At 44.3% G+C, this 125,394-nt stretch overlaps 7 protein-coding genes across 9 annotated transcripts in view; 3 read left to right on the top strand and 4 right to left on the bottom strand.

Annotated features, from left to right (window-relative positions):
- Positions 1–21,956, bottom strand: part of LOC118782228 (A-kinase anchor protein 13-like) — a 90,323-nt gene extending 68,367 nt beyond the window's left edge. The window contains exon 1 of the mRNA XM_036535534.1: positions 21,891–21,956. The gene's annotated coding sequence lies outside the window, so the exon portion shown is untranslated. The remainder of the gene's footprint in view (positions 1–21,890) is intronic.
- A 4,942-nt stretch (positions 21,957–26,898) lies between these two features.
- LOC118781783 (synaptic vesicle glycoprotein 2B-like) lies at positions 26,899–71,376 on the top strand. Of its 3 annotated transcripts, none has more exons than XM_036534851.1 (13): positions 26,899–26,991; positions 57,147–57,886; positions 62,490–62,670; positions 63,287–63,438; positions 63,610–63,743; positions 64,044–64,133; positions 64,893–65,003; positions 65,677–65,765; positions 66,151–66,315; positions 66,578–66,711; positions 67,288–67,488; positions 68,032–68,191; positions 68,977–71,376. In XM_036534851.1, the coding sequence occupies exons 2-13, from the start codon at positions 57,406–57,408 to the stop codon at positions 69,158–69,160; spliced, it is 2,082 nt and encodes a 693-aa protein (XP_036390744.1). In that variant the 5' UTR covers positions 26,899–26,991; positions 57,147–57,405; the 3' UTR covers positions 69,161–71,376. The 3 variants fall into 3 exon arrangements, with proteins under 3 accessions (XP_036390744.1, XP_036390745.1, XP_036390747.1); XM_036534852.1 differs by lacking the exon at positions 26,899–26,991 and adding an exon at positions 35,752–35,947; XM_036534854.1 differs by lacking the exons at positions 26,899–26,991; positions 57,147–57,886; positions 62,490–62,670; ... (1 more) ...; positions 63,610–63,743; positions 64,044–64,133 and adding an exon at positions 64,517–64,520 and having other exon boundaries at positions 68,977–71,375.
- A 3,196-nt stretch (positions 71,377–74,572) lies between these two features.
- LOC118782226 (mesogenin-1-like) lies at positions 74,573–79,986 on the top strand. Its single transcript, XM_036535531.1, has 2 exons — positions 74,573–75,252; positions 79,848–79,986. Exons 1-2 carry the CDS (start codon positions 74,573–74,575, stop codon positions 79,984–79,986), a joined length of 819 nt encoding a protein of 272 aa, XP_036391424.1.
- On the top strand, positions 79,983–82,366 carry LOC118782224 (mesoderm posterior protein 2-like). Its single transcript, XM_036535528.1, has 2 exons — positions 79,983–80,603; positions 82,361–82,366. The coding sequence occupies exons 1-2, from the start codon at positions 79,983–79,985 to the stop codon at positions 82,364–82,366; spliced, it is 627 nt and encodes a 208-aa protein (XP_036391421.1).
- Positions 82,367–83,573: 1,207 nt separating this feature from the next.
- On the bottom strand, positions 83,574–93,391 carry LOC118781868 (aminopeptidase N-like). Its single transcript, XM_036534992.1, has 20 exons — positions 92,796–93,391; positions 91,876–92,018; positions 91,526–91,662; positions 88,858–88,984; positions 88,594–88,748; positions 88,397–88,510; positions 87,976–88,119; positions 87,816–87,881; positions 87,493–87,558; positions 87,045–87,217; positions 86,683–86,759; positions 85,878–86,011; positions 85,679–85,734; positions 85,384–85,531; positions 85,163–85,254; positions 84,960–85,070; positions 84,531–84,698; positions 84,188–84,328; positions 83,974–84,055; positions 83,574–83,726 (listed from the first exon to the last, which is right to left on the bottom strand). Exons 1-20 carry the CDS (start codon positions 93,389–93,391, stop codon positions 83,574–83,576), a joined length of 2,883 nt encoding a protein of 960 aa, XP_036390885.1.
- A 1,260-nt stretch (positions 93,392–94,651) lies between these two features.
- anpepb (alanyl (membrane) aminopeptidase b) lies at positions 94,652–104,492 on the bottom strand. Its single transcript, XM_036534942.1, has 20 exons — positions 103,803–104,492; positions 103,214–103,356; positions 102,541–102,677; positions 102,027–102,153; positions 101,527–101,681; positions 100,297–100,410; positions 99,676–99,819; positions 99,516–99,581; positions 99,236–99,301; positions 98,806–98,978; positions 98,444–98,520; positions 97,713–97,846; positions 97,514–97,569; positions 97,219–97,366; positions 97,015–97,106; positions 96,812–96,922; positions 96,386–96,553; positions 96,043–96,183; positions 95,820–95,901; positions 94,652–94,804 (listed from the first exon to the last, which is right to left on the bottom strand). The coding sequence occupies exons 1-20, from the start codon at positions 104,396–104,398 to the stop codon at positions 94,652–94,654; spliced, it is 2,883 nt and encodes a 960-aa protein (XP_036390835.1). The 5' UTR covers positions 104,399–104,492.
- Positions 104,493–111,606: 7,114 nt separating this feature from the next.
- Positions 111,607–121,519, bottom strand: LOC118782223 (AP-3 complex subunit sigma-2-like). Its single transcript, XM_036535527.1, has 4 exons — positions 121,479–121,519; positions 116,045–116,117; positions 113,086–113,193; positions 111,607–111,898 (listed from the first exon to the last, which is right to left on the bottom strand). The coding sequence occupies exons 1-4, from the start codon at positions 121,517–121,519 to the stop codon at positions 111,773–111,775; spliced, it is 348 nt and encodes a 115-aa protein (XP_036391420.1). The 3' UTR covers positions 111,607–111,772.
- Between the last annotated feature and the right edge of the window lie 3,875 nt (positions 121,520–125,394).

The raw sequence follows: 125,394 nt of genomic DNA, 5'->3' as shown, positions 1-125,394 counted from the left end.
ATATAAGTATGACAGTGTATACAGCCACATATTTTTACAATTCATGTAATATGTAATATGCTCAGAAGGAACTCTAATGATGGATACTAATATATCTTACATTTATCAGACTATTTACCTAAACAGCTTTATATGTACTGGGACAATGTGGCGAGAGCACCTCACTGAAGCTTGCAGCATTGCCCTAACTGATGGTTGCAGTTCCCAAACCAGCACCCCACGCTGCTCTCCTCAGAAATCAAGGTTTCTGTGCTGAAGGGCTTTGAGGTTATAATTACACAACAAAAAGCTACCTGCGTACCATGATGGAGTAGCTGCAGAAATGAAGTAAAGAAACAAGATCTTTTTTTTTTAAACCGCAGCTCCTTTGCTGGTCTGGGTAAAGCAGCGGTAGCTTTGAGACAGGTTATCATGACACAACGGGCACACGCCGCCATGGGCGCTAATCTCACAGGAAACGAGAGATCAAAGGACATGTACAGCTTTCACCATAACCCTTCAGAATAACACCAGAGGCAGTTTATCTCTTGGGAGACTGCACCCTGTGTGGTCCTTTCTGATACAGAGAAGAACTTCCTGTGGCTATTTAAACTGTTCAATCTAAGGAGCTCTAGGGTTCAACAATTCAGTGACAGCTATTCCACGTACACACATGCACACACACATTTACACACGCGCACACACACACACACACACACACACATTTACACATGCACACACACACACACACACACACACACACACACACACACACACACACACACACACAATGACAGCAAGCTTTATAGGAAGAGGCCTAACAGCCCAGGAAGTCACTTCATTCTCATGACATCACCGGACGTAAATGAGACGGGAGTTTAATTTGGAAACAGTGCCGCTGAAATGACAACATCCTTCTCAACACATGTGGCTTCCTCCTCACTATGCGCCACGCAGGGAGTTCTCTGATTGGTTGGGACAACAGAGGCTGTTAAATCCAGACTTCCTCCCACCTGCTGCGGATACGTGTGTGGACAGCCTCGAGCTGCGGCCTCAGCACCAGCCCATTCAGTTTAAACAAAGGGTTTCCTTCATGCAGGCAGCATATCTGCATACTGCTCTTCAAAACCTCACTGCTCTACTCTGAAGCCTGACCAACCCCTTTTCAACCGTCTCAGTGTGTTATGAAGCCACAAGAAGGGCTGAGAAGGGGTGGGGCAGGCCCCATGTAACTGCCACAAGGTGACAGCATGAGTCACCCTAAAAACACATCATGTGCTTCCACGGTCACCTGTCTCTCACTAAAGAACTGTTACCACATTTCTAATAATGACGGCAACACCTCAACTGTGAGGCTCTGGAGCAATTAACTGACATGCAGCATTTTAGCAAATCTGTCTTTCCTGATGTGTATTCTGTATATCTGCTTGTCCTCTCCAATAAAACAAGTTCCTGGATGACACAAAGAGTTGTACTGCATTCTCTGTACTAAATGGTCATCCCAAAAGGAATAAAAATTGTGATGGAAAAAAATTGGTACCTCAACATTTTAAAGCCAAAATACTACTATGGATCAAAATAACACCACAAAACGCATCACACTGGTACTCTTTCAATCAATTTTGATTTTATTTCCATAAACAAAGAGCATGTCTTTAAGAGAAGAAACTGAATGAAATCATAATGTCAATAAACACATTGTTGCTTGTTGCCCACACCAAACACCATGTCAGGGCACAGGCAGGGACTCAAACGCAGACCAAGCGTACTCAGGTTCCAAGTGGTTTATTGAAATCGCAGGGCAAGTTCGCGGTGGCAGTATAGGCAGGGTCAAAAAACCAGGAAGGCAGTCTGAGGCAGAACAAACAAGGAGCAGGGATGAAAAACAGGAGCAGGCTGGGTCAAACCAGGCAGGCAGGCAGATCAGGCAACCAAGGCAGGGCAGCAGGCAGGGACGAGGTAAGAAGTCAGGCAGGAACCAGCTCAGGAAACAACACGAGAAACAAGGCGGGACGTTAACAGAGCAAGCACTGACACAAACTGGCAACAAGGCAGGACGGCAGGCAGGGACGAGGTAGGAAGTCAGGTAGAAGTTGATACGGGATCAGCAACATGAGTAACAAGGCGGGACCGTAACAGAGAACACACTGAGACAAACTGGCAACAAGACAGAGACAAGCAGGGAATATAAAGGGCTGGACTGATGAAGAGATGGGATGCAGGCGGGCAGGCAGGCAGGTGGAGGCGATCAGGAAATCAGGTGGGTGGGGACAAGGCGGAGAGTGGGGCAGAGCGGGAACACATGGGAACTGTAAACAAAAAGCACATGGACGACACTGCCAGAGAGGGAGAAACACCAGAACAACAGCTAGGGGACCGAAGTACTGGCACACCATTAAAATTAAAAAACTTAAATGCATTGTTCAAAACATCTAAACAAATCCTACTTAATGAATAAGAAGAGTACATTAAAATATGTAACACAGATACTTACTTTAAGATTTTAACTTAAGATATCTTAACAAGTTAGAGCAAGAGAAAGGACGGGGATTACCAGACAAATTACCACACATTATTTTGCTTGAATCACTAAATGAATTTTACAACTAAGCCACCTGATCCCGTGACCATGGCCTGCTTCTCTGACCACCCGATCTTGCCCATAGCAGAGCCCATTCACCCCTGACCACAAATCTTCCACTGGGACCCGCACATCTCAGCGGGACCTGAATGCTGTTTCAGGGCTGTACCTGTAACCCGTCTTCCTGTCACTCTTCAGCTGCGGGCGGCTCAGGCTTGTCAGGTGGTTTACCGCTTCCTTCATGTCACCCCATACTCACCCAGTTCCACTTCAGAGGTGCTGCAGTGCTGGTTTTAGTTTAGCGCTAGTTTTAGTGTAGCTCTTCAGAGGTGCTGCATCGCTGGCTTTAGTTTAGCGCTAGTTTTAGTGTAGCTCTTCAGAGGTGCTGCATCGCTGGCTTTAGTTTAGCGCTGGTTTTAGTTTAGTTCTTCAGAGGTGCTGCAGAGCTGGTTTTAGTGTAGCTCTTCAGAGGTGCTGCAGCACTGGTTTTAGTTTAGCGCTGGTTTTAGTGTAGCTCTTCAGAGGTGCTGCATCGCTGGCTTTAGTTTAGCGCTGGCTTTAGTTTAGCTCTTCAGAGGTGCTGCAGAGCTGGCTTTAGTTTAGCGCTGGTTTTAGTTTAGCGCTGGTTTTAGTGTAGCTCTTCAGAGGTGTTGCAGTGCTGGTTTTAGTTTAGCGCTGGTTTTAGTGTAGCTCTTCAGAGGTGCTGCAGTGCTGGTTTTAGTTTAGCTCTGGGTTTTAGTGTAGCTCTTCAGAGGTGCTGCAGCACTGGCTTTAGTTTAGCGCTGGGTTTAGTGTAGCTCTTCAGAGTTGCTGCAGCGCTGGTTTTAGTTTAGCGCTGGTTTTTAGTGTAGCTCTTCAGAGGTGCTGCAGAGCTGGCTTTAGTTTAGCGCTGGTTTTAGTTTAGCTCTTCAGAGGTGCTGCAGCACTGGTTTTAGTTTAGCGCTGGGTTTTAGTTTAGCGCTGGTTTTAGTGTAGCTCTTCAGAGGTGCTGCATCGCTGGCTTTAGTTTAGCGTTGGCTTTAGTTTAGCTCTTCAGAGGTGCTGCAGAGCTGGTTTTAGTTTAGCTCTTCAGAGGTGCTGCAGCACTGGTTTTAGTTTAGCGCTGGGTTTTAGTGTAGCTCTTCAGAGGTGCTGCAGCACTGGTTTTAGTTTAGCGCTGGGTTTTAGTGTAGCTCTTCAGAGGTGCTGCAGTGCTGGTTTTAGTTTAGCGCTGGGTTTAGTGTAGCTCTTCAGTGGTGCTGCAGCGCTGGTTTTAGTTTAGAGCTGGGTTTTAGTGTAGCTCTTCAGAGGTGCTGCAGCACTGGTTTTAGTTTAGCGCTGGGTTTTAGTGTAGCTCTTCAGTGGTGCTGCAGCACTGGTTTTAGTTTAGCGCTGGGTTTTAGTGTAGCTCTTCAGAGGTGCTGCAGTGCTGGTTTTAGTTTAGCGCTGGGTTTAGTGTAGCTCTTCAGAGGTGCTGCAGTGCTGGTTTTAGTTTAGCGCTGGGTTTTAGTGTAGCTCTTCAGAGGTGCTGCAGTGCTGGTTTTAGTTTAGCGCTGGGTTTTAGTTTAGCTCTTCAGAGGTGCTGCAGTGCTAGTTTTAGTTAGAGCTGGGTTTTAGTTTAGCTCTTCAGAGGTGCTGCAGTGCTGGTTTTAGTTTAGCGCTGGCTTTAGTGTAGCTCTTCAGAGGTGCTGCAGTGCTGGTTTTAGTTTAGCGCTGGGTTTTAGTGTAGCTCTTCAGTGGTGCTGCAGCGCTGGTTTTAGTTTAGCGCTGGGTTTTAGTGTAGCTCTTCAGAGGTGCTGCAGCGCTGGTTTTAGTTTAGCGCTGGGTTTTAGTGTAGCTCTTCAGAGGTGCTGCAGTGCTGGTTTTAGTTTAGCGCTGGGTTTTAGTTTAGCTCTTCAGAGGTGCTGCAGTGCTAGTTTTAGTTAGAGCTGGGTTTTAGTTTAGCTCTTCAGAGGTGCTGCAGTGCTGGTTTTAGTTTAGCGCTGGCTTTAGTGTAGCTCTTCAGAGGTGCTGCAGTGCTGGCTTTAGTTTAGAGCTGGTTTTTAGTGTAGCTCTTCAGAGGTGCTGCAGCGCTGGTTTTAGTTTAGCGCTGGGTTTTAGTGTAGCTCTTCAGAGGTGCTGCAGCGCTGGTTTTAGTTTAGCGCTGGGTTTAGTTTAGCGCTGGGTTTTAGTGTAGCTCTTCAGAGGTGCTGCAGAGCTGGCTTTAGTTTAGAGCTGGGTTTTAGTGTAGCTCTTCAGAGGTGCTGCACCGCTGGTTTATACTCTGGCAGCAGCTACAGCTGTTGAAGCTCTGAACGATGTGGCACCCTGTTTGTGCTGTCAGCATGTCTGCAGTCATTTCACCCCTGCAGTGCACCGGCGTGAGTTTGGATGTGGTCTGGTGTGAGCTGTATGCGCTGTTGTTCATGTGGTCTTATTGTATACACTCAGGTACTCTTTTGTTGTAAGTCACTCTGAATAATAGCGTCTGTCTAATGAATCTGTGTAATATAAATGGGTTGAAGGTTCACGCAGTCCCAGTGGGAGACCATGCTTTATGTGCTTCTGTAATAAGAGCACACACCTCAAATGAGCAAAACCTCATTATGCTGGCAGCCTGCCTCTCATTCACAAGCTGTTAATTGGTAGAGCAGACAGAGAATAACAACATCAATTTTAACTGCCGCACACCAGTTAGGAGTTTAACCATTTGTGTTTCTAGATTTGCAGTAACAGATAACCCTGGGAGGTAGTGTGAATGTTCTGGTAAACACTCACTCTGACAGACTTTGGCTGGATCCTTACTCACTCACACGAAACCGCCTGCAGTGTCCCAAGTATTAGTAAGGATATTTATTCTTTTATTTGGCAGAGAGGTTTGTACTGGGCAGCTCAAATAGCATCATTTCCATAGCAGGATATTTTCCTAGAGATTCAGGATAAGAACTTTAGTACCATACTGTGCTAAATGCTGCCAGAGAGAGTCCTCCCAGCCTGCCTCTTTCTAATGACGACAGCTGGACCACTACAGCACCACAATGTCACTCTGTACCTGACCACAGCCATCTGTAAAGAGCTCATTCATTTCATGCATTCACATATTATAAAGGTCAATGGTTCTGCACAGTTCCTGGGACAGGTGGGGCAGAGTCCTCCCCACCACAATTCCTGAAGACCAACCAATCAACTGCCAGGAATCTGTCAGGGGTCGGGGTCAAACTGCACCAGACCTGAATCGAATTGACCCAAACAAAAGAACAAACCCTTACAAGTTCAATCCTAGCTGTGTTGTGTGTGTCATGACCAGGGATTTCTGACTGCATGGAAGGTCTTTCCAAAATGGGGGGGGGGGCGTTGTTGACAGGCTGTAGTGCAGTCTGTGATGATCAGCGAATGAAAACAGGCCAGGAAATCCCCAGCACCCCTTAACGAGTCTGCTGGGACACCGGGGGCACTTAGGCAGAGTGGGAGCATATGTGGCAGCAGAGGACCCATGACAGTCAGAGCGGAGACACACAGGTACAGCGTACAGGTGTGCACGATACCCAGTGCATCGTCTGCACAGCGCACTGGGAAACACAGAGGCTACATATTCCTCACAGTACACAAGACACTGGGAATTTTTCCTCAAATAAACCATGAGCTACAACATCTCACAGAATACATGAAATTCAAATGGTTAGCATGTGTTTAAATATAACCTGAAGGAAAAAGATTAGACACAAAGTGAATTACATGGGCCTGTGACGCTGGTGCAAGACGAAGTGCACCTGAAACTTCATGGTGCACACTTCCAGAGTGACCAGATCTTCACAACGTGATTCCAGACCACAAACGCAAAATGTCTCATCCTCGTGAACACTGACACAGACACACACAGAAAAGACCCAGTTAAAAGCCAGTGCATGTTGTCACAGACAGCTATCATTTGCAGCAGGATATCAACCTCCGAGATGGCGTAAACCGTGGTGCGACCGCATGAACATGCCTGGGAGGCTGAAAATTCCGGCTGACACTCACCACATCAGGGAAAAGAGATAAAGCAGCGGCAGTACACCACAGCAGAGGTTTGGTACATGAGGAGAGGGGTCTTTAACTAGAATATTGGTGGGACACTGTCAGATTGCACATCGGAATGTTCCATTTAGTGGAAACACTTAGTCATCCTCACAGCGATTGGCTGAATCTTCAATCACACACTCATGATTCCAATGCAGTTTCCCAGCTATTAACAATATTATTTATTCACTATAGCGGGTGCCCTTATCTTAATCTCACATTTCACATGTTACCCTTTAGGTTGATATTTCCTGAGGCGAGTCAAGCTAAGCACCTTCCCCCGGAGGACAGCTGAAGAGCAGCTCCTGGCTGCTTAGCCGGCACGGCTCGCTGCCACCAGGGCCTTACCACTAACACAAGGACAGGGACAACCCCCTGGACATGGCCCGTTGGGAAGCTTTCCAGAGAATGTTCTGGAGATGGCAGGGCTCTCAGGGTGGGGAGCCAGGACATGGATTTGCTCTTCTTAAATGGCAGGCGGGGGACTGTTTTAGCCTGCACACATGACCGCAGGCGAGTTACAAAATAAGCTAGAGAAAGAACAAAACTGCATCCTTCCATCAAATTTTCCCCCCTGAGAAGACATTGGGACCCTCCCATTGGTTCAAAATGGTCACAGCATTCTGTACTGGGTAGCCATTGCTCTCCCTTGGCACAGAGGCACTTCACCCACTAACTCTGTCCTGTGAAAGCTGGGAGTCATTAGAAACCACACTGGTGTGGGATCCTGGTTTTCACATTTGAACAAAAGCTACATTTACAGCGGGCACAGTCTTCCTCTGTGCAGTTTTTGGACACTGTAACAAAGTGTCCCAAGTTTCTGAGAGTTGGGTAATTTCCTTCTGACTGCTGTTTGACACTGACCAATACACTGCAGTACCTGGCGTCCAAAGCACTGCAGCAGAGCGCATAACCAAGACCACATTTACTAGCTGGTCAGGGATTCTGCTCAACTTTCTAATCTGATAAGCAGCAGAACATCAAATCCAACGGTCCTGCGTGGCGAGAGAAACACCTTCCAGCACGTCACACCACTGGACCGGCAAAGAGAGTTCCACTGCAGAAAATTAGGTAGCGCTCACAGCTAGTGCCTCTGATCAGCTAGCTATTCTGCTTTACCCACAGGTGTGTATGCACTGGGTAAGGAAGTCACTTTAATACACCAAGGGGCGATAATCAGCCCATGACCCAGGCCAGCCGGGATGATGGGCGGGGACACTAAAGGGGGGGGGGGGGGTCTCAGCAGCCTGTTGAATGCAGATTTCATTAAGTAGGGCTGTGTTAGGCTGAGAGGCCCGTCATAAAGGTGCAGCCAAATCCCAACAGCATTCACATCCACAGAGCGTGAACATTGTTACACAGTACTGACATTAATATTAATAATGTCTGTGTGACTTCGTGAAGTGGTTAGGGAACTTTACTTGTGACCGGATGCAGACATTGCCTTTAACCAAGCTGAGACATTCTGTTTAAGATATGATATGTATACATTCTCTGACACAAGGAATTCTCTCAATGGTACTGAACAGTTTTATCAGCAGAAATATTCCTGAGGTCAGTTATGTAGTTCTGTAGTTGTAATGGTTAACAAACTGCCAGTATCTAAGAGTTTCATATCTTCTATCTGCTGATATCTCTGAAGTAGTATTCTGATATCTTCTGTCCAGTAATTGCTTGAAATTTCTTTGACATGCTAGTAGCAGTATTCTGTGAGATTGGGCAGTGGTTTCTTGATGTAGTTTCTTCCATGGAGACACTGTGTAGGACATCCCAGGTAGAACAGCTGTTAGGCTGAAGAACAAGTAGACACCCCAGTGTTTATCTGCAGTGATTACGGCTTGGACCTCACCCCCCACAGGTGCTTCACTATGGTTGTGTAACGGCACAGGTCACTCTGTAACCCCCAACCCCAAATTAATCCTGGAGGTGTGCTGGCAGAGAGGGATGCTCTTGGCCTTGAAACGGAAGAGCTGTCAGACATTGAGGTCTGATTGTGTTTTCAGAACAGGGTTAGAGAGAGGCCTTCTGTTCCTGTTGCATAAAGTATCCTGCTATAAGCACTGGGCTCTATAAGTGGTTTGAGTTAGCTCTGAAAGTGGCTCCCTACCAAAGAGCTACAGTTTGCCATTTTGGGTGTTGTGCTGTGGTAGAAGGCGCGTTTGGTGACCGCAGAGTCTGGCTATATGGGTGGCTGTGTGCAGTTCGCAGCTTGGCTTGAGACTGCAGTGGTTAGTAACAATAGTGGTGCTTTAGAGGCATTTCTGCTGGCCTCTGCGGCTGCATCAGTGGTGCTTTAGAGGCATTTCCGCTGGCGTCTGCATCAGTGGTGCTTTAGAGGCATTTCCGCTGGCCTCTGCGGCTGCATCAGTGGTGCTTTAGAGGCATTTCTGCTGGCCTCTGCGGCTGCATCAGTGGTGCTTTAGAGGCATTTCCGCTGGCCTCTGCGGCTGCATCAGTGCTTTAGAGGCATTTCCGCTGGCCTCTGCGGCTGCATCAGTGCTTTAGAGGCATTTCCGCTGGCCTCTGCGGCTGCATCAGTGCTTTAGAGGCATTTCCACTGGCCTCTGCGGCTGCATCAGTGCTTTAGAGGCATTTCCACTGGCCTCTGCGGCTGCATGAGGCCTGCTCTCAGAATGGGAGGGTGTGACGCCTGACATACTCAGGTTTGCTAAAACCTTTACTACTCATTTCCTGTACAGTCACTTTGACAAAGAGTGAACTAGCTCCCATTTAATAAATGCTCCATTTATGGAGCCTGATATTTACTGAGGCAGTCGAGGGAAGGCACATTGCTCAAAAGTGCCACAGCAGTAACCCACCTGGGAATACTGCTTCTAGGATATAGAAGATAACAGAACATTTCTCCAGAGATGCCAAAGATATGAGAGGATGACATCTTACAAAGTACTGCTTGGACAGCATGGTGTCCTATTTCCAGGTTATTGGACAGGAAGCGGAGTAATCCCCACATCTGGGTGTGAAACGGTTGCTCATTTGGACAGGAAGCGGAGTAATCCCCACATTTGGATGTGAAACAGTTGCTCATTGTAGAAGGACACTGACACCAGCTATCCTTCCAAAGGCCGTGCGGGGTACTGCTAGAAGTCACCCACAGGGGAAACTTCTTTCTGCACATTTCCTGTGTTTCTAGACACTGTAACTTGAGAAGTTAGACTGCATTTTGCTCACACTAAAATTGCCTAAATCTGATTTGGTGACATTATCTGAATCCTGGGGTTGTCGGCCCTGAAGTGAAGCAACTAAATTACAACAGAAATAAAGCAGGACCACGAGTTAGAGGGATTCAGACTGTGGGAACAGAACAGACAGGGAAAGAATGGCTTTACAAGGCTTTAAAACCCCTGCAAACACTAACACCTTCCCCGCCTCAGTCCTCTCATTTTCACCAATTCTGGAGTACTTCTAAAAGGACATAAAGGCCCACCAGAATACAAAAAGGTACATTTATAAACAATATTGATTTCCTTTGTCAGAGACATTCATATTCTCTCTATGACTCACTCGCATGTGAGTCTGAGAACCAAGAGACAAACAGCTCCCAGAACAGTTCTGGCTCCAAGGCCAAATTAAATGATCCCAGCTCTGTGTTAAAGACTGTCTAAATAAAGTCTTTCCCTCTTCCACTGTTTTTCAGCCTGCCATTTGTTGAATGTGTTACACAACCTTATATTTTGACACAATTGTTATAAATCCAACATAGGACAGCTCATGGCGAACAAGTTAGGAAGTCACCTGGTTACCAATAATCTGCTTCAGTTATGCCACTGTTCCTTTTCAGTTCTGCCTCTTCCTGTGTCAGTATAGGAGTCTATCTCCATGTGATAACTGCTGCCATTCTGGCTGTAAAGCCTGTCTCAAGTCTTTGTCCTTGTGAACACAACAACAACGCAGCAGGAGCTCCTTGTGTAACTCATGGTGCATGCAGTGAGATCCTCTGACAAATTAACAGAGACAGCAAAAGCGACACTAAAGAAAGATAAGCAGTCTTCAAGACGGGCTGCTTTTCCGTAAAGCTTTAACCACTCACTGCCCAGCGGATTCTCAGAAAGAAGGAGGTGTGGCCAACTGTGGACATGCAGTAGTCTTCTTCATAGGTATAATCAACACAGTGCCCAGCTCCTGCTGGAACACAGCATCCAAACCCTCTGCCTCTGCGTACGGCTTTTACACAGTACGTTTTGTACGCTATGAGTTCAGAACTGTCACTGTTCCATTCAGGCTTTGTTACTGAGATTAATAATTCCATGTTCAGGAAGGACATGATGGAAATTACTAAATCATGTAACGATCAAAGCCTGTGATGAGATAAAAATTCATTGAAATCAACTTTCAGCACAAAGTCAGACTAATATAACCATCTTTTAGTATTTTCACCTCTGCAGCTAAAGAAATAATATAAAGAATCAAGCAACATTTAACATCCTCACAAGCTATTCCACAAGCCTAACAGTCACATAAGTAACAGAACTTTGCACTGGGAGAGGGCTTTTGTCTCTGCAAATGAAGACAATGTTATTTATTTATTTATTTTTTGCTGTTGATGAAAAATAACTTTTACTTGTTTTACACTAAGCTCACGTTTCTTTGACCTTTCAGCATGACATCATACCTTTTGCAACTTGCACCCATGTTTTGAGAAATTTTTGCAAAAGCAGCCCATTTTTGGCTAATGGCTCATCTGAACAAACAGAGCAATAGGCCACTGTAAATCAACATGGTGAGGCAGCTGTTTCAAACCCCAAATGAACGACTGGAACCTGGGACAGCAATAACTGCGAACAGCTGTTGACTGGACAGAATGGGGCTTTATGAACCCATTATTGGTGGAGGCTTCCATGGCCTATCAGTGCTGACCTGCTGACTCGCCTGAACCAATCAAAAGCCTTTGCACCTCACAGCAAGACAGACTGATTGGGTCAAATCAAAGGAAGGGCTGGCTAACTCAGGTGTGCTATCGTTGGGGTAAGCAGAGGATCAGGGACGTTTCTGGGAACTGAAATCATATGGAAGGAGTTGTGGTGTCCTACCATCTGGAATAAATCCAACTGTATTTAAGAAAACATTTTTATTTTCGGTTTTCAGACAAGGCAAGAAACAGCACTGTCACTGTATCTGTGTGCTCCTGTGGAGCTGTGAAGGCAATACTTCATCCCACACAAGTTCTGGCATCAGGGTGTGGCAGTGTACTGAATTCCATCTCTAAAATGGGAGTAACACTTTCACTATTGATATTACCTAGGTAGCCCTTTTCGTGCTAGCCTTCCAAATTAACTCCTACATATCACCGCAGCATACACGTCCCCTTCCCTCGTAAGTAAGTAAGTCAGTAACTCTGCTGTCTGTGGGGACGGCAGAGCCACTGCTGAATCAGCTGCTTCTCTTCAGCATCTGCCGGCACATGCTGTTAGCTTAGCGCCCCCAGCTAACTGCCATTGTGTCTTTCTTATTCCACAGCTGCTGGATCATCATGCCACTGAATGGCCTTTCCTCCGCTCAGCACAGAACCTGACACAGAATCTGACTGTGTGGAAAATGCTCTGACCTCCACTGTGTGTTCAGGGTGGCAGGAGCAGGAGCAGGAGCAGAGACAGAGACAGGGGCAGGAGCAGGAGCAGGAGCAGGAGCAGAGATAGGGGCAGGGGCAGGAGCAGGAGCAGAGATAGGGGCAGAGATAGGGGCAGGAGCAGGGGCAGGAGCAGGGGCAGGAGCAGGAGCAGGAGCAGGGGCAGGGGCAGGAGCAGGGGCAGGAGCAGGGGCAGGAGCAGAGATAGGGGCAGGAGCAGAGACAGGGGCAGGAGCAGGAGCAGGAGCAGGAGCAGGGACAGGGTCAGGAGCAGGAGCAGGAGCAGAGACAAGGGCAGGAGCAGGAGCAGGAGCAGAGACAGGGGCAGGAGCAGGAGCAGGAGCAGGGGCAGGGGCAGGGGCAGGGGCAGGAGCAGAGAAAGGGGCAGGGGAAGAGGCAGGAGCAGAGATAGGGGCAGGAGCAGGGGCAGGGGCAGGAGCAGAGATAAGGGCAGGAGCAGGAGCAGGAGCAGGGGCAGGGGCAGGGGCAGGAGCAGAGACAGGGGCAGGAGCAGGAGCAGAGACAGGGGAAGGAGCAGGAGCAGAGACAGGGTCAGGAGCAGGGGCAGGAGCAGAGACAGGAGCAGGAGCAGAGACAGGGGCAGGAGCAGGAGCAGGGGCAGGGGCAGAGGCAGGAGCAGAGGCAGGGGCAGGGGCAGGAGCAGAGATAGGGGCAGGAGCAGGAGCAGAGATAGGGGCAGGAGCAGGAGCAGGGGTAGGAGCAGGAGCAGAGATAGGGGCAGGAGCAGGAGCAGAGACAGGGGAAGGAGCAGGAGCAGAGACAGGGTCAGGAGCAGGGGCAGGAGCAGAGACAGGAGCAGGAGCAGAGACAGGGGCAGGAGCAGGGGCAGGGGCAGGGGCAGAGGCAGGAGCAGAGGCAGGGGCAGGGGCAGGAGCAGAGATAGGGGCAGGAGCAGGAGCAGGAGCAGGAGCAGGGACAGGGTCAGGAGCAGAGACAGGAGCAGGGGTAGGAGCAGGAGCAGAGATAGGGGCAGGAGCAGGAGCAGAGACAGGGGAAGGAGCAGGAGCAGAGACAGGGTCAGGAGCAGGGGCAGGAGCAGAGACAGGAGCAGGAGCAGAGACAGAGGCAGGAGCAGGAGCAGGAGCAGGAGCAGGAGCAGGGACAGGGTCAGGAGCAGGAGCAGAGACAGGGGCAGGAGCAGGAGCAGGAGCAGGAGCAGGGGCAGGAGCAGGGGCAGGAGCAGGAGCAGGAGCAGGAGCAGAGACAGGGGCAGGGGCAGAGACAGGGGCAGGGGCAGGGGCAGGAGCAGGAGCAGGAGCAGAGACAGGGGCAGGGGCAGGCGCAGAGACAGGGGCAGGGGCAGGGGCAGGGGCAGGGGCAGGAGCAGAGACAGGAGCAGAGACAGGGTCAGGAGCAGGAGCAGAGACAGGGGCAGGAGCAGGAGCAGAGACAGGGGCAGGGGCAGACACAGGAGCAGAGACAGGAGCAGAGACAGGGGAAGGAGCAGGAGCAGGGACAGGGGCCGGGGCAGGAGCAGGAGCAGGGACAGGGGCCGGGGCAGGAGCAGAGACAGGGGCAGGAGCAGGAGCAGGGACAGGAGCCGGGGCAGGAGCAGGAGCAGGGACAGGAGCAGAGACAGGAGCAGAGACAGGGGCAGGAGCAGGAGCAGGAGCAGGAGCAGGGGCAGAGACAGGGGCAGGGGCAGAGACAGGGGCAGGGGCAGGAGCAGGAGCAGGAGCAGGAGCAGAGACAGGGGCAGGGGCAGGGGCAGAGACAGGGGCAGGGGCAGGTGCAGAGACAGGGTCAGGAGCAGGAGCAGAGACAGGAGCAGAGACAGGGGCAGGAGCAGGAGCAGGAGCAGAGACAGGGGTAGGAGCAGAGACAGGGGCAGGAGCAGGAGCAGGAGCAGGAGCAGGGACAGGGTCAGGAGCAGGAGCAGAGACAGGGGCAGGAGCAGGAGCAGGAGCAGAGACAGGAGCAGAGACAGGGTCAGGAGCAGGAGCAGAGACAGGGGCAGGAGCAGGAGCAGGAGCAGAGACAGGGGCAGGAGCAGGAGCAGGAGCAGGAGCAGGAGCAGAGACAGGGGCAGGGGCAGGGGCAGAGACAGGGGCAGGAGCAGGAGCAGGAGCAGGAGCAGAGACAGGGGCAGGGGCAGGGGCAGAGACAGGGGCAGGGGCAGGGGCAGGGGCAGGGGCAGGGACAGGAGCAGAGACAGGAGCAGAGACAGGGTCAGGAGCAGGAGCAGAGACAGGAGCAGAGACAGGGGCAGGAGCAGGAGCAGAGACAGGGGCAGGGGCAGACACAGGAGCAGAGACAGGAGCAGAGACAGGGGAAGGAGCAGGAGCAGGGACAGGGGCCGGGGCAGGAGCAGGAGCAGGGACAGGGGCCGGGGCAGGAGCAGAGACAGGGGCAGGAGCAGGAGCAGGGACAGGAGCCGGGGCAGGAGCAGGAGCAGGGACAGGAGCAGAGACAGGAGCAGAGACAGGGGCAGGAGCAGGAGCAGAGACAGGAGCAGAGACAGGGGCAGGAGCAGGAGCAGGGACAGGGGCCGGGGCAGGAGCAGGAGCAGGGAAAGGAGCAGGGGCAGGAGCAGAGACAGGGGCAGGAGCAGGAGCAGAGACAGGGTCAGGAGCAGAGATAGGGGCAGGAGCAGGAGCAGGAGCAGAGACAGGGGCAGGAGCAGGAGCAGGGGCAGGAGCAGGAGCAGGAGCAGAGACAGGGACAGGAGCAGGAGCAGAGATAGGGGCAGGAGCAGGAGCAGAGACAGGGGAAGGAGCAGGAGCAGAGACAGGGTCAGGAGCAGGGGCAGGAGCAGAGACGGGGGCAGGAGCAGGGGCAGGAGCAGAGATAGGGGCAGGAGCAGAGACAGAGGCAGGAGCAGGAGCAGGAGCAGGAGCAGGAGCAGGGACAGGGTCAGGAGCAGGAGCAGAGACAGGGGCAGGAGCAGGAGCAGGAGCAGGAGCAGGGGCAGGAGCAGGAGCAGGAGCAGGAGCAGGAGCAGAGACAGGGGCAGGGGCAGAGACAGGGGCAGGGGCAGGGGCAGGAGCAGGAGCAGGAGCAGGAGCAGAGACAGGGGCAGGGGCAGGCGCAGAGACAGGGGCAGGGGCAGGGGCAGGGGCAGGGACAGGAGCAGAGACAGGAGCAGAGACAGGGTCAGGAGCAGGAGCAGAGACAGGGGCAGGAGCAGGAGCAGAGACAGGGGCAGGGGCAGACACAGGAGCACAGACAGGAGCAGAGACAGGGGAAGGAGCAGGAGCAGGGACAGGGGCAGGGGCAGGAGCAGGAGCAGGGACAGGGGCCGGGGCAGGAGCAGAGACAGGGGCAGGAGCAGGAGCAGGGACAGGAGCCGGGGCAGGAGCAGGAGCAGGGACAGGAGCAGAGACAGGAGCAGAGACAGGGGCAGGAGCAGGAGCAGGAGCAGGAGCAGGGGCAGAGACAGGGGCAGGGGCAGGGGCAGAGACAGGGGCAGGGGCAGGAGCAGGAGCAGGAGCAGGAGCAGAGACAGGGGCAGGGGCAGGGGCAGAGACAGGGGCAGGGGCAGGTGCAGAGACAGGGTCAGGAGCAGGAGCAGAGACAGGAGCAGAGACAGGGGCAGGAGCAGGAGCAGGAGCAGAGACAGGGGTAGGAGCAGAGACAGGGGCAGGAGCAGGAGCAGGAGCAGGGACAGGGTCAGGAGCAGGAGCAGAGACAGGGGCAGGAGCAGGAGCAGGAGCAGAGACAGGAGCAGAGACAGGGTCAGGAGCAGGAGCAGAGACAGGGGCAGGAGCAGGAGCAGGAGCAGAGACAGGGGCAGGAGCAGGAGCAGGAGCAGGAGCAGGAGCAGAGACAGGGGCAGGGGCAGAGACAGGGGCAGGGGCAGGAGCAGGAGCAGGAGCAGGAGCAGAGACAGGGGCAGGGGCAGGGGCAGGGGCAGGGGCAGGGGCAGGGACAGGAGCAGAGACAGGAGCAGAGACAGGGTCAGGAGCAGGAGCAGAGACAGGAGCAGAGACAGGGGCAGGAGCAGGAGCAGAGACAGGGGCAGGGGCAGACACAGGAGCAGAGACAGGAGCAGAGACAGGGGAAGGAGCAGGAGCAGGGACAGGGGCCGGGGCAGGAGCAGGAGCAGGGATAGGGGCCGGGGCAGGAGCAGAGACAGGGGCAGGAGCAGGAGCAGGGACAGGAGCCGGGGCAGGAGCAGGAGCAGGGACAGGAGCAGAGACAGGAGCAGAGACAGGGGCAGGAGCAGGAGCAGAGACAGGAGCAGAGACAGGGGCAGGAGCAGGAGCAGGGACAGGGGCCGGGGCAGGAGCAGGAGCAGGGAAAGGAGCAGGGGCAGGAGCAGAGACAGGGGCAGGAGCAGGAGCAGAGACAGGGTCAGGAGCAGAGATAGGGGCAGGAGCAGGAGCAGGAGCAGAGACAGGGGCAGGAGCAGGAGCAGGGGCAGGAGCAGGAGCAGGAGCAGAGACAGGGACAGGGACAGGGACAGGAGCAGGAGCAGAGATAGGGGCAGGAGCAGGAGCAGAGACAGGGGAAGGAGCAGGAGCAGAGACAGGGTCAGGAGCAGGGGCAGGAGCAGAGACGGGGGCAGGAGCAGGGGCAGGAGCAGAGATAGGGGCAGGAGCAGGAGCAGGAGCAGAGACAGGGACAGGAGCAGGAGCAGAGACAGGGGCAGGAGCAGGGGCAGGAGCAGAGACGGGGGCAGGAGCAGGAGCAGGAGCAGAGACAGGAGGACAACCTTGGGACTGCAGGCAATCAAACATTTCGAATCATGTGCTGAAAAAGCATGTAAGCATAATTGCCAAAGCTAGCTATCACACTCAGTAACAGAATAAAACCAGATGCTGCAATGTCAAATCATACTTCTTTTATTTCTGTTACTACACACAGAACAGGCGGTAGATGTATCTTCATGAAAACTGTCTCCAATTTTTTCATAACATCCATCTCCTCTACCCTTTTGTCCTGTTCTGCTGCCAAAGGAAACCGCGGACCTCGTAGGAAGATGTGACCACTCCTGGCCTGAATGACTTCATCGGTCAAAAATTCAAGACGAGTGAAATCTGCCACTGAGCAAAAACAACTTGCCACTTCCAAGCAGGACAGCAGCTCCAGCCCGGAAGAGCTGGAATGTGAGGAATTGCCACAGCAGCCGTAAAGAAGCGACAGCACTGGAACGAAACATCTTCCCGGGAGCCGAAAACAAACAGCAGAGAAGAGCAGAGACGGCCTGTGCGCTCCTGCATACTTCCTGCGCACGTCCTAATGGCAAACACGGCCTCCCGCTACATAATAACCCGCCCCCACTGAAGGAAGAAAGTGCGTCAGAAGCGCAATAAAACTAAAACAAAAGTAACAATCCCTGGAAGTGCCACCGAGGGGGATCACTCCATATTCGCAGGGCCGCGTTCGCCTCTGCGGTCAGACGCGCTCCGATTGCAACCCACGGAGAGGAACTCTGCCGGCTCCTGCTGTCATCTGCCCCGCAACCGCCAATCAGAATTCAGCCCCTTGCATGTTTTATTTTGACCTGCAACAACGAAAATAAATAAATCACATGCATTCCAAAGGCATGAATTTAATTTCGTGTATAGCACAGCTGATTCTCGGAATTCTTCTGCATCAAACAAGTAGGAGGCCATCTCCTTTCTGGAAGAGGCAGCAGGCTGTCAGCTGTGTGTTTGTGTGGAGGGGAGGGAGGTTTCCATATTAGCCTGCACATGCTCTCACACGCAGAATCCTCTGGTGCAGAGCAAGGAGGTGAAAAGCTTCTGATGGTCAGGGGAGGTGAGAATCCAAAACAAACCCATCCACTGCAGCTCATTGGCTTCATTTCACTGGTACCAGGGGTGGCCAAGTCGGCAGGGGGTTTCTCGCCTCAGTAATCTCAGGCACACTGCAAGTCTTCAACTGCCCAGATGACATAAGCGGAGTATCCCCTATCCTCCAACGAGCCCCTACTCCCCTGTAGCGTGCTGTGTGGCCAGCATCCCAAAAAACCAGCCTCTGGCTGCTTGTGACTGGATCAGAGAATTACATTCAGCTTGTTATGAAAACACACCAGTAACACCATCAACCTCCACCTCTCCACACCACTGAGATCAGACATCACCTGACCTGTTTTAATTACCTTCGGTGTAACAGGGAATGACAGGGTTGCAAGTTCAAATCCCTGCTGGGGCATTTCTGTAGCCTTTAAGAACTTAACCTCAATGTCATCAAAAAAAAAAATCAAACTATTTGCAGTAAAATTACATAAAATGATTGGCATTTAGCAGATGCTCTTATCCAGAGCCACTTACATAGGTTACAGTTTTTTTACAACATTATCCATTGATACAGCTGGATATTTACTGAGGTCATTCTGGGTTAAGTAGATCGCCCAAAGGTACAGCAGCAGTGCCCCAGTGGGGAATCGAACCAACAACCTTTGAGGTAGAAGTCCTGCTCCTTACTGCTGAATTTATTTTATTGCAACATTTAATGGGGGAAGTTTCATGAGAAGCAATATGCCAATAACTGTTGTTGCCTGAGTTTTATATGCAGAGAGAGTGAAAAGTTAAAATGAGCTGCTCTGTCTCTCCAGTGGCCGCCCTCACTGGCTGCAGATGGAGCCTGAGGAGGAGAACACACCCTGCTTTTAGCGGGGTGCTCCGGGTGTCCCCCTCAGACCTTCTCTCTCCCCCCTCTCTCTCTCCAACACCCATCAACCACACAGATCAGCACTGTTCCCCCACAGAGTCATTTCACCAGAGTCATTTCACGCTCACAGCTGAAGGAAAACGCTGGCGGAGTCACCGCGCCGACCGGCACATGTGGGATTAGAGCGTCAGACTCCGGACATAAAGGGCTCTGCAAGTGACGGGCTTCATCTGGGACACTCATGAGAGGTCTTTGATAAGTGATTTAAGTGGTGGGTGGAAGAGCAGCATAGTGGTGAGGAACAGAGCTTCGTGCTGGTTAAATTCCCCGCTGGGGCTCTGTGGAATCACCTGTGTAAATCTGTCTGGATAAGACCATCTGCTAAATGACAATATGTCAAATGTAATTTAATTAAATGTAATTTAATAAAGTGTTCTCATGTCAGAATTAGAATACAAATTAGGTCATATTTATGCAGATTGTACATTAGGTCATGTTTGACATCAAGTCAGTACAGTATAAATGAGAGGTAAGTAGGCTTAAATAACTGTGTTCATGTTGTACATAAGCGTATTCAGTTCATGTATCTTGTGCAAACATCCCTACATGCCCATGTTAATGCTGAAAATGGCCAGGGTGCACTTAGATGTTGGTGGGTTGGAAATATTTGCAGGGTTAATGACATCAACTGTGTAATAACCTAATCCCCCAGCTCCAGGTTTATATTAGTAACTGAGGAGTTACATGGTGGATAATATGTAAATGCGTATGTTCATTGCCCATTTCTAGAAAAAAATAAATAATTTTATTTGGTCACATAATAGACATATAGGAAAACAGCAACTCTGTGGATTCACTGAAATCAACATCTTTACCACACAAGTAAGGGCTGTATGTAGCCGTGATACATCCCTCTAAAACAGTGACATCCAACAAACAACGAACCATTATTCTACCATACAGTCACAGGAACCATTATTCTACCATACAGTCACAGGAACCATTATTCTACCATACAGTCACAGGAACAGCGAAATACGTGTCCGTGTTACTTTCCGACAGCATTCGGCAGCCACTGATTCCATCAGTAAAGAAGTTAGCTGAACTGCAGGAGTGAGTTCAGTCTGCGAAAGGCTTGGGTGTGGGTGCATCTCCTTCCCTCTGTAACCCACATGTCAGATTAGACTCATTTCCTGTCTTAGAGACAAGTTCCCTTTAAAAAAAAACTCTCCTTCCAAGAGGTCACATTCAGGTTTCACACTCAGCCCTCTACAGTGTGTTTCTGCCACGTTAGTCAGCCTGTGTCACTCCGCAGTGAGAGCAGTGCCACTCGCATGGTTATGCCATTGTACACAAAACCTCATCTTAGGCAAGCATGACTAAGGCCAATACCTTCCTCCCGCTTTCACCGGAAAACACATCATTTTATTACTGCAATACTGTAAACCCTGAAATGTGCAGTGAGATACAAGAATATCTGCTGCGATTATTCTGTAAATGAGGCCAGTAATACACCCGTGAAAGAAACACCCAGCTGCGCCGCCGTTGGACGATTTAATCAGCGCAAGAAACCGGAACGTCAGCTTCCACTAATTCACTGGAGATGCGGAGCTGAGCGAGGATCGGATCAGGGGCCACATAGCGTTTTGCTCCGAATTCCCTTAAGTTGATTTTGATCTTAATATTCTTTGGGAATAAATGTGTTTAGGTTTTAAAGTGTTTCTTTCCTAGTGAAAGTAGACAAACCATGCTAAAAAAAAACACTGCATTTAAAGCCGACCCGTTGTATGAATCCCCAGACTTCAGTTTAAACAAATTCCCATAAATTGGATGCAATCAGGAATCTGTACTGACGAATTTATGGAAACTTTGCTGCGCCTAATAATCTCCAGAATCTCATAATACTTCATACTCAGATAAAGCCCATCGCGACGTGTTAAATTGTTTTGTGGGCAAAGACAAAGTAGCGTGAGCAGACTGCAGTCTGTACATCATGTCAACCCCATCAACAGTGCTCGCGGCTCGGGCCTGCCTTGCCCTACGCGCCGGCGGACACACGCCTGCTTCGCGAAACTGCGGCGATGCGACAGCGTGTCCGCTGCATGATCGCATGTCTTGTGGTTCTTGAGTGGCTGCCTATTAACGTAAAGTAGGCTACGTCGTTGGACTGGCAGGTTTCCAGAATCTTATTTGTTGTAATCCAGCTACTGGCAGCTTTAGATGACTATATATGTGTTTAGTGTAAGAACATGCTCGAAAGCTCTTGCAGATATGAATGCTTATACACTTTTATATTTGACAGCTTTGCCATTTTGTGAATGATGCTGTTACAAACTTGTACGTGGTTTTGACAGAAAAAGCGAACATGGAGAGTTGTCTTTCTCAGATAAAGGGGAGAGACAGTTGATTCTTGCGAGACGTCTCGGGGACAGACTGGATAACTACTGGCAATCTTTTAATCCCAGAAACCTGAACCCTCGAATTCTTTCATGTTGTATAGGTACATACAAATGTCAAACAGTGGAACAGCCTACAAAATATACCGTCACATAGCCTACAATTTAACCTAGTTAGCTCGGACGGTTTACAGTTTCTAGTGGTCCTAACCACCAGGTTGGGGTCATGTTCTCTGGAGGTCTATGAACATGGGCTTCCCTGTCCTAGATTCCTCAGCCCAGGACAGAAACGCCGCGCCGGGTGGTGAGACATCCAAGTGCAGCATCATGCTTTAGATGCCATTTGATGCCGTAAGTCACCGTAAATCGCTCAGCACAGTCTTCGCGTTCACCCTTTGTTACTGTATACATTAAGATGCTAAAACTGAATTCGGTAGACATATGATTAGGCCATACAGCAGAATGTAGGATAGTTTATATGGCAGCAAGAGAGAATTAAATCAACATAAAACGTTTTTTCAAATAATACCCATCAAAGCACTGTGCGGTTTATGGAGTCAACCGCGTTGCTCCTGAACTTGGGGAAGCAACACTCTGAATAAATCACTGGGCTAATCAGAATTCGCCGCTACCTCCTCATCTCAAACGTTTGTTATCAAGTTATTTAATGCAGTTCGAACATGCATAACCAAGGTACATCAAACATTACGTCTGTTCATGTTTTAGTCTTGGCTATAAAAAAAATCTCCCTTACCTCGAACTCGGTATGATTAATTCGTGCGCTGCAGGAACATCGCTTTCAAAGTTATAGCTGTTACACGCCTGGAATAACAAAGTTTTGAAACGTCAGTTCCCGTCTCTAGTGTTCAGCGGCTCGTGAAGTACATTATTTCCATGAGTTCTTCTGTCGGCAGTGAAATGACTGTCGGGTGCCAGCAATCACTCCGACTCCAGACGGCTGGTCTTCCAGCAAAAGCGTCCACTTGTTGCACTCGGCAACAAACTTCTATTCCTATGAAGCAGCGAACGGAGCATGCCTCAGTGGGCGGGGCTCGCTGCCTGCCGGGATCAGTGATTGGAGCTGAGAAAAGGGGTGCGTCCGAATGTGCTGCTGACTCGTTCAGTACCCTGTCTCTGTATACCTCGCGCAATCATTTGGTAACACAATGGCCTGATGACGTCCGAGAGCACCTTTACATATTAGAAACGTGCCATGTCATTATTCAGCCGCCATAAATGACAATATTGTCTCTCTGACAATATTGCATCATATTGTATTTCATCCTGTTCATAATGCTGCATTTTAAATTAAATTTCTTTGGAACAAAAATATTGTGGAGAGCTTAACCATGCACCACAGCAGAACCCAACCTGCCCACTCCCACTCCAAACTCACAGGGTCACATCCCCCTCTCACACCAGTGTGAACCAAGCAGCAAGTGTCCAGGTCTGGGGAGGCAAAACTCACCCATCACAGCTGAGAGGCAGATCATGCTTTTCTGCTCCACAGCAAAGCCGCATTACAACCATGCTAAAAGCCAGGCTTTTTATCAAGGCACAAATGTCCTGCAACAAGCTCCCTCAAGTGACATCACCCTGTCTGACAGGCAGAGTCATTCAAACATTCAGAAGTAACTGGCTGTCCTTTCATAACATTAAGAATAATGATAAGCACTAATTCATCTTGATTCATAAGCAGCCACATTGAAATTTTAAAGGCATTAAGCTGTGATAAAAGCAATTTGTACTCACAACTGAGGGATAAGGTGAATAAACTCACCTGGGCTCGGCAAAATCAATGAATAACCCTGTATAAAAATTGCCAGATCACTTCCCACTATGTAGCTATAAGACTTCCTACTGAGCAGTTTTGAATTGTTATATTGAGAGTGCTTTGAGGTGTGAACTCAAGCATATTTTATTTAAGGGACCTTACTGGTGTGCTTTTAATTTGCCAAGAATTGAACTTGCACTGGTATTTCCACATTAGTGTTGCTTGCACTGGCTGTAGGTGATGTTGACAATCTGTGGGGCGACACAAGACCCAACCCATTGAGTTCCATGACAATATGTCTTTTATACTCATCAGTGATTCATTTCAGCAGCAGTGGACATATGCGTGCATTAAATGCACTTCTATATGCTTTTCCCTCTTTTTCCTTATTATTTATTATTTATTATTTATTATGTGTCCTGCTTGTGGCATTATGTTCCACTTGAGGAAGAAAACACTCCCGTTACTCTGCACCATGTTGTAAACTCTTGTGGATTCTGTAGCCCTCTAGTGGCAGTGTGAGGTGTTGCGTATACTATTCTTAGTGGATGCCCTTATAACTTGCTCACCTATGGGCTGATCCATATAAAGTGTAATATTAAATTTCAGCTGGGAGAGTATACAATTGTATATACGACTGTACAGACAGGTATGGTGTTTACTGATTTCTAAAGTATATGGATGGTGAGCCATTCAGGGAGAGAAAGATCAGTGACTTACAACATCTCCTTTATGCAGTTTAACCTCGCGAACACCTTCTGGGTTGCCGGCTGAGAGTTACTTAATGTCACCCACTCCCAAAAAAAAGTGTTTTTGGAAAAGATCCCTTTCCTCCGACTGTGTCTCTGAGCGTCCCTGTGCTGCCTGGTGTCTGGGGCAGCTATGAGCTCTGTTGGGCTGATGAAAGTAAGTAAAGAGGTAACTGTAGCCAAGCTGAAACAACACTCTCCAACTATGCTGTCTGTCATACCCACACACTCTCCAACTGTGCTGTCTGTCATACCCACGCACTCTCTAACTGTGCTGTCTGTCATACCCACACACTCTCCAGCTGTGCTGTCTGTTATACCCACACACTCTCTAACTGTGCTGTCTGTCATACCCACACACTCTCCAACTGTGCTGTCTGTCATACCCACACACTCACACTCTCCAGCTGTGCTGTCTGTCATACCCACACACTCACACTCTCCAGCTGTGCTGTCTGTCATACCCACACACTCTCTAACTGTGCTGTCTGTCATACCCACACACTCACACTCTCCAGCTGTGCTGTCTGTCATACCCACACACTCTCTAACTGTGCTGTCTGTCATACCCACACACTCTCCAGCTGTGCTGTCTGTCATACCCACACACTCTCTAACTGTGCTGTCTGTCATACCCACACACTCACACTCTCCAGCTGTGCTGTCTGTCATACCCACACACTCTCCATTCAATCCAGCAGCCCAGAGCACACAGCAGTGCTTAGTGGACATGCTGATAATGAACTGCAGTTTTTTGTGAGGCATGGGTGGCCAATAGGGATGCAGGACTCAGCAGGATGCTTAAAGGGAACACTCACTCTTTTGTTGGTCACCTGACAAGTGACAAGTTTTCTTTTATGGTTCATCTTCTGCAGAGTCCTCACTAAATATGGCCATCAGGTGTGGCATCTGTTCACACAGAGCTAATGTAATTATATAGGCTATGAATGTTTTAATACCATCATGGAAGATGATTTGTTTTCTGTTCTGTTTTTGTGTGTTTGCTTTTATTTCTCCATCCATTTTAGGTTATAGCAGTTACACTTTGCTTTGATTCTCTGTAAGTCCACATACAAAGTGCTCTGTGATGACTTCTTTCTTGAGGGTGACACATTTGATTGGTTGTTTGCCTGATTGATTACAGTCACACTGGCTTGCTGTGGTCTGACCCTACATAGCAAACCTGCTCGAAGAGTGAAGAGTCAAGCGTGAGTGCAGGACTGGAAACTAAACACCCTGAAAGGATGGACATGGCCAGGTGAGGGCTACAGGTGAGTCATGAATCGTCATCCCTCATGACATAGCACTTTCAAATCCTTGCAAGGGAGGAGGGGGGTAGTTAAATGTAATCTAGTAATTGTAATAATAGTAACTGTTGCAGAAATATTAGAGGCAGCAACAGTAACAATATTAAGAGCTGTTGTAGAAATAATAACAACAGTACTCTTAACTAATAATAATGTTAGTATGGTCAGTAGTAGGAATAGTCATAATAATAATAGCAGTAGCAGTGGTTGTGTTAGTATTAGCTGCAGTAGCATTGCTACAGACAGGCAGAGATCCATCAGAACTCCTGTGTGACCCCAGCACATCATGGCGGGAACAAAGGTGCATTAACAACGCTCTGTGGGACATGCCAAGCGCAACATGCAGCAACGGCAAAAATACCACAGCTCTATATTTAAACAGAAGAGTTATCAGCCTAATCCCCGGTGGGGTTTGAAACGGCTCTCAGAATATGCTGACTGCAGCCGTGCAGTACGGAGAGAACAGAGCGAGGAGTGACGGGACACCCCCCTTGTTGTGTTCTTCATGAGAGATGTGATTACGGTCACAGCTCAGTGCCAGGGGGCGCTGCGGGCCCTTCCAGTGGACCTGCAATGAATGTATTCCTACATGCTGTTTATTTGTCACTGTCAAATATTAGATAGTAACATATATTAAAACAAGAAGCATCTATGAATGTTCTTGGTTTAATGTTATAAGTAAAAGTAAACGAGTAGAACTAAGAAGTTGCTTTATCTCTAATATTATTGATAATATATTTGAAAGCATTCATTCATAGTTAAGACAACTGGTATCGCTGGCATTAATATTTTTGTAGCTTACAACTCAATATTTACAGTGTGTTTCAACCTAATACATAACCTAAAATAAAAACAGCGTAAAATATATTGATTTTCCTTCAGCTCAATGACTGTGCTAAAGTCGTAAGTCAGTGATGGAGTGTCTGACATTCTTGCATGCCTTGTAGATTTTAGTACACCGACTGAACACTAGATGGCGCTTACTCTCTGCGTGGGGACCTCGTTGCTGTCAGTGGCGCGCTGAGTTGTTGCCTTCCTTATTCAACGCTCACAGTCTCACCATCCATTCGTCTCCTTACACACGCGGCACGCAAATCTGGGCTGTACACACCGAAAGCTGTCTTTAGCGCATGAAATTCACGATAAAAGTGCAAGCACCGGGAAGCACTGGTAGCAATGGCATGTTGATAATTTTTCCGAAATCATATATGGATTTGTTAATAGTATGCTCTGCTGAGTTTCACACGGCAGGTTTTATACGCCTGCTTGCGGCGTGCGGCTGCTGCACGGCTCGCGCTGGTTTCTGCCCTGCAGAGGCTGCTGGCTGTAACGTCCCGTCAATGGTGATAAATAATGCAGCGCGAGACTGCGGAGCTTCAGTCACGTGCGCGTCCCGCGGCTGCCAGCACAGGCGCGACCGGGGAAATAAGAACCGTTTTCAAAAACGGATGTTCACTGCCTTTTTACCTCGCTGCGCTTCAATCAACAAGTCTATCTATCTATCTATCTATCTAATTTGTATACAAAGTTCTAGCTTGTTATTTGATCCTATCAGTAAGCATAGATCTACTTTCAGCTCATGTCAGTTTTTCTGCCCTTGTTTGACAGTGTGCACTGTGAGTCTGTGGGTAGGGCTGGGGGTGTCTTATAGCTGCCCCGCCCAGCTGGTCCACCTCTCTCGGGGGGGGACACGGCCAGTGGGGCGACAGCAGCAGTGCATGTGTGAGACCGCTGAGTTGGCTGGATCTGGAGGGTGTGAGTGGGTGGAGCGCCGCTGACAAGACATATGTGGTCCCCCCGTAGAACGCGGGGAAGCCCTCCCACTGGCTCATTAACATTCAGGCCCTGTGCAGACTGCATCAAGAAACTCCACTCCCCTTCTCTACCCCCCCCCCCACTCTTTCTCCCCATCTATCTCTCTGTCTTTCTCTCCCTCCCTCCCACACTCTCTCTCTCCTCTCATCTCTGCATCACTCTGACCAAGAACCTCCAACAGTCCAGGAATTCAGCGCTCAGGCAATAAAGGTAAACCAAATGTTTATTTACTTTTTTAAAAACGCCATTTCAGTTGCTACAAGTTTGCAGAGTCCAAGTTAGCTTATGAGTGTGGTGAACTAAAATCTAGATGGTGTCTCCCAAGATCCAAGGTGTCAGTATTATTTCGGGGTCCCCCTGTGTTTACCTCTACCTTACAACTGTCCCAAGGAATTATTCAGGAAATGTTTGGCAACAGAAAAATACAACTAGGTTTAACAGGATATCTTTGTGATCTTTTACACAGTATCTTTTTTTGCATGCTTCAGATGCACTAGATTTCCTCGTAAATTATCGATTTTCTTGGAGCTGTTAAATGTGTGTCTATGAGTACCACACCCATTGTTCTGTGTAATTCACTCTTTAACTGTCAGAATAAATAGAGTTGTATCAGGGGAGTAGCAGTATTCTGGGAGCCACAGTCGGAGAGATAACGATCTGCAGCTCTCACCTGTAACACGAACCTGAAACACGCAGCTTGCACACATCTGATCAGCAATCATTTAATGCTAGAGATCTGAAACTGTTTTTACTGTTTTCTGGATAACTCTGTTCTGCTCCTTTTGAAATCTTGTTCCCATCAATGTTTTGTCACTCTAAAAGTCAGATTTAAGTGAGTTGTGTATGTTGAGAGCAGAAATAATCAAAGCAACATATAAAAATGAGTCAAGGCTGTACATGAAATCAGGATGATATGAAGGAAGTACTGTTGTATAATATCTGCCAAAAATTAACCAGGTTCAAAGTATATGCAAGAATGGATAACAGTAAGAAAAAAATCTGAATACAATAACATACTTGGGGATGAATAACTTTTAATATCTGGCATATACATGCTAATGTCCCTAATATTTTGACTTGGGTTGCTATCATATGCCATGGAAGTGTATTTCTTCATTCAGCTGGAGTATATTAAATTATATTTATTTAATTGTGTTCACAAACCAACACTGACACCTAATTGCCAGATGGTAGATATGATTTGCACGGAATATGCAAGATCCAAAGTTTGAGACATTTGAGAAGACAAAATTTTCATGCTCATGAATTCCCTTTCACTGAGCTCTTGATGAGTCCTTTGTTGTGGCAGTTTACAAGCTTTTAAAGTTTGTCTGAGTGTTGTAAAACCCAGCAGTCTTCAGCTGTATGAAATAGACAGTGATATAATTGAGACAGAAGAGAAATGTGCTTATGGTGTTTCCTTTTACAAACATTAAAGGAATTCTATAAATAGGCAGTCAATATTTGCTGAACCGGCTAAATACTGAATTTTAATGTGCCTGGATCTGTTTCTCACCATATACACACAACACACAGAGATTTGACAGGTTATGTCTGTCTCCATGGTGACCCACTCATGCAGTCATGGGTTTCCTCAAAGTCAAGACAGTCAAGGTGATGACCTGTACCAATTCGGTCAGAGTATTCGCATTACCACTAGGGGGGCAGTGTTCTGTGGGGGGAAGTTCTGGGGCTGAGACAGAGGTATAGGCTACAGGATCATGGATTCTTTGCTTAGGAGAGCGCTGTCATGCACCACTCCTGTAATTAAGGGTCAAGAACATTCTTTTAAACACATCAGGTGGCCTGTTCTCTGAAAATCATGCTGTCAGTGGGAATATTATTAAGACTCAGATAATGGACAGAGAGCAAGAGGTGAGACGCTCTCATTGTTTAAAAAAGAGAATGTCAAATAAGTCAGAAAGGAAAGAAAAGTTTGGGATTTGGAGCAGCTGTGCAAGACTATTGCAATTTTGATAGAGTGAGATGAACATGAAAAGTAAGTCTGACCGTCTCTGCTTTCACATGCTCTATTCATACAGCTGTCTGTCCAACAGGCATTTTCATAGCACCTTCCTGCCATGAATTCATCTCAGAAAAGTGTAATTTACTGTAATTTTATTTCTGCTTTTGTGATGGAGACCTCACAGAAAATCACAATGGTATGAAACCCTTTTGATAAAAAGGTACTGGGGTGTATGATGTGCAAATAAACCCAGGAAATGAGTTTGGTTGGCCACACCACAAGGATTAGTAGTACTGCATCTTATAGACTTTTACATGTTTGTATGACGGATATGTTCAACTAAACATTTTCAGCATTACAGTTCATTAGTAATTGTTCTGTGACTGTTTAATCTTAAATTTGAATTAGACATAAATGTGGAGTGATAACAGTATGCTAAACCACTGGCAATTTTTCTGCCTGCGTTTGTGTATATAGCCTGTGTTACAGGAATATAACCTGTGCTGGAGGTACAGGATGCTGTGTTTGTGTATATAGCCTGTGTTACAGGAATATAACCTGTGCTGGAGGTACAGGATGCTGTGTTTGTGTATATAGCCTGTGTTACAGGAATATAACCTGTGCTGGAGCACAGAGGCCGTTTTGCCTCCCAGGGGCTAGTTTATGGGTTAGGGAGGGGGCTGTGGCACACTGGTGGGACTTTAATGGTGATTTGCGTCAGGGTGGAGGAGTGGTGTGTCAGGAGAGTGCTCAGTGATTAATGAGGAGGACTGAGCCTCCAATCTGGCAGATTTACAAGATCCCTCCTCCCTGCAACCTCTCTCTCTCTCTCTCGCTCTCTCTCTCAGACACACACACACACACACACACACACACACACATATACACACACTCAAACACACACATATACACACACATACACACACACGCACACACACACACACACACACACATCCTGTCTGTCAAATACACACATACACACACACACACATTTTCTCAACCACACTCTCTCTCTCTCAAACACACACACACGGACACACACAAACACACACACGCACACTCACTGCCTTTTCACTCTCATAGATGGAAACACATTAGCAATGGAAGCACTAGCATGGGCTAAGTTTCAATCAGTTTTTTGTTAAATATTAAATATTACTGCCCAGCTCATCTTCAAATAATGATAATTGATTTGTCATTTATTGAAACCCCCTTAGGTTGCTTGTCATGCTGGTTTTAGTACTGGAACACAGATTAGCGCTGAATATGAATGCTGAACTTTGAGTAATGAGTGTGGTTGATGGATGAACATAGGAGCAATAATATTCCAGAGGGAGTTTCATCGGATTACTCTGTCTGTGCAGTGGACAAGACAGGCTGGGGTTATTATGTTTTTACACAATTACAGCAACAACATCTTTCCTGCACTGTGAGAGATTCTTAACGACAGCTCACTTTTCATATGAAAGATAATCTGTAAAATATTAAAAACCCTTGATAATAGAAACAGCTGTGCATGCGGCACAAAGAACACATGGTTTTCATTTGATTAATATGCATCATAAGCCATTAGATAGCATGATGAAATTAAAGCTGTCGCTGACACGCCTAAGTGGACCTGCCTTTAGACTAGAACATCACAATGCCATCTGTGGCTGGCCAGTACAGTATTTTTGGTGAGACCAAATGAGCCGATAAAGGATTATGCAGTTGATATGAAGCAGGAAAACAGACACAAAACTCCTCTTTGGTCTATTGCAGAAAGGGGAGGAGATTTCAGACAAGACCACAGAATGTATACAATGCAAACACATTGCTATGGCATTCAATATCCAAGCACACAGACAAGCACAGAAGCACAGCTAAAACAAACACACAAGCTGGTATGTCCTTTATAAAACCCCTGATGACCAATTTTTTTTTTTTACATTTTTCATTAGAGCTAATTCTGAGTGCAAAAACAGCAGTGCTCTGGAAAAGCATTGACCAATCTTACTGAACAGATAAGAAATGGATCATTTGAGGAATAAATACCAGCTGAAAAAGTCAGCACAAAACACACTGGTGACTGTATTGAGTTTTATACTGCTGGACCCACACATTTACTGATTTACACAATACAGAAAAAAATGAGAAATAATTGTCAGTTATCATGGACTCAGTGAGGACCACGTACAATGACAGTTATCGGTTGGTTTTACCAGTGGAAGGGCGCACCCAGCACTGATGCTGATGCGTCAGTCAGCAGCAAATCAGCTGTGGGGGAGGGAGTGGCTACAGCCAGCTCCTCCCTATGCAGACAGGCCTATCAGCTCTGAGAGTGCTGGATGGAGCTGCAGGGAAGGGGACCAGGTCCTGAGGGCAGACAACAGGGCAGGTAATTCTGGGATGGCACACTCGCACCCCTCACCTTTCACGGCAGAGTGGTACTGGCCAGCCGAGGCAGCAGTGGAGGAAGACAAGGAGATGAAGGAACAGAAAGTTCATTCTGGCTCAGGGCACTGCCACCCCAGGGAATTCTGGGAAAAAAGACTGAACAGGGACGCACTCAGGAAAAACAGTTTTAACAGAGCCCAAGGAGATTTTATCTTTCTCCAGCAGAGGTGGTGTCAGACCCACCACGGCTGCAGTGCTCCCTGGGGGCAGCAGGCTCCAAAGCCAGGACTTACAACTAGGCCTTTGATTTTCAGCAGGGACTCTCAGAGGCAGATACGACAGCCGGAGCAGCCCATGCCGAGAGTGCTGTATCGGCTGGGCTCGCTGCTATGGCAAGATGTGGAGCTGAGCATCAAATATTCATTACAGACCTCAGGGGGTGTGACTGGGGTGTGACTGATGGGCAGGGGCTGGGGCTAAGAGCTGGGGTATGAGGGCAGGGTAAAGGGGGGAGTGGGGGGTTTGGGCAGAGCATGGGGAAGACAGAGTATGTGATCTATATTTAGATCTATGGTTCTGCAGGGGCGGAGCTAATCCTCTTTGCGGCAGAATTATGCAGCTGTGGGATTATTAAGGTTTACGCCCATGCAAAACATCCAGATACATCCTGCTGTCAATCATACTATCCCTCTGGGATGGAGATCACACATGCCTTCAACAGCAGGGGGAATGGACTTCCACTTTAGGCAAAGGGCAATTTCTGTGCAGCACAAAAACATTAGAAAGCTGCTCTGCAGTGAGACTGATTCACAGGTTAGAGCTGGCTGAGCCGTGCTGGGGTTTGGCAGAAACCCTACGACTAGCACGTGGGCTGGGGGCTGAAACCTGCCTCACGCTCAGCCCGTGGACACACTGACTCAGCACTGACTCAGCACCGACTCAGTCCCTCTGTCCGTGCTGTTTGTCTCCGGATGATTCCCACAGATTGACCATCTGTCAGTGGATTTCCCCACATCACTAAGGAATAACCAACACCCCAACGTCCCCCCAACACTGTAACCCCCAACAGCCCCAACATCCCCAACACCCCCAACACCCCCAACATTCCCAACACCCCCAACATCCCCCCACCCTCAACTCCGAGCACTGAGTCAGTCACTCAGGCCATCTCTGATGGTTAGGGTCAGAGCAGTCAACCACAGAGGGAAGGGCCATTCACTGAAGCCAAAAGCACAGGTGTCACACAGTTAACGGGCACTATGACAAAATAGCAAAGTGTTGGGCTGGACAGACTAAATATTTCTAAACCAGACATGTGACAGCCATTTACTCGGTATGTGCTTTGTTTAGCAGCATCGGAAATAGTCTCTAATACCTGAACATAGCTGTATGTGCGTTCATCTTAACTGTTCATCATCTTATTCTTTTGACTCTCCGTCCGATTAGGAATCCTACCATATTTTAAAAACCCAATAGCTTCTGTTTACAGATGTGAGATGTGAGTACATTTCTGATGTGTGTTTCATACCACGCCTAGAACCTGCTTCTGCTCTGGGATTTGTTTTCAAATGCTTACTGATTTGCTCCAGATAATGGCAAACAAAGTTCAAGATCAAATGACCTACTGCATATCTGTCATAGCTTAATGTCATGAAAGAGGTTAATGGTTCACCTTGGAAGAAATAAGGTATTTCACTTTATGCCTTCAATCACCGCATAAATTAACTTTGACCTTCTTGTGGCATGAAATGCATCACAGCTGTGTTACATCAATGCATTTCGGCAGCTGGCAGGACAGGCTCATCTCTCTTCTCTGAGGTTTGAAATCATCACAGTCAAGTGTTGCATGTTTTATAGCATCAGAAAAACTGTGTTTTATCTTTGATATTATAGCAGCGCAGCCTGAAAATTAAGCACAAGAACAATGAGAGCATCTGCCTCAGACAGCCAGGCCGGGTGTCCTGAGGTCCAGAGAGAGGAAGCTGACAGGGGGGCGGAGTCTCCTCACCCAACCCCCCACCCCCGGGGCATCCTGTGGGACAGCTCACTCCGTTCACACTGCTTAATTGCCCCCCCCCACCCCTTGTGTCAGAGAAGCACGTTAATCCCATTTTAATGGGCACATTCAGTCAGACCAAGCGCTATGAAAAAAGTATAGACCTGAAAGACCTATAAAAAATGGAATATATCATTCTGTGGGTGAAAACACAGGCAGAAGGGCTTAGGAATTACTACAGAACTACAGAATCACCGATTGATGGCTGGATATGAATAAGTTATGACTTATGGTTCTGCTTTTAGCGCATAAAACACACCCTGTTGTGCAATCATTTACAGTGCAGTCATTTACAGTTTTTACCAGCGTTTTCACACTTCAATACCATGTCCACTTTTTCAAAACTCTTAACACAGTGTGCTTAACACCCATGCATATGAGCACAATAGTTAATCTTTTGTGCAAAATGCACTACAACCACCAAAACACTTCATAATTCACCCAAAAATGACTCCAAATACAATGGACTAAAAAACTGAAACAGCTTGAAGCATTGCAAAATTTACACATTTACTGCAACATTCTCCCTTGCCTTGAACCTTTAGAAAAAAATACTTTAGCATATCTTATCCACCCCTACAATCCCCCACGCCCAGGGGCGGAGCCGATGGCTCATTGCAGAGAGGGCGAGGACCTGTAGTGGGCCCTTATACAGCCTATTATAGGCTGTATGGAGATGCAAGACAGATCCAACGGGAAACTTACAGAGAGAAATGCGGATTACAATGAGGTGTGCTATTTCAGCACAAACCTCATTGCATGAGACCATTTGTAAATACTGCAGCTCCGTTAGCAGTGACCGCGATAGGGAATAAAACAAGACAGCCGGTGATCGCCTCGTTCCTATACTTTGGGACTCAAACAGAGGACGTAATTTTTCTGTTTGTACACTTACACAAGGATACTGGACAGCGAATAAAGTTTTCGGTAATTCTATTGTGTCTCTGCTCATTCAAAATAAATATCGTAGAGAGAAACTTAGCTAGGGGTCGGTTGAAACCATTACACCCTCAGTCTGACTTATTATATTTTTGCCACAATCAAGACACACAAACAAACTCTATTAAAAATATTCAACTAAACAGCAAGAATGCATGTTCAGTCAGTAACTGGAAGAACTGTAGGCCCGGGGTAGCCCCCCACTCGGAGTAGCCCCCCCACTCGGGGTAGCCCCCCCACTCGTTCCGCTACAGCCCACGCCCCATAAATATTTGAAGCCAAGCAGCTATCATGACAGCAAGATCAAACTTTTTGATCTGTTGTTTTGCCTGTCACAATACCGTAGATACCACTAGTGAGTGTGGTAAATTTACTGTAGTTGCATTCTTGTGTCACTTTCTCTCACTGATAGCCCATGACTTACATATACAGCAGTAATCCTGGAAAAATCTCTTCAGCGACAACTACATCTATATTTTGCCTATATACATGCAAATTTCAATGCAAATATGACCAGTGGTAACAAGGCTGCAAACAAAAAACTGAATAAACTTTCTGCTAAAATCAGAATTATCTGTCTCATTTCAAGTGTACAGTTTCATTTGTCTGTCAAAATGCAGCATATTTCCATCTATAGTGATATAAATTTTGTTAGGGGTTGAACTGAAAGTTAAATGTTTTGAACACAGTATCTAAATGTCGGCAAAATTTGCAGACATAGTATTAGTTGTACAGAATTTTGCTGGTGGTGAACATTGACTGACAGAGTTATTCATGAATTTCGGAAGAAGTGGTGATTGAATGCATTTTGTATCAAAGCAATGCAAAAGTGTACACAGTTTAGTTCACATAGTCTACTGATATGGTGAATATGTTAAGTGTATTGAAAAAGTGGACATGGTATTGAGACACGTGTGAAAATGATTGTGAAAAACTGTAATGTGCACCTGTGTGAGCATCACTGTGGACTGAGCTACACAATGGAGAAGCTGTTACACCAGCGGTGCCTCCTCTCTGTCACTCTACACCTCCATCTGCTCCTGTAATGTGAAGTCAGGAGGTAGTGAGCACGCCCAGTGCACTCTCCATCTGCTCCTGTAATGTGAAGTCAGGAGGTAGTGAGCACGCCCAGTGCACTCTCTCTGTTCTTCTGTATTGCTCAGCTTCAGCACTGTCTGTATTGTATGACCTGTACACATCTTGCCCTTGTGCCTGTTCTTTGCACTTTTATATGCACTTTTGTACGTTGCTTTGGATAAAAGCATCTGCTAAATGAATAAATGTAAATGTAAATGTTAGCTGAAGTAGTGGGCATGGCCAGTGCACTCTCTCCGTTCTGTAGGGTGAGCAGAGGTAGTGAGCACGCTAAACTCCCTGTTCTTCTGTCTGATGAGGTGCCCCTCCACCCCCCTGCTGTTTCCTCTATGAGGTAAAAGTCAACAAATCGGTCTCATAAGGCAACCCCCCTGCCCCACCCCACTCCCATCTGCCAGGGTTCCTTTCTCTCCCTCTCTCTCTCTCTCTCTCTCGCTCTCTCTCTCTCTTGCTCTCTCTCTCTCTCTCTCTCTCTCTCTCTCCCTCTCTCTCTCTCTCTCTCTCTCTCTCTCTCTCCCTCTCTCGCGGCCCCCCTGCCGGTGGGCGTTGGCTGCTGGCTGGGTGGGAGGGGCCTGTGTGCTCAGGGCCCTCCCCTCAGGCAGAGCAGGCAGGATGGCCAGGTCGCATCCTAATCCCCACTCTGCGGCTCTGCTGCTGCCTCTCCCTCACTCCCCGGGATCCCTGCTCTCTCCACACACCGGAGTCATTTCTCTGCCAAGGGAAAAACCGCCATGGTAAGGAAGCCTCTTTCTGTTAACACAAGTACATTCTTTACTTGCTATATTTTTCTAACTATAGTACAATGTACTATTTCATATATTTGAGGAGAGAGATGCAGCAGTCAGAAGGTTGCTTGTTGTGTTTGAACTTTGAACGGTATATTTTTGCGATGTGCTGCATAATCCACAAACTGATGTTGGACGCAGGGGGTGGGTGGCAGGGGGGGCTTCCTGAGACAGAGGCAGCAAAGAGGGAAAAGTTGTGGAGTGTTAGACTGTGGCGTGGAGACGACAAGCTGCCCTGCGGTGGCCGGTATGGTTCTGTGGTAGCGGGTGCGTGGTTCGGCGTGTCGTGCGGTGCGTGCGGCCGCGGCAGCAGGGTGGGCGGCTCTCGCGCTGCACACCGCATGGCGGGCGGGATCCTCCGCGGCTCTCCCCATGGTGAGGAACAGCCTGCACGTTATTTATGCTCCGTACAAACCTCGAACACGCAGAGCCAGCGCGGCTCACGCTGTGACTGCCTGCCGCTGTTCGTGCCGGACCGGGATACTCGGCTTTAAACGGTGTGCTGTTGACTGTCTCTCATCTGTTCCTACCTGCTGGAGGTCAGGGAGGTCAGGTAGCACTCAGGTCTCAAGCACTCTTCAGGCCACTGAGGGCAGTGATTTTTGACCTCCAGGAGTCACTGCAAATACACTGCCCCATATCTAGTGTCTAGCATCTAGCACATTTTGTATGAGCTGATCGCACCATCCAAGATTTAGTGAGACAATCAGCATTTGTCCTTCAACTGTATGCAAGTGTAACGTTATTTTATTGACAAACACAATTTGGCAAATCCAGCAAACATCAAAATTACAGGAAAGAAATTATTCTTATATTCAAATAAATTAACATAATTTGGGAGTTTTTACTTTACCCTGAAAGATGTTTTAAACTTTTCTCTGTCCGTTACATTATTTTGATTTACAGACACTGTTATCCAGAACAACTCACACCATTTTTACATGAAAAATTTATCCAGCTTGAAAAGGCCTGTCCTTCATATCTCTCTCCATCTATTGGTCCTTTGTAATGACATCACGCTTGGAGCTGCGCACCACAGCCGTGCTATGTCCTGATTCCTCCCAACACACTCCAGCAGGAATCAACGCTGTCTTAAGAGACATCTCTAACAGGGTGCAGTAGCTTACCATGCAGCTGCAGGGTAGCAATATGGCTGGCAGTAGCAGACTTTATGTGAGCAGTTTTGGGAAAATGTCAGTTTTGTGTTGATACAACACACACTTTCTGGTACTGTGGATGTTGAATTTTATTTGTGCATTTGTACATTTGCATTTACTTTTATTAATCTGGCAGATGCTTTTATCCAAAGAAAATTACAGGTGAGGCAGAGTACAGCACAACACACATTCATGTTGGTTAGACAGTATGACACAAGGGGAAGAGAGAACAGAGCCCCCAGTCTCAGTATGGACTGGAGAAGTCTCTTGTTGATATGTGTAGGTTCCTTATTGGTAATTGGAATTGTGGTAATTGTTATTGGTAATGAGTTGTGTTCAGTTGAAGTAAAGAGTCTCATTAGCCCACAGCTTCACTGTGTGTCTGCTGTATTCAGGTTTAATCACAAGATTTACTCTATCATGTCTCCATGTCTCACACATTTACCATTTAATGGTACATACACCTGATTTGCATTTAAGTCTTGTTGTTCGTGTAGAAAAAGGCCAAAGGGTCAAGAGGAACCTTTGGTCATGTTTCAACGATTGGTGCATCCAACCAATCACATTCAAGCAGTGCTTCTCATGGCACCGCCCACAGTGCCAGTGAGAACACTGAGAAGCAATCACAGAAGCCCTGACAGAGCTGTAAACACAGGTACTGTTTACGAGAGAAAACTTAACGGATTCTGGAAGCTCAAAAATAGAGTAAAGAAGCAAAAATTATCCAATCTAAATAATTTATGGGTAATTCAATGGCAACCACAAACAGCCCTGCCAGCTTAATGCAGGAAGGTTGCTATGTGACTACTGTGTGCAGTCATTGAATGGGGTCTTTACTGTGGGTTATTCATTCTTTTACTGGATGCTCTTTGTATACAGTACTCAGAGATGCCTACTTCTCTACACATGGTTATGTAGTGAGTTCCCTTTAAGGTGGGCTCATTGCTATATTTTCTAGGGGATGTAAGTTCTGTATTACAGTGTGTCATCCTATGCCAATAGTGTAAAGGTGTAAAGGTCATCTAAAGGTATAAAGGTCATCTAAAGGTGTAAAGTTGTAAACGTCTCAGGAAACAGAACGATGTGTGTAGAGGACAGCAGCATCTATAGGAGTAAATATCTACATTTACATTTATTCATTTATTACAAATATAGTCTACATTTACATTTATTCATTTATTACAGATATCTACATTTACGTTTTTTCATTTATTACAAATATCTACATTGTCCTCCATATATAATCATACCCATGACTAGACAAAACATGTATAACATGTTTAAATGTATAACATAGGCTTCTTCCCTCCCTGAGCTATGAGAGAAGGTAACACGCTGAAGAGACCTATCAGCTGTTGCGTTACCGTGGGTAGGGTCTCAGAGTGCTCTCTGAAGACCAGAAATGGCCATCATCCACAAGCTGGGAGTGGTAGTAAAACATTTCACAAAAAGCTGAAACCTCCACTTTCCACTGTAGTTCCCATTATTAAGAAATCTAAGGCCACCAGTACAGTGGTAACCCTGCCTTGTGTCCACTGTGGTTAAAATGTTAAAATCTGGGATTGTATGTACTCGTCCAAAAACCAAAATAAATATTCTCAACTGATCATCTCAACCTCCAGATGCCCCCCCCCCCCCCCCCCCCCAGTGTCAACCCAATCACACATGTGTACATCAGTCTGAAGAAAGCAGTTCACAAATGATAAGCAAAAGCCCTGCACATTAAACGATCCTGCCCAGGGGGGAAATGTTCAGACATTCCAACTCAGAAGTGCCAGGATTTTATAAAACATTACAGGGAGCATCTTGTCAGTGTAATCCACGCCAGAAGAGGATTTACAAAATATTAATTGACCAGATGTGAGTAAATATGGCCCTTTTGGTTTTTGTTTTGGATTATAATTCATTATTTGCGAGGAATCTGAATTTGCTCTGTGCAATGGTATTATGAATAAACATGAAAAATGAGCAGAATAATTATCCAATATACTTTTATATTATATTATATTATATTATGTTATATTTTATAGCATTTTTGTTCATCTTTAGTCATGAGTATGAGTAAATATGTATATGGAAATCCATATTCTGATATATACACATGAGCTGGGAGTCCTTGTCTGGCTTAGGCTTTGCTGGGCTCCATAGGCAGCCCCTCACCGGCAGTGTGCTGGGCTCCATAGGCAGCCCCGTGCTGGCAGTGTGCTGGAACCGCTGCTCCAGGGAGCTGCATGCTGTCTGTAAGCAGGACAGCGGGGGGGGGGGGGGGAGGACAGTTGAGAGGTGTGCAGGGGTGTGTGTGTGTGTGTCAGGAGGGGTTCAGTCTGCTAAACCCTCTCAGGACATCTCACCATCCACAGCACACAAAGGCCATGTTAGCAGGCATGCAGGGATCCAGCTACTGTATGTGTTATATATTACTATAGTTCATAGAACAGTGCTATATTGTACTTTAGTTACTATAAGTCACTATGTTACTATGTACTATATATCATTTTACTTTATTCCTAATGCATTTGTGTTGTTTTAGCTCTGCTGGGGTCTGCTGGGAATGCCACCATTTTAAAATCTCAGTGAGAGTAAGAGCAACCCTCTGCAGAATGCTAGGGTTCCCTACATCACATAAATCTGCTGACAGGAAACAGTCATATACATCCCCAACCACTTCTTTTCGCTGTTTTTTTTTTAATTAATAATTATCAGGTGCAGATGTTCAAATGGTAGGCCTTTACCTGCATGCTGACTGGTTCTGGATGCTCTGGCCGCATTGTATTTTGGTGCTGGGGGCCTCCCTCATTTGCCAACATCCGCTTAGATGGAAGAGAGAACACGACACGTCCCTGAACATTAAACTTTAATGTGCTGCACTTACATCGGCCGCCTCTCTCTCTCCTCCTTTTCTCTCCTTTCCTCTCCCCCTCCTCTGAAACGCTACTTGCTTTTCACTTCTTTCAGCCATCTTTGAGTAACTGTCAGCCTGAGGCATGTGAAGATCTCTTTGTTTTGTTTCCACTAAAGAATGTGGCAGGTGATGTAAAATGCATTGTTTCTGAATTAGGCTAATGTGCCTGAACATACAGTAAATTCATGATTTCGAAGAGGGACATCTTCGAAAACAATTTTATATATATATATATATATATATATATATATATATATATATAGATAGATAGATAGATTTAATGGATTTCCCTTTTGGCCACAAGAAGCTCCATTGAGAATCAATCAGTCATGAGTCAGAGTAAACATTGTTGGATTCAAGACATAAAGACAAAGCAAATAAAGCACACAGCTGCCAGCAAGCTTTTAATATTTAACCATGAATTACAGCATGAGATATTCAGCTCCCATCCTGGTTACAGCACTGCACTGTGTATCAGAGCTAACCTGACCATCACACCCACCATAAAAGCCCTGGAGCTGCAGGGTTCTGCCCCCCCACCCCAACCCCACGAGCCCACAGCAGCAGGCAGCTGCAACTCAAAACCAAATTGCAATTATGTTATACATGACAAGCTTTAGAGCACACTTACAGACAGTCTCAACCGCTTCTTCATTAAAAAGCAAGATCTGTGATAATTCATTTAAGCATAGCCACCCAGCAGCTCTGCAGATCTGAACCGAAGGAGGCTGACTTGTACTCTGTTATTGTATTTATTGCAGTCATACTTCATGTTATGACTCTAAGCATGGCATAGCCATTACCATGGCATTTCGTAAATCATTTTGTTTGGACGGCAGGCATGCCACCATGTATCGGTTGATGGAGTACATTTTACCCTGATGATGACAGAATACGTTAAGAACACCTATGAGTGTCTATGGAGGCTTTATATAATGCTTATGAGGGCTTTATGAAGCTCCTATATAACACCTATCATCGAAAATGTAACCATTAATACAGATTTGCCATGCATTCTGTGTGTCACATTTGAAAAAGGCAGGTATTAGTTCTTATTATATTACTATATCTTGTTCCATACACCCTGATAACCTCCTCCCGTGGCAGGAAGAGCAGTGTAATTATGTTCACAGGAGCAGAGGATCCAGCAAGCTCGCGTGAGCTTCAGCTGATAATGAAGCTGGTCTCCTGCTCAGAGCCACTCCAGATAACTCATCAGAACCCAAATGCAGACACGCGGATCAATATCAATTACGCTCTTGTGGAAGCCTGCGTCCAGAGGAAATGAACCCTGAGACAATTATCTGTAGTCTTTCATTTTTTTCCTTTGTTTGAAATCCGTTTTTCGCCCCACAATCCTTGGAGCCCCAGAGTCCAGCACATTGCAGTGTATTAATTTCGTACCGGTGTCCGCTATTTGCTCTGAAATTTATGTCTCTGCTATGGCACCGCTGCGTCGGGGGCAAGTCAATAACAGTGAGTTAAAAATGCGACTTGCGACCTGTGTCCCGGGGTGTTTCAGCGGGTGGCGGTGATTTGCCGTCTGTACAATGATGGGTCAGTAAATCAGCTTTATGGCACGCCCTCACCCTGCTGAACAACCGCCCGACCACCTGAGCGCCCGACGGCAATGGAGACCTTATTACAGCGTGAATAGCGGGACATGCGGATTGAGTCCCAGAGTACCTCATCATTATTAATGTGTGACTCCATGGCTTCTGAGGCTGTGTAAAGGCCAGGATCATTGGACAGTTCAAAAAATTTGAATATGATACGTTGAATAAATAGTGCTAATTACAAATTTGTAATTGTAATAAATTTTCAAAATTGCAAAGTCAGAATTTGAGAAATTTCAAGAAAGAAATACTCAAGTTACTTTTCATAGTTTACATCACACTTGGTTATCAGATGCTCTTATACAGACCAACAGCAATAGCTCATATTTCTTCCATTCAAACAGCTGGATATTTATACAGCTGTGGTAATTTTGGTGAAATTCCTTGTTTACCATGTAACATGTGATGTTGTACTGTAGCATGAGCATTCCTGCAACCTTACAGAGATGATGAGGGAGTGTTGTGCCGTATCTGTGCTTACAGGCAGTTCAATACTCTCCCTCTAAGCTTGCATTTGAGTTTTGAGCCGGAAAACAGATGCTAGTGGTGTGTGCGATATTTATTTAAACATACACGATGTTAGTATGCAAACATGGCATAACTACTGCAGTGGTGCACGACATGGTTACATACACAGCTGAAATTAAAGTAAGCTTCTTACATGACAGAACCAAATTGCTACAAGCAGTTTTTAAAATCCAACACCCTGCAGAAAACAGCTTTTGTTAGTGAGTTCACCGAAGCGTTACGTCTCAGTCTACACCAGATGTCAGAAATGTACCTATTCTGTTCTCTCAGCGCTAATTAGGAGATAAAGATAGGCTGGCATAGTGTTGACAGATCTCACTTTTTTTCTGCACTTTCAAAGCACAGAGACAGACACCAGTCAGCCAAACGAAGGTGGCTCTCTAAAATAAAAATAGAGTGACCCAGGGGGTGGAGGGAGCCATATTTACCATAAATCTGAGAAGCTTCAGCTGTAAGAAAAGGAATGGAATTTAGAGGCTCAGACAAAAAGCAGGTACATAAATAACACCGCGCATGTCTTTCTACCCTCCAGTATATGACACAAAACACTGCACTGAAGCAACAGTGAAGAAATAGATAAATAAATAAATGAAAAAATCAGTTAATAAACGAGGAAGGGGGTAAAGGCAGCATCTGCATACATCCAAACTGGGCCCAGTGTTTGAGTTTCTGTTTCTCATTAGGAGTTTTTTTTTGGAATTTTATTGTCTTGCTTCTCACATAATGATGTACTTTCCGAGTGCATTTTATTTTCACTTCATTTTCAAAGACAGAGTTAAAAGATCAAATATAAAAAGTAACAACACTAGTAATAATATTTTAAGTCCCAAACAGATTCATGAGGAGAATTCTAGACAGTCCCTATGCAAATCTATCCCATCCTCAAGTATAGAAACCCCACTCATTACTTCCTTTTCATGTCAGCTGTTCACAGCATCCCCCCTCCTCCCCATCTCCTCCTAGTTTCTATTCCCACGTATGATCTCCAATGGGGGGGGGGGGGGGGGGGGGGGTCAACAACCTCAGCCCACTGCATGGTGTGACCCCTTCCTCTGATTCCAGGCCAAAGAGCTGTGTCCCTATACCCTCATTGTCAGCAACGCTTCTTATTGTGCTAAAATTCATACCTACTGAACAATAATAATAAGACTGAGACATTGATAATGTTTGATTCCAAATTTTAAAAAGAGGCATAAGAAAAGTAAAAAATAAATAATAAGAAAAAATAATGGTAATAATTAAGTAAAAATAATGGTAATAATTAAGTAAAAAATAATAGTAATAATTAAAAAGGGAACATCGTCTCTCTTTAGTCCTGGGAGAGAGCAAGCTCCTTCACTCACTCAGAACAAAGGACAGGAGAAACCTGTGGACGTGCAGAGAAGGAACATCAGTCCTCTATTCACCTTCCTGCACGCCGAGCCTTGTGTCGCACCCCTGTCCTTATGTCCCTTTCTTTTTTTGGCACAGAATGACGCTGAGGTGTTCAATCTTCAATCTGACCCTAACATGGGCCAAAAAACAGCTGTAATGTCTATGACACATATTTGTCTGGTCATGTCATTACAGACCCATAATTTATACATCATAAATATCCCAGCAGAGTACAGTTTCCACAGTTTCCATATCCACACGTGCATTCCATTTAGCTGTGCACGTACATGTTCACGGCACTTTGTTAATTGTGCAGAAGTGTTCAGTAATAAAAACATAAGAAAAGTCATCATAGCAGAGTGGTTAAGGAGCAGGTCTTATAACCAAACGGTTGCTGGTTTGATTCCCCCACCGGGGCGCTGATGCTGTACCCTTGGGCAAGGTGCTTAACCCAGACTTGCCTCAGTGAAATACCTATCTGTATAAATGGATAACATTGTAAAACAAACTGTAGCAGATGTAAGTTGCTCTGGATAAGAGCATCTGCTAGATGCCAGTAATGTAAGGTACTGTAATTATTTTCTCGTTAATTGGGTTTGTTTTATACTTTCTTTTCACATTCAGTTGTAGCCGACAGTAACCTGGCTTTGCAACCCAAGGCCGTAGCCATACTTCACTGTACATGGATCTCATCAGCAACAGATCACAGTCCTTCCTCACCTTCAGAAAACAAATGTATACAGAAGTGGAATGAAATCAGATGTTGTAAGAGGGAAACATGACTTTCTGGCTCTCCCTCTCTGTGGCTGCTGAAAGGGTAATCCAAAGCTTTGGGTAGAGAGCAGAGAGAAATTTATGCAGTCTTAATCAGGATTAAATCACAGCTCTCATCTGTCATCTCAATCTCTCTCTCACTCTCTATTTCTCTTATTCCCTGTCTCCCTCTCTCTCTCTCTCTCTCCCTCTCTCCCTCTCTCTCTCCCTCTCTCTCTCCTGCTCTCTCTCGCTCTCTCTCTCTCTCTGCCGCTCTCTCTCTCTCTCTTCCTCTGTCTCCCCCCTGCCCCCTCCCTCCCTCTCTCTCTCCTGCTCTCTCTCTCCCTCTCTCCCTCTCTCCCTCTCTCTCTCTCTCCTGCCCTCTCTCTCATTCCCTCTCTCTCTCTCTCTTCCTCTGTCTCCCCCCTGCCCCCTCCCTCCCTCTCTCCCTCTCTCTCTCCCTCTCTCCCTCTCTCTCTCCCTCTCTCTCTCCTGCTCTCTCTCGCTCTCTCTCTCTCTCTCTGCCGCTCTCTCTCTCTCTCTCTCCTGCTCTCTCTCTCTCTCTCTCTCTCTCTTCCTCTGTCTCCCCCCTGCCCCCTCCCTCCCTCTCTCCCTCTCTCTCTCCCTCTCTCCCTCTCTCTCTCCCTCTCTCTCTCCTGCTCTCTCTCGCTCTCTCTCTCTCTCTCTGCCGCGCTCTCTCTCTCTCTCTCCTGCCCTCTCTCTCATTCCCTCTCTCTCTCTCTCTGCCGCTCTCTCCCTCTCTCTCTCTCCTGCCCTCTCTCTCATTCCCTCTCTCTCTCTCTCTTCCTCTGTCTCCCCCCTGCCCCCTCCCTCCCTCTCTCCCTCCATCAGCTCCCAGCTCTCAGAGCAGTGCTGTACGAGCAGGAAAGATGCCTAGATATGGGCATGAGGAAGTGATTCATGCTTCCATCTGGCAGGGCAGTGTGGAGCCCGGCAGTTTCATAGTGATCGCTCATGGCTGGAAGCTGCACTGGCTTTTGGGGGAAGCCTGGCTGGGGCGTAATATCTGGGCGTCAGGATTACACAGCACGTTTACATACCACGCGTCCTCTACGCGCTGAACACAGGAGGCCATAGCCAGTCCTCCAAAAAGCTTCCTGTTTATGTAACTGTGCAATGGGAAGGTGCGTGGCATCAGCTCATGTCAAACCTTGCCTCTGTTCTGACACACTTACCCAGAACAGCATCAGTGGGTCTGTACCACAGGGCTGAGTGCATGTCTGAGCCCATGTTCTCAGTGAGATAACAAGCAGCAGTGATATTTGAGTTAATGCTGAGGGTGACGAGACGTCCCTGGACTGTTCCAGAGGGATGGTGATCACTGTGAGGGACACCCTACCGCTGGCTCTCAGACCAGCAGCAAAGCCATGCTGCAGCCTACGAACACCAGGGGGCGACACTGTGCGCCATGGTGCTAAATCACCCCCCCACCCCACATTAACGACAGCGTACACTGATGGAGTGCCGTCTCACTAACAGGAACCCTGGATCAGACAGGCCCGCGCGTCACTGTGATTCACTGTGGACTCACCGGCTGCAGGCTCAGAAAGGCAGCCAATACATGTGAGGATATGAGAGACAGATATACATCTAACCCATAACATGTTTTTTTTCTCCTTAATAAAGGCTGGATGGGAATATCCATCTGTCACTGTCAGAGACAGAAACACGCAGGCACACGCATCATCCAGCAGGAGCGCTTTGCTGCCTCCTTTTGCATCACATCTATAATGAAACCCGTTCCACACCTGCTCAAGAAGACCTGGATTGCGGGGCGACAGTGTAGTATAGTGGTAAGGATCAGGGCTTGTAGCTGAAAGGTTGCTGGTTCAATTCCCTGATAATGTACTGCTGTGGTACCCTTGGATAAGGTACTAACCATAATTGCCTTGGTAAATATCCAGCTGTATAAACAGACATGTCGAAATTGTAACCTTTGCAAGGGGCACTGGATAGGATTGTCTGCTAAATGCCAATAATGTAATGTAATGACAACTGCAATTAAATATGGTGAACACAGATGTTAACATAAATCATTTACAAGTCATGAATGTCCACAAAATAACACTGATAAGTGTCAGACTTAATCAAAAAAGTGTGCCTGGTTTGCAGTGTAGACAGGTGGTTACTGCTTAATTAAGACTTCATTTGATGTACTAGTATCTGTAACAGCTCAGGCAAGGACTCAGTCGCAGACCAAGAGAGCTTCAGGTTCCAGGCGGGTTTATTAATAACGTCAAGATGCAAAACAAAAGCAGGCAGGGTCGAAAACCGGAAGGCAGTCCGCGGACAAAAACAGGGTTGGGAACAGGAGCAGGCAGAGTCAGGAACTGGGCAGGCAAATGATCAGGCAACGGGACAAAACGGCAGGCAGAAAACGAAGACGAAGGGCAGGCAGAGTCAAACACGGTGAAATCAGAAATCGAGAAAAACAGCGGGAACGAAACAGGTACAAAAACGCTGAGACGAACTGGCAAACAAGACAGGAACAAGCAGGGTAGAAATAGGGCTGGGCTGATGAGGAGATGGGATGCAGGTGGGCAGGCAGGCAGGTGAAGGTAATGGGGCAATCAGGTGGGCGGGGACCAGGCGGGGAGCGGGGCGGGGCTGGAACACAAGGAAAACAAAAAGCACATGGACAGGGAAAAAACAAAAACACCACAGCTAGGGGGGGCGGAGCCCTGACAGTATCACTATTGACATTGTAATGTGTGGCATAGCGGTAAGGAGCAGGGCTTTAATGTGTGGCACAGTGGTTAAGGAGCAGGGCTTTAATGTGTGACATAGCGGTAAGGAGCAGGGCTTTAATGTGTGGCATAGCGATAAGGAGCAGGGCTTTAATGTGTGGCATAGCGGTAAGGAGCAGGGCTTTAATGTGTGGCATAGCGGTAAGGAGCAGGGCTTTAATGTGTGGCATAGCGGTAAGGAGCAGGGCTTTAATGTGTGGCATAGCGGTAAGGAGCAGGGCTTTAATGTGTGACATAGCGGTAAGGAGCAGGGCTTTAATGTGTGGCATAGCGGTAAGGAGCAGGGCTTTAATGTGTGACATAGCGGTAAGGAGCAGGGCTTTAATGTGTGGCATAGCGGTAAGGAGCAGGGCTTTAATGTGTGCCATAGCGGTAAGGAGCAGGGCTTTAATGTGTGGCATAGCGGTAAGGAGCAGGGCTTTAATGTGTGGCATAGCGGTAAGGAGCAGGGCTTTAATGTGTGGCATAGCGGTAAGGAGCAGGGCTTTAATGTGTGACATAGCGGTAAGGAGCAGGGCTTTAATGTGTGGCATAGCGGTAAGGAGCAGGGCTTTAATGTGTGGCATAGCGGTATGCTGCCCTGTTAGGTCTGATACTGGGCTTGCAGTGTGTTTGATGCAGAGGAACAGAGAGGAGTGTTGACCCAGTTTCTCATCTCCAGGACAGGTACCACAGGGAGGGGCCACAGCCTAGATACATCTGTAATGTACCAAAGGGGCCCCACCCATCTCAGTGGCCAATCACAGCCTTCTCTAGCAGAACATGAATCAAGTCTCATCTCAGGTAAAGCCAGGAGAAACACAGTTTAAAGCAAGAAATGAAAGACTCAGAGTTATTCTGAGAAAACTGCAGCACTATCTGCAGGTACGATACACTGAAGGCGTATGATACAGCCTCTGTTCACATATAAGTGCTGTGTTGATCAGACAACAGATCAGTCACTTCAGAATATGATCATTCATGTAGTCAAAGTGGTAGCACTACCAGGAAACACCTGCAGAGATGATCCCTTCTCTCTGCAACAGTAACGAGTGGCCAAACAAGAATATGCTTTGCTCCACCATGCCATTTACATTAATTCTGCAACTTTCTTATACAATACACCTCTGGTGTCTTACTGTTTTAGATTTTTGCATGTGTCACATGGATATGTTTTGATTTTGAACTCAAGCCTCTTGCATACAAGACAATTCCTGCCTGAAAAGGCAATTGTCAGTACGGCGGCTTCTTAGCCGACTTTGTTGTTTTCGCTGTCCATGTGCTCATGTTTACTGTTTTCCCCTGTGTTCCAGCCCTGCCCTGTTCTCCGCCCTGTCTCCGCCCACCTGTGCCTGATCACCTGCCTGCCTACCTCCTGCATCTCATCCCCTCATCTGACTCGCCCTATATATTCCCTGTTTGTTGCATGTTCTTTGCTAGTTCGTCTCAGTCCTCCTGTTTTGCTACCAGCCGTTCTTTATTCTGTTTTGCCTGCCTGTTTTTGCGACCCTGCTTGTTCCTCTCGACCTCGATTCTTTGTATCTGTTGCATTCAACAGGTTTAGGCACGCGGTGATATTGTTACTGAATCATTAGTGCCATGCATTGCAATACAGTGCAATTGAGGGCATCATTGCTCAATGTATGCTGTCATAAGGCACACAAACATATGCCACATTCAGCTGCCATGCCAGCTTGCTCCACTACCAGCTTCAATTGCCAAAAAGTTTGACCCTTTTTCCCCAAAGACTTTTTACCCCAAAGGCATATACCAGCTGCCAGCTGGCTTTCCCCCTAATGCTTTCTTGTTTATACTCATAATCATGTTTTTTACAGTATGGGGGGATCAAAGTTAGGAGAGTCAAGATGTACTGTAAATGTTTGGGCTTTCAATCTGCACTGGAAAACTGGCAGTGATCCCCTTATCCTAACTGCTGTGGGAGTTACTCTGGTTAACTGAGCTACTTTCACCACTTGAGGGCCAGAGTATAAAGGCAGTGTAATCAGGAGGAGTAACCCCTTCAGGAGGGGAGGACTAGGCGAATGATAGTTTTGCCTTACAGTGGCATGGCACATTTTGAATCTGTTTTCACCGCAACTGTCCCCCTCTCTAGTCAGGGAACTAAAGTGTAGCCTTGAACCCTGACCCAGCAGGTCACTGCAGACAGTGAGCCAGGATTCACATTACATCCCACAATTTATGTGGCTCAGCAGTGGGCTTCAGCCAAGGAGATGTACACAGCTAACATGGTGATATATACCCTGTTACACAGCTAACATGGTGATACATACCCTGTTACACAGCCAACATGGTGATATATACCCTGTTACACAGCTAACATGCTGATATATACCCTGTTAGACAGCTAACATGGTGATACATACCCTGTTACACAGCTAACATGCTGATATATACCCTGTTAGACAGCCAACATGGTGATATATACCCTGTTACACAGCTAACATGGTGATATATACCCTGTTAGACAGCTAACATGGTGATACATACCCTGTTACACAGCTAACATGCTGATATATACCCTGTTAGACAGCCAACATGGTGATATATACCCTGTTACACAGCTAACATGGTGATATATACCCTGTTACACAGCTAACATGGTGATACATACCCTGTTACACAGCTAACATGCTGATATATACCCTGTTACACAGCCAACATGCTGATATACACCCTGTTACACAGCTAACATGGTGATACATACCCTGTTACACAGCCAACATGCTGATATATACCCTGTTAGACAGCTAACATGGTGATACATACCCTGTTACACAGCCAACATGGTGATATATACCCTGTTAGACAGCTAACATGATGACATATCTCCTGTTACACAGCTAACATGCTGATATATACCCTGTTATACAGCTAACATGCTGATATATCCCCTGTTACACAGCTAACATGGTGATACCCTGTTACACAGCTAACATGCTGATACATACCCTGTTACACAGCTAGCATGGTGATACCCTGTTACACAGCTAACATGGTGATATATACCCTGTTACACAGCTAACATGGTGATACCCTGTTACACAGCTAACATGCTGATACATACCCTGTTACACAGCTAGCATGGTGATACCCTGTTACACAGCTAACATGGTGATATATACCCTGTTACACAGCCAACATGGTGATATATACCCTGTTACACAGCTAACATGGTGATACCCTGTTACACAGCTAACATGGTGATATATACCCTGTTACACAGCCAGCATGCTGATATATACCCTGTTAGACAGCCAACATGGTGATATATACCCTGTTACACAGCTAACATGGTGATATATACCCTGTTACACAGCTAACATGGTGATACATACCCTGTTACACAGCTAACATGCTGATATATACCCTGTTACACAGCCAACATGCTGATATACACCCTGTTACACAGCTAACATGGTGATACATACCCTGTTACACAGCCAACATGCTGATATATACCCTGTTAGACAGCTAACATGGTGATACATACCCTGTTACACAGCCAACATGGTGATATATACCCTGTTAGACAGCTAACATGATGACATATCTCCTGTTACACAGCTAACATGCTGATATATACCCTGTTATACAGCTAACATGCTGATATATCCCCTGTTACACAGCTAACATGGTGATACCCTGTTACACAGCTAACATGCTGATACATACCCTGTTACACAGCTAGCATGGTGATACCCTGTTACACAGCTAACATGGTGATATATACCCTGTTACACAGCTAACATGGTGATACCCTGTTACACAGCTAACATGCTGATACATACCCTGTTACACAGCTAGCATGGTGATACCCTGTTACACAGCTAACATGGTGATATATACCCTGTTACACAGCCAACATGGTGATATATACCCTGTTACACAGCTAACATGGTGATACCCTGTTACACAGCTAACATGGTGATATATACCCTGTTACACAGCCAGCATGCTGATATATACCCTGTTACACAGCTAACATGCTGATATATACCCTGTTACACAGCCAACATGCTGATACATACCCTGTTACACAGCTAACGTGGTGATACTTACCCTGTTACACAGCTAACATGCTGATATATACCCTGTTACACAGCCAGCATGCTGATACATAGCCTGTTACACAGCTAATGTGGTGATATATACCCTGTTACACAGCCAACATGCTGATATATCCCCTGTTACACCTAACATGGTGATACCCTGTTAAACAGCTAACATGCTGATACATACCCTGTTACACAGCTAATATGGTGATATATACCCTGTTACACAGCTAACATGGTGATACCCTGTTACATAGCTAGCATGATGATACATACCCTGTTACACAGCTAACATGGTGATATATAACCTGTCATACAGCTGGATATTGTTACAGTTTAAGAGACACAGGAGTGCCCCACCCAGGGTCCTGCAGCCCCGCAGACAAACTCCATCACTACACAAAAACTACAGCAAACTCCATCAGTAACCCTAACCCTATCGCTCCCTCCACAGGGAGCTCTCAGTGAACAGAGATGTTTAAATCCTGAGGCAGGCAAAGCCGTGACGTAACCTGTAAGGTAATTCACCTGTAGGGCACTTCATTCAAGGCAACCTGGACCAAACAGAGGAACAGCAGATGCTGACTCTATGGACATGATGTCATTATCTGACTGCCTGGACATCATCTTCTTCCAGCCCTAAAAACCATCAAGATTGTAAAAAAGAAGTTAGCATGTGCAAATGTTTTACAAAACTACTGCCAAATATTTGTTTCATCTTTTTATAAAATTAAAAGGATAAAAAATTAAACTTACAGGAGCATTTTTATGAAACTTTTTTTTACCTAACTCTTCTTCAGCATGGCCCATGGCATCAGGGGAAGAACAGTGAATGTCTTCACTCACTTCTAAATAAGTGCGTTTTGGTAGTTCCTGTGGATAGTATACTGTTCGTCACTCCCTCAGACAAGCTTAGTAAAGGCCATGGAGTGGACACAGAAGGCGCAGTGAGGAGCAGATCAAGGTCGTCTGGAATTGCCTCTTGTCTTGGAGTTCCTGCAAACAGACCACCAGCCCATATTGCATTCCAATAGGCCAATTTCCCATTTTGGAAATGGAGGCAGTATGCGTGAAATGTGCCTCTTTCAGGTGTTCTTTTTACAGTCACGGGCCATTTGAAATAATGAGATGAGGATGTTTCCAAACAAGCGTGAGTGCATGTCTGGGAGAGTATGCGCATGTGTTTGTGTCTGCGTGTGTGTGTGTGTGTGTGTGTGTGTGTGTGTGTGTGTATGCGTGTGCGTGTGCGTGTGTGTGTATGCGTGTTTGTGCGTGAGTGTGTGTGTGTGTGTGTGTGTGTGTGTGTGTGTGTGCGAGCGTGTGTGTATGCGTGTTTGTGCGTGAGTGTGTGTGTGTGTGTGTGTGTGTGTGTGTGTGTGTGTGTGTGTGTGTGTGTGTGCGAGCGTGTGTGTGTGTCGGGGAACTCCTGTCCTGCACAGAGCAGAGCTCTGAACTGGGTAGATGAGGTGAGACAGATGAGAAGAGCTGAGAGACACATGATCTATCGATCCGAACCTTCCTCTCTGCCACACCAGGGAGGTGGAAGACAAAGATAGAAAGCAGCGTTCTTACAGGGCAGCAGCTTCCCTCTTAGACAGCTTTAAATCCGCGAGTTTCCAGCCTCCCCTGATTCTCCACAGTATGTTCTGTCGATTTCAGCAACCAAACTCATAATAATAATTTAAATTTTTACCAAAAAGACAGAGTGCACAGTGGGTAGGCTGAACAGAGACCTAGGAAAACAAACAAACAAAAAACCCATGATTCCCAGCTTATGCTGGAGATGACTATGCTGAGACCATGGAGAAAGCATCGCAGTGCAAATTCTTCCAGATTGTCTGCAGTACGCTGCAGATTCTCTCTCTTGCTCTCTCTTTTATGAGCAGGACAGTTAATGACCAAGCACTGAACTGGCACCGCCAACCTGCCCTGGCATGTTCTGAACCTCCCGTAGTCGTTGGCATGATGCCCAAGCTGTTGGCACCCCCTCCCCCTCCCCACCCCCCACTTCGTTGATGCCTATCCAAAAAGGCCGTCCCATCTCTTTCAATCAGACAGCGGCATCCATCACCACCCTAATATTAGAGCTGCATGGTTATTAGCTTTTAATGTGGTCCCGCGGCTACGCAGAGCCTGCAGCCTGAAACAGGACACTGGCTCCACACAGAGTCCCACCTCCTCATGGCTGCGCACAACCTTCCAAAACACCAGCGCCAGAGGCAGAATGTCCCTTGTCTTAATTACAAACCACAAACCGCCTGCGAACGTCGGGGAAATGATCTCTCTGGGCCCCTCTGGGCCTCATGACTCCCAGAGGGGAACGAAGATGTGTCAGACGACATAGTGCCTAAAGAGGGATTTGAGTAAAGCCATTTTCATCTCAGTTCTGACTCCTGTTGTCACATGCAAAGCCACTTCTAATGTTAATCATTTCTTTATCGTTCATTCGGTGCCCTGGGGCATCCTTGCCTCTTATTAAACGATGCAGTCAGATCCTTGGCTAAATATCACATTAAGACACAAAAGTTAACAACCATGACTTGCTCCAAGCTCCTGGAAGGGGTGTTTGTGGCTGTACTGTGTACAGCCCACAAATCCCTCGCGTGAATTTGAACAATTCTGAAAGCATCTCTGGGAAACAAGCTTAACCGAGAATTTTAAAAAAAGTACTACGGCACATTTGAGAGACCACTGCCAACTGTCTGGCCCTAATACCAGGCTGGCTATTTGCCACAGATGAAATTCACTGAATAAAAGACACATCGGGCAGGCATGGCTCTCAAAGCAACAGAATTAAGCCATGGCACTCCGGTAGGCAGCTGCAGAAGGCTCAGTTCTGTGAGCAGCAAATTGATTTTACACAGGCTGTGACTAAGGGAGGGGCCTCGGGGGAGGGACAGCCGTGCTTTTCCAATGACTCTGAGGCATCACCCCTTTCAACACCGTCTCTCCCAGTCGTGCAAAATGCAAGCGGCACAAGTCACGACTGCTGGCAGCGCAGGGTAGCCGCGGGCGCTGTGCTTCCTGTATGCAGAAAAACAGTCTGCTCGGGTTGCCGTGGTCCGCTGGGCTTGTCAGCAAGCGGCGGGCATCGATAATGAGGTTGGGGGGGGCATGCCGGTGATGGGAGGGTGTTAATGAGACCAGGGCTGATAATGAGATTGTCATGGATGAAGGAAGTCACACACTGGGAGAGTCACACACTGGGAGAGTCACACACTGGGAGAGTCACTGGGAGAGTCACACACTGGGAGAGTCACACACTGGGAGAGTCACACACTGGGAGAGTCACTGGGAGAGTCACACACTGGGAGAGTCACTGGGAGAGTCACACACTGGGAGAGTCACTGGGAGAGTCACAGCCTCCCACCTGTGCGCTCATCCTCTCCTCTGTCACTGCCTCTGTCTTTTTCTGTTTCTCTCTCTCCCTCCATCTCAGACCCTCTCTCTCTCTCTCATTCACAGTTCTGCACTATAATTAACCCAGGACTGTCACTGGTTCACAGCTCCCTGTTCTGTAAAACCGTTGGGGCGTAGATATTCATTAGTGGTAGTCTCTGGTGTATGTTGGTGATTTCACAGCTTTCCTAATGAGAGGGTCAACCACACGCAGTTGGAAAGTACTCCTGCTGTAATCTCATTTGTGCCAGAGGCAGGTCGTGCTGTATAAAATGCACTGAGAGTGAATAAAAATCTCAGCACTCAGTATTCCACAAGAAGATTATTAGAGTATTAAGGTTGCTTGACATTCTGATTTAAAAGCTGTGCTCTCTCGATACTGGAACCACTGACTGCTGGCTGCTGGAGTTATTACTGCCATGATAGAACAGCTCTACATGGTGTATGTTATTTACAAAGCCTTGTTTCTGATAAATATGAATAAATTAATCACAATTATATGATTAATACTGATTAATGATTCAGCAAATTGAAAATTAAAAAGGCAGACAGCTAAATAGACAGACAGATAGATAGATAGATAGATAGATAGATAGATATATAGATAGATAGATGGATAGATAGATAGATAGATGTATCCCTCTCGGCCTCTCTGCGTTCTGCTGGTCCATAGACTCCTGCACAGTTTTGGGTTCCTTCTGGAGACAGTGCTGCTACGTGGCAGATTAACAGGAGAATTCTCTTCTGCTTTCCTTAATCCCATTAAACGGTCAAAACTTTGACAGCGTAATCTGGGTCGGAGAGGGAAATCATTATTAAATATATTGTAATAGGTTCTGCAGAGCATGAGGAATTGATTCCCATTGTGCAAAGGTTTATGGACTCAAGGATCAGCCAGCTCACTACATGTCGAGATTCTTTCACAAAGAAATTCCCCACAGCCCCCATGAAAGAAATGTGACGCCAGTATTTTTGCAGGAAAAAACATCTACCCTGTCACACATCAAAAAAATCACAAGACTATTTATATTCTGTTCACTTATTAACAGTTTTTTTCCTCTTCTGAGGCAAGTAATTAAGCCATCATCTTGACAGTAAGGTTTCCTACTGTTCCTTACCAATGAGACAGTGATCATATCATCATTAATTCTGCATGGCCAAAAAATCTATTCTATTCTAGGTCTTGTTCATTCTTGCCTTGCTGTTATATTAGAATATGAAAAAATTGCACATAGGGTGTGTTTATATTTGTATACTGAATTCAAAATCAACAGCAGTTACGCTCCCAGCACCAGACACTGCTGTTCGTTCACACATCCAGCACATGGATCGAAGAACCGCACGGCTGTTTACACTGGAATGGCAGCTTCTAGCTTTCTATGTGGCTGCTATGCAGGAAGTGTACCAGGTACAGTAGAGTAGAGTAGATAGATAGACAAATAGATAGAGATATGCAGCATAGAAGTAAGAGATATGCAGATTGAATGACTGACAGATACATAGATAGATAGACAGACAGATAGATAGATACATAGATAGATAGAGATAGATAGACAGATAGATAGATAGATAGATAGATAGATAGATAGATACATAGATAGATAAATAGATAGATAGATAGACAGACAGATAAATAGATAGACAGACAGATAGATAGATAGATAGATAGATAGATAGATAAATAGATAGATAGATAGATACATATATAGATAGATAGATAGATAGATAGACAGATAGACAGATAGATAGATAGATAGACAGACAGACAGATAGATAGACAGATAGACAGATAGATAGATAGACAGATAGATAGATAGACAGATGGTGTTTACACACAGACTAGCAGAGACGCACACAGAGCAGCAGAGAACTGTGAGTGTTATGCTGCTCTGAGTCTAACCCCATACTACATGTTCGCATTCTGCATTGCAGTAGAAAGCTGATCACCAGAGTTGTATATTATTAAAGTATACGGTAGTCAAAATGTGATTTATTTGCACGGAGAGGATATTTCCTAAATGAATACCTGTACACTTGTATATACTTAAATAAAACGTTCATGTGTTACATTACATTATAGTATTGGCTTTTAGCAGACACTCTGATCCAGAGTGAGTTACATCAATTACAGGTTTTTACAGTGTTATCCATTTGTACAGCTGGCTATTTACTCAGGCAAGTTAAGTACCTTGCCCAAGTGTACAACAGCAGTGCCCCAGCGGGGAATCAAACCTTTCGAGTCCTGCTCCGTAACCATTATGCTACACTGCCGCCCACGTTAACATATATAAAGACCCACCTCTTTAAACTGTACCTCGTTTCCCCGGTGTGGTCTTGCTCCCTTTTTATGTCATTTTTATATGTTGTATTTTTGCTGTCTGCAATGTTTTTGTAGCTTTGTAGTTTTTCATTCTCATTTCAATGTAGATACTGCACTTAATTTAACATGTTGAATCATGTACATGTCCTTGTTTTTGTAGAGTTTTTCATGCTTGCACTGAAATGTGCTTAAATGTAGCTGCAGATTGGAAGTTGCACTGGATAAGATTGTCTGTAAATGACCGAATGCAAATGTAAGTGTGCACCCCTGCTCTTTCAGATTAAGAATGTGGCCTTGTGTGGAGGAGAGAGGACAATAGAGCCCTGTATCTGCAGCAGCTGTTAGAGCCTCATCTGAGAGTCAAGCACACTGAGGAAGACAGCAGGCCACTTCAGCATATTCACCTCTTTGACCTGGTGTGTGGAACAATCGCCCTTTGCCAGAGACTGACGGCTGAGGAAATTATGCTCATATAGCCTACAGCGGCTCTGCGGTGTAACTTCAACAGCACAGCGTCCCTCTGACTCCGCCCGCGAGGATGAACGACCCGTACCAAAACAACGTGTACCAGCACGGCCAGGGGGACAGCACCTATGCCACCTTCAGGGAGGGGGGAGGGGGCCAGGATGGATACGGCTACCGTGAAGACTACCCCCCCCAAGATGATGACGCGGCCAGCGACGCCACCGAGGGCCATGATGAGGAGGACGAGATGTACGAGGGGGAGTACCAGGGCATCCCGCACCCGGACGAGGTGAAGGCGGCCCAGAGGGCGGCGCGGGTGGCGGCACGGGAGAAGGCCAGGGCGGCAGCCGCCGGCGCCAGGGACGAGGAGGAGCTGGCCGACCAGTATGAGTCCATCATGGAGGACTGCGGCCACGGCAGGTTCCAGTGGACGCTGTTCGCGGTGACTGGCCTCGCCCTCATGGCTGACGGCGTCGAATGCTTTGTGGTGGGGTTCGCCCTCCCCAGCGCCGAGAAGGACATGTGCTTGTCCAACGCCAACAAGGGCATGCTGGGTAAGTCTCAGGGCAAGACGCTGCGCAAAGAGAGAAATTGCAATCGGGTAGTTGGAAGGACAAATAAGATGATATTTTACCTGAGCATTTATATAATATCAGGCAATGGAAAGTAATTGTTTGGAAAAGGATGAAAACAATCACAATTTAAATGGACTCCCTGTGTTATCTCAAGTTTTATATGAAAATTTTGACAGTTGACAGTTTAATAGTGTGGTGAACAGACATGCTGTAGATGTGTATAGGCATGCTGGTGCAATATTGCTGAGACTGAAAGAGACTGGGAAAGAAGCATGGGCAGAAAGACAACATCGCAGGAACAGGAGGAAAAAAACTACTAATTAAAAATGTGAGACATTAAACCAGGAAAGAAGCTAAAGCTGTAATCAATGCCGAGATTAGTCTGGCTACTTTCCCTTCACATTGATGTGTTTCTGCTTAAGGAAGAGGGAGAGCAACCGCTGAGATGTCTCTCAGAAGACGAAAACACTCTGAGTTTGCCAACGTGACAAATCTGCTGTCACTTATTTAGGACAAATTGTCCATGTTTTATTCGGCCTCTGCAGCACTAAAGCGCAGGGGACTGTCTGAATCTCACCCTGAGCGGACGGGTGGGCAGTGAGGGAGGATGCTAGGTGTTAGCACAGCAAACACAACGGCTAACACGGCTGTGAACAAACTTCACTTCACACATCGATTCCCCTCTCTTCTACGCGGCACAATTTTATACACAAACAAAACTGCAGCTCAATAGAGCTACTCAAAATACCTCTGGCACTATAAAATTTAGCATTGAGGGTTTCTTTTTCTGAAGTTGTTGAATCTGAACAGGGGATTTTGGGATTTATTTACATAGAGGAAAGGGTCGGTTTTTCCTTTTTTTCCTGATTAAAAACATGCCGCTGTTTTCAGGGATAAAAAACACAAGCCTCAAATTCTCCTCCACAAAATTCATGGGGGAGAAATAATCACGTATCGAGTGTCTCAAGGCTTTTTCTGCGCAGCTAACAGAACAGGACCGTCTGGGAGAAACACAGCAGTGCTTTCTGCTTTCGTACCCTGTTCAGAGGCCTGAGTCAGCAGGTGTCTCTGAAATCGATCACGTCTTCTCTGACCTTGAGTCTAGAATGCAAAAAACTGCCGCTCCCCTCCAGCATGCTGGCCTTCCTTCCCAACACTGATCACCATCTGCACACACAGAAAACACACTACCCTACCACTGGCGGCAGTGTAGCATGGTGGTTAAGGAACAGGACTCGTAACCGAAAGGTTGCCGGTTCAATCCCCGCTGGGACACTGCTACTGTACCCTTGGGCAAGGTACTTAACCCACAATTGCCTCAGTAAATATCCAGCTGTATAAATGGATAACATTGTAAAGAACTATAACCTATGTAAGTCGCTTTGGATAAAAGCGTCTGCCAAATGAATAAATGTAAATGTAACCCCACACCGAGGGAAAGGGGCGTCTCCGTCCCGCTCTCTGTCTAACTATAACGTTATATCTATACTCTCTCAACAGCCATCTGAATATTTAGTTGTACTAAATTTTACAAAAAACAGCAACCTCTCAGACTACTGCTTATAGGCAAATTTAATATATTGCCTATAGCATAAACTGATATGCTGATCTCTTGAATATTTTCCTGATCAGTGCATACAGTCCTTCAGCCATGTTAGTTATTATTCTAGTTTAACACAAAAACACCACAGTGGTGAGTTTAAGCCTCTGAGCTGAAAGCATTTCAGCATAATCAGATATAAATAAATAAATAATCAGATATAAATAAGGTCCTGGTCACAAGTCCCTCGCTCATGCCAGCAACCCTCCTGTTTTGAGACAGACAGGAAGAGCCCAACAGTGAGGAGGGAAATATACCTGCACCACCCCCTCGCCATGTCCGCCCCCCGCCCACCTTGGCGGTCGTGACTCCTTGTACTGAGAGAGTCCAATCAAAGCAGCATGTGGCAGCACGGAGCTGACAGCCCTGCGGTGCCGGGAGGGGGCTCAGAGCTCACGCCCATATGGCGCTCCTCTTGCAAACGGGCCGCCCCCCCGGAGCCAGAGCCATCTGCGGTGATGTCGTGCACATCACGCCCCCTGCCCCGCCCAGGCTGTCCGGCCTGCCAGTCTACCTTTAACCGGTGTATCTGCTGTTCCGATGCAAGCGAAGCTTCCGCAAACAAAGGGTGCCCTCTGAGACCGTTTCCAAAAAGAAAGAACCACCATGAAAAACGAAAAAAGTATGAAGGTTGCAGCTATTCCACGTCATGATTTGGACTGTGAGTGTCAGATCTCAGATTAAAGTGGGAAAAAATGCAGTGGAGACATTTACAAATGGTGCAGCACACAGGTATCGCTTCCCCTCCTGCACCCTGAGGATGGGCCCATGCTAAATGAAGCTGTGTTCACTATGTCAGAAAGCAGCACTGAACACCGGCCATGGGGTGTGAAAGTGCAATGACAGCCAAATAGCATACCTGTTAACACAGACCTCTTAACAGCCATTCTAGGGCCATTAATACATCAACTGTCTGCCACCAAATGCAATCTCTGTGGCGTTCTGAGCAACAGCGGGAGCAGGTGTAGGAAGTGCTGCTTTTTCTCATGGATATATGGCTTTATTCAGTTTTTTCTGTGACCTGATGTTACTTAAGGTCTGCTGTGTTTTCTGAAAGCTCATGAACAGGTCTTAAGCAGCCACTAATTGAGAGTGTCTTTTGTTTAAAAATAAGTAATCAAATTTAATTATTTTTTAAAATATGTATATTTAAAGAAGGGTGTACCATGACAATACCATACCCCAATGGTGGTAACAAGACTGAAAGAACTGTATCCGTTCTACGTTTACATACGTTTATGTATACGTTTTGTTTTCTGAGGTATGCATACAGATCTACTTTTATTATGTATTTGACATTTTTAAAATTGCAGTTTGGAAACTGCATCACATTCTGACAAACTGTCAGAGACAGTCATCTATACATATATACATTTATATATAAGACACACCTTTCTGCTTCATAAGCCAATCATTTTGCAGATTTGATGAAGGATTTAGATGTGTATTGGATGAAGGTGGGTGAAGATGGGTTACATGCATTCTTCCAGAACCCATTTTGAGTCCATCACTGCAACAAGACTTATAGCCCACTCTAAGAATTAGAGGTGAGGGAGCCCCCTGGTGGATTCTAGGGAGAAATTAATCAGTTGTGTTAACACCTGGTCAAAAAGCGTTATTGACATTCTTGCAGTAGCAGAGAATTCAATGGTATTGAATTATTGACTGAAGCGTGAGTGTTTCTCATTAATGGAAGGCATTTGTTCCTCTGATTTATCAATTCAAATCAACCACATTTTACATCAAAGAAAATTCCCTGTAGTTACATTAGAGGAAAGGCTGACAGCATCTCCACATCACGTATACAGTCCTCTGAAAAATATCTTTAAGGTTATAAATGATCAATTATAATTGTACAGATTTCATTCCTTTAACCTGTAGTGCTGAACTTTAAAGGGAATCATGGTCATTTCCTGACTAACTGTAATCAGCACACCTGTTTGCAGAGTTTTTTCTGTGTTCAATACATATGGCAAAACATTTCTGCATCATTTTAAAGTTGTTCACTTAACTTTTTTTCAGGCAAAAAATAACTTCAATTTCTTATCAAACACACATGAAAAAACATTAGTAGTAATGTGCTGAAAGAGTGAAGCATTCATAAAATATAGTTAATATAATTTTTTAAACTCTGTTTCTACGCTTATTTCAGTTCTGTCTGCTAACCTGGCTCACTTTCTGTCTCTCTCTCTACTGCAGAATTGACAGTATACCCCCTGCACTAAAAAGCTGATAATGTACCACTGTCTCTATTGAAAGATTGATAATGTACCTCTCTCTGTCTACTACCAGGGCTGATAGTATACTATGGTATACCCCCTGTCTCTCTCTCTCTCACTCTCTCTCTCTCTCTCTCTCTCTATCCTGCATGGCTGATAGTATACCTCTCTCTCTCTCTCTGTCCTGCAGGGCTGATGGTATACCCCCTCTCTCTCTCTCTCTCTCTCTCTCTCTCTCTCTCTCTCTCTCTCTCTCTCTATCCTGCAGGGCTGATAGTGTACCCTCTCTCTCTCTCTCTCTCTCTCTCTCTCTGTCTCTCTGTCCCGCAGGGCTGATAGTATACCCCCCCCGTCCTGCAGGGCTGATAGTATACCCCTCTCTCTCTATCCTGCAGGGCTGATAGTATACCCCTCTCTCTCTCTCTATCCTGCAGGGCTGATAGTATATCCCTCTCTCCCTCTCTCTCTCTCTCTCTCTCTCTCTGTCTATCCTGCAGGGCTGATAGTATACCCTCCCCCACTCTCTCTCTCTCTCTCTCTCTCTCCCTCTGTCTCTCTCTCTTTCTCTATCCTGCAGGGCTGATAGTATACCCTCCCCCTCTCTCCCTCTCTCTCTCTCTCTCTCTCTCTCTCTCTCTCTCTCTATCCCACAGGGCTGATAGTATACGCCTCTCTCCCTCTCTCTCTCTTTCTCTGTCCTGCAGGGCTGATAATATACCTCTCTCTCCCTCTCTTTCTCTCTCCCTCTTTCTCTGTCCTGCAGGGCTGATAGTATACCTGGGCATGATGGTGGGGGCCTTCATATGGGGGGGCCTGGCAGACAAACTGGGCCGCAGGAAGTGTCTCATCGTCGCTCTGGCCGTCAACTGCATCTTCGCCTTCCTCTCCTCCTTCGCCCAGGGCTACGGGTTCTTTCTCTTCTTCCGACTCTTCTCTGGAATCGGGTGAGAGGGACGGGGTGCGATAAGAGGAGCCAATCATTTTAGAAAGCGGAGCACAGACCTGGATTATACCTACTGCAGCCACAAATTGCCTGTTATTTGTTTCAGATTAAATTACACGTGGTCTCTCAAGTATAACACAGAACATAATACAATCCCAGAGCACTGTACCAATTTAATAAAAAGGTGTCATAGCTAATATTAGCTTAGTTCTGTGGTAACAGCTGTAGGGCTGTACATTCCTGTGCAGAGTGAGGAAGATCATGATACTGTTCTAGTCACGCAGTGCCTCAGATAGCACATCTTCTTCCACATTATGCAGTCCTGTCTCACTCATCACAGAGATTATTCCTCATCTGTCAAAAAATAAAAAACTACAGGGAAACAAAGCTGAATAAAAACATTTGAGCCTTCAGTAGAATCCCTCTTTTACTGAAAATGTTAAAACAGGATATTTAAAATCAAAAGGATCCATTCTGAACATGTTACATCCTGAGAAAGATTAAAAAATAAATAGGTTTCATAAATTATCATCCTTCCTCTAATCCTTCACCATTATCCTATGGACTCTGCAGATATAAGATAACACAAGCTACTGAATCCTATTTTTTTTTCTCAGCATCGGTGGCTCTGTACCCATTGTCTACTCCTACTTCTCCGAGTTCCTCTCCATGGAGAAGAGGGGTGAGCACCTGTGCTGGCTGTGCATGTTCTGGATGATGGGGGGGCTGTATGCCTCCTTCACCGCCTGGGGGATCATCCCCCACTACGGTAAGCAGGAAAGGACACCATGTGCTAAATGCCAATAAGGTAGTGTAATGTAATGTGCCTTTGCGATTGGTCCAACACTCAGGCTGGTTGGGGCCTGTGTCACACCCAGGCCTGAGTCTGCCCTGCCCTCTCGGAGAGCATTATGGGATCAGGCCATGTGCTGTGTTTCAGGGTGGGGCTTCAGCATGGGCACAGAGTTCCAGTTCCACAGCTGGCGGGTGTTTGTGCTGGTGTGCGCTCTGCCGGCCATCGCCGCCCTCATCGGCCTGATGTTCATGCCTGAAAGCCCACGCTTTCTACTGGAGGTGAGAGTCTGCCGTCCACAGCCCGTGACACCTTATTTACCTATTCATTACATCACTACTTTTATGATTAATTATTTATGAATTCAAAATACAGGGATGTTAATCAAAAAGCTTGAGGGGAAAGTATTCCTCTGCAGGAATCAATAATTACAACTTAATTCACATGGTAGGGTGTGGTGAAAACTTGATGGCTATATGTAGCTTATTCCCTTTACATAATCAGGTAACCCTGTTACTTAAGGCTTCAAACAAATGGCAACTAGCTTAATCTATCTGTGCCCATTTCCTAAAAAATTTCAGAATGGCAAACATGATGAAGCCTGGATGATTCTGAAGCAGGTTCATGACACCAACTGGCGGGCGAAAGGAGAACCAGAGAGAGTTTTCACAGTGAGTACACCCCTCTCAGACTCATCTCAGTGGCTACAGAGAGAGCTTTCACAGTGAGTACACCCCTTTCAGACTCATCTCAGTGGCTACAGAGAGAGTTTTCACAGTGAGTACACCCCTCTCAGACTCATCTCAGTGGCTACAGAGAGAGCTTTCACAGTGAGTACACCCCTTTCAGACTCATCTCAGTGGCTACAGAGAGAGTTTTCACAGTGAGTACACCCCTCTCAGACTCATCTCAGTGGCTACAGAGAGAGCTTTCACAGTGAGTACACCCCTTTCAGACTCATCTCAGTGGCTACAGAGAGACAGAGAGAGTTTTCACAGTGAGTACACCCCTTTCAGACTCATCTCAGTGGCTACAGAGAGACAGAGAGAGTTTTCACAGTGAGTACACCCCTTTCAGACTCATCTCAGTGGCTACAGAGAGAGTTTTCACAGTGAGTACACCCCTTTCAGACTCACCTCAGTGGCTACAGAGAGACAGAGAGTTTTCACAGTGAGTACACCCCTTTCAGACTCACCTCAGTAGCTACAGCTTCAGGAGCTGATGTTGTATGCTAGCACTGGGTTCTCTCTCCCAAATACCATTATGAGGTAAATTCATTAAAAAGCTAAAAAAAGTCCTTTGATAGCTGTATTAGACCATAAACCCAGGGGAAGTTTGGTTTGTAAATCAGCCAAAGGCTGTCAGTGTGTTCTCAGCTCATTTCCATGTTCATTTTCAAATTGATCTTTTAACACATTCTCTCCACTCAGGTCTCTCAAATCAAGACGCCAAAGCAGCAGGATGAATTCATTGAGATCCAGAGCTCTACAGGTACAGCCTTCCAGCGATGGATGGTCAGGTCTTTGACTTTATCCAAACAGGTAGGCTGAGAAATGATGGCTAAGGTTGTGCTCCAAATCTTCCCTACACCATTGTTTGCTAAATCTCCTTGCTTTGTCACTCCATCAACTGCCCCCTGCTAAACTTCCAGCTTCACAGTGAGGGGTTTAACTTGCTGACAACAGCTTCAGCTAGCTAAATAGCTAGCTAAAACACACTGCTAGCAAGCTAGCTGGCTATTTATCTGTCTGTCTGGTGATGTAATAATGCACTAGCTGTAATAACTAGTTAGTAAACCATCCAGCTCATTACACTAGCAGATAACAGCAATCCAAACTTTGCTTGCTCTAAAATGATAGTAGCCAGGTGTTGGCTTGCAGGGAAGTGAATACACATCATTTATTGCTTAGCTGAAGAATCTTCTTTTAAAATGCTTGCAGGAAGTGACAACCAAACATCTAAACTTTTTTGAGTAGCAGTTTTTCTCCCAAACTATCACTGTCACAGATTGATACTCTTGCAAGATGCAGAATAAGGAAGGGGGTCTCCCCAAATCTGCTGTTTTTACCCCTCCCTTTACTATTCGCAGACTCACTGGTCCATTAGGTTATGTCATGCTGACGGAGCCCCCAGTGAAGGGGCGAGAGTTTAGAGGCAGCTGACAGTGATGATTTGAGACGTATGTGCAATGTCATTTTGTCATGTCACCTGCAGGTGCTGCAGAATGTTATATCACTGGCCTCCCGGGAACTGCGGCTCAGCAGTTTACTCATGGCTATCATATGGTTCACAATGGCCTTCAGGTAAACAGCTCCATAATACAGATACAGTCTAAAGCATGTGCTACAGATAGGATAAAGACGTATGAGGGTAAGATATTTCAGGTGATCACGCCTGAAGCCTGACAGGGAATATGTTTGCGCTTCACATTTCCCTACACAGAAGGAAGTAAACATCTGCAGCGAGTGTCAGTGCAGTGAGAAGGCACCTTAGAGTCTACAGGAAGTGACAGCACCCCCTGCTGTCAGAGCACGAGTGTGATCAGTTCCCTTAGATGTGAACCTTGGTCTTTGCCTGAATAACACAGGTGTACCACCTGAGCTAGCTTTCTATCTGTGTGCAAACCATGTAATTCGAGACATACCACCATGTTGGCACAGTTATCATGGCAACTGACATTGTTCCCAGCTACTACGGGCTGTCGGTGTGGTTCCCTGACATGATCAAGTACCTACAGTATGAGGAGTACGAGTCCAAGGTGAAAGTCTTCCACCGTGAGAAGGTGGAGCACTTCACGTTCAACTTCTCTCTTGAAAACCAGATCCACAAAGAGGGCAAGTACATTAACGACAAGTACGTCACTAACGCTTATCTAATGCTTGTTCAATGTTTGAAAAACTATTGACTGTTTTCCCAGTAAGTGTCAAAAATTCTCTCATCAATCAGTTTATCTAAAAGTATAGCAGGATGGTGGGCTGGCCTAAGATTGCTCTGTTCTGCTTGGCCTTTATACAACCTTTATACAATACAAAATTTTTTACTAATAACAAACATTCTTTCAATACACAGTTGCCTTAGGACTATTCCACTCCCTCCTTTTGTCTTTCATTTCTAGGTTCACCAACATAGAGATGAAGTCTGTCAAGTTTGAGGATTCACTGTTTGAAGATTGTTACTTTGAGGACATCAAATCTATTGAAACTTTCTTTGAGAATTGTACCATCAAATCCAGTACCTTCTACAACACAGGTAGGCTGCTGTGTGGAGCCAGACCAGCGCATTCACACTTCTCTCAGATTTAACATTCTCCTGCCACTTTTCCCTAAAACCGGAAAACTCTTTGATGGGTAAAACAAACACACTGAGTAATGATTTAATGGAAGCTATTTCCAAGCGGAATTTGTGGTAAATCTTTATTTGAAATGAATTTTATTAATCATCCATTATTCCTCATCAGCTCTAAATGGATCTCACAAGCATAAATAACATTTTTAACAGGTACCAGATATTATTGTAGTTAATTGAGCATGAATAATGAACATCATAGAACATGTGACATAACATTATATGCCATTAGACCTATGAAAGCCAGTTATTACAAGCTGGTTTGTTTATGACAATGCACATGTAGCAATATTAAGGTGTTATGGATGCTACATAAGACCCACTTCAAGTAAAGTGTTACCATGTAATACAGTAAGAAAGGCTGATGAATTAAACATCATTCACAACCACTGAAAAGGCAAAAGAAACTTCACATGATGTTATTTGGCAGACATCATTCTTACTGTTTGCTCTCCCCTGTTACTGTGGTGCACTTGACAGACCTGGGGGAGGACAGGTTCATTGACTGCAGGCTGGAGAACACTTCGTTCCTGCACCCCAGGAGAGGGTGTCACCTGGACTCCCAGGAGGAGAATGATGTCCTTATCTACCTGGTCAGCTTCCTGGGAAGTCTGACTGTGTTGCCTGGCAACATCATATCGGCCCTCTTCATGGACAAGATCGGGAGGATCAAGATGATTGGTGAGTAAGGGAAGGAGGCTGCAAGGAGAGGCCATGACGCCTCACTGTACCACCATCCTCCCGGGGTGGGAAGGGGGGGGGAGAAGGCTTCATGAACCCCGTAATGGGACGTCACTGTCTGCTCTCAAACACCTAACCTGGCTTAACTATATAAAGAGTGGAAATTTGTTGACATTAAATATAATTACATTTAAAAAGTGATCAATGGAGCCAAACGTCACAGAAAGGTTTGCACCCACCCGAATGCAGGTATGAGCCAGGTCACTATTTTTAGTATCTTCTGATTTTTTCTCTTTAAGCAAGCATTAGCTTTTCATCACATTTCAAGAACAATTACATGTTTTCTAAAATTCCTTTGCTTTTTTAGCACCTGCTGTGTTTTTCCTTTACTCTGTATATTCAAAACCCATCAAAAGCCTTTGGCATCAACAAGAGAACACTATGATTGGTTAAAATCAGCAAGTCACTGATGAAGAATTGTGGCTCCACTCACTGAATTCCTGAAGCCTGACTCTCCTGCTGTTGCTCACTCGCCCCCTGCAGGCGGCTCCATGCTCATCTCCGCCGGATGCACCTTCTTCCTGTTCCTCAGCTTGAGCCAGGCCGCCATCATCGCCTGGCAGTGCCTCTTCTTCGGAGCGAGTGTGGCAGCCTGGAACGGCATCGAGGTCATCACTGTGGAGCTGTACCCGACCTCCAAAAGGTGCGGTCCGCGAGTACCCAAGACAGGGCAAACTGAAGTCACGTGGCACCTTACAGCATGTCAATCATTCATTCTGCACAAGCTCTCATGCAGTATTCAGTAAACATTCATGACACATAATCAATATTCTACCCTCTAACAGTCCGATTAAATGAGCCAGCTGTCAAGAGTATTAAAAAATCTGGGGCTCCCAAGTGACTCAAAAGACCAGTAACGTGTGCACTATGGCCCAGGGTCGATCCCAGTCCTGCCATCAGCCAAAGAAGAAATGGGAGTCCATAACAGTGTAACAAAATTGGCTTTGTTCCACCAACATACATGGGAGGGTATGTCAGCCAGGGGTTGTGTTCCGTTACATATCAGCGACCCCTGCTGGTCAATCAGGCACCTGCAGTCCTCCTGCACAAAGCTGCGTATGAAGTGTTACCCTCAGACTCGGGTCTGTGCAAGCATAGCATGGGAGCTGCAGTGTGTACAGAAATGGAAGATGATATCACATGCTTTGCAGAAGCATGTGTTTGTGTGCGCCATTCCACATTGACAGTAGGGGTTGCAGTGTTATGGACAGCATCAACATAAATAGGCATTATAAACTGGGAGAAAAGGGGGGAAAGCACTGGGTATTTTTTTTTATTTAGAATTGAAAACTGATTTTCCAGACCTCAACATCAAATCTTTGCTAGACCTATGATGTTTTGCCCTTCCAAAAAGAGAAAATTAAAAACACAAGATAGGTCTGATGTTGTAGTCTGGCTGTCCTGTTGATGTCTCCTCTCTCTCCACAGAGCGACGGCATTTGGAGTCCTGAATGCCCTGTGCAAACTGGCTGCCATCTTGGGCAGCTCCATCTTCGCCTCCTTCGTTGGCATCACCAAGGTGGTGCCCATCCTGTTGTCCTTCTCCGCTCTGGTGTGCGGGGGGCTTCTGGCCCTCAAGCTGCCTGACACCAGAGAGAAGCTCCTCCTCTGAAATGCCAAAGGTCAAAGTTCAAGGCCGGGTACAGCCACTAGGCAGAGTTGCAGGATAAAGACTGACACGTGTGAGATGAGCTGTATCCAATAGCAAAAGGGGCTGCAGTTTCCCATAACCACAGAGAGATGTTTATGTGGTGCCTGCTTTGTGTTCTGTTCGACCAGTTTTTTGGCATTAAATCATCTTTTAAAAAGCCATACCCTTTCCCTCCATATCAATATGTGAAAGTGAGCCAGATATTCCTCCCATAGTTCAATCACTCTTCACTGGGTATGTTAGTGCATTTGCATTTAAGTTTTTAAACATCCCTACTCACAGGTAATATGTTTGTTTTTGTACATAAGTAGTGGTCAGTCCTCCTGCTAGAAGCAGTTCTATTGGGAAAAGGACACAGCTGTTTAGAGTCCAAGCCATTGTTGTGTAACACTGTGCTTTCATCTGTCTGTTCTGACACAACCTATGGCAGCCATATTAGGGCTCAGGCAAAGTACACTCACTACCGGCAATGGATCTCTTCCTTCCTTCCTTTCATGGATGACAAAAAGCTCCAGTTTAGGTTATTTTCAACTCACACCACCTTGTGTTTTTGTGTTTCCCTTGTCCCATGAAAGTCCTTTCAGTTACCAGGCAGATCAGATCATCTGGCCTCAGTGCCCTATGGCATTTCAGCATCACTGGGGGATGCAAAGATCCCCCTTTTGTAGTACATTACTTATTAAAGTGCTCAGCTGTTCCCTGTTTGCTTCTCAGAAAACGATGGTCAGTGTTTTTGTCATTGTCTATAGTAGTTAACAGGCTAAGGTACAAACTACATTGCAAATGCTGTGAGCTTTGCAGTGCTCTGTGTCCACACCTCCATACTGCATGGTTACGTTTTGTTTTGCGTCTGAATTTATTCCAAGTCACCTTTTTCAAGCCGTTTGTGCTGAGAATGGCTCTGTTTGTGGGTGTCGATATCTGCCGTGTGCTCCTAGCTGTCAGTCACCACTGCATCCCTTTCCGTGGAGCGTGGGACTTTACGCTTACGACATTCTGCTGTTAAACCCTCTTGTGGTGTTTTGTGAAGCTTGAGACTTCCTGTGGCCATTCCAAGCCCACTCCAGTGGTGCTGGGTGTTTGTCCTTGTTTTTGCTTTTTGACTTGTGTGTCCAGACACTGAAATACGCAACAAATCAATAACATGAAAAATAAAGCACAACACGACAATTACAGAAGCAGTTCAGTTCCTAACAATGTTATCTGTGTCGGAAGTGAGAGCTGCTTATCTCTGAGAGGAGCACAGATGTACTTCAAAAGACTGTTGAAGGAGATGCATGTGTGTTATTGCTAGACAATGTTTATATGTTCTTTTCAATGTCTGTAATTAAAAATAAAACATAGTCTGAGTGGTATTTCTTGCACATCTCACTGTAAATATGTTGGACTTCAATTTTAAAGTATTAACCCTTGCCAACCTGTAATGTCTCATCACTTCAGTTCGAGAAGCATTCATAAGCAATTTCTGTTATATATACTTTGCCCAATAATATAAATGAACTGTTCATATTACAAGAAAAACAGTCACTCACTTGTAGTACCATAGTAGCAAACAAATATAATTCCAATTAATCATAGCGCATAAACAGTTAAATAGGTACTCTGAGGTTGTGACAATGTAATGATGCTTAGAATTCATATATGTGCACTGTTATAACTCTCAAAAGAAGTATAGATTCCAGAAATATTAACCTGGGATATAACTCCAACATGCTGAATCTGTATTGGAATCTGTACTTGTATTAAATATTAGATAATCATATTAGCTGTACTACAAAGAATGGAGTTAACATGATCACATGTTCAATAAAGCCACGCCTCTCTTCAAAATCATGATTATGGGTTGTGGGTGGAGCCACAGATATTCAGCCTTACCTGATCACCACAAACTAGAGTGAATACAAGCTTTCTCACTGTAACACCTCACCAAGGAATGAGATTCTGAATACATGTCTTAAATGTACTGCTTTGGGTTTCATTTGTAAGTGTATAATTTATTATTTATTGTGTAAGGGGAAAGCCATAATTTTCATGTTTTATATTTTAATCAAAAAATGTGTCTGATTGTGATGGACCTGGAGAATTTCACAGTTGTCATTCTTTTGCTTGGGGAGACGGGGTGTTTTGTGATGGCAAAAAGTAATAAAACAATGATTAAATGATCAAGACGTGGGTATTTATTGCAACACTGGCATACACTTTTTAAGTGGATTGAACGCATGTGATTGGACCAGCACACCACCTCAGTGAGACCACACTCTCTTGCTTTATGGCACCGCCCTATAAGGACAAAAAGATGTCCTTCATTTTTGTCCTTTGACAAAAAAAAGATTCATGTTCATAAGGAGACGAATAAAGTGTACTACAGAAGCTATTTGAAGTGTAGTTGCATTATTATGACAAGAGAAAAAAGCTGGATGATAGTAAATGTAAAATACTGACACTGGGAGGCACTTATAAATACATGCTTACCAGGAAGCCCAGACCTGGCTAAGCCCAAGCTTAACACAGTGCTAGATATAGTCCAAACTGTAAAGTGTAACAATGGGTTGAATGGACTATAGACTGTTTTCTTAATGTTAATATGTAAAAATACAAAAGATTATGGAAACTGAAAAGCAGTTATAATATTCTTTTTGAAAAGTCTGTTTGGATACTCTGACTCAGACTCAGAGGTCATTCAGGGGCGGTGGCTGGGGGATCACTTGTCAAAACAAGACAAGTGTGAAGGAGTGACACTGGTGGCTTGTTTTGTTTACTCTAGCTGAAGTGTGAAAGACTGCTGTAATCCCCTTAGCAGTGCTGAGTATCCCACAAAGTGTGAAAAATGAAAAATGTGGAACAGGGGGTTAAAAATCATTCTTCACATCTCTTGGATATACACTTGTTTGGAAACTGGTTGGTGTTAAATTCTTGGATATGTTAGTGTCTTGTATAAACGAAACAGCAACGTAACTGGTATTTTTCAAATATATTTCATTAATTGAATCAATTTAATATATATTTTGAGTTGAACACCTGTTTCGTATTCTTAGTTATGACTCTGGTTTTAACACTGTTCTCTGCCATCTGGGATTTTGACATCCATGCAGAACATTTAAACAGAGGCCATCATCCTAATAATGGTTACTCTGAAATATAGACACAGGAGCTGTGCTAAAATCAACTGTTTTAATTTACAACCTGACAAAAAGCAGACGCGAGACTGCCTACCACAGTAGCTAGCTTGTTTTGTTTAACACTTCAGTTGAAAAAAAAAAACCTGACGCCTGAAAACCTCACCAAAATTCCCACCCCCGAGCAGCTGCAGAGATTGCTCACAATGGTGAATGCAGAAGGCAAACTGCTTTCTTCTTAATAATGAACCCTACAGAGGCAATCACAGCCCGTTCCATTAAATAGTGAATCAATGTTCAGTAACTGTGTTTCTAGCAGCCACATTTGTGTAATTTGATATACAATCCCTTAATTTTTCATTTCATTGATAACGAGTAGCAGTGTAGTTGTAAATGTTATCCAAAACAGCAGGCAAAATACATTTTAGGACTCACACCAGCCTGGTTAGTCAGAGTATAACACAGGTGCTCTCCAAATAAATCTTTTTTTCCCCATTTTTTCATTGGTCTTTTGTTTTCAACATGACCTGGGCATACGCACAAACATCAATCAAGACACAAGCAATGCCAATGAAGACCACAGAAAAATACATTAAAAATTGTTGAAAGATTTTGGGGATCAACACCCTTTGGTTGTTCCTTAAAATGTCTTTGATGAATTATTTAATAATTCTTTAAAATAAAATATTGTGTCAACCTGACTGAAGTCATTTAAAATGGTCTAACCAAAGAAACGTACTGAAGTATCGTGCTGAAAAAAGGCCATCTCAACCTGTGTTTGCAGTCATTAGTCCCCTCAACTGTAGCCATGCACCACAGGAAAACTGACTCCAGAGTTCTCACCAACAGGTGCAAGTCCAAACACAGGAGAAGTAGGTCTCTCCTACTGTGCAATCTTATGTTTTATTGTATGGATATCATATTCCTTCTCATGAAAACTAGCTGGAATTGTTTTAACCTGTTTCCATCACTGAGTGCAATGTGTTTGCATGTGAATGTACAAGAGACAAGCAGAGTCAACCTGAAAACAATCTGACGGGCAGGGGTAAAGGTCATAGCTTGCATTTAACCTTGAGTCCATGTTCTTCCTAACTGTTACTTGACATGAGTACCTACATGTACAGTCTCCGTGATGACAGCATAGTCAGACAGAATAAGTTATTTTTCTCAGTGGAGCCTACAGGGTTTCCACAATTTTAACAGAAGGACTTTGAGTTATAGCACAACATGGAAGAAGTGGGCTTTTAACAAAAGTAAATTGTTAAGTAGCTGCCTGTCCAAAGTTAAACTTCTCGGTCCAGTCTACAGTGTTGGAGAGAGATTTAATTACGTCCTGAAATCTGTTATCCCAGTTACACCTGCGGTGTGAAATTCCATTATTGATTGTAACTGACCTGGGTGTGGAGGCCAACTTTAATTCAGGTCATTAGTGGTCACGTTTCACACTTCTGCTGTGGAAGAACACAAACCCGCCTGTCCGTCAGAACACGAAGCCACTGCGGTTTCCAGGGAAACCAGCTACCTGCGCAAACACTTTGACCTTTTGACTAACATTTACTTTAACAAGGTATAGAATTGTTAAGATTTTAACCAATTCATGCAGTTTTTTTTCTTAGGTATTATTGTTCTTGGCTACTTTGAGTTTAGTCTGACTTATCCGGGAAAAATTTCAGCCAAATATGCAGTCATATGCAAATGAAGAGTCATAATCCATCATGCAGCACCTTCACAACATATCAAACTTTGGCACTTTTTGTTTAGATTTATATTAGTTTGAGTTATGAGTTTTCAAAAGCCTAAAGGATTACATAACCAAATGATCAATTACAACTTGTGACTAAACTTGAACTACATTTCAACATTTACATTGCAACAGATCTAAATATACACAGATCTGCTGTGACTTGCATGTCTGAAGCCTAACTTCCAGCAGTTGTAGACTAAAAAGCAGACCTCATTCTAAGTAATACATGAAGGGCACTGCTGTAGAATACATTACCATGGAAGATGGGAAAGAATGGAACAAGGTGAAAACGTTTATAGTTTTTGGATAGGGGTAAAAATTCACACCTCTTCTCTGAGGCAGAGACTTTCCCAGGCAGGGAGAGAGAGAGGACTCAGCCTGCCCCCCTCCTTCAGGGGCTGGGAGAGAGGGCACAGAGGTGTCACTTCACACCTCTCTGTCCCAGATAAAAACTGTCCAATCCTCCACACTCCCCAACCTCTCATTTCAGAGACAGACCCTGTGAGAGCCAGCATGGACATCCCTGGTCCTGTTCTCAGCTACAGAGTACGGCATTGCTGGAGCAGTCAGAGCTCAGACTCAGAGTTCTACAGCCTGTCCTCACCAGAGACCCTGTCTCCAGCCTACTCTATGGACTTCAGCCTCTCCCCATCTCCCCAGCCCTTGATGCATGGGAAAGAGTCCTGGATGACATTCCCAGAGACGATTTGCGCCTCCGTCTCCCCTTCCTCAGGTGAGGAGGGCGCCCCCCAGAGCAGAAAGGTGAGGGGGAGACGGTCACAGAACCCCAGCAAGCAGAGACAGAGAGCCAGTGAGAAGGAGAAGCTGAGGATGAGGGACCTGACCAAGGCCCTGCACCGCCTCAGGACCCACCTCCCGCCCTCCCTGGCCCCTGCTGGCCAAACCCTCACCAAAATCGAGACCCTGCGCCTCACCATTCGCTACATCGCCCACCTGTCCGCCCAGCTGCAGCTCGCTGAGGAGGCCCTGTGCCGAAGAAAGGAGACGCATGCCTATTTAGACCAAACCCACCATCCAGCAGCGCTCTGCGGGCATGGCTCTGTGCCAGGGATTTGGGGGCACAGGCAGGGAGAGATACAGCCAGCTGGTGGCTGCCAGAGCACTCCGGCATCCACGTACCCCGTGCAGGACCCTGGGGTGGACCACAGCCATTTCAGCACCGCCCTGGGAGGGTCTGTGCAAGATCAGCTCCTGAACCTTAGCCTGGACTCCCTACTGCAACCGACCCAGCGTGTAGAGACAACACAGTCCTGTCAGGTGTGTGGCATGACACATCATTACTCTCACCAAGTATGAGCATAAAATAATATCCTAATGGACACTTAATAATCACTGCGCTGGGATTTTAAGAAAGTGTAAAAGAATTTCCCCTCAAGTCCATAAACCATTTAAACCTTGCCTAGGATGATGTTAACATGCCTCACTGTAATAACTGTTGAGTTGGCAAGTAATGTTTTAGAATCCTAAATCTGTTTCTCCTTCTTTACAGATGTATAGCAAAGACCCCTGCTGTCAAATGGTTCCCCAGGAATTCTGAGTTTGACTCCCTCCCATAATTTGCTTACATCCTCAGAGGCTTCTGTCTGAATAGTATTTATGTACAGCTAGAACTCCTCCTTGTGATGCATAATTCATTTAAGCTTAAAATAATATATTTTATAACGATGTGTATGGTGTAAATACAGAAACAAATATGTGAAGTATATTTATAATAAAAAAAAACGAATCTGTGAGTGACTTGTGATAAATAAGAACATGCATTCCACAAATTTCAGTAACGACATACATTTCTTCCTACACGTATAAGTGCTTATAAAAACGCTCGAACATCACACTCAGGTTGTTACAGTCCAAGAGCCCAGGAATTTCAGTAAGCAACAGTAGTAAAGAGCAACAGCACCCTCTGCTGGTCACTAACAGACACACACTCAGGGGGGTTCAGAGAGGCTCGGTTCAAAGGTAACATTTGAAAAGAAAAAGAAAATCGCACTCTCATACTTATTTTCATTCCAGTTACACCTCCCATCCACCCCAGCCTGACAAACAGGGTCGAGGATTGCAGGTCCGAAACAAAGTGATAAATGGCAACTGTCCTTCTTCTTTTCCAAGTACGGAAACCTTGCGCATAGAACATTTCTTTTGGTTTCTTTCACTGTCAGTGAAAACCACAGGACACAGCTGGCTAGCTAGCGTGTTAATGTATCGATTAACTAGCCAACGTAAACTGATTTGGTTGTTGATGCAGTTACCCAGTAGCTAAATGGAAATAATTTCTAAAATAGGCAACACTAATACATCCTTCAGTTACTATGCTACATGCTCCTCCTCAGGTTTCATCACGAAGCGCACTAATTAAAATGAAAGTTAGCTGGAGAACATTATATAGATTGGATAACTCCGTAATTTATATTTCTGTGGCAACATCGTTAGATTCAACGTACCATCAGATTGATAGCGAGCTGCCAACCGAAATTTGAAGTGAGGTCCAGTGAAGAGTCGACTTGGCCAAATTAATTTTAACATTCCGACCGTTTGTCCTTTGTGTCATAAAATTCAAATCATGGCGACTCGTGAATCAAACGATTATTGTTTTCAAGGAGCCAATAGTTTTATGTCTACGGGCGTTATTTGCGTCACAGGGGATTTGGGGTACAAACTGGAGCCCCTTCACCGCCACACCTCATACCTGGCCTCCTGATCAAACAAAATAATTAAAAGGACCCAAAAGCTAACCTTAATGATCTGCTTATTAATATACACGTTAGGATAGCGCCAGGTACGGTATGTGACTTTAGAAGTACCGTGTTAGGAATCTGTGGAATTAGACGACTTGTTTTATCAGTTTGTCAGGACAATTTGTCGTTTAAATGAAAACTAAAACACAGCCAAAGATGTGCCAGGGGAAAAGTTTTCAAGCATTCAGGCGTTTATGGTGAATGTATGTTTTTCTCTTGAGGGGAGATGCAGCAGGATATGTTACAGTGACTTGCTAATGAACCTTTGATCACCAAGATGCAAACCAAAATTAAGCCCACTGAAATCCAAATAAGGCCTTTCCTCCTCTCTCTAAACAGTGACACAGTGGTGTTAGCCAGGCCAGTTTTCCAGCCTAGCTGAGCAATGAAGTGTTGAATATACATAAAAAAAAATCTCACAAATACATGTGAAGTTTATATGGCTATTTAACATTTCAGAGAGGAAATGACTAACTCACTGACTGATTTATGGCAGGAGTACTGTTAACTTTATTTAACTCACGGTACATGGTTCATGTCCAGATTTCAGATACAAATAGCACATGCCAAATTATGTTGGAACTGATCATTCTAATCTTAAAGCCCTTTTCTATGTAGTACCAACACATCACTGTAACATAAGTTTTTAATTTATCCATCAATAATACAGTATAGCACTTTTTTGCCATTTTCCTGTTAAGCATTGAGACTTTTGTATTTTGCGTTTTGACTTTTTTGCATTTGTCATCTGTCTTATTAATTTTATTTTTAGTATCATATGTATTGCAACCTAGTATTTTTGCTAATGCTGCAAAATAAAATGTCCATTCTGAGCACAGTATTCTGTTCTATTTAGTTGTGTTCAGTCATCCTCTCTGAGCACAGCTTGTGACAGCCATCCAAGGACTTGCTTCTTACAACTCAGCCAGGAGGAACAGGAAAAGCACAGAATGGTAGAATGGAGGAGATGAAAGTAATTTTATTAAAAGCAGTTCTCAAAATATCATTGCTTCTGGATGTTAGTTGTTCCAACTGCTTGTCTCTTACAGGGCTCACATTATGACAGAGACTGTGTGTATATATGTGTGTGTGTGTGTACATGCATATGCATATGTGATTGTGTGTGTGTGTGTGTGTTTGTGTGTGTGCATATGCATGTGTGAGTGTGTGTGTGTGTGTGTGTGTGTGTGTGTGTGTGTGTGTGTGTGTGTGTGTGTGCATATGCATGTGTGAGTGTGTGTGTGTGTGTGCATATGCATGTGTGAGTGTGTGTGTGTGTGTGTGTGCATATGCATGTGTGAGTGTGTGTGTGTGTGTGCATATGCATGTGTGAGTGTGTGTGTGTGTGTGTGTGTGCATATGCATGTGTGAGTGTGTGTGTGTGTTTGTGTGTGTGTGTGTGTGTGTGTGTGTGCATATGTATGTGTGTGTGTGTGTACATGCATGTGTGTGTGTGTGTGTGTGTGTGTTGGCTAGGAGCTCTGAGCAGGTGGGGAGTCTGTGATGACAGCTCTGGTTAAAGGCAGGGGTAAAATCCAACACTCTCGTCTGTGGGAAAGTTACCCAGTGCACTGCTCCACAGCTATCGCTAACCATAGCCCCACAGTGTGCCGCAAAGCAGTCATCTGGCACCCCAGCGACAAACAAAACCGCTAAGGAACAGAAAAATGCATGTTTTCATTTCTCACTATCATGTATATGATAATGGGCACTTCAAACAGGTTATTCCAGCCACAGTTCTTGGTGTGGGGCTTTGCACATGATTGATATGAGGACAGAGTGCCAGCTCATTAAACCTCAGAGCACACATGCAAAGCTCTATTAGTGATTGGAAGGTACCTTCTAATTAGTTTCCTTCCAATTAAAATGTTGAAAGGACTAAGACCTAATGATGTGTGAGCAAGAGACCTTAATCTTGGACAGCATGATCTTTCACCTGGAATGAACTGAGCACTACATCTTATAGAACACTGCTGATCTGAACATTTAAAACGACACACATGTTCAAATACCTGGAACACCAACTGACCCCGGAGAAATCCCAAAGTGTTTTAAATCATATGAACAACCCGCAATAGGATGTATTCTCTTTTTTCAGCAGTATTCTCCTTCTGCGTGTACATTCTTATATGATGCACTCCTTTGCACTAATGATTAATGCGCAGGTAATCTTTGCTGTCACCTGAGAATATTACATTTACATTTCCCGCAGGTTTCCATGAGCTGGTTTCATGTAGTCTTTGTATTTGTCAGTGAAATAGGCAGCATGGCTGCCACACTCACACTGAATGGGATTTTCCCCAACTCACCCTGTGCTTCCCAAAGTAACACCAGAGTCAGGAGTATTTTTCCAGTGCTAGGAGGTGTGAGCACTTCACACCTGCCAGCTGACACACTTCAGGTGCCGGAGTGTGAGGGCTTTACAGGGTTGTGGAAACCCACATGACATGGTAAGACACTTACAGAGGACAAAATACCAATAATCTCTAACCCTAAGCCTAACTCAGAACCACAGAGTGAACTGCCTGAAATTTTCTCCTTGGAGTGATTAAAGGCATGTATGTGCATAAATAAACAGCATATACGCTCTGTTTTCTGTGAGGAAATACAGAAGAAAGAGCCGTACATCACTAATTATGATCCAAAAGTCTGAATTACTGGACCATGTCAAACAGAAGTATAGCATAGAATATGAAATGAATATGAAATCAGGTTCTGTTTATTCTAGAACATTAGGGGCATAAAGACTAGGAGGACACATGTCTGGAAAATATTCTCTTAATGTCATTCTTAACTGAATTATTCTTGAAATCACTTATGAACAAATATGGCAAAGTATCAATGACATCACAGACGGCGGAGCTCCTCATAGGCTGCAGTGCATTGGGTCTCAAAGTGTGGAGCTTGTCCTTTCCCAGAGTCTAACCAACACCTCACACCTGAGTCTGGGGCAGCAAGCTTTCCAAGGGACCCCCCTTCCTTTCCCAGGGACCTCCACCCCCCCACCCCCCCTCCGGTGTGACACCCCTCAGGAGCTTTGAAGTCCTGCCGGAGGTGACACATCACACCTTCATGGGCAGGATAAAGAGGGACAAGCAGCACAGACCTCAGTGCCCAGCACAGCCCCACAGCACACAGAACCCTGCACCTGACGACTCCCTGCAGCCATGATGGACCCCACTCTGTCCCAGCTCCTGCTCCAGGGGACACCCCTGTGGGACTGCCACACTGCGCTGGAGCAGGCCTCTGGAGGCTCGGATGCTGGCTATTACAGCGGCACAGGCAGCCTGTCGCCGGCCTCTTCCATTGACTCCCTCTGCTTCTCCCCCCCACTGCTCCCATGGGGCGCTGCGGACGCTGCAGTCCTCTCCGACCCTGCCGTTCAGCTGAGGAAGGTGCCCTCATGCCCTGCTCGGGGGGCCAGGAGGTCCCGCTCAAAATATCCAGGGAAGAAACGGCAGAACGCCAGCGAGAGGGAGAAGCTGAGGATGAGAGACCTGACCAAGGCCCTGCACCGCCTCAGGACCTACCTCCCGCCCTCCCTGGCCCCTGCTGGCCAAACCCTCACCAAAATCGAGACCCTGCGCCTCACCATTCGCTACATCGCCCACCTGTCCGCCCAGCTGCAGCTCGCTGAGGAGGCCGTGTCCTCTGCGCCCCTACCTGGACCCCAGGACGCCCTCCAAAACTCGGACCTGCCATCCTTGGACTCCATGGACATCTTTGCCTCCTCTCAGACATGCTCTCCTCAGCCCAGAGGTGTAATCTCTCCTCCACAGCCACACCAGGTGAGTTTGCGTTGCACACATTTAATACAGCGTTGCACGCAGTGTACTGACAACACCTGTGTCTCATCTCAGACACAGTTTAACAAACTAATCTCTCACTGACTGGCCTTTAATCTAATCTCTCACTGACTGGCCTTTAATCTAATTTCAAGAACTGCAAGTTTATGCTTTGCAGTCAACACGTCTAATTTACTATTGTGAAATACAGTGCTGACAAAATGTATATAAGTAAATTGGAAAGGTGGATTGTACAATCAGCTAACCTGTCTGCTCATATTTTTTTGCAGGACTCCACTGGCTACTACAGCTTTGGACAGACTTCCTCAGAAGCCTACTGGCTTTCACAGCTTTCTCAAAATTTCTATGGACAATGCTGACTGAGAGATTTAGGACTTTTTAAGAGACTTTGAACAATTAACCTTTTCTACACAACCCATGTGTGAATGCATTCAGTGGATCAGTGCAACTCATCAGAATTGTATGCAAAAATCTGTATATTATTTATATTTATTTAAAGTGTATTTGTAAATAGAGAGGTATGAAAATATATTTATGTGATAAAGAATAAAATAACTGAAACATATATCTTGTGTATTTCCTCTACATGTTAAATACTAAAAACTCTTAAATTAGCGAATTCTTTGAATATATACTTCCCAATAGAAAATTTTTTAATCATAATCATAATTAATCATAGTTTCGCCAGAAGTAGTTCTTCCCATTTTTTTTATGCCAGCCAACATCCTAATGGTACGTGGTCTTTACAGGGCTGCTTGTTTGTGGGCTTTCTAACCAGTGGCATACATGCTAACCACTCCCACTCTAAACTGGCTTACCGCCACAGAGAACTCTGTGGTGTTTCTCCAACGGTAGTGATGATTTGGAATGGAGGATGCACTCTGTCTTCACTCCAGAGAAGCGCTAATTGGGAACATGTTGTGACATCTAAAGGGCTTCAAGGAATTAACCCTCGGGTGTTAAGTACCACGTGGGCAGGCCACAGACATAACTGATGCTTAAAACCTTTTTTTTATTTAGACTGCTGCAAACAAATGATGACCATTAACCCAGCAGGCGCTCTCTTCAGATATGCACAATCGCACAAATTAGCAATGTTTCCAGATGCCAAAACACATATACCCGTCAGAGTTATATACATAAAATTCCATAAAACTAATAAATTTTCATAAATATGTACATGAGCAGTTTGACCAGAGAGACACAATGACCACACTTACATACACGCTGCATTCTGGGTAATGGTCTTAACCCTGGTTAAACTCAGAATAAGGTTTACATACACATGGTAATCAGTATAAATCCTGGAAAGGATAGGTGTGATTTTTCTCAAAAAATTATGTTATTTTGGAAGAACAGCTCAGAAGATCTTCACCTCTTAATTATGTCCTTTATCGCTCCAAAAACACAAACCATTCTGTCAATCATTACAGTTAACTATCAATTATGACCCAATTATTCCTTCCAAAACATTGAGCATGTATGTACATGCAGATGTGTGCTTATAGGAGGACTGTTCATAATGAGGTGCTTACATGACTCAATACTCCACTTAGGAGAAGAATATCACACTTGGTCCTGCTCTGGTTTCTCATAACCAGAATATGATCTTATTCAGACCATGGTTACTGGAATAAGGTTAACATTAGGGTGTGAATGTGCATGTTAACATAACCAATGCAAACACCCTGTGATTGAAACCCTTAGAATCCAGGGCGACTGTGTGGCTGGGCTCGCAGATTTGACTCACTACCGTGAAACCTTTGACCAAAGAACTGCTTCAATAAACAGCAAAACAGATGGATGATATGTAGCACTCTGTTTGTTTAGCAGATGCTCTGATTTAGCATAGCATTAGCTTCACAGATGCTCTGATGTAGCATAGCATTATCTTCACAGATGCTCTGATGTAGCATAGCATTAGCTCACAGATGCTCTGATGTAGCATAGCATTAGCTTCGCAGATGCTCTGATGTAGCATAGCTTAGTTGATGATCTTACCAGTATTTGAGTTACGATCCTTGCAACGCACCACTGTGCCACACTGCTGCTAAAGGAACTGGGGTAAGTTCTGAAAGGGGGCAGCTGCACAACAGGCGCGGGGCTGGGAACGCCGCTACTCACACAGAGGTGACTGTGTCTCGGCTGTCAAAGCACACTAAACAACAGTGCCAAAAAGTCACACTTAGCGAAGGAAGGAACCTCCTTCTCTGCAGCTGCTGTGTCCTGTCCGGGTTCCCTTGACACAGTGTGATGTCACCATGTGTGTAGTTTAATGTAGTCACACACCAGCAAATAATCACATTTTTTTTTATTTTTTGAGACAACAAGTATTGCAAAGGAACATAGAGTGAAACAGGCAGTTAACCTCACTACTAGATGTAAGGGAGATGGTTTTTTAACAATGTATTAAAAGGAATTGGGTTTGTTCATATATTGTTACATTACCAACTCCCTGAGCAAACATGGAATTCACTCATGACATTTCATACAGACCACAGGACTACGGTGTGATTTTAGATTATTTAATTATGAAATCGGATAATCTATATCTAATTTATAGTCATAGGGAGATACAATGAAGAAAATTAAAGTCCAGTTGGGAAAAAAAAATGAGATCATGAGAAAAAAACTAATCTTTTGTCCTTTGTCATGAAAACATTTACCTGATTAGAAAAAAGTTTCATTTAATTTTTTAATGTTTAAAACATTTGTGAAGTGTAAAATGTAAATGTATGACCTTAATTTTTTGTAAACTGATGTTTGTAGTACAGATTCCAAAATAAATTAATAAGCATAAATTAAAACAATATAACACAAAAATTTCAACGGACAGCAGAACAATTGGAACAATAAATAAAGACACAAATAAGTGACACCATGACACCAATGAGACACTTTATGCTTCACTTAAAGTTTAGGAATTCAGGAAATACCTCAGAAGTATTCTGCTTATTTTAATTCATTTTGGAACCACTCCAGCACTTTCTTCTGGTTGCTTGCCAGCCATTTGATGTTTGCCTGTGTTCTCTCTATGGACTGTTCCACTGCCAGAGTACCTGAGCCAAACCCCACCTGGGCATTGTCCTCTTTGAACTGTTGTAGCTGTTTAATGACAAGAAATGACCAAATATTAAACAGAAATCCATTATACAGTCTTATACTGTGTGTGTGTGTGTGTGTGTGTGTGTGTGTGTGTGTTTGTGTGTGTGTGGGTGGGTGTTTGTGTGTGTATGTGTGTGTGTGTGTGTGTGTGTGTGTGTGTGTGTGTGTGTGTGTGTGTGTATGTGTGTGTGTGTGTGTGTGCGTTCCAGCGTGAGGTCATGGGATAAGGCTGGAGGGTTGCATTTACCTGTTTCAGCTCAAATCTTGTTGAAAAGCGTTTAGTCACTCCATTGATGAGTTCAGAAAATGAGAAAGATCCAACCCCATACCTATGGGAGAGCCGAGAACACATCTAGATCACACACTGCAATACTCTAGGATACGAGTCTTTGCTCAGTGGTTAATCTGAGAAAAAGAGCCATAGTGTTTATTAGCAATGGGACAGAATGAATTTGACTCACTGGGAGAACATGTATTCCCATTTCTCTCTGATGAAGTCCCAGGCCAAAGACTGGCCCACCACATTGCTAGCAATGTACACAATGGTAGAGGTGGCATCTTGCTTCCGAATTTTCTCTGCATCCAGGGTGTATTCCAGGTACCTAGAATAATCCCCCCACAAAACAAAGCAGATTAAATATCTAAGCGTCATACATTCTCCCTTTCGTGTGTTGAAATTTCGTCCATGTAGACACAAAAATCCACAGCAGAACAGGATAGACAGATAGATTCTGAGGTTATTTGTGGTTTCTTACAGGTTGTGCCCCTAATCCCTGCTAATCAGGCGACCCCACCCAGGCTCACCTGTTGAGCAGCCAGGGCTGCTTGGTGCAGGCCAGGGCAGACCTCAGCTTGTCTGCCTCCGTGGCGATGGAGGCGGTGCGGAACATGGTCCAGCCAAAGTCCCACTCGGCCGCTCCTCCAGCAGCAATGGCACTGCAGTACACCGTCGTCCTCAGATTGGGATGGATCCTGGGAAACGCAGCGCCAAAGGAATCCTCATGTACCAGCGTTGTCTCTTTATTATTACATCTGATTTATTTGCTGCAGACACCCTTACCCAGAGAGACCTGGCATAACACCCCCTTACACAGCAGTGTATTTACCCAGTCACTCCAGGTTAAGTACTTTGTCCAGCTGGCATACATTGGGTTATGAGCCCTGCTCCTGGCTGCAGCACTTTAATCTGTTAAAGTGACCAGTGAGTCAGAATCACCAGGAAGATGAACTCACGGGTTATTGGCTGGGTTCTGCATCCACTGGTTGTACCAGCCTGTGGTCAAATCCAGGCAGCTCTTCACTCCACTGCTACAGGCCATCCTGATGGCATTGACCTGGTTATACCTGACGGAATGAGGGAAACCTGTGGGACTGGGCTCTGGCAGGGATTTACATTTACATTCACCCAAGAAATATCACGTCTAGAATGCTCTTACTGGTCAGTGTGGCCCGACGGGACGTTAGTCCAGTTGTTAGTAATATTTCTGAAATGCTCAAATAGAGGTTCAACTTGTTTCCTGATGTAGTCCTGCAAAAACAAATGAGGAACATTAACAAAATTGTCATTTTTATATTTTCCGTGTATACAAAATGACATTGCATAAAATGTGATCATGTTGTAATTGGAAGAACTGGAATCCTCTGGTTCCCTACTAACCTGCATTGGTCCATAGACCTCACTGCGATCGAACATGAGGAAGAAATAGTCCAGGTTATCGAGAGCCGACTCCCACGGCATGTACTCGGTTTCATTGGAAAGGTACTTGGTTGTTCTCAAAGCCAGTGTTGTGTCAACAATGGTCGCCCTTTAAAAGGATACATTAGGCATGACCAAAAAGATCAAATAAGATGGATAGTCTTAAGAGGCAAAAGCAGTCTTAGGTTATGCTATTTGTGAAACTGCTTCAAACTGGCAGTAGAAGTATGTTCTCAAACGAGTGTGAAGTTCTCACCTGGCAAGATTAAAAGCATCATCTATTAGCTGGGCCCTGTTGATGATGGGGATGACCTGCATAAAAAGAGAGATTCTGATGTGAACCTGGTGTAGGCAGCAGCAGACATGAACTGACCTGTGCCATTAGCTCTTGTACTAATGCAGGCTTACTGGTGTAATAGTGGGTAATGGATTGTGATACCGTAACACAGGTGTACCTGGTGGTTGCTGCTTAGCTGAGTGAGGAGGCGTTCCCAGTTGCCCATGTCGTAGTTAACCCTGTAGTACCCGGTGACATTGAGGTTGGCCACAATCCACTCAGCCCCGGTAGTTTTCATTTCATTGACAGTAGCTGTAAAAATAAGAATTAAATGGGCATAACATGATAATAATGAGCCTATTTTTCTGATCGATACAGGTGAAATATCAAGGTCTGAGGGAACAGCCAGCAGGTCTGCTCTGTTCCTGCTGTTTTCAAACCATATGTACCAGCCAGATCACTGCGCTTGGGGAAAGTGACTATCTCCTCCCAACAGGGTTAGTCCTCTCAGTTACAATGCCTGTCTGCACTGGTCCCCCAGTGGAGGAGTGAACTTCCCAGGACAACAGAATCACTGGCCATCTTCTGACAAGACTGAAGACCCACCTCTTCAGACTGCATCTTGGTTCCAACTCAATCTCCATTCCCTAACACCTACTACTTATATTACTTTCTGCTTATTTACATGAAGCACAGTGATGTGTTATGGATACTGTGATCTAGTGACTGTGTGATATATGGTAGTGTGTGTACTTGACCTCCCTTAGTTTTCTAGGCTGTCTAGTTTCAGATTAGCACAAAGCTAACTCGTGGTAGCACCTAAATGGTGTTGTGCTCACACTCACTGCTCTGGGATTACTGTTAGCCTGGTCTGATGCTGTTGCTTGTTTAATTCAGATGGATACACTTCTGTTGTGCTGGAAGTGGCTCTGGAAAAGAGCATCTGCCAAATGAGTGTAATGTAATGATTTCTGCTGCCATACCTGTTTTTTCCAGCAGCCACATCTGGTTCTGTTCCACTCCTGTCTTCATCCATTTGATGGGTACATACCATTCATAACTTGGGACAAAGAGAGTCACAGCTAGTGACAGGTCATGTACTACGATTCTGCTCTGACCAAAACTGCTCTTTGAATGATCAGATTGCTTCAGCATCCCAGTAAAAGAACACCAGACCTTTGCGATCACCATTACAGAGCATTACAATCACCATTACAAGAACATTGTGATCACCATTACAGAAATATTGATATCCCCATTACAGGGATATTGTGCTTAGCATTGTCAGTGTCCACAGCATAAATAACTGGTTAGAAAAAGTCAGATTGCCAGGGCTGAGACGTACTTGAATTCAGATGGCCTGTCCACCACAGACTCTGGGTCCAGCAGGAAGTGCTTTTGGGACAGCTGGCCTGTGCTGGTGTCGATGGTGACCACTGGGAAGCCCATCTGCAGAACCCAGCGGTTCATGATGTCATGCACGCGATGTGGCAGAGATGTTTCAGTTGCTTCCACTGCCTAGTGATGAAAACACAGGCCCCGATAAACTCCCACAATGCTTTGCAATGGACAAGGTATTTTTCCTGGCTCCCTGGCAATGTTATTGGTCCCATGAAGAAACCACTAGAGGTCAGAATACCAACACCGTGGTGCAGTAGCACCCTAACCCTGGGATGCTGCACCTCAAAACATTGCATAACGCCCCGATGTGTCACAGAAATGGTCTCATCCTACAACAGCACAAATGCAACAACACCCCAAAGACACGCTTCCACATGTACAATGTAACGCACCATCTGAAGGTGATCCCACAGCTCATCTCCCACTGTGTTACTGTAGGCAAAACCTTTCAGGTATGTCTGCGGAGGAGAAATGCTTTCAGCATGGACACGATAATAAAACAACAGAAAATAACTTTTGATTGATTACATTTGTATGACTTTAAGAACATGTATAATGTCAAAAATAATTTTAACAGTGTTGATTCACAGTACTACATGTCCATACTTTTTAGACAGCACTTGTGCACATAACGTTGCACATGCTTGCACACTCACACACACAAGGCCATACCCACACACACACAAATAAAACCCAGCATGCACTTAGGACTTACACTGAGTCCTTGGGCAAAGACTCTTTCAGTGAGAAACTCTGAGAGCATCCTCAGCACTGCAGCCCCCTGTGGAGAGAAGCACACTTTGCTTTGCTCTTTGCAGGGAAATAAAGTCTCTTCTACGCTGGGACTAACCTCCACAGGCGGGAGAGTACAGTACCTTGCTGTAGGAGATGGCATCAAACAGCTCGCTGATCTGTGCTGGCTTGTTGATCTCGTCCTCCCGGGAGGACAGGGGGTGAGAAGAGGCCAGGGCATCGACCGCAAACACCCTGTGCACATCGCCCAGAACGATCAGGTCTTTCTGTGGAGGGACAGAGCACAGCCACACTCACTGCACATTCACTGTGTCATGGCATCTTTTAACACTTATGCTTCTTCAAGAAAGAAATCAGATATGTTTTATGACATTTCACAAGTCATTCAAATATCATAATTAAAAAAATACGGCTCATGTTGCAATTAACCCGTTACGTAGCATAACCTAACTGTTTATGTTAAGTGATATCAGTCAAAATGATTTATTATTTACAGATGTATTATTTAGTAGCAGTGGTAGAACCAATGTGTTGTATACGTACAATATTCCACGTGGGTTCTGCAAAATCTGCCCCAAGATACTCCACATAAGATGCAAAACCTTCATTCAGCCAGACCTCATTCCACCACTTCAACGTCACTAAGTTTCCAAACCACTGACAGGGAAAAATTGTACAGCGAGTGAAAAATCATAAACAATAAAGACAGAAAAGAATGTCATTCGTTATATCCAGCATACCATGTGAGCCAGTTCATGTGCGATAATGGCGGCAGTTCTTTCTTTGTTTGCATTGGAGGAGATGACGGGATCGTAGAGCAAATGCGTCTCTCTGTAGGTCACAAGCCCCCAGTTCTCCATAGCTCCAAAGTAGAAGTCAGGCAAAGCAATCTGGTCTAAAAGGGAGAATCTAAATTGAAACATACTGTTTTTTATTATTTGATTTAATTCAGTATTATTATTTTTGTGAAAGAGTATGAGCCTCTTTCATGTGTTGAGTCACACCTGATTTGGAAAGAGGGTAGGAGACATTGTAGTAGCTTTCAAAGAACTTCAGAACTGGTCCAGTCACGTTGAGAGCGTATTCTCCATGTCCGTCAGCAATGGCTTTTCTCCGAGCCCAGATTCGAATCTGAGTTAACAGAAATAAAAATCCTGCAATAGTGCGCTGCATCATCAATAAAGCCAGAAACTGGGGTAAAACACACAGTCAGTTTAAAGTCTTTGTTAGAAATACCAGTGCATGTAATGACTGTGAACAGATTCATTACCATCACCAATCAAACTGCAATCATAAGCAACGGCTTACACTGGCTATTTTGCAAGACACAATACGCATTTAGTTTGCATGCTATATTCTTCCATACTGTAATCCAGCCCCTGGGGATGCACAAGCCAGTGCATTCTGTCCCAAGCCCAGATAAATTGGGGAGGGTTGCGTCAGGAAGGGCATCCGGTGTAAAACCTATGCCAAATCAAATATGCGGATCATAAATATACCGGATCGGTCGAGGCCCGGGTTAACAACGACCATCACCGGTACTGTTGACCAGCAGGGTGCTGGTGGAAACTATGCTACTGTTGGGTGAAGGAGAGGGAGAGGGGGAAAGCATGTCAGGAGGCAGTGGGAGAGGAGGAAGGGTAGGAGTGTGGAGGTGAGCGTCAGAACTTTAAATGTTGGCACTATGACTGGTAAGGGGAGAGAACTGGCTGATATATGGAGAGAAGGAAGGTAGATATACTGTGTGTGCAAGAGACCAGGTGGAAGGGGAGTAAGGCCCAGAGCATCGGAGGTGGGTTCAAACTATTCTACCATGGGGTGGATCGGAGGAGAAATGGGGTAGGAGTTATCCTGAAGGAAGAGTATTTCAAGAGTGTTTTGGAGGTGAGGAGAGTGTCAGACAGAGTGATGAGTATGAAGCTGGAAATCAAAGGTGTGATGATAAATGTTGTCAGTGCATATGCCCCGAAAGTTCGGTGTGAGATGGAAGATAAAGAGTTCTGGTGTGAGTTGGATGAAGTGGTGGAGAGTGTACCCAAGGAGGAGAGAGTGGTGATTGCAGCGGACTTCAATGGGCATGTTGGTGAAGGGAACAGAGGTGATGAGGAGGTGATGGGTAGGTATGGTGTCAAGGAGAGGAATGTGGAAGGTCAGATGGTGGTGGATTTTGCAAAAAGGATGGAAATGGCTGTGGTGAATACGTATTTCAAGAAGAGGGATTAACACAGGGTGACGTATAAGAGTGGAGGTAGGTGCACACAGGTGGACTATATCCTATTCAGAGGGTTCAATCTGGAAGAGATTGGAGACTGCAAGGTGGTGACAGGGGAGAACGTAGCTAGGCAGCATTGGATGGTGGTCTGTAGGATGACTTCGGAGATCAAGAAGAGGAAGAGAGTGAAGGCAGAGCGAAGGATCAAATGGTGGAAGTTGAAGAAGGGAGACTGGAGTTCAGGGAGGAGTTAAGACAGGCACTGGGTGGTAGTGAAGAGTTGCCGGTTGACTGGGCAGCTACTGCAGAGGTGGTGAGTGAGACGGCTAGGAAGATACTTGGTATGTCATCTGGACAGAGGAAGGAAGATAAGAAGACTTGGTGGTGGAATGAGGAAGTACAGGAAAGTATACAGAGGAAGAGGTTGGTGAAGAAGAAGTGGGATAGTCAGGGACATGAAGTAGGTAGACAGGAGTACAAGGAGATGCAGCATAAGGCAAAGAGAGAGGTGGCGAAAGCTAAGGAAGAGGTGTATGGTGAGTTGTATGAGAGGTTGGACACTAAGGAAGGAGAAAAGGACTTGGACCGATTGGCTAGACAGAGGGACCAAGTTGGGAAGGGTGTGCAGCAGGTTAGGGCGATGAAGGGTAAAGATGGAAACGTACTGACAAGTGAGGAGAGTGTGTTGAGAAGATGGAAGGAGTACTTTGAGGGCCTGATGAATGAGGAAAATGAGAGAGAGAGAGAAGGTTGGATGGTGTGTGGATCAGAAAGTGTCGTGGATTAACATGGATGAAGTGAGGACAGCTATGAAGAGGATAAAGAATGGAAAGGTGATTGTTCCAGATGACGTGGAGGCATTGAGATGTTTTAGGAGAGATGGCAGTGGAGTTTTTAGCTAGATTGTTTAACACAATCTTGGAAAGTGAGAGGATGCCTGAGGAGTGGAGAAGAAGTGTACTGGTACCGATTTTCAAAAATAAGGGTGATGTGTAGAGCTGTAGTAACTACAGAGGTATAAAGCTGATCAGCCACAATATGAAGTTATGGGAGAGAGTAGTGAAAGCTAGGTTAAGAAGAGAGGTGATGATTAGCGAGCAGCAGTGTGGTTTCATGCCAGGAAAGAGCACTCCAGACGCAATGTTTGCTTTGTGTGAGTGTTGATGGAGAAGTATAGAGAAGGTCAGAAGGAGTTGCATTGTGTCTTTGTGGACTCAGAGAATAAATTCCTACCCTGGATGAAGGCACTGTTAATCCAACAAGCAATTAACTTTATAGTATTAGGGTCATCCAACAAGTTTTTTAGGAACTTAGAGTAAGTGTCCTGCAAATAAAGAAATACTACAGGTTTTGAACTAACCCTTCCCTCACTGGACAGTACATCGGAAGATATGGGTAGGTCACCAAGCTGACCTTATTTAAGTGAATGTTTAAATTATGAATTGCAAAAAAACAAATACCAAAACATTGTCCTCCTTTGCCCCGATAAATGCATAGTCACTGACAATAAGTGCCAGTAGGTAGGATGACATTCTCCTAGTCGGTTCAAATTTAGTCTGGGTAACTTCAATGCCGTTGATGGTGGTGTTGACAGTTTCTGTGAGAGAACAGAGAGGAGAGAGTAGGGAAATAACTTAAGAGCTATATTCAATATTTTACAATGAGGAACAAAAATGTTTTTTTTTTTTGGTTTCTTTTGCGTTTTTTGCGTTTTAATGAAAAGTTTCCTTTTTGTGGCTGTGACAAGGGCCTGTGAGAGCATGTTGAGATTCAGGTGTTATTTTCAGCGTTGTTGGGAGTCTGCACTGACCGATGTCCATGCCGTTGGAGAGAGCCACAGTCCCGCGGTCGTGGATGAGAGTGATGTTGAAGATGGCTTTCATGGCAGGCTCGTCAAAACAGGGGAAGGACTTCCTGGCGTGCGTCGGATGCATCTGAGATGTGGCAACAATTCTGAAAAAATGGTAGGAGCTTGATCTCCTTTGCACTGAGGGTACAATAATCAGCCATTCTCAGCAGAAACAGAAGATTCGTTCTAAAGTCCTTTACATCATTACATGATCGCATTTCAAAAATGTCTGATTTTAAGGTAGGTGGTGGGGTGCACTGGACCAGAGATGTAAAAGCATACATTTACATGCATCATTGTTATCAGTCATGCATTGGCTAGAAGGTTTACTTCTGTAAACTTTATAGATGGTTCATTTTCACTTAGAAAAACTCATCTTCTTATCTCAGGGTAAAATCATGCCGAGAAACAGGCTATACGATCAGTTATGAATTCCTTATGTTATGTGTTTGACACTGAGAAGGACAGCTTACTCTTCAGTTTGGCTAAGATCAGAAAAAATGTTCACTGTACATCAGATTGCAGAGTGCAACATTATGGAAATGTATACCTGCTGTCAGTAATAATTATGTCAGTTATAATTACAATTACAATTAAATGTCAGTAATAATTGTGAGCTTATTTCTTTGATGGATATATGTGTAAAGACGATAAACGTGCCAAGGTAGCAAGCATTTACTTTGCGGAAAGTGAGTCAGCTTATCACAGGTTACACAAATCCCATGACCATAATAATGAGGTAGAAACCTGTTTTCCTGTGAGAAAGACATAAATATAAATGAGCTGTTGTGTTTCACAGACTCTAAGATATTAATATTGAACACAAAAGGCTAAGCTTTGAACATGCATAAAAGATTTTAGACTCAGAAATACAGACTTACTTCTTGACTCCATCCTCATCATATTCACTCCTGTAAAAACCAGCAAGGTCATCGGCCAGCTCGCCTCGGAATTCAGTGAACAGCTCATAGGTCTTTCCAGCTGTTAGTTTGCCGTTGAGCTGGACCACAAGAAACTGGGTCTCCACCTGCAGCCAGGTCTTCTTTATGGACGGTGGGGCTGGGCCATCCCCGGCACTCAGTTTTGCGTGGTGCTCACCGAACATGGTCAGGTTGAGCTTGTTAGAGTGAATGAGGATCAGGTCTGTTTCCTTCACACATCTGAAGACAACGCTGGAGTTCCCTGTGAAGATGTACATGCCATGTTGGTCCATCTGAAGTCGAGGCCACAGGAACACATTGTAGGTCTCGGGCTGCAAGGTGTCAGGGAGCCGGTACTTGTCCCACGGCTCGTTGGAGGGTGTAGGAGTGGTGGTCGGGGGCTTGACCGTGGTCGTCTGTTCGTCTTCTGTGGACACGTTCTTGGATTTCTCTTGAGCATAGACGACCGACAAGGCGATGATGGTGGCCACAGCGCCTGCACCCACAACTATACCTACTATCCCCAAAGTCTTGCTGATATAGAAGCCTTTGCCCATGATTTTGAGTGGTTACGGCACAGAGTTAGAAGGGCGATCTGGTGTCTGGAGGGTTTTTTATTTAAACTCTGTGTCGACTCTCCTCCCACCAGGTTAATAGCTCATCTATTAACATGAATCTAGAGGACAGTGGGAAGGTGTTCACTGCTATCTGAAAGGGTCATAGAAACCTAGATGATAAGAAAAAACAATGGAATTTTTTATTTCTTTATTACTATTAAACATTACCCATCCAAATTCAACAGTCATCATGTCTAGACCTTGATATTTTGCATTTGATCCCAACAAAGGGACTTTGCAAATGGAAAATAATATAAATATGTAATTCAGTGACTTTAACTGACAGAAACTGAATCTTTTTCATGTTAGTAAATACATGTGACATGAGTATTTAAACATCCTGTTTAGATGGTTTAATCAAAGTTTGTTTTTCATGTAAAGTGTTACATTGTAATGTGCCATAGTTTGGAGATCTCTGACATTTAAGGTAAAAATTAAGAATAAGCTTATGAGTAACTTCCTCTTTTGTATTTTGTATCTGTTTGCAGGTTGTGTTGTGATGATTCTTTGCCTTAACAATGCCTTGCATGTCTTAAATCATCATTACTTAGCAAAATGATACACACTGTCCTATAAATAATAATCCTCCTCATCCTTATCAGTAGCTTGCACAGTTCTTTCTTAAACACAAGGACATGTGACAAATCCAAACTCAATATTTTCAAATGTGTACTTAGAATTATTAGAATGATTAAGTCAGTGTGTGAAAAATCCACAGTTTATTAAGTAGAAATGCAATGTTCTCATACTTATCAACAATGAGAATGAGTGGAATTTCTGCTGCAAGGAAATGAATTGAACAGTTTGTAGATAAATATCATGAAACAACAATAAATTGTGTTGTAAGGATTATTTACTTCCCTGTTCGGGGGAAAAAATACAATAGGTGGTAATCATGACATTTTTCACCTTGTGCAGAAAATACGAAACATCATAGGCATATAAGTAAGAATGAAGATTTCTTGAAATGAAATTTTCATGATTTTTTTTCATGCTTCATGTTTTTGTTCTTAGAAGAGGATGTAAGAGGCACTTTGGTTGCAGTTTACAAATATCCCGACAGCAGTGGTAAAATAATAGAAAAGTCGGTACAATAAATAAAGTCACAAATAAAAGAAACCATGATGGCCAATCTGAATTTAAATTATTTGAGACACATTTTGCAAGTGATACATATTTCCATTTTCTGAAGTCTTCTGCTTATTTTAATTCATTTTGGAACCACTCCAGCACTTTCTTCTGGTTGCTTGCCAGCCATTTGATGTTTGCCTGTGTTCTCTCTATGGACTGTTCCACTGCCAGAGTACCTGAGCCAAACCCCACCTGGGCATTGTCCTCCTTGAACTGTTGTAGCTGTTTAACGACAAGAAATGACCAAATATTAAACAGAAATCCACTATAGGGTTACTATAAGAATTTCATTACCTCTTTGAAGACTTTATTTTAATGTGAGGAAAGAAGACACACTTGTGTCTGTCCTTTCAGATACAAATATAATATGGCTACCTTCTGGTGAGTATCTGCACAAGAGTAATGAAGTCTCAAGACCAAGTCTTAGTCCTGAAAATTGCCTCCAAACCGTTAACTTAAATATTTGTCTCAGTCTTAGACTTGGAACATTAACTTGGTCTTAGCACACAGATTGTTGTATCCCATTTACAAAGTTTGTTTTAGTTACCTCAAGTGTTGTTTGCAAGGGAAATGCAGGCTATTACATAGTTTGTTTTAGTTTAGTCATTATTTATGGTTAAATGCTGTTATCTAGTTGGTTGATGATAGTTGTAATTTTGCTGTGTGTTCAGTGCATATTAATAATATTATTATTATATTAATGTCTAGTGGAAAAAAAACGCTGGAAAAGTGTTTGGTATGGTTAATTTGTCTGGCATTTTTCAATTCGCCTTGGGACAGCTGCTAATGTGTGGCTGACTTGGCTAATTGAACGTTTTCCCTGAATCTAATTTTCAAATACTTAGTGAATAGTTAGATCATATTGATATTTAAATCTAAAATGATAACAGAAAGGTGAGGCTTACAATAAGTAGTTATCAATTTTCAGTGTTATTTAATGTACTTTAAGACAAGCAAATAACTTAATGCAACTACACTTGCGTTTACAGAGCATAAACTACCATACCATACATAAACCAGGAAAATTATTTCTTAGATGTTGCTCTTCTGGAGTCATAAATAATACTAGGTATCACGACATTAACTTGCTCATGATACATACAGATCATTCAGCCATTACATTTTTATCTATTTATTTGGGGGGTGTAGCAGAGTAAGTTGCTAAGGGCATATTGAGAGGCACATATTTATAATTACATGTTAGTGTTTTACACTCTTAATGCAGCAACACGTTTACCTGTTTCAGCTCAAAATCTGTCGAGAACCTCTTGGTCACGCCATTGATAAGGTTTGAGAATGAGAAAGACCCACCGCCATACCTAGGATATGAGACAGAACAGAATATTACACCCCATATTTAGGTGAATTACCAGTCTGCCAGTGTGCAGGAATGTTAAACATATATCACTATTAATATGTACACCACATTCACTGTATGAGGAACAGTTCATTCAACTCACTGTGTGAATATGTATTCCCATCTCGCTCTGATGAAGTCCCAGGCCAAAGACTGGCCCACCACATTGCTAGCAATGTACACAATGGTAGAGGTGGCATCTTGTTTCCGAATTTTCTCTGCATCCAGGGTGTATTCCAGGTACCTAGAATAATCCCCCCACAAAACAAAGCAGATTAAATATCTAAGCGTCATACATTCTCCCTTTCGTGTGTTGAAATTTCGTCCATGTAGACACAAAAATCCACAGCAGAACAGGATAGACAGATAGATTCTGAGGTTGTTTGTGGTTTCTTACAGGTTGTGCCCCTAATCCCTGCTAATCAGGCGACCCCACCCAGGCTCACCTGTTGAGCAGCCAGGGCTGCTTGGTGCAGGCCAGGGCAGACCTCAGCTTGTCTGCCTCCGTGGCGATGGAGGCGGTGCGGAACATGGTCCAGCCAAAGTCCCACTCGGCCGCTCCTCCAGCAGCAATGGCACTGCAGTACACCGTCGTCCTCAGATTGGGATGGATCCTGGGAAACGCAGCGCCAAAGGAATCCTCATGTACCAGCGTTGTCTCTTTATTATTACATCTGATTTATTTGCTAAGCAGACACCCTTACCCAGAGAGACCTGGCATAACACCCCCTTACACAGCAGTGTATTTACCCAATCACTCCAGGTTAAGTACTTAGCTGGCACACATTGGGTTATGAGCCCTGCTCCTGGCTGCAGCACTTTAATCTGTTAAAGTGACCAGTGAGTCAGAATCACCAGGAAGAGGAACTCACGGGTTATTGGCTGGGTTCTGCATCCACTGGTTGTACCAGCCTGTGGTCAAATCCAGGCAGCTCTTCACTCCACTGCTACAGGCCATCCTGATGGCATTGACCTGGTTATACCTGACGGAATGAGGGAAACCTGTGGGACTGGGCTCTGGCAGGGATTTACATTTACATTCACCCAAGAAATATCACGTCTAGAATGCTCTTACTGGTCAGTGTGGCCCGACGGGACGTTAGTCCAGTTGTTAGTAATATTTCTGAAATGCTCAAATAGAGGTTCAACTTGTTTCCTGATGTAGTCCTGCAAAAACAAATGAGGAACATTAACAAAATTGTCATTTTTATATTTTCCGTGTATACAAAATGACATTGCATAAAACAGAATAACTGGAATCCTCTGGTTCCCTACTAACCTGCATTGGTCCATAGACCTCACTGCGATCAAACATGAGGAAGAAATAGTCCAGGTTATCGAGAGCCGACTCCCACGGCATGTACTCGGTTTCATTGGAAAGGTACTTGGTTGTTCTCAAAGCCAGTGTTGTGTCAACAATGGTCGCCCTTTAAAAGGATACATTAGGCATGACCAAAAAGATCAAATAAGATGGATAGTCTTAAGAGGCAAAAGCAGTCTTAGGTTATGCTATTTGTGAAACTGCTTCAGACTGGCAGTAGAAGTATGTTCTCAAACGAGTGTGAAGTTCTCACCTGGCAAGATTAAAAGCATCATCTATTAGCTGGGCCCTGTTGATAATGGGAATGACCTGCATAAAAAGAGAGATTCTGATGTGAACCTGGTATAGGCAGCAGCAGACATGAACTGACCTGTGCCATTAGCTCTTGTACTAATGCAGGCTTACTGGTGTAATAGTGGGTAATGGATTGTGATACCGTAACACAGGTGTACCTGGTGGTTGCTGCTTAGCTGAGTGAGGAGGCGTTCCCAGTTGCCCATGTCGTAGTTAACCCTGTAGTACCCGGTGACATTGAGGTTGGCCACAATCCACTCAGCCCCGGTAGTTTTCATTTCATTGACAGTAGCTGTAAAAATAAGAATTAAATGGGCATAACATGATAATAATGAGCCTATTTTTCTGATCGATACAGGTGAAATATCAAGGTCTGAGGGAACAGCCAGCAGGTCTGCTCTGTTCCTGCTGTTTTCAAACCATATGTACCAGCCAGATCACTGCGCTTGGGGAAACTGACTGTCTCCTCCCAACAGAGTTAGTCCTCTCAGTTACAATGCCTGTCTGCACTGGTCCCCCAGTGGAGGAGTGAACTTCCCAGGACAACAGAATCACTGGCCATCTTCTGACAAGACTGAAGACCCACCTCTTCAGACTGCATCTTGGTTCCAACTCAATCTCCACCCCCTAACACCTACTACTTATATTACTTTCTGCTTATTTACATGAAGCATAGCGGTGTGTTATGGATACTGTGATCTAGTGAGTGTGTGTGATATATGGTAGTGTGTGTACTTGTGCTCACATTCACTGATCTGGGATTACTGTTAGCCTGGTCTGATGCTGTTGCTTGTTTAATTCAGATGGATACACTTCTGTTGTGCTGGAAGTGGCTCTGGAAAAGAGCATCTGCTAAATGAGTGTAATGTAATGATTTCTGCTGCCATACCTGTTTTTTCCAGCAGCCACATCTGGTTCTGTTCCACTCCTGTCTTCATCCATTTGATGGGTACATACCATTCATAACTTGGGACAAAGAGAGTCACAGCTAGTGACAGGTCATGTACTACGATTCTGCTCTGACCAAAACTGCTCTTTGAATGATCAGATTGCTTCAGCATCCCAGTAAAAGAACACCAGACCTTTGCGATCACCATTACAGAGCATTACAATCACCATTACAAGAACATTGTGATAACCATTACAGAAATATTGATATCCCCATTACAGGGATATTGTGCTTAGCATTGTCAGTGTCCACAGCATAAATAACTGGTTAGAAAAAGTCAGATTGCCAGGGCTGAGACGTACTTGAATTCAGATGGCCTGTCCACCACAGACTCTGGGTCCAGCAGGAAGTGCTTTTGGGACAGCTGGCCTGTGCTGGTGTCGATGGTGACCACTGGGAAGCCCATCTGCAGAACCCAGCGGTTCATGATGTCATGCACGCGATGTGGCAGAGATGTTTCAGTTGCTTCCACTGCCTAGTGATGAAAACACAGGCCCCGATAAGCTCCCACAATGCTTTGCAATGGACAAGCTATATATTTGTCATTGATACAGGCAGAGATTTTGACAAATATTTTTGATTAGATTTGAGGTGGTACAGTGGATCCTACTGTCAAACATTACTCTGTGGTTACCAGATAATGACACTGTTTAACAACAGTGTAGTATTAGAGTATACCAAAATGACTGATTTACTGCAATGTTTTTACCCTGTAGCTGTGCTGTAGCTTACCATTTGTAGATGATCCCAGAGGTCTGTGTACACCGTATTTTGGAATTTAAACTGATTCAGGTATGTCTGCAAAGAAAATGGGTCATTTTAGGGAAGGCTTACACTAAGTAATGCAACAGCTTTGTCCATCAGTACAATTGACAAACTTACACCAAAAGCCCCTGTACTATCACCCATCACCATATTTTAGGAGATGGACTCAGAGGCCTCTACACAGAAGATGCTATTCTCTCATTCCCACACACACACACACAAAACCCAGCATGCACTTAAGACTTACACTGAGTCCTTGGGCAAAGACTCTTTCAGTGAGAAACTCTGAGAGCATCCTCAGCACTGCAGCCCCCTGTGGAGAGAAGCACACTTTGCTTTGCTCTTTGCAGGGAAATAAAGTCTCTTCTACGCTGGGACTAACCTCCACAGTTGGGAGAGTACAGTACCTTGCTGTAGGAGATGGCATCAAACAGCTCGCTGATCTGTGCTGGCTTGTTGATCTCGTCCTCCCGGGAGGACAGGGGGTGAGAGGAGGCCAGGGCATCGACCGCAAACACCCTGTGCACATCGCCCAGAACGATCAGGTCTTTCTGTGGAGGGACAGAGCACAGCCACACTCACTGCACATTCACTGTGTCATGGCATCTTTTAACACTTATGCTTCTTCAAGAAAGAAATCAGATATGTTTCATGACATTTCACAAGTCATTCAAATATCAAAATTTTAAAAAAAAGCACAAGCGGGACCATAGACTAAGCCCAGCATGAGACATTGCAGCTCCTGCCATAGAGTTAAATAATTGTTTTCAAATATTGCATTTTAAATTAACAACAGTAGTAGGAATTCAGAACAGTAATAGGTTTTCATGAACACAAACATGATTGTTACTAGAACTGTTATGACAACAATTTACATTACATGTACATTATATTAATTCAAATTGTACGGCATTGTAGTAAACCTTGTGCATCAGTAAAATGGTGTATTTATTCATAACTAAATCAGTGCTGGAAAGGGAGTACAGCTCTATAATTAGTAAGGAGTAAAAAATGAAAATGACACGTACAACACCCCATGTTGGTTCTGCATAATCTGCCCCAAGATACTCCACATAGGAGGCAAAGCCTTCGTTCAGCCACAGGTCGTTCCACCACTGCAGTGTCACCAGGTTTCCAAACCACTGATGGGAGGAAGTCACACAGTCAAACAAGGACACATTTAAAGAGAGATTTGCCATTCATCATCTCTTACCCCCTTTCCACCAACGCCAACTAGTTCTGGGCTGGTGCTAGTTCAACTTGCAAACCTTCTAAGAACCGGTTTGCTTTTCCACAGGCTAGAGAGCCTCCATAGAGCCATGTCATTACATCACTGTATACGTCTGTATAGGTCTCCGCTTTCCCGCTAGTGCCAAGCTAGCAGGAACAAACAGCAACAACAAAAACAAGAGAAGAGTGCTGTAAATACAAACGTGTCCACTACACTTTATACAATGTTAACCTTTTGTGAAGCCAAATGTTAAGTGACGTTGGTAGGTGAGTCGATGGCATAGCTACTAATTTCTTTACATTGCATTACATAATTGGCATTTAGCAGATGCTCTTATCCAGAGCGACTTACAGTTTCTCACAATGTTATCCATTTATACAGCTGGATATTTACTGATTGCAATTGTGGGGTAAGTACCTTGCCCAAGGGTACAGCAGCAATGCCCCAGCAGGGAATTGAACCGACAACCTTTCAGTTACAAGTCCTGCTCCTTAACCACTATGCTACACTGCTGCCCACATTGATATTACAAACGTCGAACGTAACATTGACGTGAAAAATTCATAGCTATGCTTGCTTGGGTAATGTTAGCTGACCAACAGCTAGCTAGCTAGCCATCAATGTAACATTTGTAACATTGATGTGAGAAATTAGTAGCTCGCTAAACAGCTAAAAAATACATAGCCAGTTGGCAAAAAGGCAACACATTTGAAAAATAAAACTCTGGTTTTTTTTTTCTTCTTTTTAGAAAGACTAGATGCTACACTAGCTCTGTTTTTTTTTTTTTTAAATGGTGGTCACAAAGTTTTAGTTGATCTTGTTGGTCACAGTAATCCCGCCCCCAGCCCCTGACGTAAGCATCCCTTGGTTCTAGACCAGCAAAGTGTTGGTGCTGCTCTCGAACTAGTTTTCCTGGCCGGTTCTTTGGCTATCAATACGCAGAAAACTGGTTCGAGATTAGGCACCAACTCCAAACCGGCCATCGAACTGCCTTGATGGAAAAGGGGCCATACTATGTCTCACATACCATGTGAGCCAGTTCATGTGCAATAATGGTTGCAATTCTCTCCTTGTTTCCATTGGAGGACATTTTAGGATCGTAAAGAAGTGCTGTTTCTCTGTAGGTGATGAGACCCCAGTTCTCCATCGCACCAGCATTGAAGTCAGGTAGAGCAATCTGGTCTAGAGGGGAGACAAACTGTGTTTTAACATGCTTTCTGTAATTTCATTACATTATTTAGCAGACCCTCTTACCCAGAGCAACTTACATAGCTTACAGTTCTTTACAATGTTATCCATTTATCCATTTATGCTGGATATTTACTGAGGCGATTGTGGGTTAAGTACCTTGCCCAAGGGTCCAGCAGTAGTGCCCCAGTGGGGAATCGAATCGGCAACCTTTGAGTTACAGGTCCTGCTCCTTAACCACCATGCTACGCTGCCGCCCCAATAAGATGATTTCTTATCCAGTCTCCTCCAATACTTGAAGACATTTGAATTTAATGGTCAATCTGTTTAAAATCATACCTGATTTGGACAGAGGGTAGGTGGAATTGTAGTATTTTTCGAAGAACTTCAAGATTGGTCCAGTCACATTTAGGGCATACTGGCCTTGCCCTTCAATGATGGCTTCTCTACGAGCCCAGATTCGAATCTAGAATAATAAAAAAGAAACATGAAAATGGTAAAACGGTACTATTCATGGCCTGTCGCTAATTTGGTTCATCCTGTTGTTAGGGCCTGAGAAAATAACACATTGGGCAAGTGGTGTCCCAATGTCATGTGACACTGTTGGTGGGGATGGATGTGACATTCATTTCTACATGCATGTTATGACATGATAATTTGTGCAGACTTTATTTAGCTGTATTTAACACACAGTGACACTGGGACACTGTTTCCTCAGGGACTGATTAGCCATTACAAGAAAAAAAATCACTTCTGAATCACTGCTGAAACAGCCACTCTTCACACAAACCTCTTGAAAAACACAAACCCCCAAAAATTGTTGGATATAGCAAAGTAATATTGAAACCATTACCAAAACATTGTCCTCCATTGCGTCAATCGATGCAAAATCGCTGACAATAAATGCCAACAGGTAAGTGGACATTTTCTCTGTTGGTGCAAACTTGGTCTGGGTGACTTCAACTCTATCAATGGTGGTGTTTATAGTTTCTGTAGGAGAACAGAGAGGAGGAAAGGTAAGGAAATAACTCTATTGTACTATAAAAACTGGTAATCTCTAGCATCTAAAAGGCACCTGTGAGTCTGAAAGAAAAAAAAATGTACATTTGTTTGCATTTCATTGGACATACCACATACTTCCACATCAGTTCACTTTGCTGTATGTTGAGAATTGTAGAATTGTTTCATTGCATTAAGCAATCATTCAGTCACATAAATGTAAGCATGTTGTGAACGAGGATTACTTGCCAAATCCCACCTGAGATTCCAATGTAAAATTTTCTGCACACAAGTCACATGACTAATATTCTACCCAGAAATTGGATATGTTGTAATGTCTGACTGTTGTATCTAAATGTATTATTAAATGTAACTGTTGTGTCTCAATGCAGTATTCAGCACTTTGGAAAAAGGAGATCTTCTGTATCTGTCTGAAAGAGGATAGGCTAGAGGGTGGCTGTGAGGGCTGAGGTACACTCTGCCCCAAAAGACTGATCCTGGATCAGTTTCAGCTTTGTTGCACTGACCGATGTCCATGCCGTTGGAGAGAGCCACAGTCCCACGGTCGTGGATGAGAGTGATGTTGAAGACGGCTTTCATGGCAGGCTCGTCAAAACAGGGGAAGGACTTCCTGGCATCTGTGGGCTGCATTTGAGTCGTCGCAACAACTCTGAAAAACACACAATACTTTTTAGGTTTTGTAGTTAACACATTTATGAGAAAAACAGAAACAGTATTTCTGGGTTTATGCAAAAATCGTAATTAGCAGCAGTTGGAATATACATACGAACATATAAGAATACATTAATAATTTTAAGTCTGTGTTAGACTAACATTTTAAAAATGTTAATTATTGATCCACTCCGCAAGTCTCAGACAAATATTAAGACCTGAATGTTACATTACTGAAAAAACAGTAAAGGCTACAAGATAAGTGATACTCTCAGTGAGTTCAAGTAAAGATCACAATCCCTCTCCTGCAGAGTTCAAACTGACAGTATTGCTGTTTCTACAGGACACAGAAGCTTAGCATTTTCCTCAGCTCTACCTCTGCATTTTTGGTATCAAAAGACATGCCAAAAACATTTGAAAAGCCGCTAAGCAATACAGACTTACTTCTTGACTCCATCTACATAATATTCACTCCTGTAGAAGCCCCCAAGGTCATCGGCCAGCTCGCCTCGGAATTCAGTGAACAGCTCATAGGTCTTTCCAGCTGTTAGTTTGCCGTTGAGCTGGACCACAAGAAACTGGGTCTCCACCTGCAGCCAGGTCTTCTTTATGGACGGTGGGGCTGGGCCATCCCCGGCACTCAGTTTTGCGTGGTGCTCACCGAACATGGTCAGGTTGAGCTTGTTAGAGTGAATGAGGATCAGGTCTGTTTCCTTCACACATCTGAAGACAACGCTGGAGTTCCCTGTGAAGATGTACATGCCATGTTGGTCCATCTGAAGTCGAGGCCACAGGAACACATTGTAGGTCTCGGGCTGCAGGGTGTCAGGGAGCCGGTACTTGTCCCACGGCTCGTTGGAGGGTGTAGGAGTGGTGGTCGGGGGCTTGACCGTGGTCGTCTGTCCGTCTTCTGTGGACACGTTCTTGGATTTCTCTTGAGCATAGACAACCGACAAGGCGATGATGGTGGCCACAGCGCCTGCACCCACAACTATACCTACTATCCCCAAAGTCTTGCTGATGTAGAAGCCTTTGCCCATGATTTTGAGTGGTTACGGCACAGAGTTAGAAGGGCGATCTGGTGTCTGGAGGGTTTTTTATTTAAACTCTGTGTCGACTCTCCTCCCACCAGGTTAATAGCTCATCTATTAACATGAATCTAGAGGACAGTGGGACGGTGCTCACTGCTATCTGAAAGGGTCATAGAAACCTAGATGATGAAGCAGAAATATGAACACTGGTGAGTTTTTTGCCTTTTCCTTTGCACAGCATTGTCTGCTTTAGAGCTTTCTAAATTGATTAATTACCACATCCTGATACTGTAAGTTTCAGTAAAATACATACTGTAATTGAAGGCAAGGTTCCTTGAATTTCATTCACAGTTTTATGGAAGTCATATTAGTGCATACTCCATCATGGGAATTGAGCCAACAGACTGCTGCTGAAAGTATGTTGAATATGATCATATGAAAGCAAATACCCTTGGAGTATATCAGATTTCCAAAGTTTAAAATCCCCTGTAAAGTAAACAGGTTACATTTAATTTTTCTCAGAATTAGCTTCATTAAGTTGTGCAATCAGAGACAAATGATTTTACACTTGACTTTACAACTTAAATAATAAAAAATAGTATAGTGCCAGCCAGGAGCAGTTAGGAATCATAGCATAAACGTTAAAGGATAACAGACAGCTACTTTTATTGTTTTGTAGGGTCAGACCTGTACCAAATGTACCCTGATACACAGTTTGGAGAAAACTATTCTGGCAAATAAATCCAGACCTGAGTTTTAAAAGAGCCGAGAGTCAGGATTGGTAGTATTTAGTATAAACCCCCAAAATGTGGGTGGAAATCCATGGTGTGAGGACTATAGCAGGAAAATGTATGGGGCTCAATGGAGGATGGGCAATTTTTACAGAGAATGTGTGGTGGAAATGATTTTAAAATTAGTATGAGTGTCAGCTGGTATTGGTAGATTTTACCAAATGTTTTTAAGCGACAGAATCTGACCATACTTTGAGCCTATGTCAGCACTTTTTTCCTCTGTTAATCCCTTCTTCTACTGGGGTATGCCCTTTTCTGTGCTGTTTTTCCCAACCTTATGATATGGCACAAAAATACTTTTGCAGCTACAGTACCATATGGTAGTACTAGGGGAGGGGTGTGGTAAAGCCCCTATCAAAGATATATTCATGGGCTAACCCACAAAATGATATAGAAACAATAGCTTGCACAAACAGGACTTTACACAAACCACCCATGAGGAAATGTGTTTTTAACATATAGGGATACAGTGGTGATACAGAGTAAATATTATTTACAGGTATGATTATACCTCATGGAATCTGGTACATAATGTGCCCCCAATTTCTATAACTTTGGCAAAGCAGAGTGAATATACCAGGCTAATGAATTGGTCTGGAGAGCAATTGCTTATTTTGTAGTATTTTGAAGTAATTTATCTGTCTTAAGGTGAATCAACAATTCGTGGACCAGTTGAGGATGGCTGTAAAATGTAATGGTGTCTGAACTTCTCAGCAAGCAGAGTGAATTAAGACGGACTATATGTGACCCCAGAAATAAGATGGCAAGTGCTGTACAAGTGTGATGATAAAATCAGAAATGATGACAAAACATTTTTACTTTTCCACAACAGCTTTTATACATGACACCTATGCCTGGGAGGGTTGATAAAAAGATAGCATTTTATGACTTATATATATATGACACTCCTGAACCAGCTGACTTCATGTCAGAACTAATAAACTCAAGGTTTACAACTCCAGCCCATAAAATCTCGCCTTTTGCATTGTTACAGTATCACATTATCAGTTCACTCTGATATCACTATTTCTTTGTTCTGGTGTAAAATTATGTGAAGTCTTTGTGTAACAGGGACCACCACATAGTCAGAAACAATCACTTAGAATCAATAATTAAGTTCTATCATTTAGAATACAACACCACCCCAAAATTACAACAGGCAAAGAACAGATGATTTCAGGTGTAAGAAGACTATTTTGATTTTTCCCCACAAAATGAGACAGCCACCAGACTGACAGCCAAAGTAGCATATACATGCCAAAGCTACAATTTTTTTTCCTTCGTACGTATTTTTCAGTGAAACTGTAAAAAGTGATAAGGCAGGAATGTGACGGTGATGGTGGGAGCAGACTGCCACAAAATTACTTTATGGGAGCTAACCTTCCACAGTGACTCTGCACATCTAATCTGATTCTTTCTGACCTTTGATATGCTAGAGATATGTCCGAGAGATATCTGTGTGAGATCACACAGATGTTAAAATTGCCTAACATGTTGCGTTTTACTCACACATGAAACAGATGACGGGGATTTCAACGTAGCATTTGTGGTTCAGGATTGCAGCTCAAAGGTTTCAGGACTGATTCTCAGCTTTGGTGCAGCTCAAAGGTTTCAGGATTGATTCTCAGCTTTGGTGCTCCTGTTGTACCCTTGAACAGAGTACGTAGCTGGAATTGTTTCAGGAAATATCCAGTTGTATATACACAACCCACCTCACGACTACTAAGCAAATAGTTACATTGTGTAATATGAGCAGCTCTTGTTGAAGACTCAGAGCATCTACAAGGAACAAGGAATGTAATGCTTTTGTCTGTTAATGAAGAAACTTAAGATGTATTTTAATTTAAAGTTAGTTAAGGTAACTGTTCTGCTGATGTTTTTCCCTTGTTGGTCCCGCAGTCTATTAGTACATAAATCTACCTGGTACAGTGCTTAAGGGCTGTCAAGCTGCACAGCCTTGCAGATATTTAGCGTGTGGATCAGCTGATACAATGGGCTTGGAGAGTAGGATGATTATCCAGATGATATAATAATCTGTGCAGAATTTTGCACAATGTGATGCCACCAGCCACAAGCACTCCATCTGGATTATACCGCCTGCATGGAAGCTGGTCTTAACCACACTTCCCCATCAGTACATCTATGAAACAGTCAACAGTCAATGAATAACTAAAGCTAACAGGTACCCAGAAATGGAACTTTTCAATATAATGTCTTGCCAATAACACAAAAAGTGGATACTTTTATAACAGCACAGCAGAATATTTCTGCAAGTCTGGTGAATAAAAAAAATTACTGTCCAACCAAACAGTTTCCCTCAGTGTACAGTTCAAATGCATATTTACTGGCTTTCACTTGGTAGTAAGGTTAAGATAAAATTACAGTTAATATAAATCTCTGCTTAATCACCTTATATATGTGTCTGTTTAGCAACATATAAAATAACCATCCTGCAAAATGATACTTTTTTAAGAAATATACAAATTTATATACAAATAGCATCGTTTGAAGAGGCTGAAAAAGAAGTTTAAACATCCTTTTGACCTTTGCTACCAGTTCCAGGAGGTAGATAAGGCTGCTTTATTGGTCTCTACAATTTCAATTCCTCATTTATTCATAGGACTCACATTATTTCCACTGCTGACCTGAAGCATTGTGCAACATGCACCTCTACAACAGACAGCAGACAACTACTACAAATTCACAAACCTAGAGTTTCTCATCTCCCTTTACACTGATTTCATATTCACTATCAAGCCTAGTATTTGTATTTGGGGGCAGCAGTGTAGCATAGTGGTTAAGGAGCAGGACTCGTAACTGAAAGGTTGTCGGTTCAATCCCCGCTGGGACACTGCTACTGTACCCTTGGGCAAGGTACTTAACCCAGAATTGGGGACACCCGGAGCACCCCGCTAAAAGCAGGGTGTGTTCTCCTCCTCAGGCTCCATCTGCAGCCAGTGAGGGCGGTCATTTTAACTTTTCACTCTCTCTGCATATAAAACTCAGGCAACAACAGTTATTGGCATATTGCTTCTCATGAAACTTCCCCCATTAAATGTTGCAATAAAATAAATTCAGCAGTAAGGAGCAGGGCTTCTACCTCAAAGGTTGCTGGTTCGATTCCCCACTGGGGCACTGCTGCTGTACCTTTGGGTGATCTACTTAACCCAGAATGACCGCAGTAAATATCCAGCTGTATCAATGGATAATGTTGTAAAAAAACTGTAACCTATGTAAGTCGCTTTGGACAAAAGCATCTACCAAGTGAATAAATGTAAATGTATTTACATGTTATATTTGTTATGTTAGAAATTACTGCTTTAAGCTTTGCAAATACTTTGGGCCAAGCTGAGTCACTGCTGCAGCCCAATGATGATGAGAGTCTGACCTTACACACTTCTCTGTCAGGGTGGCAGCCAATGGCAGGGCACCCTGTAACTAAAGTCAGTTTTCATATCAGTCAGAGTTCTGCTGCATTTCTAGGGTTGAGCTGTCTGTTACAGGGATAACCATCTGCACACCAGTTAGCACTGTCAGAGTGAATCAGCAGGAAGAGAACATAAACCACCGGTCCATGCATTTCAAAGTTTAAATTAACCCCACTCAAGTGCATTGCATTTAAAACTAAGTAAAGCATTTTACCACTCTTAAATATTCTAATCTTTCAACCCATGCACCAGATAGAAAGGCAACCTGGTGTAAAGCCAATGAGTTCACTTTAGAAATTGATCAGACAATTGCCTGTATAGAGAGATTTCAACTTTCAACTTGTTGAAAGAAATATGTATCCCTTTTCATAAAAAGACACCTTTAAGGATGTTATATATAAAGATGTAATAAAGATTGTTAACATACCCATCATAGCAACAGAATTTCTTTCAAGTGTAAACATCCATGTTCAAAAAAGGTCCATTTAACATGGTGCAGTTGACCTGAAACAGAATGTCTTTCTCTAAGGGGCGGGAAAAAGCAGATTTTCCATCCCACAACAACCGAATAAAAAAAATACTTGTAATGAGAGAGCCTTCTTGAAAAAAAAATGTTAAAGGATTAGCCTAGCTCTTGTAATGTGAGTGGAGAAAACACCTTGAATTATGCTTCCCTATGTAGAGTTTATACTCGTGGTCCTGAATATAATTTACTTGTGGGCTTCAATTCTGCTTCATCTGAATGCAGTGGGCAGCAAGCTGCCAATGAGTGAAAGCATGTCAGCATTTTTACGTAAGAGAAACACAGTAACCATCTGAATTCCAAATGGTAGACCTCCTATGTAAACCTATGTAAAATTGATATATATTTGATAAAGTACCAAAGAGAAGCTGTGCTGTTACATTAAAATTTTAGCCTAGTAGCCTATTTTAGGACGTACACCCCTCAGAACAGACACAAATTATTTAACAAATACAAGGAACTGAGCTATTACACTGAGTTATAGCATATGCATTTAGTTATGACTAGACACACACTCTCATTAAATAACCACAGAGGACTATCCAGTTCAATCTGAATTCATCTTGCTGGGTTGAAATGTTGGAGGACACCTGGTGGGGACATTTGGAGGGAAACTAGTGAACACATGCGAATTTCTCAGGGTAATCTTCCATTGATTCCTGGCAGAAAGGAAGGCATGGAAAACAGGAGGCATCAATACATGTCATCACAAAACACAGGTGGAGGTGTGTTTCTGCTACTATAAAGATAAAGTAATCTAGCCCCAATAAAACAATAACTTGTTTTAATAACTAAAGCCAAATGCCTGCCTTAGTTATTAATCTCTCTGAAAGGATAAGCGATAAGGATCACTTCCAATACCCCTTATCCGTAACAAAGGAAGAACAGAGAATACTTGATAAAGGATATAAAATTCTGAATAGTAATAAACAGCTCACACTCTGGAGCAGGGTTGGGCAACACTGCTGTAATCAAACTCAAAAAAGCCAAAAAAGCCCCACCCTTCCTGCATCGGGCCATGTGTACGTCAGACACCCCTCTCCTACACTCACAACCCCACACGTGCGACTCAGAGGTAACCCTCTGGCCTGGCCCAGTGGATTGTCATTTAAAGCCTTTACATGTGTTCAACACCATTAACAAAGTCAGTTTAAATTTCAAGGCGGTAATGTACTTTCTCGTGTGAAAGTTAAAATATCCAAAAGGCAGAAGGGTGACATCGGCACCCTTTCATTTAGGAATATCTGAAGTGATTGCTGTATTGGCCGTTGCACAGAGTGCAGTTGGTAATGGAGACAGGGAGAGAGGGAAACTGATGACCCAGGTTAAAGGTGGGTAGGGCATGGGGAAAGGGTAGACAGTTAACGCTGCTGGAACAGGATATATTTATAATGCAGTAAGACTCATCTGTCCCTCCACAGTTTGCCTCTTGAAACTCATCACCGTCAGAGCACCATCACTGCCAGCCTCAGTCTTAAACACTGGCCTGTGTACCATGCACCTGTGTCTCTCCCTGTGTACCATGCACCTGTGTCTCTCCCTGTGCCTCTCCCTGTGCCTCTCCCTGTGTACCATGCACCTGTGTCTCTCCCTGTGTACCATGCACCTGTGTCTGTACCCATCTCCATCGCTGGCACGGTCAGCTGTATCACCATCAAAGCTCACCAGCACCACTGAGCACAGCTCCTCACTGAAGGGCCACATGGAGCACAGCCTTTAAAAGCACCAGAAACAAAGAAAAGGCTGGTTCCACACAGACACACCACTGTATTTACACAACCCGCCAGCGATGGCCACAGTGCGGACGCAACAGTGATCCGCCCTGTTTACCCTGGGAACAAACAGCTGAATGAGAATCAAATCTGTCAACAGCTGTTCCCAACAGAGCCAACCTTTCCCAATGGCAACCTCTTCCTGACAAACAAGATTCTTTCACTTCTCACTTCCCTCAGCAATCCCTCAGAAAGAAAGCCTCCACTGTTATCCAGCATCTGGGGTTACACTGAGCTGTGGGACATGCTGACAGGAGCTTGTCACGGTGTCACGGTCCCAGAGTTTCTCCCTTCATCCTGGATTTCACCGGTTTTCTGTCAGGACAGCGCTCTGCCTCTTTGGGCTTGGTGGAGGGATGGAGGAGTCACATGACACCAGCAGTGTGCATCCATTAGCCGGGACGGAGCATGCCCAGTGCACAAACCCACACTTTCTCAATACGACAGAAAATACACGCTGCATCAATGCATCATTCACAAACATAACAGCAAAAAATAACAATAAACACTGGTACACAGCTAAATCAAATGTGTACAGAGTGCTACACTAAACTCTACTGCCACTATGTGACGTTAGAGAGACAGGACATATAGGCATGGCAGAATAATGTATGCAGGGCAGTGTGAGAGCATATGAGGAAGGAATGAGCCTCTTTCGCTGGGTTTCACTCAAAGCCATCTGTTGCTCTGACAGAAAGCTCCATTTGGAAAAGGGATTTGGAGAAGACAGCTTCGCATGATTGGAAATGGACCCGACCACACAGAATAAACAGTGCATTAAACAGACAGAAACAGGAAACAGACATCAGTAGCACATAACTGGTTTCCCTGAGACACGCAGTGGCTTAGCTCATTGCTCAGCTCTCTGCTTAGAAGGGGGAGAGGCTGGGAACTTTGATGTTGATGTCTCCAATGTTGATGTTTCGAGGGATTTCCGGAAGGTTCATGCTCTTAACGGCCGATACGGCGCGGGCTGGTCCTGCCGATAGCCCTCCCTGTAAAACATACACACACATACATACACACACAAAGACACAGACATATATGCACATTTACACAAACAAATACACAAAGACACATGCACACACAGACACAGATGCAAAGGCACAGTTACACATGCGTTTCTTGTATTGTTTATCAGTCACTGAGTGGCTCTGACAAGAACAATAAAGTGACCGCAAATTTGCTTTATGGGATTGCATATGTACACAACTGTCTTCATGTTTGCTGTGTTTAAGGTAGTGTACCAATCAAGAAAGAAAACTGTTTTACCTCAAATAAAATCACTGAGCTTTTTGCATTAAAGGTTTCTGTTTCAGAAAGTAAGAATCCAAGGTCACAGTATCCCATCCCAGCTTCATTCAGTCCGCTAGAGTTTATACACTTCTGTCTCAGGTGAAGCTAAGCTTAACAAACTCTTAAAGAACTCACTGATATACAGTGGGGCTGATTATCACTGTTAGGTTTAGCAACACAAATAACACTGAATTTAAGTGAAGTGTAACAACACTGGAACGCTCAACAGGAAAACAGAAACATAATCTGCAGAAATAAAATCTTCACATTATTGTGTAATGCTGCGTGAATTATTCATGGAATATTGCAGGAAGACACTTCCCCTTTGTAACTGTGACTGGCTTTAATGTAGTTCTACTGAAATAACCTGGAAGGACTCATCAGTGGAGCAGTGATTTTCCTGTGGAATCTCTCAGCTGGCTGCTAAGCTCTTAATGAACAGCTTTAACATACTGAGCTCTGATCTGCATCTGGCATCACTGAAAGTATCACTGAAAGCCATACATTTTCTGTTACATAAATGAGATATGGGAGGTGGGTCTGTTAAAAAAGTGAAGGTATTTCTTTAACTTTATATTGTTAATAGCTGGCTGGTAAATTTAGTGGTGTTAATCGCCTTTACACTAATTATTAGAAGAAGATGACTGTAAGAATCCAGCACAGGTCAGAGACAGCTCTGCTTTTGTCCCTCTATAAGCATAGGAACATCACCAACCACACGTCTTCCAATTAAAAATGGCAGAAAAGAAGTGTCAGGTCCAGACGGGAGTTCTCTCAGCTGAAGCGGAAGAGCGGAGCTGCATTTGAGAGGGAGACAGCACACACTGGCTACCCTGGCCCGGGGAAGGCCGCTGCGGACAGCACTGTGTAGGGAAACCGTACCCACCTCAGACTTCTCTATGCGGTTCTGAAACTCCACCTGGGCCACAATCTCCTTCATGTTGGTTTCCAGCACCATCCCTCCCATCACGATCTCCTGCAGGATACAGTGGACCTGTGGAATATCACAGGGCAGGCCTGTAGCACTGCAACATGCTCTCATACCATATTACTCACATTTTCACTGCGTCTGCATTGAAGAAGGCAAATACACTGCACCAACCCACCTACTGCAAACAATGCTGTAAATCCGCTGAGCTTGCTTATAAAACGCACAGGACTGATGCAAAGTGACCAAGACCAAAAGGGGCAACAGTGTACAATTGTGGTAAGGAGCAGGGCTCATAACCAAAAGGTTGCTAGTTCGATTCCCCTGCTGGGGCACTGCTGCTGTACCCTTGGGCAACGTGCTTAACCCACAATTCCCTAAATAGTCAGCTGTATAAAATGTAAGTATTGTAACCTGTGTAAATTGCAAATACATAATGTCATTTATAAGCGCATTCTCAAATCACTGTTTTAACAATGTACTTCCGGTAGTTTCAGATTTGTGCTTTGTGAATGAACGCCAGATTTTAACACTGATAACTGCAGTTAGGTCAAGTTTAATCACTTCCATATCAAAGTGTTATACCAAAAGCCAACATAGTGACTTTTCACACATGTTATCTGACACCTTACCTTATCTGTTTGCCTTTTGAAAAAAAGAAGCTATTCTCACCTAAAGAGTACGCATATGTCTATGTTCATGTTCTGTAAAAGTAAAAATAGGTTCTTACACTAAACTGTGACCATTGACTGGCATCACATGGTCTGCCACCAGTCTCTTCCTGACCATGTCTCTACTGGCACACACTCATGCAAGGCACTGAAAAGTGAAAGAAAACTGTTTTAGCTCTGTAAGATCACTGTGCTTTTCACATTTCACATTTCACATGTGTGAGAGTCCAAGGTCACAGTATCCTGTCGCAGCTCTGGTCCATCCAGTAGAGTTTATACACTTTTATGCCAGGAGAAGCCGAGTTCAATGAACTCTGAAACAACTAATTTATGTATAGTGTTGCAAGACATATAACACTGAATTTAATTAGAGTATGAAAATATTAAAGCCCAACATCATAATACTTGCAATCATCATATCAAGTTCTTATGAAAATGACAGCCCTCTCAGTAATTAAATGTTTATAAAACTTTATAAAACTGCCATTTTATATTTTTACTATTCCCTTTTCATCTTGAAACTTCACCATCTGTAAGTACAAACTCATGTTTTTTTTTACTTTGTGGCCTATCATTTAAATCATGCTGTTTTACATTTTGTTATGTTACTGCTCACAATACACAAATAACACACTGCTACACACTGCTTTACACAGCACACAATACAGAAATAACGCACTGCATTACACAGCTCACAATACACAAATAACACATTGCTACACACTGCATTACACAGCTCACAATACACAAATTGCACACTGCATTACACAGCTCACAATACACAAATAACACATTGCTACACACTGCATTACACAGCTCACAATACACAAATTACACACTGCATTACACAGCTCACAATACACAAATTACACACTGCATTACACAGCTCACAATACACAAATTACACACTGCTAATAGTGGAAGCTTCTTGTTGCATTTCTTGTTTTTAGTAAAACCTGGAATATCTCATTTCACTACATCTACAGCCTCCATATTCCTGCTGTATCTCATTTCACTACATCTACTGTCAGGGCTCAGGCAGGGACTCAGGCGCGGACCATGGGAGCTTCGGGTTCCAAGCGTCTTTGATAGAATCGTGAGGCAGAATCGTTAATCAGAAAACGGGCAGGGTCGAAAACCGGAAGGCAGTCCGAGGACAGAGCGAGGATCGGGAAACGGGAGCAGGCAAGGTCGGGAACCGGACAGGCAGGTAATCAGGCGAACGAGACAAGGAGGCAGGCAAAAACGAGGTCTGGGAAAAAGCAGGGTCAAAAAACGAGAAACCGGCAGACAGAAGCAATACGCAAACGGCGGGGACGAAACAGGCGAAAAACACTGTGACGAACTAGCAACAGGACAGGGAAAAGCAGGGAAGATATAGGGCAGGGCAGACGAGGGAATGGGAAGCAGGTGTGCAGGCAATCAGGCGGGCGGAGACCGGGCAGGGAGCGGGGCAGGACTAAAACACAAGGAAAACAAAAGCACATGGGCAAAGGAAAAAACAAAAACACAACAGCTAAGGAGGCAGAGCACTGACATCTACAGCCTCCATATTCCTGCTGTATCTCATTTCATTACATCTACAGCCTCCATATTCCTGCTGTATCTCATTTCACTGCATCTACAGCCTCCGTATTCCTGCTGTATCTCATTTCATTACATCTACAGCCTCCATATTCCTGCTGTATCTCATTTCATTACATCTACAGCCTCCGTATTTCTGCTGTATCTCATTTCACTACATCTACAGCCTCCATATTCCTGCTGTATCTCATTTCACTACATCTACAGCCTCCATATTCCTGCTGTATCTCATTTCATTACATCTACAGCCTCCATATTCCTGCTGTATCTCATTTCACTGCATCTACAGCCTCCATATTCCTGCTGTATCTCATTTCATTACATCTACAGCCTCCATATTCCTGCTGTATCTCATTTCATTACATCTACAGCCTCCATATTCCTGCTGCATCTCATTTCACTACATCTACAGCCTCCATATTCCTGCTGTATCTCATTTCATTACATCTACAGCCTCTATATTCCTGTTCAACAATTTCTTTGTGTCTTATTAAGTGAAGAGCTTTCAAACACAACTGTTTGCTTTTATTTTGTTGTCCACTTTGAGACATCCTAATTTAAAATATCACCAAATAAATGCTACTAAAATTTGTCTAAATCTAGATTTAAGCACAGTGTTGTTAACTGGAGTGAACCCCATGGTCATGTATTTTCTGTCCAACTTCTTCATCCATGTGGAAGATGAGGTCCAATTCACAAATATTTTCAAAACATTTATCCAGCATTTCCACAACCCTACACAGATAAAATACTTATCAAGAATATGTTGTAATGGGGTGATTAGTATGCCTTCACATTCATAAAAAAAAGCTTAATGGGGATCTTCTATGAATACAGTCCAACTAAAAATCGTCCCTGACAGTCATGTTGAAATAGTTACTGGCTTTTATCAGAACACTAAAATTCAGATTAGGCTCTCATGAGGGGTGTTTCACATTAAAATTGCAGGGTAAATGAGTGATTAGCACAGACTCCTAGCTCTTCTGTAAGAGCTCCTGTAAATACAGAATCACCTTTACAGAAAGCATATATGGACAGTGTATCTTCTGAGGAAATTAAAGGCCGTATCTTTTCTTCAACTAAATGATGTAAGTGGCTATCAGATGCAATTCTGAGCTGTGGCCCTGATTACCAGATGCATATAAAGATAAGGGCTTATGGCCCGTCTTTTATAATGGTCTTGAAAGTTCAGCGGTGTGATCTTTGGTCATTCAAGAATACAGCATTTGAGGTGAAACAGCATGCTTTTTTCTACATCCACAACATCATTTAAGAAACTCTTCACAAATGGTGGGAAAGTTCTAGAAAATCTGCTCTGTTTTCATGGGATTTAACTGGTTATACCAGTTTACTCATAATGATAACACCATAAATTTTCCAAAGGTTATTGTAAACCCTCTAAACACTAACGTGAAGCTTTACAAACAGATCCAACAGAGTCGAAACTGTGAAGACCCAACAAACAGCAAGCAAGTCCCTGCTGCACATGAACTGTTTCACACGTCGTGCTGACGGCACTGAGAACAGTGAGAGCTGGGACTTGCTCAGCAGCCTCTCCGGGGCTGCAGACTAGCTGCAGTACTGCACTCATCATTTGTATTACAAATCACAAACGCATTGTGTGTTGGGCATCCTACTGATAAATATTTACTGCTACTAATAACCATTCATTAACAGGAAGCAGAGCTGTATTAGCTGCCAGATAGTAGGGTCTGAACCCGAAGCCCTCTTGGGTTAGAGTGTAATTCCTAATCACATGGTAACAAAACCAGGAGGCAAGAATGAGCTCCTTCTTACAAGGAGCAACTGTAATGCGCCACCCTGGATTTGATCCTGCAACCTTCTTATAAATCCTTTTCTCTCCAACTTCTATTGCAAACTTCCACCTACCTGCTGGTACTTTCCGTATGGCCTTCTGTTTCAATTAAACAATTTCAACACAGATGTAAAATGTTTGGCCATTTGCAAGCCCTACAGATTCAAGCGCGGCCACCAATTCACATTACTTCTCTCACGGCTTCGTCTAAGTCTCCACATAAATCTTCGCATAAACAGAATCAGACAACACATGCAAGCATTACTTAAACAGAAAACATTTTAACCCCAGTTACCCTACCCTCTCTGTTTGTACGTCGAAGGACTTTGAGTCAGAGCGGAGCGTTCTTTTAAAAAACTTCAGAAGACAAGGAAGACTGCTGCCACCTACTGCTGCCTGAGTGAAGTGTCATCTCCAACGCTTGTGAAAAAGACCAAAAACTGACAAGCCTCCAGTCTCTGACACACAGCACACAGGGTTAGTTAATCCAAGAGCAAATTTCAAAACCAACCAGCATTGGTAATTCACCTTGTTTCTATCAGAACCTTCAAAAGTGTTCAAGTTAAAGTTAAATCCTATGTGGCATTGCAGATGTTTTCTTATTCTATCTGTTTATCTATTCATATATTCATTTATGTGTAAAAACTGTCTTATTTCATTCTTAGGGGATGGTGACTGAGTGACCAGTTTGCCAAACATACTGCAGTTCTGCTCATTTTGTGCTTCTCGCTGAATGACAGGGTTAAGCTGAACAGTGTGGTCTGTGGTCTAGAGCTCCCTCATGTGAGTGAACTGTAATGGCTTTGTGCACAGGATAAAACACTAACAGTTTTGTGGATTTTTCAAAAATCCATAATGTTCACTTTCCAAAATGTTCACTTGTCATATCAAACCTGAAAAATACAGTTTTCTCTACTTTTGCACATCGTATTTTGGTAATAATCATGATGTCATCCAGCATGAATGCAAAAATTGCCAACAAAATTTTGGCCAAAACCAAAACCAAACCTCATCTATTAAGTCAGGTATGCCCAAGGTTACACTAATAATACACAAATATTTGCTTGCTGTAAGAACCCCCTTATTTTGACCTTTTGCTTAGCCAACTTCCCCAGAATGTTGTCTGAATTTAAAGTGCATAGGTCAAAATGTGGCTATTTGTCAGGAAGGCACAGCCCTGTAGGAGTGGATCTATGTGTTTGAGAGAATATTAACAGAGGGAGATTTTTTAGAGGGCCATCTTGGGCTCCTTAAGTCTAATCGGCTCATAATTTGATGGGTGCTTCCCACACCACATATGTGAAAATGGTGCGTTTTGGCCCTGTGGACAATTATGTACAAGAATCTGATACTTTCTCCTTCACAATTCATTAGAATGAATGTAGAATGCTTCCAAAAGCCTTATATGTGTCCCTAAGATGATGACTCCTACCTGTTACCCCATACAGCTGAAAAGTGACTTGGCACATCCTGGAGACACCCCAAGGTGATGCCCAGGTTTTATGTTTCATGTCCCTAGGTAAATATTTGCTCCATTTGGCAAAAAAGTGTGTTGCTGTGTGCGATGATGGAAAAGCGATGTTGCAAGGAGCGTGGGCCTTTCATTCTGTTGGTGGGAGGAACGAGCCGTCCGGATGTAGCAGAGCAAAGTTGTCCCCATAGACTTACATGGCATTTATATGTCAAAAATAGTCAAATGTTAGCATTCTTAAAACTTAATGTTATGGGGCTCCCGAGTGGCTCAGTCGGTAAAAGCATTCATTCCGAGTGTAGACTGAACGCTATGGCCCGGATTCCATCCCGACCGTGTCACTACCTGACAGTGACCGGGAGCTCACAGGCAGAACACATTGGCTTCATTCCGCCGGGGATAGAGGTGGGCACGTGGACCATTTTGCATACGAAATGTCTTCCTCCTACTCATCTCTGTGCTAGCTTAGCTTGTGGACCGCAGTGCGAAAAGAAGCAGCAGCTGACATCACGTGTCTCTGAGGAGGGCACGTGCTTGTCCACGCTCTCCCGGATTGAACGTGGGGGTTGCGCAATGGGACCGAATATCGATGACAAATTGGGCATTCCAAAAATTCGGGGAATTGGCCATTCCAAATTGGAGAGAAAATGAAAAAATCAAAAAAAAAAAACTTAATGTTATGTGTTGTATGCTGGAGATCATATGTGCCAGGTTTGGGCTCAGTCCACCCAAAGGAATTCAAATAGGACTTCCAACTGTCATTTTGGACTCTCCATAGACATACATGATGCTTATATCTCAGAAACAAAACAAGTGACAGTTGGTGACCTCAGCTGGCACTGTTTGCCTGTAATTAACTTAATTTACTTAATTAATTCATTTGAAAGTTTCAAATTATTAACCACCACCTGATTTCCTGACAAGAATTATTAAAATTATTGAATTGAATTTGAAAAATTGAATTGTTAAACTCATGAATTTGTACGCAGATCAAGTACCCACATTCCTGAAGATGTAAGATTTTATTCCTGAATATGTATGGTTTGTTGGTGTTTTCCTATATGGAGATATAAAGACAGTCACATATCTTCAGACAATGAATTAATTGGTCTCATAATATACATAATGTATTTTTTATTTTTACAAAGACTTGGAGAAATCCCCCAAAAAATATTAAGCACAACAACCACCTTGTACATTAAGGCTTGTGATATGTGTTACAAATTTTGATGTTATATGTAAAACTCTTTAAAATAAAACAAGTTCTGATGTCAGATAAGGATAGCTTTTTGTACTTCTAAAACTTCTATGTTTCTGTAAAGGTTTTGATATAGGAAATTCTGCTTAGTATACCATATTCAAATCTGATATTCCATATAGTTGTTTTCATGTTCTGAGAAATATGATCTCTAATATACACTATATGGAAAAAAGTATTTTGCCACACCTGTTTTTCAGGGTTTGAGCTAGGCCCCTTATCTCCAGTGAAGGGCAATCTTAATGCTTCAGCATACCAAGACATTTTGGACAATGCTATGCTTCCAACTTTGTGGTAACAGTTTGGGGAAGGCCCTTTTTTATTCCAGCATGACTGTGCCCCAGTGCACAAAGCAAGGACTATAACTTTGATGAGTTTGATGTGGAAGAACTTGACTGGCCCACACAGAACCCTGACCTCAACCCCATTGAGCACCTTTGGGATGAACTGGAACGGAGATTGCGAGCCAGGCCTTCTCATCCAACATCAATGCCTGACCTCATAAATGCTCTACAGAATGAATGGGCATAAATTCCCGCAGAAACACTCCAAAATCTTGTGGAAAGCCTTCCAAGAAGAGTGGAAGCTGTTATAGTTGCAAAAGGGGGACTAACTCCATATTAAAGTATATGTATTTGAATACAATGTCATTACAATGTAATGGTCAGGCATCCAAATACTTTTGTCCATATAATATATATATATATGAATATATATATTATATATCACATCTAACCTGTATATTCTATTCTACTGACTAGACTTTCTGTCTTTACAATTTTTGATTTATGTATTTAACTCAAAGTATTAGAAGTCCAGATGTCTTACAAAACAAGAATGTATATTCACGAATGGGTATTGACCCTCTACAGCGCCGTCTGGTGGTTAAAATGGGTTTAGGAAGCACCAAAGACGCCACCTGGTGTTTCATTTCGATTAGTACAATGTTGGTCAGGGTCCCTGTTCTTAGCTGAAATAAGATAATAATAATTGCATAACCAGGAATGGGAAAAGCATGCCCATTGTCAGGAACAGAAAAGTGAAACCCTAGCATTCACTGCATGAAAGTGTACCGTGGCCCTTACGGTCCAGAGGGGTAAAGTTAGTGTCTGTTATGCCAAACACAATATTTATGCCAGATTTCAAATTTGTTGCAATAAAATTATCAACCACTAGATGGAGGTCATGCTCCATGAATTTCTTTTACAAGCTCCTCATACATGATCAATAATGTCATACGTTATACATGTATATATATATTTTTTTTTTTTCATACCATTCCAGTTTGCAGGTTTATCTGTGGCAAATTTTGTCTGATATGGCAGGCTTGAACTTCAGACTGATAGTTGTATTTCCATGATTCTGAGAAGTCAACATGCATGATAACTGGATTTTCATCCCAGCTGAAATTTGTTTTTGTACACTTTTGGCTGGTTTTGAACCAAATGCATGTGCTTTTTCATTTCTCAGTTTCTCCTCTTAGATTTGGATGAGCCCTGTCAGACTGCCACTGTGCATCACAAGTTCAATGTTTATGTGGGTCTCACTTACTGTTTGCTCTTCAGCTTGGTCCCACTGCCTCCATTCAGCATGGATTCTGTCTAGTTGTGGGATCAGTGTGACATGCAGACAGAGTGTATGTCTGTTTAGACACTGTGAGTAGGTGTGAACAGTGCAGACCTCATTTGCTGGGGGGCAACAAACTAACTGAAAACTTTCCTCCAGTTTAGGAGACTTCACAGCACCAGATGTTCTTAGAACCTCAAGCTTTAAGCATGCATTTTCATGACATGTATCCCAAACAAGTCTTGCAATCAGCTGCTTTTGGTGATGTAACTAAGATTGGCCATAGAGCACAGAATGAGGAATAGCTGAGTTTTACAGTTGGGTTCCTTGCAGTGACATCACAGTGAAGGTTATCCATGTGAGTCTGCAAGGATCATCCTCTGGTGTTTAATCTTGTTCGTTGTGATGGTGTCACTGTTGTCTGTTGTCACGTGTGCACCGTTCAGGAAAATATCTTAAACAGTCTTGGTAATACCCAGGAGGAATGTTTCTTCTGTGTTGTCCATTTCTTCTTTCTCAGTACCTTGTATATTAACACAAACTGTCGGTACTGGATACAGAATCCTGCCTCACAATCTCAGTGGTTGATCCCTTGATTCTTGAGGAGCCTGACTCTGTGTCAGAGCAGTCAGTTTGTTCTGAGAACATTGAGGAAGAGAAGGGTTTGCTTGATCAGAGGATTTCCGGTTTTGCTTCCTTGCTCTCTCAGTCTCTGTCCATGGAGTCTGTTGCTGATTTATTTGGAACATGCTGTCTTTGCTTGTCTAAAATACAGATTGAAGGAATATTAGAAATTATTCTAATTCTGATATTTTAATTCTAATTAAAAAACCTCAGTTTGAAACTCTATGCAGTTGCTAGATCACAGGTAATTGGAATAACTAGTAGGTAAGGAGTGTAAAAATGTATTGACTGGATGTGTGAATATCAAAATAAAGAGTAAAAATGGCGAGGTGTGTGTGCATAAGTGAGAGTACGACGGAGAGTGAAAGTGCTGCACCCGCAACAACAGTAGGATGTGATTTACATTGACCTGACAAATTAATGCTAATTTAAATGCTTCAAATGCTTTATAATTTAAATATTTATAATTAACAAATTACATGTCTTCAACACAGCTAGATTAAAATATGTAAATTAGGCCATACATGTAACTAAAAAGATGAAATGACATGCGTATATTTTACCATGTTCATAAATAGTATTGAGGTCACCACATCAGATGTTATGGAAACACTTGTCAACTCCATTAACTTACGTGTCAGCTCCATCAGACAAAAATCCTATAGGTGTTGACAGAATGGCATGCGTCTCCACCCCAGCCATGTCTTACAGACTGGAGCCAGGGTTATGGAATTATTGAAAAATCTGACGGTGATGACAGAAATCTAGGACACAACTTAAGCAGATTTATAGGGAAAATATTGGTTAAAGTTCACTGTATGCATTGTTCGATATATTAATGCCCATTCTCTTTCAGTTGATATTTATATTTGCAATTTTTAAGAATTTTTAACATTTTTTTGGAAGTTTGAAACTTTGAACTCTTACTGAGGACAAGCTGATTTCCAAGTACAGAACATTTCATTCATAATCAAATTAAAGTGAAATTATTCATAAAAATATGAAAATAATTATACAGGTATACAAAGTCCTTTAAATTTAACATTCTTCATATATAAATATAAAGAATTCTTTAAACTGTAGGATATATTTGCTTGTCCCAGCTTTCAAGAATCAGTGCTTTATAAGCTGGCAGCAAATAGAAATAAAACTCCACTTTAGAATAGGGTTTCAAAAGTTCCTTATTGCTAGCTCATTACTGTCTCATCAGTGACCAATTCTTAAAAATAGAATGAAACAACACTGTTAATTGCTAACTAGTGCATAATATTAAACCCATTATGCAGTAATTAGTCATGTAAATATTGAATAAGTAGTTAAAACCTAGATAATAAGCACCATTACCATGTTACTAATTTCTTGACTTATTAACTCCTAATTGGTTATATTATGCATGATTAATGATTAATAAAGGTTTATTTGCTAAACGGTGACTCATAACAAACATGTAAGACAGGGTTATGAAAAGGCCTCATAAGTCCTTAATTCCGCTTTATATTGCTCTAATAACTGCAAAGTTGAGGATTAGTTCTCGGCTTACAAGCAGTTTATCGATTTAGTATTATGCACACCTGAATTAAAGGGTTTCCCAGATTACAGTTGTTATGCAGTTGCAGTTGTTATGATCATACAAGCAGAGTGTTTTTCATGGTGTTTGGAGCAGGCAGCCAATGCAGCCAAAATGTTTACCAAAGTGCGGGCCAGTGCGAGCTTGATGTTATCGAAAGCAAGGCAAGAAGTAGGCTATGGCGTGCAACTGAACACACACTCCTATGCAGAGCTGCCTCTACGCCTGTATGTCACAGCCTGCAAAACAGCTCTGCCCCAAGTGCCTTATAACTGTACCAAATCCGGACATCCGCGACCCAATTAGTTTGAAAGAAAATGCGGCAATATCTTTGAATTGCATATATACACTGATGAGCCAAAACATGACCACTCACAGGTGAACCGAATAACATTGATCATCTCCAAACAAGGGCACATGTCAAGGTCTGGGTAGATTAGATGGTAAGCGAACAATCAGTTCTCCTAGTCAACTTGTTGGATGCAGGAGAAAAGACCTAAGCCCCTGAGTGACAAGGGGCAAATTAGTTATGGCCAGACGACTGGGTCAGAGCATCTCTGAAATGGCAAGGCTTGCGGGGTGCTCCCGGTCAGCAGTGGCGAGTACCTACTGACAGTGGTCCGAGGAGGGACAAACCACAAACCGGTGACAGGGTCTTGGGTGCCCAAGGCTAATCGATGTGCGAGGGCAACGAAGGCTATCCCGTCTGGTCCGAACCGACAGAAAGCCTACTGTGGCACAAGTCACAGAAAATTTTAATGTCGGTTACGGGAGGAATGTGTCACAACACACAGTGCATCGCACCCTGCTGTGTATGGGGCTGCATAGCGGCAGACCGGTCAGAGTGCCCATGATGACCCCTGTCCACCGCCAAACGTGCCTACAATGGGCACGCGAGCGCCTAGCTACAATCTTCTGGTAATTATTTGGCAACATAATAGCATACATAGTCAGAGTGTAACATACATGTTAACAGTTGGATTTTAAAACCATTTATTTACATGATAATCATCTAGCTATTTGTACTCAGATGTCAAATATGGTCTGAAAAATCTACCGAGAAGTCTGGACTTTTGAGTCTGGAAAAGTATGGAATTTTGAAATGGAACCCTGTGTTACAAGTGTTCCACCTCTGTTTCATCCATGACTCTGTCGTGGACATACTGGGGTGCCTGAGGATGAGGAGTGACCTCAGAGTCATCACTCTCCCCATCTTACTCAGCATCTTCTGTGAAATCAGAGCAGTTGTCATATACTCTGGTTTTACAATTAACCATCTCAAAAAATGAGCTCTGACAGGGTAATGATGCCATAAATGTATTCATGCAGGAGTGAGCTGGTTTATAATGCACAGTTCCATAACAGTCTATAAAAGTTCTTGTACAATGTACAGTTTTGCACACCAGCAATTCCAGCACTGATGAGCAGAGTATAAATCATTCAGTTATGCCTGTTACTCTCATTATAGACAGTATGATCTCGCTGAAGCCTGTAAGCACTATCAACTTGTTAAATCCCTCATGAGAATAGAGAATTGTGTTTATACTGTCATTAATATTTCATAGCATACTGCCAGTGTTGATTTTTAAGATCAACATATGTAGAGTGTGACCCATGTATAGGCCTTTCCCAGCCACCCTCTGACAGGAAACGGTGTGTCAGTCCCTGGAATATTCAAAACCTTCTTTCCATCAGGATACAGTAGCACAT

This window comes from Megalops cyprinoides, chromosome 8 (assembly GCF_013368585.1).
Source record: "Megalops cyprinoides isolate fMegCyp1 chromosome 8, fMegCyp1.pri, whole genome shotgun sequence".
Lineage (NCBI taxonomy): Eukaryota > Metazoa > Chordata > Actinopteri > Elopiformes > Megalopidae > Megalops > Megalops cyprinoides.
This window is presented reverse-complemented; position numbering and strand designations above follow the sequence as displayed.

Excerpts from the sequence above, each read along its gene's own strand:
- LOC118781783 (XM_036534851.1), top strand. The coding sequence starts at position 57,406 with ATGAACGACCCGTACCAAAACAACGTGTACCAGCACGGCCAGGGGGAC. Across the intron at positions 63,744-64,043 it reads GCCCACGCTTTCTACTGGAG|AATGGCAAACATGATGAAGC; the intron begins GTGAGAGTCTGC and ends AAAAAATTTCAG. Across the intron at positions 68,192-68,976 it reads CTGTACCCGACCTCCAAAAG|AGCGACGGCATTTGGAGTCC; the intron begins GTGCGGTCCGCG and ends CTCTCTCCACAG.
- LOC118782226 (XM_036535531.1), top strand. The coding sequence starts at position 74,573 with ATGGACATCCCTGGTCCTGTTCTCAGCTACAGAGTACGGCATTGCTGG. Across the intron at positions 75,253-79,847 it reads TTCAGCACCGCCCTGGGAGG|GAGCTTTGAAGTCCTGCCGG; the intron begins GTCTGTGCAAGA and ends GACACCCCTCAG.
- LOC118782224 (XM_036535528.1), top strand. The coding sequence starts at position 79,983 with ATGATGGACCCCACTCTGTCCCAGCTCCTGCTCCAGGGGACACCCCTG.
- LOC118781868 (XM_036534992.1), bottom strand. The coding sequence starts at position 93,391 with ATGGGCAAAGGCTTCTATATCAGCAAGACTTTGGGGATAGTAGGTATA. Across the intron at positions 92,019-92,795 it reads GATGAGGATGGAGTCAAGAA|AATTGTTGCCACATCTCAGA; the intron begins GTAAGTCTGTAT and ends CCATTTTTTCAG. Across the intron at positions 85,255-85,383 it reads AGGTCTATGGACCAATGCAG|GACTACATCAGGAAACAAGT; the intron begins GTTAGTAGGGAA and ends TTGTTTTTGCAG.
- anpepb (XM_036534942.1), bottom strand. The coding sequence starts at position 104,398 with ATGGGCAAAGGCTTCTACATCAGCAAGACTTTGGGGATAGTAGGTATA. Across the intron at positions 103,357-103,802 it reads TATGTAGATGGAGTCAAGAA|AGTTGTTGCGACGACTCAAA; the intron begins GTAAGTCTGTAT and ends TGTGTTTTTCAG. Across the intron at positions 102,154-102,540 it reads CAATGGAGGACAATGTTTTG|ATTCGAATCTGGGCTCGTAG; the intron begins GTAATGGTTTCA and ends TTATTATTCTAG.
- LOC118782223 (XM_036535527.1), bottom strand. The coding sequence starts at position 121,519 with ATGCTGAATGGAGGCAGTGGGACCAAGCTGAAGAGCAAACA. Across the intron at positions 113,194-116,044 it reads TCTTCCACATGGATGAAGAA|GTCCACTGTATCCTGCAGGA; the intron begins GTTGGACAGAAA and ends GATATTCCACAG. Across the intron at positions 111,899-113,085 it reads ACCGCATAGAGAAGTCTGAG|GGAGGGCTATCGGCAGGACC; the intron begins GTGGGTACGGTT and ends TATGTTTTACAG.